Here is a 143579-nt window from a genome sequence, read left to right as displayed (position 1 = left end):
GTGTGTGGGTGAACATAGGGAGGTAGGGTAGGGACACACTTCCTGGAAGGAGATTCTTGAATACGATCCAGCTGCTCAAGGTTCGTATAGCCATAGTCCACTCTACTCTCCAACTGGATCACGACAGCAGTGCACTTATTGCTTTAGAATCACAGCCATAAATAAATTGCCTGCATCAGAAAATAAGGCAAAGAGGCACTGTAATGTGTTCATGTAGGTGCCAAAATTATCCACATGTTTCTATTTATGGAGCTATATAGTCTTTAAAAAACTTTGCAAGACTGATTATTACGTCCTAGCTCCTACTCACCTTTTTTAATATTCATTTCAAACAAATGGTACTTTCACACATTTTATTTCACACTGAGCTGCTGTACTTACTACTTTTATTCTTCTTTTTGATGTTCACAGATCTTTTGAGGTTTGTTTTCTGCTTTTTGGAGGAGCTGTCTCTTCCCTGAGCATTTTGAAGGGTTTTTTGTCCTCTAAACACTATAAAGGAGGAAAAAGACCCCAAAAAGTAGAAAGAAATGGAAATAACAACAACAACAATTAAAAAAAAAGCCTGCATTTCTCTGCATTTTTCTCCAAGTATATACATCTGCAATTAACAAATCGATAGAGATATGTTTTTTGATGGCTGCCTATTGACCTCGTTCAAACTCTTGCCTTTGTTGAACGAAACACATTTTATTGCATTCTTTTAGAGCAACATTTCCAGATGAATTATAGTAACACACCTTCAGGGCATTTTGAGGAAATTCAGCTAATTGTTAACTGAAGTCTGTTGCAATGAAAAAAACAAGGAGTATAGTCAGGCAAGCATTTTCTTCCTCAGTGTTTTTCAGGCACTACAGCACAGTGAACGCATCTGTATTTTTGATGAACAGCAAAAGAGCCAGTCACTTTCACAAAAAAGCTTTTGAATCCAGCCTTGCCAGCAGTTAAAATGCAGGCAGCAATACACTGACATCATGTGCACAAGTGTTGGTTGTGTTTATTGTCCTCTTCTCTCTGGTGGTCTCAGGATGAATCTCAAAATCACATGAATGTGAAACCCAGCTAAGAAGGTCAATGTTTGATATCAGCTTGACTTCCATTTTTCAAAACATTAACTTCACAAGGAGCAATGGTTTCCCAAACATGCAATAACGGCACTTTCTCCCACAAATTAAATAGCTTACAGAGAATCAGGTTTTGTGCAAGAAACAGCATCTTCTACTTATAAGCAGGGCACTCAAAATGCTTTCATCTTGCTACAAGAAATATTCCTTACACTCTGTATTACAGATTGTTCTGGGCCTTTCTTTTCAAGTCCAGTATAAAACATCATTCTTATATACTTTTTTCCTCATTGAAACCATCACAATTCCTAACAAAAGACCAAGAAACTTCCTGGCAGTTGTATTTTTTGTCACTAGATGATTGCACCTTTTCCACACATTTGAAGTAGACAGTAGGCTACTATTTCCTGCAAAAATTCACTTCCCAGCAGCAAAACTATAACAGAATGAAGATACATGCGCAATGGTAAAATGAAAGTAGCTTAGGTTGAAGACAGTTCTTTTTACCCTTTCCTTTACCATTTTCAGCATGCTCTGGCTCTGATTGATTACCACTACTGGAGCTGACCCTGGCATCAAAATCTTTTGAAGAAATATTTTGGTGAGACTGGAGATCTTGCATCTGCCCTGCAGTATTCTGTGCCTCTGCCATGCCATGCATTTCATTTGTGGTGCTTTGTTTCCCTTCTTGATTTGGTGGCAGACTCCCAGAGACAATGACAGTGGATTGATGGTTACTGCGCTCTGCTACAGCTACAATGGAAGGTGACTCAAGAGTTGGAGCACTGTTTTGCACTAAAAACTCCTCTTCTTTTCTCCATCATTTTTATTCTAGGTGAAAGAAGAAATGAAAAACATTTCTCATTTGAGCAATTACAAGACTGCCATCTTAAAATTATGCAGTGCTTGCATTTGTTAAACATTCGATGTGTAGAGGAAAGCTCTCCTCTTTACTTAAAAGTATACAAGTACCTTCCTATGGTCCATGCTGAGACCTTTCTGTTGGAGACACAAACTTTGTCAACACCCAGAGAGATGTGAGAACAAACACAGCCCTAGAGTGCTGTAGGAGCAGTGGGGCCACAGGGTGACAGGCACAGCGCTGCAGCCGTTGGGCAGTTGGGCAGTTTGTGGCCGTTGGGCAGTTGGGCTGTTCCTTGGCACAGTGGTTCCAGAGGTTCCACCATGCTGCAGGGAAAGGAGAGGGGGAAGGTGAGGCAGCAGGAACACTGACTCCTGTGGCAGAAGGAAATTCTTCCTTGTAGCCCACCACCTGAGGAACCTAACCTATGCCTAAATATGAGTTAAAAAAAAAAGAAATAATTTTGAAGAAAAGGCTCTGAAATAAAATTATATGGATACACATGAGTCCTGTTTGCTCTCCAGAATCAGCCAAGGGAACTCCCAGATTTCACCCCATCAAGTTGGCTTCCAACACTGATGAAATGGATTCTTCTCATTGGTTTTCCATTAAGTCCTGCATAACGAAAAGAAAAGAAAAATAAAATAAAATTAAAAAGAAAAAGAGAAGTAAAAGAAAAAGAGAAAGAAAAAGAGAAAGAAAAAGAAAAAGAAAAAGAAATAGAAAAAGAAAAAGAAAAAGAAAAAGAAAAAGAAAAAGAAAAAGAAAAAGAAAAAGAAAAAGAAAAAGAAAAAGAAAAAGAAGTGAACATCCCAAAATCTTTATGGGAAAAGTTTTTATTTCTAAAAGGCTGGGAAACCACTTTTCTTGCCATGTATTTATACACCAATCAAAAAGAAGCAGAATGGGGTATACTTAAGAATGTATGGAGCCAATATTGTTAGCAACCAGGGCATAAAAGGGAGTGAAACTATCTTGATATTCTTTTGTTCTAATATTTGGTACATTCCTTTGGTCTGCCTTTATCATTCATCATACCTAAATGCAAAACTAAATTGTACATATTCATGGTTTATAGCAGCAATTATGACATTTGTAAGAGAACTTACTAGGAAAAAAAAAAAAAGAAAATCAGGAGTCATATAAAATGGAATTTGGATTTGAATAAAGCAATCATTTGTGTACTTTTCACTCTGCTAAGTTTCAGCTAGGATTCAATTCTCCATGTGTTGGGACACAAAGGATGAAGGCTTTATTACACTGACAGGTAAGAGGAAAAGTGTGTTTTTTCCAGTTATCACGAAACAGTAGAGTCACACGTAAAACACACCACCAAATGAAAATTCAGATGGATTGTGGATCTCTAGCAGAGAGATACATAGTATATAGTATACATACTATATACTATATATACTATAGATAGAGTGTATATATATATATATATATATGGTATATATACTTCATATATATACCTTAAAAATTAAACAAAAAGATAAATTCTTACAACTAGATAAAGTGTGGCCAGGTAATAAAAATAAACACTTCTGAGCCTGAATGTCTGCAAAGTGGGTATTTGGGATGGCAAGCAGTGACTCCACTTGAAGTCACTAACTTTCAAGTCACTGACTTTGCACTAAGACTTTTAAATTCTTTTTCAGTTCAAGGCTTCCATTTTAGATCAGAATGATACAAAACAAACACTGCTCCCTGTCACAGACATCTTTTATTAAAAATCCTTTTCTTAGTATTTGTCCTTCTGAGAAGCTGAGAGGCCTCAGGAACAACATGCAAACAATGGTTATCTGCTTCTGTGGAATGCAACAGGTGGATCTTTGATGGGCCCATGTTGGTTGTTTCTAATTAAGGGCCAATCACAGTCAGCTGGCTTGGACTTTCTATCCGAGACACAAGCCGTTGTTATGATTCCTTCTTTTTCTATTCTTAGCTAGCCTTCTGATGAAATCCTTTATTCTACTCTTTTAGTATAGTTTTAATATAATATGTATCATAAAATAATAAATCAAGCCTTCTGAAACATGGAGTCAGATCCTCATCTCTTACCTCTTCCTCGGACCCCTGTGAACACAGTCACAACTCCCTAATACCAAGAAATTAAGATGCCCAGTAGGCATCTTAAGATGCCCAGTAGGCATCTTATGACCCAAGGCTGGGCCTGCTGAATCCAAAACTAAAGAGGATTCTCAGAGATTGGCTTGTAGATCCTCCTACAATTCCTAGAAGGAAAACAAGGAAGAAAGAGAATTTTTCCAGCTGCTATATTTATACTCAAAAAGGTGCCACGTTCTCAGGAAGACAAGGGACCTCAAGGAAATAGCAAGCCTTGGCAAATTCACGGATAAGTTCCAGAAATCCTCTGTGTAGCTCATAACATGAAAGAAACAAATTATTTTTTGGCTGTGATCAAAGAAAGGAGGAGAGTTAGTTTCATATCCAAATACTGGAATATTAGATGAGGGCCTCATTTCATAATTTAGTTTATTTTTAAATTATTTCCCTTCTTCCCTCTCTCCCCATCCCAACATACACTACCCTTCAGATCTTGAAATTACATGATAGGTGTTAATTTTTGATTTCAGTGGCTGACTCTAAAGCAAAACACTTGTATATTGGTAAATGCGGGAAATGGAAGACAGTTCTCAGGGCCTGACAGAAGGCCTACACAGTATGCACCTACAAATGAGTACCTTGAGACAAGAAAGGCTGAATTAGAAATGCCATTGAATAGGATATATATTGTTGGGAGAGAAACGGAGTTAGAAAAAAGTTTCAAAAGATACCCTTGCAAATAAGACTAGATAATTTAGAGAAATACAACTATGAAGTATGCACTGTATACAGAACCATGAGGACGAGTTCTAGATGATTGGTTTGCAGGCACCTATAGCATGGAATAAGAAAAAGCAAAATAGGACAAGAAAAGCTTATAATGTATTATACCTGAGAAAGAGTAAGATTCTAGTTGTGATAGCAGGAATTATAACGTCTGCATGGTCAAACCCTTCTCATAAGACTAAAAAAAATTCAATGTGTCAAATGCCTCACAATTACCTCATCTCTGGGTCAAGAAACAAGTCTTGTCTGACTGGTAACTTTTCAACAAGCTGAGAAAGAAATTAGTACCTGGACATGCAGGTTTCTGAAGGGAGGAAAGAAAAGTGTTGACAAGAATAAAGCTAAGTTTTAAATGCCTGAAACACTCAAAAATGACATGTTTTGGGATAGTGTACCATATGTTAGACAGAGGCAAAACAAACCACAACTCATTAGTATCTGGACTTCATTGCCCACTATGTTTAGAAATGTTGCTTGAAGGCACTTTGTGTCAAGGATCCAGTTCCTGTAGATGACTGTCGACGTAGATCAAAATCCTACCAACAAATCAGTGTCAAAACCAGCAAGAGGGAGACTTTTGTCCTTGGCAGTAGCTTCCAGGTGCTCCTGGAAGTCACCAGGCCTAGACACAAAGATGTGTATTCAACGGAGGCAGAGAAGCATCATGCTTAGCTCTAAATGTGACCTTTGCTAGCAGATCATACTAGCAGCTACTAAATTACATTTCTTCTGCTCTTAGCCAGAGCCAAGATGGGAATCAAAGTCTAGATCACAGGAGAAGATCACACGAGCCTCAGCTTTTCCAGAAGAGGAAAACTACAAAGGATAGTAAATTTGCGTTGCGTTTACAGGCTATTTTTGCAGATCGATAGACAAGGGATGAAGCTTAAAAGATGAGAGCAAAGGAAAATCAACAGATGTGCTGAAAGGGAGTGAAGAGGAAGGAGACCTCAAATTAACTGAAAAGCTGCACAGAAAGCTTCTCTACTTTGTGCACTTGCCTCAAGTTTTAAATGGCAAAATCTAGGAGTATTTCCAACTTAGTTTTATTAATTCTAGAAGAAAGACAATCAAAACGGTGTGCTTCTGCTTACAGTATGAAGTAAAGCACAGGAAGCCATTAGAGTAAGAAAAATTGTGTTCAGAAGGCTGAGGAAGCCTTAGGGGTAGGAGGCATGGGGAGGCGTGGAACTCAGGCCTGTGGGCAACCTTCAAGGAGCACCCAGGCCCTGAGCAGTCCCTAACAGTGCGTATGCCAGCAGATGGAGGCGAAGTGGAGCCCCAGCTCGGTGGGAAAAGGGCCGGGGTGGGGAGCCGTGCTCAGCAGGGGCTCCTGCATCAAATTGCTCAAAGACAGGCGTGCTATGGTGTGCGCATGTTTCCAACACCTGGCAACAGCAGGCTGGCCCAGATGTGGGAAAAGGCCAAGGAGGCAGCAGAGTGGGAATGGGGCTCTGCAGGAGGCCCGGGCGGTTGCACACCCCTGTGGGGGATGAGGCTGGCCCAGAGGGTCCCTGAGGGTCTGGGGTGAAAAGGGGGGAGAAGAGAAGCAGGGAGGAAATGCCAGATGCCGCTGTGAGAATGCCATTCCATCCCACAGGTGACATAGTGAGAGGAGGGTGGCAACAAAATGGTGATTGCTGCTGATCAGCCTGACATCTTCAAGACAAGAGGCCCAGAAAGGACTGCACATCTGCCTCCTAGTGTTGTCCTGAATGGGAGCTCATTACCCGGTGTTCATTACCTGTAGGTCCCTCAGCTTCCCGCAGGCATGCCACACTTGCGGTAAGCAAAGCTGCTTACCTCCCTATGTTCTTTGGGCCTCTGAAAGGGACTGTCCACTTAGCTGCAGCCTGGCAAGGAAGGGAGTCTTACAACACTCGGGATATTTTCGACTTTTATTGACACTCGGGCAGAAACAAAGTATCCCCTCGCTGCTTCTCCATCTTCAGCATTCTGTCCTGCAGGCGGCCTGCTCAGGCTGACAGCTTGGAGCGCCTGCAGGCTCCAGTTCTGCTGCAGCCCAGCTTTTCCTCTCACTGCCTAATTCTTATTATGACAATTCTTTCATTTCTACTTCAAAGCTTCCCTAAATTAACAACACTCTATCCTAAGCTAAACAATCCTCTACTATCCAAGCTCTCTACGTTCTATAGTCCTTAAAAGTCGATCCCTACATCTCCTAATTTTTTTAAACTTTCATCTTTTGCAGAAAGAAAAACAACAGAGCTTTAAATTGAACCTAACAACATATCTAACCCAACCTAACCTAACCTAACCTAACCTAACCTAACCTAACCTAACAGCTAACCTAACAGCTAACCTAACAGCTAACTTAAGAGCTAAACTGAGCAAATATTTACACTATCATGTTTCCTATCTACAGCACAGCTCCTCTTCAAACTCGGGGGATGGCTGAAGCTCGGCCTAAAGATGACGCATCCCCTTTTCCCTCCTCTCGGCTGGCGGGGCATCAGGGCCTCCTCAGGCGCAGGTGTCTCCTCTCCAGTCTTCCTGCACTCGCTTGGCTGAGATGATCAGAGCAGCCAGGCTGGAGGCAGGATCGCCTGAGGTCACAAAGGGATGCTGCCCAGAGGAAAAAGAACAAAGAAAGGAACTCTTACTTTCCAGGATCACATCCTCGCGGGCTCAAGCAGGATTCCCTGGCTACCAGCAAGACACACATCGAGCACCGAGGGCAGCATGTCACCCTGCGCCTTCCTGTCCTGGCAGCTTTCTGTGCCACGTGGCCCACACTCCTCCTCCTCATCCCTTCATGCAGGTGTCCTCAGCTGCCAGGCCTTTTTGCCCCTTTGCTTTTCCTTACCTGTAGGAGCTCCTGGGCAGACCAGCGCCTGTCCTCATCTGCCTGCAGGCAGCAGCGGAGGAAGTCGCGCAGGAGAGCCGAGTGGTGCCTGGGGTTCTGCAGTTTTGGGGGCCCGTTCCTTTCTAGCAGTTCAAAAACCTACAGCACATGGATGCAAGAGGACACTCCACCTGCTCCTTTGCTAGCCACACACAGCTCTCTCCACACAGAGCCCTCTTGCTAAGCTGCACCTTACCCGGAGACGGGCTTCCCGCTGGTAAGGAGCTTCCCCTTCCACCATTTCCAGCCCCATGATCCCCAGGGACCAGATGTCCACTTTGGGGCCGTAGGCTTCTCCTCTCACCACCTCCGGTGCCATCCAGCTGGGAGTGCCGACGCTGGAGCTGCGCTTGCTGTGCTCAGGGCTGAGCTGAGCACAGAGGCCAAAGTCACCTGAGGACAAAAACAAAGCCTGTCAAAGCCAGCTACCACTGGCAAAGCGGCCAAAACCATTGCCCACTCCAAGCCTGACCAGGCCATGCTGAATCTAGCTGAAAAAGCAGCTGAGCTCTCCTTCCACGTGCCTGGAGCCAGGCAAATAAGGCATCGGCCGCTTCAAAAACACCCTGACGATTCACGCACTGGCCAAGCCGCGCTTCTGCCCCAGTGGCCGTCACCAAAATGCAAGCGCACGGCATATGCTGGACATGCTGCAGCCCAGCAGGGACACCCACCCAACTTGACGGATCCGTCCGTGCTCACAAGGACGTTGCAACTTTTGATGTCTCTGTGGATGACTTGGCGGCAATGAAGGAAATGCAGTCCTTGCAGGCACTGAGAGAGAAGAAGGAGGGAGGGAAAGTTAACGTGCAGGATCTGATTTCATCCCACCCGCAAGGAAAGAGCTCAACGGGATTGGCAGCTTTCTCAGGGAATTGTGAGCCAGGGCGAAACATCACGCTGCTGTCATCATGAAGAGCTTGCTGCTTCAACACTCTTGGAAGTTTTTTCTAGATTTCCAAGCAAAGGCACCTGGGCTCCCAAAAGTTCCACCGGCCTTGGGTAGGAAGCGTGTCACCTTTGGCTGGGAGACGGCACGGTAAAGAATTTTGGGGAAGCCTAGTGGCAGCAGAAGAGGAAGCTGCTGGTGACAGCAGCACCTTCGAGCTGTTCCAGAATGCATCGCCATCCAGGCTGCAATGCTATCCTTTGAAGCTGAGGACAGCTCTTTGCCCTTAGCTTGAAATTCCGCCACCCGCATGCTGCCTTCCAGTGGCAAGCAATGTAGGACAGACAGACAGGCTCCAGGCAAACATTCCCAGGCAAAGCTGAGAAGAGGAAGAAAGAGAAATTGAGCCAGTGAGCGAGCACCAAGGCCAGACAACAGACAGGATGGAAGAGTGCAAGAACAGAGCCTGAGGAGTGCGAGGGCACCGGCAGGCAGTACACTTCCCATGCTCTTTCTTCTCCTGTGTGGCATGAGAGCAGCAACAGCAGCAGCAGCAGCAAAAGAAGGGTGAGAGCAAGAAATCTCGGCTCTCCTTAAGCTCCAGCTGGCAAGCAGCATCCGGGCAGGCTTGGGCAAGCACAAGCGGGATCCCTCACCTCCCGACAGACAGCGCCTATCTGTCCTTCCTCCAGGTACACTGCCCTCAGCACATCAAACAAGGTGCCGCCGTCCATGAACTCCATGGCCAGCCAGAGCTCCGCATCCACCAGGTAGCTGAAAGAAGAAAACTACGGCATGGAGAAACAGAATGGGCACAGCCTCAGTCACCCCAGGGCCTGAGCCAGGTTTTTGCAGCTGCTCTCCAAGCTACGTGGGCCACAAGAGACTATTGAACAGCAGCTCCACCTCCTCCCACGCTCTGGAGACCAGCAGAGAAATCATCCCCAGCTCTGTTCTCTGCCAGTGACCAAAGGGCATCGTCTCTTTGCGCTTGCACCAGCTAAAGCTACATTGACACCAGAATATGCCAACCTGTCTAAGTAGGTAACGATATTGGGACTCCTGTTGTCCCTCATGGCCAGGATTTCATTGGCAGCCAGCTCCTCGGACATCTCCTCCTCGAGTGACATGATCTTGATTGCCACCTGCAATGACATTGGCCACCGGTACCTTGAGAAGACGCACCCTGCTCGAGATCACAAGGAGCACGGAGCGAGTGCTGGTGCAATGAGGCAGCACGCTGGGCCAAAGCGCCTTGTCACTAGACAGCAGAGCTTAGCAGAAGCACCAAAGGCCAGCCCAAATGCATTCTGCCCCCTGAGCCTAGACTGCATTTCAGAGGAACAGCCTCTGCTGCAGACATGGAGCTGCCACCCAAAACTCCAAGCAGAGCTCACAGCAGCAGGCAAAGCGCTCCAGAGCTGCAAAATGGCATGGGGCTGTTGGCACTTTACCTGTTGTCCGCTGCTGGTGTCAAGGGCTTTATAAACAGCTCCAAACCCCCTAGAAAGACAAAAGCAGCAGAAAGACACCTTTATCCCTTTGGCAGTGAAAGCAAGCCCAGGCAGCAGATCTCCCCAGGCTGCCTGGACGCCTTCCTCAGAAAAAATGCCTGGCTGCAGCATCTCTTCGGCCAACGGCACCTCAGCCCGTCAGCCCTCTGCCATGCGGCGCAGGCTGTCCGAGGGAACACTAAGGTGCAGCATGAAGACCAAGGGCCGCTGGAAATCTCCAAGGCGCACGCCCTGCCAGGTCATTTCACAACCTAAGGGGAACTCTCTCCTTGTGCGGGTGTGCATGTATGTGTGTGTCAAAAAAGGGAGAACAATTTGAGTCAGAAGACTGTCCTTGACAATCTGACCTTTCTTGGATGGCAAGGTGCTCTTTCAGGCCCGAAAGCTGCAGGGGCAGGGGTTTTCCCAGCTCCTGCTCCTCACTGCTGCAAGCAAGACACTGCCAGCATCAACTTGTCTTTGATGAGGCCTTTGGATTGCTCTGACCAAGCAGTCTGGGCAGGCCACACGAGGTCAAGCCAGAGCCTGACCATGATTGGGGCTTGCCTGACTTCACGCTTGATATTGCACCAGCCAAAGACCTGGCCCACACTTTTGTAAAATGAGCTGACGTCACGCTTACCCTCGCCCGAGTTCCTCAAATGCCGTGTATTTGCCTGTTGGCCGGCCCGGACTCACGATGCTCCCTGAAAGACAAAAGCAGTTCAGGGCGCTCACTGGCACACAGAGACGCCGCTGCCCAGAGCGTCCCAAAGGCAGCCCCACTGCCCGCAGCTCTGGGCCCTTTGCGGTCCCTCGGCTTCCAGCTGCTGAGACCAGCAAGTGGGAGGGCCATCTTCTCCACCTTTCATCAGGTGGCCTTTCCAAGAAGGCCTTGATTTCTTTCAAGAGCAGCATCCCACGCGATAAGTCAAAATGATGAGCCCTTAAGAAGGGGGCCCTAAGAGGTAACCAAGGGCCTTTGCAGCCTCCTCACTCACACCCACCATCACTGGCAGGTCCACTGCCAGGGGCACAAAGTGTCTGGGCCGGAGGAGGAGTAAGAACCAGAGCCAGAAAACAGCTGGCGCCAGACAGCTGCCTGGGCAATAGTCACTTGCTAGGTGCCAGCCTTCTGCTCAAGCAGAAACAATCTCTGCTTTTGTCTTTGGCCCACAAGGCAGCCCAGGCAGGGCCAAGCCAGGCCCAGCCGCCCTCACAGGCAGCAGGGACTCCCTGAGCGCTGCCGCGCTGCCTCAGAGCACAACAACACCTTCTGCAGAGAGGCCTAAGTGCCTCTGAGACCGAGGGGCAGCATCTGGCGCAGCCTACACCCAGACACGCGCACAACACCCTGCTCTGGCAGACAAGAAATGCACCGGACGTACTCAGTGTCTTCAGGCCCTCCCTCATCTCGGGCTGCTGGGCTGCGCTGCTGCAGGAAGTGCCGGCAGCGGGGGTTGAGCTGGCTGCTGCAGGCCACGCTGCTCCGGCGGCACCAGGCTGAATGGCAGAGCCTGTCTTGCGCTGGGACAAGAAAGGATTGCCCGTCAGAAGGGTGGCTGGCACACATGCCCCCCCTAAGCGCACGGCAAAAGCAAGGCCTTGGGAAGGTGCTGCCAGCCACGGCCAGGCCTCTCCAGCTGGGGCAGTTCCCATGTCCCCTTCTCAAAGGCACCTTCGGGAGAAGCCCAAAGGCTACTGGCATCCAGCCCCTCCCGACCACCTCCATGCTCCACGTCTTCAGCTGTTCTGCAAGACACTGGCAACAAGGTATCGATGGGGCTGCCAAGATCCACAACCAAAACACCCAATCCATAGAGACCTATGCTACAAGGTCCCTTTAGCCAAAATGCAAAGCCCCTTCCTTGTACAAATCATCTAACCGTGACCCACCATCTTCTTTAGTTGGAGCTTTCAAATCTTTCAGCTTTTGTATGCTTTTGTGGGTGGATTCAGAGTGATCAGACACGTTCATACAACACAATCCTTCTAATTCCTCACAACCGTGTCCATGTGCCAGTAAAAGAAAATCAATTTCTGCTCTGTTCTGTATGGTTGCATGTCTGACACCGCTAACATCAGTCATCATGTCACTAATTGCAATGGACGTAGCTCTTTCTTCGTTCTTCAGCCAACAGCCCAATCGCTATAATGGTTTCAATGCCTCACCCGAGGTAAGTGGATGCAGAAATAAATTTGATATAACTCATTTTGCAGGGCCCTAGGGTCTCAAATTGGTATTACATTTTTCTTTGTAATGATGGGCAAATCTTTTTTCTCTGTTTTTTCTCTTGATGGCTTTTTTAATGATAAATTCTGTCACAGTGAGTTGTCTGATGCTACATGGGCCACCTTTAATCTTTGAGGAATTCCCTGCTACACTCTATCTCCACAAATGAGCCAATATTCTGTTACTAATTGTCGTGGGGACTCATCTGGGTCATCTACTTGTCAGCAGCTTCATCCTTAGGGCACACTGGGGTAGTACAATTGCACCACAAACTTGAGTATCTGTCCACAGGATGATGGGGAGTAACATTTAACTGTGGATCTCCCTGGTACTGAAACACAGTAGAAAATTCCATTAGAAATGAACCAAGAATTCCAATTCTTGAGGTTCAGAAGATTCTCTAAGAAGATCAGGGGCCCAATGATGCCAGCTGGTTATGGGATTGGTCTCGTTGGAAGCCTCACACCAATATTTGTCACGACTGGGTATTGGCCATTCCTTGGCTGGCACTGGCACACTAACCAAACAGGTCACAAAGGGTTTGTCTGGGCTCGAATTGGTCAAACATGTGGTGTCTTAGCCTGCTGACTACGCTAAAGCAAGGTAAACATTCATTTTTGGTTGATCTACAGGCATATATGCACTACAAAAGCAAGCAAGCAAAACCAACAAGCGCCAGTATATCATTTGATCAAGCTCCAAGTTCCTGTTCAGCTGCTTTTTGGCAAAAGCTTCCCCATCTATTTCAGTTCTCAAGCAAATCTTGTAGCACTTGTTAAGGGACTGGCCAATTATAGAGCACTAAACTGTACCTCTAACCTTCAATTTTTACAAATTTGGATATCTTAAAATTCTTTTGAACACAATGGACACCACGCTTTTGCTGAAAGAGCTCTATGATACAAACCCTTTTCACAGTCCAAAAATCAACAATCAAACTCAAGATTTGTAGCTTTCACAGGTTGAACAGGGAATGTCTGGCATGAACCGTAGTTTCTTTGTGCGGCTCATGTCTGCATGCTCATTTCCCTGCTGGTGGAAATGTCGGTGCGCTCTTGTGTATGAGACGGTTTCACGTCCTTCGCGGGGACCCACTTAGGTCTGGCACCTGTGCAAATAAATACAAGCATACCGTTTGCCCCAAGTGATTAGTGCAAATGGTCCTTCAATTTGTCCTAACTCAAGGTTTCTGATCAAAATTGAAGAAGTCTCTTTCAATTTTGCCTGTGTGCTGTTGGAAAAGTGCCTAAAAATTGGAGGATTAGGTCCTGCAAATGAGCTATTCAAAACATAAAGACATCTAAAGCTTTGCTCAACCTCATCTTGGGGTGTTGCTTGGGCCACTCCCCATTTTGTTGATCTAGAATGTGTTTTAGAGTGTGGTGTGTCCTTTCAACAACTGCCTGACCTGGGTAGGAATGGGGAATTCCAAAAGTGTGGCAAACAACCCAGTCCATCAAAAACGTGGCCAATTTTTGAGCTGTGTATGTGGGGCCATTTGTCGGTTTTTACCTCATGGGGGATCAGTCTGGCGAGCTCTGGACCACAGTGACACTGTCAAGGACAAAAGCAAAAGACGAGAGGTGCTCTTTCTTCTCGGGACCAAAGTCCCACTGCTTTAATGAAGAACAACTCCAGAAGAGAAAGAGAGCATCCAGGAGAGGAAAGAGGATGTCCTGGAGAGGAAACAGAGCATCCACCTCATGGCAGGAGATTTTAAATCCTGGTGGAGGGGGAGCAGTAGAAAGGAACTACCATAGTGCAACATGTTAAATCACCACACTGTAGTTTTCTGCATAAATTGGTGCACTTGATGCAAACAAAATCCTAAAATCTCCCCAAACACAACCGTACAGTCCAAAATGACAACAATGAGGGAGAAAAACTACTCAACCCCCCTGTGTACCCAAGCACCAGGTGTCACAGGGAGTACTAACCCCTGCAATTACAAAGTCCACACACACAAGCTCACCAGGAAAGGAGTATCTCTGTGAGGGGACAGAGTGCTTGCTTTTCTCAACACAACACACACCATAAATCACAACAGCATCCACTCACATCATCTTCCTCAAACATTCACACACTGAAAACACAACCACAATTACACCACACAGGAAAAATTGCAGCAATAAACCAGGATTTGCTCAATTCACCCCTAGAATTGCTAGCAGGTCCTTATTGACACAGCAAATCCTTTCTGCCGGCAGCCAGACCCAAACCCAAACTGTACAGGCGTACGTTGTGCACAGGACATCTCTGTGTGACTTATGAACCACCCTTCCCCTGCGTACACCTTACAGGTTACTTTATACAGAGTTAAACATTCCCTTTCTCCACAGTCCCAGCAGTCTTGTCTGTCCCCCACGAGGAACAGCCGAGAGAGGAGGTGCCTCCAGGAAAGGAATGTCCTGGCAGCGCCCAGAGACATCCACAGCACGGTTATTCTCGCTGGAGCAGAGAAGTGTTCCTGCCACGGTCACCAAATGAAGTGTGGAATAGAACTCACCACATTTAAAGTTAGAAGGTGGTGTGTTTATTACAGCAACAGGCACACGAGGAGTTGTCTCCTAAAGACGTGTGAAGAATCGCTGTCTCTCTGCTTTTCTAAAATGTCTTACATATCCATATAATTCCCAAAAAAACTAACACACATTCATTAGGTAACACTGCCTACCCCCCTTTGTATTAAAATGTATTATAATTGAGTCCAAAGTTCCTTTGCTTTCTGCAGTCTTTCACTTCAAATGGGTTGGTGGGTTTTAAAGTGGGGAATGGTCTCCTTCTGATGAAGACCAAGACGTCTTCCTCAATTTGACCTCTTTACTTATGACCTGTTGGCAGGCTTTCGCACCCCTTGGCTATAGCTGAAGTTTCGGGGCCCAGGTACAGGCTACCTGTCCAGGTGCAGGTCCTCTTCTTTGTCACAAAGAAATCTGCATCCCATCCTGCTTCTTTAAACATAGTAAAGACAGGCAAGTGATATATTACCCTTGCCTTAACTACGTTACCTGCAAAACATTAATTATCCCCTTTTGTTTCTACTCTTCTTGCTATATTCTTTCCCCCTAACTAAATCTTGCTAAAATTTTAACTCTCCCAGTTCTTTTAAATCCTTGATTCATTGGCCTCATCTCAACCGCCAGCCATGTGTGAGCCAATGCAGTAACTGGGAAATTCCACTCCTGAGCAGGAGATACAAGGCCTGGTTCTGAGCTGGAAGGGTGAGAAGGATGAGATGCACAGCGTTTTCATCCAGGGGATGTCCTGAAAGTGCACTGCCTACCTGCCCCTGCTGCAGACAACCACGCTCCACCTCCTTCTACTGCTCAGTGTTTTTTGAGGAATCCAGGGGTTGGTATGTATTATTTGCTACTGCAACTAATAGAATGAATTTGCTTTGCAAGTCCTCTTTTGTCCTGGGTTATTTTGTGCAGGGGTCTTCTTCTGAGCCTTGACAAAAACCAGAATGGACCTACAGGACACTCCTATTCTCATGTCAGTAAATTCAGAGAAGTGATTTCAGTATCAATAATTCAATAAGTATCAGTCAGTAAATCAAACAATTTGGGGGAATATTTAGCCTGTGAGTCTCAGCAAAGTATTGAATACGTCTTAGAACCATGGATACAAACTAGTAAGTGAGATTGCTGGGTGTGCATGTATTAGGGAAGTGATTCCCCATACACCCTGTGCTGAAATCAAGTATTGCCTCCCTTCTAACCCTGAGCTGGCAGCAGGGATTGGGCCCTGCTTGGTAACGTTCATTTGGAAGACTTCTGTTGAGCAGGTAAGAATGGTCCAAATGAAATCTTTTCTAGCTTTTTCCCTCTGGTTTACCTGTTTGAGGGTTAAAATTCAGTGCTGCAGGTGTCCTGGGTGTGTGCAGAGCAGAGCAGCCCCAGAAACCCCTTGGGCTGCCCACAAGTTGTCATGCCTTGTTCCCAGGTGTGCCCAGCTGTGGCAGGAGAAGGAGCCCGCAGCGCAGTGGGCACCGTGCCCTGCCCAGCCGGGGCTCTCTGGCACAGAGCAGCAGCAGCGCCAGCACCGTTCAACCCGCTCCTGCCTTGGCTTCCCCTGGGACACAGAAGCCTCTGGAAATCAGCACTGCCAGCAGCATTCCCAGCTTGGAGCAGCTGCTGCTGGCGGGCAGATGCTGCCAGTTGGACTGCTCCCAAAGGGGAAGAAAGGCAGAGATGTACATGCCCCGGAGCCCTGGGCATGTCTAATAAAGGTGCAAATATGTGGGCAGATTTGTTAGGAAGCATTTCAGCTGTGATGCCAACAGTGCCTTCGCTCCTTTTTCTGTGTGTTCTAGACAAGTAATGCAATGGTTGGCTCTGACAATTAAGTAGTAGATGTTATGTGGATGTTCAAATTTGTACTGATGAATTTGTAATATATCCTCCCACAGTTGTCTTTCTAGTCCCCCTTGTAATCGCCTTGGTAGTCAGGGCATTTGGGGAGGGCTGGCTTGTGACCAGCAGGCAGTGTGTAACAACACCTGTCCTCCAGTCAAGATGCAAGAAAGTAATCTCCACTAATGGACTGCAGAGAAAGAGTTGACTGGCAAAACTTTTGGAGGGGCTAAGGGTATAATAGGCAGAGCATCCTTTTTGTAGATGAGCACATGGCTGATAGTCATGGAGACTCTCAATGCTGCAATTTTTCCTTATTCATTCCTTTGTTATTGTGTAATATACCTTTAAAATGTTAAAAACGAGAGCAATTTCTCACATGTGCAATGCTGTGGGCCATTCTCTTGATCTGGGTTCCTTTGCTTGTGTCCCAACTGAGTACTCAGTGCTTGGAATTCCTGTTGGACCCCCTGAACAACAGGGTTTGGCCCATGAGGGGAATTTGTGCTGCTTTGTGACAGAGGAGAACTTCCCAGGCTATTTTGTGTTTGATGTAGGAAAGGTTGGGTATTGCTTTGCATAAACTCACAGACAACACAGAGCTGTCCCTTTGTGATGTCAAGGCGTGATTGCCACATTGTCGTAGTGACATCAGGAGGCTGCCTTGGTGCAGGGAAGGCCTGAGTGTCAGAGCAGCCCTAACGTTTGCTGAGATCAGGAGATCCCTCCTGGTCGTAGCATTTGTCAGTAGGCAGCTGCCCACTGACAAGAGGCTTGAATTTTTAGTTTTTAAAGAAATTGCAGAAATGCCAATAATTAACCATCTGGCCACTGCAGCTTTTGCTGCATATGGCGTTACATATTCCATCTATTATTTTATGAATTTCGCACGTAAGTAGAGGTTTCTCTTCTGCTTAGGTTAGGGTGTATCCTAACCTGGCTTTTGTATGTCTTCCTGCTCGCTCTTAGTGACTGAGTGTCTGATTTTGAAAGAGAAAGAGCATTAGGATGCCACTGGTTTGGTAAAGCTCCTGTCAAGTCGTTCAGCTAAAAAGGGGGTGTCTGTAGCCACAGGGGCAGCATTTGCAAGGGAACATGCAGGGCTTCAATTGCCTCGAGGTGGGGAGTTTGTGGCAGCAGAGTCTGTCATTTCCTCAGTTTGCTGGGACAAGCAGGACACCTTTGAAAATGTAGACTGACAGACCATCTTGGAAGGCCTTCTTGAAACTCTGCAATTGTTCCCAGAATTCAGGGAAAGCTTCTTTCTTTCAACAGTTTGTCTTGAAAGGATCTGACTGTCTAACTTGACCCTTTACTGAGTGCTAAGATCTTTCCTTTGCAATGAAATGCAAACTCCAAAGCAGAGAAGGTCTGCTCCAGAACCCTGGAGCTGCTGCTCTGCTGTTTCACAACAGAACTGCCAGAGCTCAGGGGGATTTTGGGGGAGCTTTACTGGGCAAGCATTTCCAGCAAGTAAATGAGAATTGGTGCATTCAACTGATTTTTTTAAAAAGTACCTCAAGGAGAGGATTTTAGAAGCTATTTATGTATTTAGTAGAAGAGGAACATTGAGTGTTAAAGAAAAATCTGCATTTTCTTGGTCATGTTTGTAGTCATTTACTGGCAAAACAGGCCAAAGTGCAGGGACAACCAAGAATATTGACCTGACCTCTTGCTGGCTATGTGAATAAAATATGTCTCCTGGAGGGATGCTGCAAAATGGGAAATCATCTCTGTTTGGGTTGACTTGTTCTGTGGAATTCAGCAGCCCAGGATGTTTTCTAAACGTATCTGGTTCATTTTCCCTGCCCACTGCAGGTCACCTGAGGCATGTGTTCAGCGGTGCTGATCATGAGGTGAGTGAGAAAGGCACATTTCATGTTCCTGGTGTTTAAGCACTGTAGAGGAAGCTGTGAGCTGGGACAGAGACAGTAGAATATAGAAGGTGAGCTAGGAAGGCTGAAAGAAAATCCATTTTAATACCGGCAGGAAAAAACTAAAAAGCATAAGTGGTAATTTATTATTTCCATCTCAGAGCTTTAAGGAACTACAAATCCAGTTTTGCAGAGAGAAGGCTGAGTCCTACAGCATATAGGGTGGAGTGTTTAATTAGGAGAAAATTCCTGTACAGTTGAAGTTCACCATTGAAATTCAGTCAGAGTACCTCAGGAATGTATTCCTACAAAATCTTATAATATCTACATATCTATCTACATATAAAAGATGTGGATGCAGAAGAGAAAGGCCATCTTGCAATGGTGCCTGCTGTATCTGAAGGGAAATGGGCACCTTTGTGGCTGGGGAGCTGCGTGGGCCAAAAGGACGCAGGGCTGGCGGCCTTGAGCAGCTGAAGATGAGGCAGCGTGTGGCCACGGGGCCAAGAAGGCCAAGGGCATGGTGGCCTGTGTCAGCAGCAGCGGGGCAGCAGGAGCGGGGCAGTGAGCGTGGCCCTGTGCTGGGCAGCGCCGCGGCCACAGCTGGAGTGCTGTGTGCACTTGTGGGCCCTGGGAAGCAGAGAGTCATGGAGGGGCTGCAGCGTGTGCACAGAAGGACAGGGGAGCTGGGCAAGGGGGTGCAGCACAAGGCCAGGGAGGAGGTGCTGAGGGAGCTTTAGCCTGGACAATGGGGGGCACTTGAGGCACCTTCAGGCAGACTTCCATCAATCCCTGCATGACGGTGCTCAGCACAAGGGCTGTTTCAGTGCCAAACATCTCCTCACTGCATCCAAGGGCTTTAGACACTGGAGCGGGTGACACTTCCATCTTATATTTTGTAGCTTTCTAAGGAGGACAAGTCCTGTTCCTTTTCTTTTTTTCCAGCAAGATAGTAGGCTTCTGCAGAACTGTTTTCTGAGCCTTGAAATACTGAAAATCATTCTGAACCCTTTCTGGGTTTCTATGTTATGTGGAGCAGGAGCAAAGAGTCATGCTGGCTCTTTCCTAGTTTTCCCTTTCAGAGCTTTCAAGAACTGAAAGCTCCCTTTTGCAGAGAGAAGATTGCTTCCAAATAGCAGCCAAGGAGTTATATTGAATTAATAACCTTCTTCTGTTCTGTTGAAAGTTCCCATTTCAATCTGGTTGGAGTGACTTCGAATGAGATTGTTACAAAGTTTATGAGTTGTCTTTAGAAGTTTTGTCAGGGGATTTTAGCCGGTATGAGGTTATAAGCGTTAGGTAACAGCCTGTCCCTATGATTCTCTCTTGCTACAGGTGGCAAGAGGAAGAGCCATTTTTCCCCTGGCTCTCTCTGCTATTGCTGAAGAAGCCAGAGAGGAGGAAAATGAGGAAGACGACCACCAACTCTGTCCAGCCGTAGTCACACCACAGCCTGCTCATATTTTTAAGAGAGTAAGTTCCTGTTGTGGGGGGTGCTGTCTTTAGTGCAAGGCAGAGGTGCAAGTTTCTGAGAAGCCAGCACTTGCTGTGTCTGGCCAAGGATGCTGAGTGCTGGAGTCCTGCAGGACGTGGCCTTTTCCTGCAGGCAGTGACAGCTAGAAATTGGTCTTTGACCTGTCTTGTTGGGGCAGTTCAGAGCTGGGGGCTCCAGCGGAGCTTCTGGCTTCTTGGCTCAGGGAAGCTCCATCTCTGGGCGTGCGCAGAGTTAGGGCCAAGGGCACATGTGGTACTGCTGGAGGACAAAAGTCTTTGTTGGTTTGTTTTCCCTTTTGGAAAGGTGTCTTTGGCTTGTGGAAATCTTCTGCAGTTTTCTTGAGTTGTTCTTCACTTGTTGAGTTACTGTTGGCCCAACGGCCTTTTGGTTTTTGAGAAGGTGCAAACAAAAGAAAGGGCAAGTTTCTCCTGATCTGTTTTGTGCCTAAGTCTGCGACTTGGGCAAGTGCCTTGGATCCTAGAGTGGGGCTGAAGCTGCAAGTCCTTGAGTGCTGTTTTGTGTTGCTTGGAAGAGGGAGACCATCTTGCAAAGGTACTTGCTGTATCAGAGGATAAAATGGCACCTTTGTGGCTGGGGAGCAGCGTGGGCCAAAAGGACGCAGGGCTGGCGGCCTTGAGCAGCTGAAGATGAGGCCGCGTGTGGCCAGGGGGCCAAGAAGGTCAAGGGCATGGTGGCCTGTGTCAGCAGCAGCGGGGCAGCAGGAGCGGGGCAGTGAGCGTGGCCCTGTGCTGGGCAGCGCCGCGGCCACTGCTGGAGTGCTGTGTGCACTTGTGGGCCCTGGGAAGCAGAGAGTCATGGAGGGGCTGCAGCGTGTGCACAGAAGGACAGGGGAGCTGGGCAAGGGGGTGCAGCACAAGGCCAGGGAGGAGGTGCTGAGGGAGCTTTAGCCTGTACATTGGGAGCCTTGTGCATGACCTTCAACGAGACTTCCATCGATCCCTACATTACAGTGCTCAGCACAAGGGCTTTTTCCCTGCAAAATATGCCCTCTTTTATCCCTGTGCTTTGGACACTGGAGTGGCTGACAATTCTGTCTTGTCGTTTACAGTTTTCCAAGGAGGACAAGTCCTGTTCCTTTTCTTGTTTTTCCAGCAAGCCAGGTTACTTCTGCACAATCCTTTCTGCTCTTATCAAGGCATTCCACACCCTTTTTGTATATTGATTGAGATGGATCTTTTGTGTTTCCTGGCCTTCTTTCTTGGCCTTAATTATCACTTTTAGTTTAATAATACCTATGACTTTCTACAGCCCCAGGAATCACCGTGTGTTATGTTTGGGAATTGAGCAGGAGATCAATGCCCTTGCATTCCAGCTGCCCCTTAGAGATCACAGGAGCTGGGAGGGGCTGAGCTGGACTTCTAATTCCAGCTACCTTAGCACCATCTTTGTGGTCATGTCCAAGAGAAGTTGCCCAAGCAGAGATGCACAAAAAGAGAAGCTCCCAATGCAATGATCTGGGGAGGGGGGGGGTCTGATCCCTTTCCATAAGAACCTGCACACTCCAGATTTCCCAAGAGTGTGGGTTTTTGAGCAACAGGAGAGAAATCCCAGAATTGCTGCTGGTCGGGACACTGGCTACCAAGTTTTGATGTGTGTAGCAACAGAGAGAACAGTAAAGGGAGATTATAGTAGCGAGATCTATCTGTCTATCTTCCTACCTATCTATCTATGTAACATTTACATAATTGAATCTTCCTGGCTCTGGTCCAAGGCAGTTGGATGTGCAAAGGTCGCCTAAAGCATTTCTCTCAGGAGAGTATTAGAGACATGTTTCCTTAACTGATTTTGAGCAGGCAGCGATGCTTCCCTCTCCAGATATGGTGGTTTTTTCCCCTCAGAGTTGTTTTCCTCCTCTGGCCTCTAATGCCCTGAAGTCCTCAGTTAATTCTTTAAATTTCTGCCTGTCCTAGAGAGGTGGAACAATTCAATGTTTAGGTAGTGTTTGGTGACTCTGGTCATACATGCCATGCATTACATGACACATGGTTTCCCTCACTGGCATCCCCAGGGCTGTGTAAGTGCATTCATTAAGGGGGCCTTAGGAGAGTCTCTGTTACTGCTGGTCAGAATTCTCAGTTGACAAAAGAGCGAGAAGAAACACCTTGGTCCTCCTCCATATACTGAGATGGCCATAGATGCTCTGTGACCTCCATCAGAGATCTCTGCACACATCCTCATTTCCTGAATGACCAGGTTTTCTAACAAGAGTGTGAATGTCAAAAAGGCAAGAATGCTGCTGCAGGCCTGAAGAGAACTCCAGAAGGGCTGAGCTCACCCAGGAAGCCACCTGCAGAGCCAGGCAGGAGCTGTGGGACAGGAGTCAGTCACTACTGAAAGACAAACAGGACATGGTAGAAGCAGAGGGAGGCCCTCACCAGACCCTTGAGAAATGCCACACCTTCCCTGTCAGCTGCCTGAGAGGCTGGAGCTTAATTTCTAGATGGCCCCTGATTGTAGGGCTAGGTCCACTTTGGAATCTGTGCCTCCATTCAAACAGAGAATGACCCAGCAGAGCAGCAGCACAGTGCCAGGTAAGCCTGACTGGCCAGGTGACAGAAGAAAGGGCAGGAAGAGGGGCATAAACCAGAGCTCTTGGGACTGAGGAGGCCAGGAATCCCACAGGCACTGGAAGCACAGAGCCTTGGAATCTGCAGAGATCAGCCCTGGGACAGGAGGGTTACATTGGAAGCAGATGTGGGGAGGGAAGCAGAAAGAAGTGGCTGCATAAATGTGATTTTGAGGCTGCAAGAGGAAAAAGCTGAGCCTGATGGCAGCTCCCAGTCACTTGCTCTGCATTTGTGTGCACAGAACATCAAGGCAGAGCCACAAGCAGAGCTGCCCCAAGCTCAGAGTGCCATCATGACAGTGAAGAGGAGGAACAAGGAAGACATGGGAAGAATTCAAGAGGAGAATCTCCATCAGCAGAGGGGCGATCAACAAAACCAGGTGAGTGAAAGAGTGGCAGCCACTCCACTCATGAAATGCCCTCTCCCTTCTTGTTTACAGTCTATCAAGGGACACGTGCAGGCAGAGCTGCAGGACTCTGAGGCTACCAACAAGGCAAGAGAGAAGAGGCTGGAGGAAGAAATGAAAAGCGTCAGAGAGAAACTTAATTGCCTCCCTCAGGCTCTAGAAGACCAAGTGATTAAAAGAGGGATGCAGTCACTGCAGTCACCAAACTGGTGGTTTCTGCCCTTCTTGCCTTTGACACTGCAGAGCAGCAGGGAGTGGGGCCATGCCTCTGAGTGCCATCCTGCTGTAGTGGGTATCACAGTCACTCTGAAGGACATTTCCTGTTGTGCGGAGTCTTAACTGCTGCCCTGGACAATGAAACTTGTCCTTTGGCCTTTTGGCCAGCAGTCATCCAAATTGGTTCCTGCTGGCCTGTTCCTGCTCTCCCCTTCTTTCTTGAGGTGTTTTTACAGTAGAACGTGGTGATCCAGATGGAGGATTGAAACAAGCTGTCTGTATCCCTTGTCAATCTGTTCTCTGCCTTTCCTCACAGTCAATGACTCCTGGCTGACAGGGACAAGCTGTAGTGTCTGACTGCTTTGTTCTGTTTCATTTGAGGTGCAAGTGCTGACATCTCACCAGGCAGCCTGTGAAGACTTCCAGCGAATATCTGGCAATGAAGGACCCCAAGTCAGGAGTGAGGCACAGGAACAGTGCCCACCAGAAGTGCTCCAGGTCCAGCACATCATGGGCTCTGAACCTGCTGTCGCAGCAGCATCACCTCGAGGAAGCTCTTCTCTCAAACCAGGGAACTTGAGCTCGGGCAGTTCCTTAAACTCTCCAAAACAGCAGACCGAGGAGAAGTACCTGGAGATGCTGGGTATGTCTGGGGTGTTGCTTGTCTGAGGGACAGTGTGTTGTGTGCAGGTGTCAGCAGAGCTGTACCAAATGCTCCTCCTGAGTTGAGTGTCACAGGGCCATTTTGGACTCCCCAGAGGAAGTGCTGGCATTGCTCCGAGGCAGTGAGAGAGCGCTCTGGGTGTTCCTGCTGCCTCTGAGGGCACCTTGGACTGGCTTGGGTTTGCCTGAGCTTCCCTCTCTTCTAAAGGCTGAAGCAGGGATTGTTCTTGGATCAGCAGAAGCCTGTGACCTTGCAAATGATCTAGGCGAGTCCTGTGTGCTCATGGCCAAACTGCACAGAATTTTCAGCTTCCTAAATTCTCCTTAGACTCCTGACTTCCAACTAGTCATCAGAGCAAAACAACTTCACAGAAATGGATTGGCTTTGGAGTTTTGTCTTTTTGGTTGGGGATTTTTTTTGTGGTGGGGGGGGGGGTGTTTTTGTGTTTAATTTTTGTAGGGGCCTTTTGTTTTTTGTTTCTGTGGGGTTTATTTGTTGTGTTTTAGGTTTTTTTTTTTTGATGGTTTATGGGGCTTTTTTGGTGGAGTTGGTTTTTCTCCAGCCTGAAAGAGCCCTTCTGTCCCCAATCTTACTGATGGCATTTTTATGACTGTTACTGTTACCACTGATTTTGTGTTGCTGCAGTTTATTTTCATGAGAATGCTATCTTTTTGTCAATATGATCTATTTTGAAAGAACGTTAGGTTACATGACAAATTGAGAGCAGGAAGTGTTTTCCATGTGCCCCCAAAGAAAAACTCAACACTTTTCTAACAACTTTTATTTAATCTTCTAGTTTTATGCTTATCAAGATGTGTCCAAGAGACACATCCAAGTGGCATGATCAGATAAAACTTTACTGCAGGCACTTCTCAGGAGAGAGCCTCCAGCCCAGCCATGGTATATTCCTCAGATCCATGGCACTTTTCCATACCTGATTCCCACTCTTTCCCATGACTGTTAGAATCCTAGCCATTGACCCAAGCCCTGCTCAGATCAGTCTCTAGGAAAACACATCAAGCCCTTTGTGATTCCGCAGCACAACCCAATGAATCTGCCTCTTGCCCGTAACAGCTGCCAGTGCTGTGCTCTCAGATAAGACCTGGTGGGGCTGAGACCAGAGCCCAGGGGATTCTGTGTCTACCATCACCTGTTGGGACCAAAAGGGCACTGATCCGCACCTTGGTGTGGCTGATCTCAAGGCCCATCCTCTTGTGTCCTGAATGGGGGCAACAGCTTGTACAGGGCTCAGGCTGGCTGTGGCTTCTTCCCACTGCTTGTCAGTGCTCATGCTTGGGCTTTGCCAGCCTTGTTGTGCTAGCTGCCCTGTCCCTGAGGGCTGGAGGGGACTGCAGAGGCTGGAGCCTTCCCTAGCTGGGAGAGGGGCATCTTGGAGCTCAGCCTGCTCATAAAGAGGTCAGGGTCCTGATGCTGAAAGCCCCATTGGGATTGGTTATAGTTTGAGCTGCCCTGGTTTGGCAAACTGCTGGAAGGTGGGGAAGATGTCTTTCTCTCCTGGAATTGCATCTCCCCGTGCTTTTTTTCCTGTCAAGAGAACTCTTCAAGGGACTGTACAAAATCAGTCTCTGTGCCAGCCATCTGCACTGCACGGCTGCCTGTCCTGTTGCTGTTCTGGTTGTTGTTACCGAGCTGACCACAAAGGGCTGAGAGCCCCAGACAGTGGGGCTGCCTTTTGTATCTCCTGGAAGCTGGGATCTCTGCTTTAAAGTCAGCTAATGCATTTTATTTCCCTCAGGGAGAATGGTGAACCAGATACATCCCATGATAAAATACACCGAACTGGGGCATATTGGCAGCGGGTGAGTCCAACCACAGTCACTTCTACTGAACCACAGGCCAGGTGTTTTGCTGGTGGAATATCTATCCAGTGTGAAGTCCAGCCAGCTGCAAAGATGTTCACACACTGGGGACAGATTGTCCCATCTATCAGTGGTGCTCAGAATTTCTGAGTGGGCTCAGAAGGCATCGTCAGAGATACTTCCATGCTGCCAAGGTCTTGCCTGCATCAAGGAACAGGACCTGGAAGATCTCCTTGTCTCTCAAGTGTGGGATAGCTCTGTGTTAATTTCTTTAGCATTTTTTGTATGTCTCAAAATCATACTGGCACACTAATGAAAAGAGAAGAATCTTGCTTGCCTGAAAGAGCAACCTACCCGATCAAAGCTTTAAGATAACAGTTCCCAGGAACATTTATTTCCCCTGGTTTGCAGAAGGAAATACTCTGTGGTCAGGATAGGAACCACACAGTTTAGAAAGTGAAACCCAAGACAAAAGAAGAATCTCTCTTTAGAAGTTGAACCCCAACTCTTCAGGAACAAGTCCAGTGCCCATGCACTTGAGAGGAAAATGCATCATCTGCTTTCTGGCAGAGCCCTCCTGCATCCTGCAGGCTTTAGGCATTTACAGCACACATCTCCTGTGTGGACTGGCTTTCACTGAAAGATCTAAATGGCTTCTCATTTCTCTTCTTCTTTTTTGTTTCTAGGGGTTTTGGAGATGTGGTCAGAGCACTCAACAATGCCACAGGGAGAGAGGTAAATGTCAACAGCCCCTGCAGACTCTGCTGCTCTTGAGGGGCTTTCCCCTCTGGTGCGGGCTGTGGCTGGAGCTTTGGGTAGAGTTGTGCTGAAAAGGGACAAGAAGCACAAACTGGTTCCTGCCTGCAAAATACATTTGGGACTTTGTCCTCCTCAGCTGCCAGAAGGAAGGCACGGAGGGCAGCGATTCCTTTCAGAGAAGGACGTGCTCACTCGCTCTCCATTGCTAAAACAGAGGTGGTGCCTTAGAGCATCTCACTGCTCTTTGCGGCTACAGCTTCAGAGTCCTGAATTCTCCTTTCTGACTGTCAGCAAATCCATCTGAAAGTTACTGGCAGTTCCTTAGCCACCTGCAGTGCTGCACTTGGGAACTGCACGTAGGGAGAGATCTGCAAGGTGCCCTAAAAGCCCTAAGCCCTGCCCATAGCCCAAGATGTATCCACACAGTAATAAGGCATGCATTACTTCTGAATCCCAAACAAAGCAGCAGAGAGTGTGGTTAGAGGTTTGTCGGTGGTAGCTGAGACATCACTGTTACCAAGTGGACAAGGCAAAATGCCAGCGGCCCCACGTATCCTCTAACTGGCCCCCAAGGGAGCAGAGAAATGGGCTGTTGGAAATGTCAGTTCCTAATTACTGCAGTGCCGAATCACAAGGCAGTTCGGCACAGCTCAGCTGTGTCATTGCAAAATCACTCTCTCCATGTGTGTTGTAGTCTCGTGCCACCAACTGCTCAAGTTACTCATTTTCAATGTCATTTTAGGTGGCCATAAAAAAAATAAATCTTCAAGGACTGAGGAGGAAGGAACTAACCATTAATGAAATAAGGATCATGGAGAGGTGTAGGAGTCCCAATGTTGTGAAATATTTAGACAGGTGAGAAGTCATGGTGTTATCCCATGGATGTGCATTTACATACAGCAAACATGAGAGGTTAAAAACCTACTTGGGTTAGTGGCAGAAAGTAGAGCTGTTAATTTTTATGTATTCATATTTCTTTACTCATCTCCAATGGATGAGAAGAGAGTGCATCTTGTCTGCATGAGTTTTCCCTGCCACTCGTCGTTTGAAAATTATTCCAAACTTATTCAAAACCTGGATCAGCTGTATCTTCCTAAGTCAATACACTCAAAGTCCACTGCCTCTACATTTTTTTTGGGAGGAATTTTAAAGACTCTTAAATGCTGATGAACCACCCTAAAGTAGATTTCTCTTAGATTGTTGCCCCTCTTTGCCATTGCTGTGCATGCCAGGAATACTATGTGCTTATTTCCAGAAATACCATGCCTGACAGGATTTTTATCTGGGCTGTTGCTAAACTGCATTTTTCACTTGCTGCCCATCTAAGACATCTCCTTTTTCACAGCTGTGCCTTTCTCCTCCAGACTGCACAGTCTGCAGATTCTCTGTTCCTTTGATTCTGTCCTAGTCACAGAGCAACCTGGAAACAAGAAAATGGCAAGTAAAAAGTTAAGGTAGCCATGCATTTTTATCTCCATGCCCTTGTTTCCTTCTTTCAGCTACCTTGTGGGCGAGGAACTCTGGCTGGTTATGGAGTACATGGATGGAGGCGCTCTGAGTGATATCATCTACAAGACCTGCCTGTCTGAACATCACATTGCAGCCATCAGTCGGGAGGTCAGCAATCCCATCTGTGTTTCCAAGGGCTTGGGCAGGATTGTCCAGGAAACAGGGGCTCAGATCAGGAGTGATTTCATGTGACTGGTATGCTATGGGCAAGTAAAAGCATCTCAAGTGAAAGGCCTGCCAGTGCCCCTGCACTCCCTGTACTCAGTGCCAGTACTCTTCTCTCCTGCTGTTGTACTCTCGCTCTGTCTCTTGTATTTGCTGTTCTCCATCTTGCTTCCCTAAACTTTTGCCTGTCTTCACTGCATCCCTTTCCGGTGAAAGCAAAGGTGCTGGTGGCAGGATTTGAAACAAACAGCAAAGAAAAAAAAGAGAGACTCGTTTCTCTCAGTCCTCAGCTAAAAAGGACAGGAGTGCAGCCAAAATGCTCTTTGCTTCTGAGCAATGTCCACTGCAGCAGCAGTCATCCTGGCTGGTTTGCAGGGGACAAAGAGCAGGTGCTGTTGCTCTTTCAAAAGCTGACATGCCTTTCCTCAGAAAGGTCCTGCTCTGCAAGTGTTGGAGCAGCAAACTCGTCCTCACAGTGGCACTGTGTTCTGACATTACTGCCCATTCCCCTGCAGAGGGAATCTTTTAGATTCTTTGTTGCCTTTCTTGTGTGCTGAAATCACAACACTTTTTGCCCTCCTCTTTCTGTTTTCTCTCTCAGTGCCTGCAAGGACTGCATTTTCTTCACTCAAACCATGTGATCCATCGAGATGTGAAGAGCGACAACATCCTTCTCAGAACCAACGGTTCTGTCAAGCTGAGTCAGTATATTCTTGGTCAGGTGCAGCATTCCAGGGATGTGGGTGTGGGGCTGCTTGGAGTGACAGCCAGCTCCCGAAAAATGGTGCTGGTGGCAGTGCAGGGACACCCGCTGTGAGCTGAGGGCACAGTTGCAACGTGCACAGAGGCAGGACAAGGAACAAGCAGTCAAGAGTGGCCTTGCTCTCTGTGTGCCCCTTCCAGAGGGAGGGAGCTACAAGTCTAAAGACTGCAAAGAACAAAAGCCACTGCTGGAGGCAGTGTAAAAAATGGGGATTTTTAAAGTCGCCAATGCCAGCAAACTTCTACTGGGGAATTCTTTTGCCTGCTTTCCTAATTGCACAGAATTCAAACAAAACCAATATTTTGCTTTCTCCTCAGCTGATTTTGGCCTCTCTACTCAGCTCACCCCTGAGCAGAGCAGACCGTGCTTGGTAGCTGGGACTCCGTGGTGGATGGCACCTGAAGTGGTCACAGGTCAACCATATGGCCCCAAAGTGGACATATGGTCTTTTGGAATTGTGGGGATTGAAATGGTAGAAAAAGAACCTCCTTACTGGGACCAAAGTCATACCTCGGTAAGGGGCAAATACTCACTGATCCCACTGTCTTTCTTATCTGTCCCTTGTCCTGCATGCCATTGGACAAAATCCCATGGCCATCTGCTGGAACTACTTCTACCAAGGTCCCCTCCTAAAAATGTGCCTGCAGCACATCAGCATCTGCTGTCAATTTGGATACATCAGTGGGGGAACTCAAGCCTTACACATGCAAACAAACTCCATTCTCAGGCAACACTTTCCTTTGGGTTATAAGTGATTCCAGTTCTTTTGTCTGTGGAGATGGCCCCAGTAACAGGAAACAAGCGTCTTGGAACTGCTTGTATCTTTCCAGAAATGAAGGAAGGAAACCCAAACCCAACAAAGTTTCTAAAACTTTCAAAAACTTTCAAAAGCTGTGGTCTTTAGAAAGGAACTTAACCCACTGTGCAGTTTCTTCTCACTTTGGAAACATGCCTGAAACCTTGGCATGAGAGTGTAAAGGCCACAGAGTCTCTTCTGCTTCTTCTGCAGTGCTGCTGAAACACTCAGCGACCGTGTTTCTCTCCTAGCCAAAGGCACATTCTCTGTGTCACCAAGCCAGAGCCTGGTGATGTGGAGAGCCTGCCATTTGTTTCCTGGCACTTTCTGGGATGGGCCTACCATTAATGTATTGACTTGAGTAGCCAAATGAGCAGAGGGTGACCACAGGCATGGCACCTCTCCTTCTTCTGACCATGACAGTTTTTCTTTTGCTGCAAAATGGGAAGCTGCAATTTTCAGACTGCTGAGAGACAGAGCTGCAGGTGGCTCCTTTTTGCCTAAGCAGGCATTTTCATCCCAATACATTTGTGCAGGCATCTTAATGTGTCTGTGTTGAAGATGAGATTGTAAATATTTGTTTCCTTACCTGGGGATTAACTGATGGATTTCCTTACTTTCCTTCCAATTCTCATTGTTTTCAAGAACAGCACAAAAAGCTTGATGAGTTTTGTTCTATGGCACGTGCGCTTAAAGCACCAACAAGCACTGCAGAGGTGCCTTTCATGTACTAACCCTTGGAATGAGTTTCTATAGCACAGTCCCTTTTCCAAAAAGCCTCTCAAGCCGGTTTGAATTCTCAGAGAAGCAAATGTGCTTTTGCTGATGTAGCTCCCACTAACTAGGTCAGTCAATGAAATCAGCCGCCAAGGCAAGATCTGCGGGATGGTGGAAAAGCTGTGGCTGCATCGGGGTTTGGGTTTCTGGTTGGTAAAGGAAAATTATCTCTGGGTCTCTGCCAGGGCAGAAACTACCACTGAAGAACAGAGGGTAAACAAAAGGATGTGGGAGAGCCTTGGAAACGTGAAAGCAGCAGGTGGAGCCTCATGTTTGTTTTTTTCTCCAGGCTCAACGCCTGATAGCCACAGAAGGGACCCCACAGTTGCAGCAGCCCAACCAATTCTCGCCTTGCCTGCATGACTTCCTGAGCTGCTGCCTGCAGAGAGACGAGGAGCAGCGCTGGTCTGCCAAGGAGCTCCTGCAGGTAAAATGTGAAGGGGCTGCAGGTGAAACAGGCTCTGAGGGGTGGGCTCCTCCTCCACTCAAGTCCAAGGATCAGATGAGCGCCCTTCCTCCTCACCTCCACTCCTGGAGCTCTTCAAATGAAAACACTGAGGAATCCTAGACTGGGCTGGGCTGGCAGGGCCCTGTAAAGGTCCTCTGGTGCAAGTGTCCTGCAATGAGAAGGGACATCTTTAAAGAGATCAGGTTGCTCAGAGCCCTTTGCCACCTGAGCCAGAATGGTTGCAGGGATGAGGCACCTACAAGCTCTTGGGGCAACCTGTGCCAGAGTGGCACCAGGCTCCGAGTAAACAAGTTCTTCCTTAGACCTACTCTGACTTGATCCTCATTTTGTTTAAAAATATTCACCCACATCCTATTGTAACTGGCATTGTTAAAAAAGATGTCCCCCACTTTATTTAAAACCACTCTGAGGTCTTGGAAAGTGGCAATGAAGTCTGCTGGGGCCTGTTCTTCACAAAACTGAATAACTCCACCTCTCTCTGCATTTCCTCAGAGGAGAGATGCTCTGTTTTCTGTTCCTGTTGCCCTCTTTTTCAATTTGGTTGGGTGTTCTGTTTTATCTAATGGCAAAATAACTGAAGTAGAGCAATGCAGGGTACAGACACATGAAATGGTGGTGCAGGAACCCAAGGAAGCCAGTCCCAGCTGAGCAGTCAAAGATTTGGTTGTGGGCAAGAGGGGCTGTGGGGGACTCACTGTGAGCCTCTGAGGGGCCCTGGTTTGTGCCCCCCAGCCCACCCTTAGAGGTTTCTGCCATGCAAACAGGGCCAGCTGGGAGGGACTTGTCCCAGCCCCATCTGCTGCCTGGCACGCTCAGGCAGACGGGAACTGTGCCAGGGTTACTGCCAGGTTGTGTGGCAGAGAGGGAACTGCAGGACCCAGTGCCACTGCGCTGGCCCTGCTGGGAAGGAAGGTGCCGTCCAGCACACGAGGGGCAGGGCATGGAAGGGTAGACACTGCTCTGTCTCCCTGTGGAAATAAAAACCTGTCTTGCAAAGGCAAGGACCTATGTGAGTCATTGGAGTTTCCTGAAAGGAAGAAACCCCAGGGACAGAAGGCACCATTTCTAGAGCACTGGCAGGGCAAAAATCCCAGCAAGATATCACAATGAACACATGAGTGGGATTCTGGGCCACATTTGCCTGTGATGGCAAGGTCCTGCACATTGGGCATGACTGGGGAGTGGATGGTCCCCTTGCTCCTCTTTCTGGGTCTTGCTAGGAACTAGATGTATCCTGATTGAGTCTCTGAAGCACTGAGCTTGGAAAGTAATGGTTCACTATTCTTTGTGGTTTTTTTTCTTTTCCCGGTGGACAGCATCCATTTGTAACAACAGCCAAGCCAGCATCCATCCTGGCACAACTCATCAACTCAGTCAAGAAGAAGAAGGACCCTAACCCTAAACCCTAACCCAAAACCCTAACCCTGACCATAACCCTAACCCTAACTCTAGGAGATGAGAATGTAACAATCATGTCAAGATGTTACCTCTGTTACCAATTTAGAGCAGGATTGTAGAGTAAGGTTGTTGAAGAGTTTTGTAGAATAGGATTATAGATTAGGGTTGTATTTAAATAAAGTTGCTGAAACATCAACTCATTTGGAAGATTCTCCTCTTTCTGACCCCTTCAGAAAATTCAACATTTCCTGAATTACCAGTTGTTTTTTATGGGTGCTAAGTCATATTTATGACTTCATAAGTGAGGAAGGCTCTTCTTCATTCATCTTCTCCAGACCACACTGCCTTTGGAACTGCCTTTGGACCACCTACTGGCTGGTTTTGGCACATCTGTGACACTTCTAGTTGAGGCAGATAGGGCAATGGCATTTTCAGGAAAAAGCAAAGGAGGAGTGGGGCAGCTAAGACATCCTGTGCAGATTCAGGCCTTCAGCTGTGACTCGAGAGCATCTGGGCTTCTGCCACTTGGATTTCGATCCTGAAAAGCAATCTCTTTGGCTGGAGGAAAGCCTTGCTCAAGGGAGAAAGCAGAAGGATCAGAGAGGGTGCTCGGGAAGGTCTCCTGTGGTGCAGAGCTGTCAGCGCCTGTGAGGTGAGAGCAGGCCCCGCTTGCCCGGGGTGGAGCCCCAAGAGAGCCCCAGCAGAGGCAGGCTGGAAGGAGGCCCTTGGAGCTGCAAGAGGCAGCAGCCGGGCCCTGGGTGCCTGTTCCTGGGAGCGGGCGAATCCTCCGCTCTCAGAGCCCAGGTGGCAGCTGGCTGCTCCCGAGGGGAAGCGCAGCCGTGCTGGGCACAGCCCAGCCTGGAGGCATTGGCTGTCTGGAGTGTGCCCAGGAGCAGAGAAAGGCCAAGGGCAGCCGAGGGCCGCTGGGCTGCCTGAGGATTCCTCCTCTTCTGCCGGCTGCCCTGCAACTCCTGGCAAAGGTCAGCAGTGTGTGCAGCACTCTGGGCACCAGGGCAGGGAGCTGGGCTGCTCGGCAGGCTGGAGCACAGGGCAGCCTCCTTCAGGCCCGGCCGGCACTTGTGCCAGGGGAAGCAAGGCCAGCGTGAGGCAGGGACAGCTTGGCAGGGCACATCTGCAGGAGCCAGCGCCTCACGCAGCTCTGGGAGGAAGCGCCTGCAATCCTGCAGTTCTGCACTGAGCCAGAGCAAAGGTGTGAGATGCAGAGTGTTGTGCAGAAATATTGAGGCCCACCAGGCCAGCCTGCTTTGTGCTCTCTGGCACACAGCAAGTGCTGTGCAATGCAGCTCTGAGCTGCTGGCAGAGAGGTGTTAGAATAAACAAACTCCTAGATACAATTAAATGGAGACAAAGTCATTTAAGCAAAAGAGAACCTTCTTAGTAAAGATTCAACTGAGCCAGCTGTGTATCTCCTTCTCCTGAGAGCTGAACATACACACAAGCCAAGATAATGCTGCTTTTTATTGCTTTTCCCAGTCCTGGGCCACCCCTGTCCCCTTTCCCTTTAGCTAGGTACTGGGGAACTTCTGTTCCCTTCTGACAGCCTTCTTTTCTGTCCTCTCTCCTCTTCTCCTACATCCCTTTTGGTCTGGGGCTCAACACCTCTCCTTTTCCAGCTCACAGCAACGCCCACCAAAATAACTGGAACAAATGCAAACCATAACTAACACCACCTAGCAGCAACAACTTTCATTCTTTATTCTAATAACTTTTTGGCTGCAGCAAAATATTACCTCCTATCTCCCAGAGGGAATCAGGGATGAGCCTGAGGCTTGTGCTTGGGTAGTGAATTGATTTAGAAGGGAGCAGAAGGGTTTCAGAAGGCAGATTGTGTTTTCTTCAATAATTTCTGAAGGAAAGAGGCAATGCAGCTTCAATCAGCAAAAGCATTTGTTTTTGTGGTGCACTGACGAAATGCTTGTGAGCAATTCCCAGAGAAGGAAGGTGTTGAGAAAAAGTTGAATTGTAACAAATGCTGAATTCCTTTAGCTGTACCAGACAGTGTTGAGCCCTCTATTCCCCCAGTGCAGTGATTAATGCATGCAAATGGCTGTCTTAGCCTTGAGAACAAAGAGAGTGGTCCTGCTAAGAAGGTTTCTGTCCTTTGGTTTGCGCTGCGGCAGGCTCTTGGTGGCCTGGCAGGCAAAGTGTGTCGCGGGCCGTGCCCGGGTGGCGGTGGCTGCGTGGGCTCCTGCGGCCCTGGCCGCTCTCAGTTTCGGCCGTGGGGCCTCTCCCGGCACCGGTCCCGGGGCTGCTCCCGGCACAGGCAGCGGGGCCATTCCTGCTCCTGCCCCCAGGGCCGCTCCCGGCTTTGGCCGCAGCTGCTCGCGGCGCTGGATGAGCCCCGGCAGCAGGGCCCGGCCGCCCTGATGGCAAAGAGCCCCCGACCCCCCGGGAAGGGGCTCAGCTGTCCCCGCAGCCCCCCTCGGAAGGCAGAAAGAAAGAAAAAGCTTCCTGCACCTTTTTTCCTCTCTTAAATATGTTGTCCCAGAGGCGTCACCAGCTTTTCTAATTGGTTCAGCAGTGGGCCTGTTTCCAGAGCCAGTCAGTGATTGGTTTTGCCAGCACGGAGACAGCTTGTAGCAGCTCCTCAGAGAAATACCACTTTGGTGGCTGCCCTCTTTCCTCCTCTCCAAAACTTAAGCCATGCAAAACCAACAAAACCGGCCAGTGGTGGTCCTGGGGCTGGGAAACCCAGACGCTCTGAGAAAACTTGAAAAACTTGTGTGGAGCCATTCAAAAATCTCACATGGCTTCATATCCAGACACACAGGTAAAACCCAGCTATTTCTCTATTCCTTTTCTTTTTAACTGAGAAAGGAAGTCACAGGTGTTGGGGTCTCTATTCCACATCTATTGGAATAGACAGCTATCTCTTTAAAATGCTGCAGTACTTAAGATTGTCAAAGCACTGCTGTGAGCATTCATTTTGCAAAATTCCATTCTGAGTAACAGTTGTAGACTAAAACAATAACATATCTCTGTATAAATTAAATCCTATTTTAAGGAAATGAGTAGCCTAGGGGTTTTGTACAAAAGAAACCAACCAAGCATTGTTGAAATGAAAGATGTTACTGCTACTCCTGCTGTCTGAAATACCTTTGAAATAAATTTAACAAGATCCTTTGAATGTATTTGCAGGTGTACAAGTCATGTTCCAGAAAAATGAAATGGGGTCCAAGAAAATTCTATAAGGCAATGAAAAGCATATCTGCAATTTCCTTATAACCTTGGGATTTTACTCCTTAAAATGGCAGAGTTTCTAGATCAGTCTATTTGCAAAGGAACTGTTTATTCTAACAAGTTTAGATACATTTCCCCTTTGATTACAAATAAAGCATTGCACCTTACACCTTCAAGGCATACAGTCTTAAACCATGGTGTCAGGTATGCACAGGTGACATTGCGCTCATTGCCTCAAACAAGGGGAGTGCAAACATATAAATCCCCCCAGACATGTCAACATGCAGGCTGTTATCCAACTGCACAAACACCTTCTCTCCCAAACCAAATTAGTGCCTCTATGTTTGCTATCAGGAACTCAGAATGCTCTTTTTAGGACTTTTAAAACAAGCAGTGTCTTTGGATTTTTAAAATGTCACCAGTATTAGGAAAGTCTATATTGCAGCCAGCAAAGTTGCCCTGTGTCTGATGTAGGAAGGTAGCAGGAGCTGCAGTCACCCAGGGATTGGCAATACCATGTATAGAAGCCTATGCCTTGGGGTTTCCTCTGCATGGTGTATTTTTTCCTTGAAAGATTTATGATTTGAAATTGAATCAGAGTTAGTCAGCAGAAAGAAAAAGGAAGGTACTCATTGACATGGGCTAATCAACAGTTCCAATTCATTTAAACATGTTTTTGGGATGATGATGCAAGCTCAATGAATAGGTTTTCTTTTAGGAAGGGTATAAGGACATGACCTCAAGGCTGCAGGACAAACCATTTTTTATTAGTTAGAAATTCCTGTTATTACCTTCCCATGCATAGTTTTTAACCTTTCTGTAATCTCAAATGACTTCAGTTCTGTGATTATTGCATCTGCATACCAGCTGCAAAAACCCAACATTAAAAGCCATGGCTGTATTTTGATTCAAAAATAAGAAAACACACAAATTAGTATTTCAGTGATAGCACTGGTAGACCTTTTAGGTTTAATCCTATTCCTGCTATATTCAGAAATCTGCTCTTGACTTCAGCAGGAGTTGGCATGAGTGACTCACCATAAACAAATATGGAAGGTAGTTAGTTATTTTCAGCACGAAAATGATTTTATAGACACTGTAAACAGAGGTGACAGGTGGCAAACACTCAGGCAGAAAATTCTGCAACTGAAACCTTCTAATGAAATACCTCTCTTTCTTCAGACCTAGCCTTCAAATACCTCTCTGAGATCTGTGGAGTTGATGGGAACCTCTAATACCTTTATTGATAGTACCTTTAATACCTTTATTTATAAAGGTAAATTATTATTTAAAGCTGTGAATACAAAGAGAATATTTACCCACATGCAGCGTCTTTAGACACTGCAATCAATGTTTTCTTTTGCCCTACCATACTCCAGCGTATTTGAGAAAATAATAGTTATGCAAACCTGTGTGTCAGTGTAGTTAATCACAGTGGTATTGTATGGATGGATGTACGTACAAAGTTGGAGATAGCAAATGTAAGTTCAGACTTTGTTAATTCTTACTAATAGATTGGGAGTGCTTTGGTTGATCTGATTTCATGAGATTGCAGTATCTCTTCTTTTAAGGCAGCCTGTAAGATATAACTCTCTACCCCATGCAGCCATGATATTTTCTGAAAAGTCCCTTGGCCAGGATTTTTCTCCTGAGAAGGTAAGAGGCCTCAGGAACAAAATGTCAACAATAATTATCTGCTGCTGTGGAATGCAACAGGTGGATCTTAGATTGGTCTCATGTGGTTGTTTCTAATTAATGGCCAATCACAGTCAGCTGGCTTGGACTCTCTGAGTCTTTTGTTATTCATTCCATTCCTTTCCTGTCAAGCCTTCTGATTAAATCCTTTCTTCTATTCTTTTAGTATAGTTCTAATATATCATTTTTATAATATATATATATCATAAAATAATAAAAACGCCTTTTGATTTAGCATCGCGTCAAGCACGGAGTCAAGATTCTCATCTCTTCTCTTGTCATGGGACCTCTGTGAACACCACCACAACCCCATACCTCAGGTATTCTGTCAAACAAAACAAAACTTGAGACAGTTCTAAGTTTTTTGAGAATTATAGCCCTAGCTTTGTTTATGTATAGTGACTATTTATTGAATTAGCACTCCCAAAAGGCAGATTTGCATGCAGCAGTGGGGAACAAAGCGACAGGGATCCCCTCATGCATCCAGAGGAGATAATTTTACTGTAAAAATCACACCCTTTTTATGCCTTTAATCTCAACCTGACATAACTGAACCCAAACTGAGACCTAACAGAACTGAGCAGAAAGAAGGCACCCATTGGTTGGTGTTACCGAATGTCATGGATGAGCTTGCTACCAAGCCCCAGGATTGACTGCCAGGGGCTTCTCCCAGTCAGGTCTCTTAGGAAGCTGCAAGCATTTCACTGGCCAGATCCTGAGGGGGCGTGGAGTTCAGACCAATGAGAATATGCAGACCGGGTCTTTCAAATGCTCTGTATTAGGAGTAGCCAGGGAAATAAACACTCTCTGTGCCCCATGAACATCAGGGCTGAGCAATCTCTGTCTCCTGCACCAGCAACCCCCACACCTGACCTAACACGTGGTGAACCCCAAAGTGATAAGAACTCAGAAGCACAGAGCAAAGGAGACACACAGCCTTAGAGCTGGAAAATGGTGTAGAACTGGATTACAAGCAGCTTGAGAGCTGGGAAACAGTGTGGGAACCAGATTACAAGGGCATCAGACCCTGGATTGGTGTTTGGAACTGGAGAAATACAGCCTGGGAGCTGGAAACGGTAAAAGAGCCAATATGGTGAAAACCCAGGACTTTGCTAAGTAGCGTAAAGTGCAGTGAGGTTGCTAGCCTTGTTTATGTGGACTGGAACCACTTAGGAGACCATGGGAGCTTGGATGTCAGGACCAGAAAACTCCATAATGAAGGTACTGATTTTCTTCTTCCAGAGAAGAGGGATAAACCACAATGAATGAGCTCTACAAGCTTTATTCATGTGGTGCAAAAACCATGAGCTGTACATATCAGAAGGGGACATTTTAGATTTCCCCTTTTAGGAGAGGGTTGGACAGAATATATTTGAGGCAGTCTCATTTGGTGATGATGCAGCCATTGGTATTATAAAACCATGGATGCTTCTTCTGAACTTATTATAAAAATGGATTATGAAGGGCACAGGGGGAAGGACAGCAGCGCAGCCGCCTCTTCGTTCCACCCTGGGTGTGAGCGGCATTGCCACAGGAGTCAGCGGGACCCGGCCACTGTGAAAACGTGTCCCACTACAATAGAACTGTGGCTGACCAATGCAGAGTGGTCGTGGGAAGCAGCACAGCCCTGGGGAGTGGGGGAGTCCTGGAAAACGGACACCATCCAGGGGCTGCCCGAGCTGAGGACACCAATGTTGTCCAGAGACCTGGCAGCGCCGATTGCACGATCCAGACAGGTGGAGAGATGACAGCCACCAAAGCTCCTGCAGCTGACCCAGGTGGGCACACCACACCGCCCTGCTCTGGGGGAGCAGAGCACGTGGTGGGCACTTCTGCCCCTCTGCGCACACCACGCCATGCAGCCGCTCCAAGCCCTCTGGGTTAAAGAGCAATTCCACAGCCATTGCACTGTGCCACATGTCCCCTGAGATCGACCCCACCATTGGCACTGGGTCCCCCGCACTTCCCATCACCATGGAAAGGGAGTGGGCTGGCTGCAAGGTCACACCTCTGTGGAGCCTCACCATGTCTGCACCGGGAGTGGCCCTGCCCCTGAGCCTTCCTCCAAGGATGGATCTGAGAAGAGCTGCAGACACCAAACCCAGAATGAGAGTGTGGGAAAAGCCCCTGCAGGGGACCCAACCAGCAAAAAACAGTGTAAAGAAGCGTGCAAGTGTGTGGGGCCATGCCAGCAATAGCAACCAAGCCATCCTGAGAAGACGGTGCTGGTCACATGCCACAGCCATTTCACAGCAGCTGAGAGAGAGCCACTCTCTCACCAAGTGCAGGAGAAAGCCAACATTTCCCTACAAACCTTTTCAAAACCTCACAACCACCTTAGCTCCTGAAAAATCAAGTTTATCATGTTCCAAAAACTCTAATAAACACACTGAAGGATTATCCTACAAAAGTTAGAAAAATGTACAACTGTTTGTAAAATATGCCTTAGAGTTCATAGTACAATACTCATTATGGGTGTTTGCAATTCTTAGGATCAAAATCAATAAGTCTATGATTAGGAGAAAGGAAAATGTTATATTTCTGTCTCAGGCAATTACTGCTGTGCCTTAGGAAGCCTTAGTGTGTTTATTAAGAAGTGTTTTTCTAATAGTCCTCCTCATCATTATTGACTTGTTTCAAGAAGAATGGTTAAGATCCAAGGGATATCCAGTAAGATACTCATTAAAAAAAATCAGTTTATCATAGCCAAATTTCAGTTGCAAAGTTCTTTAACTGAAGTTCTGCCACTTGTCATCATTTTGTCCTAGGTTGCAAGGTAATATCTATCATCATTTTGTCCTAGGTTGCAAGGTAATGTCTGTATTCTATTTGTCATCTGTTAGAGGTGTGGCTCTGTTATCTTCTGTTAATTGAGCAGTTTTCTTCATCTCTTCCAGAAACCAGTCCTCCCTCCGGGGAGACATCTGCTCTTAATGTGCCATTGAGTGCCCCAGCATGACTGATAAAATTACATCATCCCACATTGTGAGAAGCTCTGCCCAGAGGGAGGAGCCAAACATTCCTAACTGGATAGAAGCTGAGATTTTGGGACACCAGGAAAGCCTTTTCCACTGGATTCCCAGAGAAGCAGCTGCCTTTTCCACTGGATTCCCAGAGGAAGACCAGGCTCATCTACACCACCACTGGACCTTCAGAGGAAGACAACACCCTTCTATAGCATCACTGCTTCAACAGAACCACATCTGCCTCTCCAGGAGGATGGCAGCCACCATTTCAATTGGATTGCTACCAACCCCCTGACCAACAGGGTGTCTGTTGGGATCTTGGAGGACACAAGACAAATGATGGACTTTGGACGTGGTTAACATCAGAGATTTGAGAACAGGATGCCCTGGCAAAAGCAAACGGAACTTTGAAAATTAGACCTAGATTGCAAGAAGATGAAATCAAACGGGTTTATCAGAAAAAGAAAATCCCACTAAACTCTGTAGCAAGAGATCTTGTTATATGCATAACTTTGTGTATGTGATTTTAACCCAATCATTGTAGTACTCATTACTAGTCTCCCTGAAATATTATATAAGTGCTTGTATCCCACAATAAAATTGGATTCTGATCACCAAGGCAGTCTTCCCCATCTCTCTCCATCACCGACAGGTGTCATGTGGTGTTCTGACTCTGTCAGTGTTGTTTTGTACTGAATTGTTTATTTTACTTTTATTTTCTTCTCTAATAAAGAACTATTATTCCTGCTCCATATCTTTGCCTGAGAGGCCCCCTTAATTTCAAAATGATAACAATTCAAAGGGAGAAGGTTTACATTTGCCATTTCAGGGGAGGCTCCTGCCTTCCTTAGCAGACATCTGTCTTTTCAAACCAAGACACGTTTTAAAAGGTAAGTCATCTATTAAATCACTAACAAAGATTCTGTATGCAAAATAATGGGGAGTAACATTGTACTTTGGAGGATCATCTTCTCACCAATCATTAGCTGTAAATGCAAGGCAGAAATCCATTGTTAAAGGACCAAGGATTTCTAAGTCTTGGGGCTCAGATACTGCTTTGGGGTGTTCTTTGGCCCAAATGTTCCCATGCAATACAGGATTGCTCAATTGTCAATTTCACCAGACTAACAACAATGAAACCAACACCTGACACATTTGTAACTAGCATAAAATCAGAGTTTGCAGGTCCCACTGATAAAGAGGGAACATCAGGTGTGACCCATGATCCCTCTGTTTCGTTCACGTCTGTGTACTTGCTTCTTCAGTTTTGGACTCGTCAACACGTTCTGGGGTGCAATATGGTTTGACGTTTTTGGCTGGGACACACTTAATTCCTGCACCTGTAGAGACAGAAGCATACCCTTTACCCCAGGTGATTAATCGGAAACGACCTTCAATCGGTCTAGTCTCAGGAGATCTAATTGAAACAGGAGGATTTTCTTTCAGTTTTGCCTGTGTGTTATTTGAAAAATGCCTTAAAATTGGTGTATTAGGTTCTGACCCAGAGCTGTTTAAGAAATTAGAAACATAAAAAGCTTTGTTCCACCTCATCTGTGGTGTGACCACTTCCCCCCCTTCTGTCAATGAAAAATGCGTTTTAATGTCTGATGTGTCCTCTCAACAATTGCTTGACTTGTGGGAGAAGGAGAAACACCAAGGATGTGACAAACACCCCAAATCTTTAAAACTGTGGCCAATTTTTGAGATACATATGCAGGATCACTGTCGGTTTTTACTTCTTGGGGCACACCCAATGAAGCAAAAGCTTGCAAAGAATGTTGACAGGCATGATTGATAGTGGAGCCCTGGAAAAACGTAAAGATAGCATATAAAATGTTAAGCTTTGTGTTTTCCCAGATCAACTGCACCTGCGTAAGCAGTATGATAAATGATATAATTGTTAGATGTGATGTTTAGTAATTAAATATAATTATTATATCAACGTAAGAAGAATAAAGAGAAACTATGTTGGAAATTCAAAGGGGGGCTATGTTTAGCTGAAATCTATGCATACAATAGAAAAATAGAAGTTTAATAATTAACATGAAAGTTACATAACGATAGAGTATAAAAATATGATCATCTCAGATGTATGGTCGGAATCAGATTTGGGTAATACTCTGATTCCCAGAGCTCCTAAATAAAAAGCATTGCATATAATTGCTTCGTGATTATGTGTTTTTGAACGCTAAAATGATTACCTGCTTCCCTTGCGTGAAGAAAAGCAAAAACTGCACCAGAGAACGTGTCCACTGAAATATGACTATTATTAAATTTACCCAAGGAAGGCTATTTAATGATATCTGTTTTCCATAACTGCAGGCTTTGCAAACCCCGTGCATTGACCGCTCCTGCAGAAACAGGAGGCTGCACAAGCTGACAGTCAGGGCAAGTACTAATGATAGATTTAGCTTGACTTTTGGAAATTTGGAACATGCGCACAAGTGTTTGCAAGTTTTGGTGAAAAAAGGCGTGACTCAGTTTTGCTTGTTCCAAAATGCTTGGTAAAGTGTTTGAAATAACCATTGTCAGTTTGTCCGCTCTTGCGTTTCCTTCCACTAAAAATCCAGGAAGCAAAGAATTAGCCCTGATTTGAGAAACAAAATATGGATGAGTTCTATATTGCAAAGTTGTATAAAGACATGAAAGCCAACAGTATAAAGTGTCATTACTAACATCCTTTAAAATTGACCTTTCTAATCTCTAAACTAAAAACTTCTTAATTTTTGTTGTAGAAATTTTAGGTCCAGCATTCTGGATTTCAGTAACAACACTAGGACAAGCTTGCTCCATCTGTGGCTTCGTTGGAGCTGCGATGAGCAAATCATCCATGCAGTGTGAAATCATGGATCTTGGATACTTCAGTCGAACTGGAGACAAAACTTGTGCTGTAATATATTGGCAAATTAGAGGTGAATTCTTCATTTTTAGAGGCAATAATTTCCAGTGCTACCTCTGCATGGGTTCTCTTTGATTGATGACAGGAACTGAGAAAAGCAAATCTTGGTGCATCATTGGAATGTAGAGGGATGTGGAAAAAACAAAGCTTTAAATCAATGACAATGAGAGGCCAGTGTTTTGGGATCATTGATAAAGAAGGAAGTCCAGGCTGAAGTGGTCCCATGTCTTCAATCATTTCATTGATCTTCAGGTTGTGAGACAACCTCCAGGAGTCCAATATCTTCTTGTGGATGAAGAATACTGGTGAATTCCAGGGAGTATGTATGGGAGTGATGTGACTTTCTTCTAATTGCTCCTTTACCAATCTTTTAAAGCTATTTAATATTTTCTCTGTTAAATGCCATTGACCCATCCACATAGGAAGATCAGTTTTCCAGTTCAGCTTTCAAGTGGCAGGTTTTGATGTGGTTTCCATCAGAGGCCCACCTCCAGCTCTGCTCCCCAATGAGACAGGACTTCTCTCCCCTAGACGGTGAGAAGCTTCTGAACAACAAAAGGACGCACCGTTGCTGCCTTTCCTTCAGGACCTGTAATGTTAATCATGGATGCACTTTGCCAACATACAGCAGCACCTCCAATCCCTGTGAGGGAACCTGCAGGAGCTACTAAATCCCAATCATTGGGCCAAAACATGTCAGAGATTACAGTGACATCAGCACCAGTATCTGCCATGCCTGCAATGTAAACTGTTTTACCACAGTGAGTCAGGCAGCAAGTCAATGTTTCCTGGTTGCGGTCGAAACATTGAACCCAAAAGACCTCAGGACCTGAGGTTCCAAATGGCACGGACAGCATTGAATTCTTTGGAAAGTTGTTTTGCTTGGCTGTACTCATGGGTAGAAGAAATGCAATAGCTAGAGGTGTTTTTGGTGGAGTCACTATAGGAACATTAAATGCAGGAGATAAATATATTAGCTCTTTGTTACAAATTATTGAAACAGCAGCTGGAAGAACTGAAAGTCTGAAAATTTTGTTGCTAGCTCTGCCTAGAATCAGAAGCTCTTGTCTTTGCTGAAAACACCTGATAATTCCAGTAGAAATACTTTCATAACAGAAAGTGTTTAAAATGTGTATCCATTTTTGAGGAGGCCAATTCAAACCTTGTACGTGAGGGTATTGACCTGGGACCATTTGAGGGATGGATGACAGGAATAAATGACTGAGGTACCAATGCCATTTGACTGGGTAATTGACTTTAAGGAGGTCACTACTTGTGTCTAGGTGCGGTGGTAATCCGCGCTCTTTTTTGAGTTTAACGACAAAGCTTTGCCATCGATGTCAAATTGAGAACGACAGTACTTAGCAAGAGGCTTCCTTTCCCACATCGAGGGCAAATAGAATGTGGCTTAGGCTGGATTATTGTACTAGGACAGTCCCTTTTCATGTGTCCTGCTTTACCACAAGCAAAGCCACAAGCTTTGTTATCTGAGTCCAGCTGTACAGTACCAACAGATTTTTCTGGAAATGTTTGTTTGTGCTTCAAGGGCCTTTTCAAGCTTTTCCATTTCTTTGTCCCAATTTTTCTGCCATTGTGTTTTTTTTGTCTTGTCTTGAGCATCTGCGATCTGCTTTCCAAAAGCATTGACTTGCCTTTTTGCAATATTCTATGTAGAGGTGAGCATACTGTAGGCTCTTAGCATCTGTGTTACAGTTGGAGGCTGATCTCGTAAAGTTATAATATTTTTTTTACATTTTTCTTATAAATTCTTTGATCTCATGGTGAGAAAGAGTTTTGTATTGTGGATTTACATCATTACAACCATTTCTAACCAGAATGGCGAGGAGTTGTTTATTTGAATCCAATTTTTTCTATATTTTGAATAATATTAGACCAATTAGGTAGTTGCGATGGAAGGTTTACCACTGATTTAGACTGTGTTTTGTTTTTCCCTTTCATCACTCCTGTATCTGATCCAGAAGAACAGGTAATGTTGTCACAGCAATCAGCTGTCCTAGGAACCCTGCCAAGAAGCTCCAAGTTCTTGGCAGTAGGGTTGTCACCACAGCAACAAATTTTCTCAGGAGCCATGCCAGGAAGGGCTGGGGAGGAGAGCTCCAAGTTCTTGGTGACAGGAAGAAAGCCAGAGCCTGCTAACTCACGTCTGGATTCACTAAATTGGATCTTTTTAGATTCATACAAATCGGGCTGCTCTCCAGCGGCAGATCTGGAATTTGTATTTGTGAGGCTTTCCAATGGACTGTGACAGGTACCACACTGCATCTCTGCCGGCAGGGATACAGCTGGAAAACTCTCAGGTCCAAGCTGCAATCTCAGCATGCTTTTCCCTCCTCAGCAGAGAATGAGACAGGCTTCAAGGCTTCTGAATGAACTGTCTGTGTCTCCACAGCAGCTTTCCTGAGCTCTCCCACCTCCACCCCGTCCACCTCTCTGGGCAGAGCCATCCCTGCCCTGCTCACACCCTGGCTACCACACTCCACCTCTGTCCTCCTCCCTGCCTGCTCCCCTGCAGGCAGAGCCAAATCCAAAGCCCTCCCACCTGCTGTAATCTGAGGCTTGGGAACCAAAAGTGGTGAAAATCTCGGAGGAGGCTTGGCAGATGAATCTCTATGAAAAGATTCCTCAGATCCAGAAAGCAAACTGCCTGCCTGAGCCCGATTCGAGGGGGTGACTTCCCGGGATGGGGAAACAGTGGCAGGGCTGACCCTGCAGCCCCTCGGCCAGGCAGAGCGGATCCAGACCCGACCTTGGCACAACTTCAGAACAAGATTCGGCCGCATCTTGTTTGGAAAAGGAGCAGGGCACAGAAAAAGCAGCCCCTGTTTTATAAAGCTTCCCCAAATTCTCATCTCAGGGACCCGTTCAATTCCCAGCCTCCCCAGAACATGACCTCTGACCCCCCAAATTCTAAGAAGGCAACAAAAATTCCAAATGCTTTCAGGGAATTCTGGGGGTGGATGATTTCATGGAGGAATCGGAGGACAGCCTGCCTAAGCACCAGTGACATAGGGAATCCCGGAAAAAACAAAGCTGGAAGATGATCTCATTCTCCGTTCCTGGGCTTCAGGGTGCTGTCCACATCACCTGGGGAAACCCTGGACATGCCAGGAGAAGGGAAGGAACCCCAAACCAAACCCGAGATTTCCCCAGAGGAGGACAAAAGCCCAGCACCCCTCAGCATTAAAGTCTCAGAATCAGGTGGTCTGTTTTGTTGTTCGAGAAAGTCTCTGTTACAATCATTCTGTTCAAAGCTCTGCATTAAAGCTCTGGAGACAGGCATTAGTTGGACCAAATTCTCTTCCTTTCTGAGAGAGACTAGATTTTAAAATTTCCAGTTTATCTGGTCAAAGGTAAAAGGAGGCTTCAAGTCTGTATTGTGAGTATTTGCTTTTACACAGATTAATAAGTCTTTTAGTTCATATTTTGAGATGTCTGAATGTCCTTTACCCTGTAAAATTGCCTCAAGGTGGTAAAAGACGTCCCATTCTGGTTTAGATAGATGGTTTCCCATCTCATTGCCCAGGAACCTCCAGAGCTGCTACTTATTACTGACAGGGGTATCAGCTACAGACGGCCAAGAGGACGATCCATTCCTCCTTTAAACAGCCTGGGCCCCTGGCAATGGCACTGTCCATGCTTGTGGGATCTCAGTCTCTCAGAACTGGGGTGCAGGGTGAACGAGACCACCCCTGGGGGGCTCGGGAGTCCTGGAATGTTGCCAGAAATGTCTGGTGGCTGGACTTTGATCCCACATGGGAGATGACATCAGTATGAGGATAGGAGGATTTCACCGGGGTGAATGGTGAAGGGATAAGTTAATTGGAGTGTGAGATAAAGAGTTTAAGATTTCTGTACAGGGGGGTCTAGAGAAGTAAGATGGAGGAATTGGGGCGTGCCCTTCTCCTTCTTCTTCTTCCTCTAGGCCTCCATCTTCTGTGGTGGTGTTGGCACTCTGGGATTGGACCTTACTAGGGGAACACTGGTTAATAAGGGTAGAGGGTATTGGAGAAAAATGATAAATATTGTATACGTAACTCCGGGTATAAAGATAGGTGGCCGCCCCAGGGGCTCTCAGTGTGTGCCCATGGCTGACTGCTGAGCAGAACTCTGTCAGGCCAAGAGAAAATCTTTTAGATAAGCAATTAATAAACACCGAGACCGAGAAAAAATCTGAAGTTTCCTCTCGTCCTTTCGAACCCGGGGGCCCAAGGCCATCTTGGGCTTTTCCCAGACCATCTAAACAGCCCCAAAATCCGACACATGCTGTTCTTTTTAATTTTATATTCCTCTAGGCTGGAAATCCTCCTCACTCAGGGGCAGCTTTCCAAAAACCTTCTGATTTTAATGATTCCCACAATATACTAAGTAATATATATTTTAATATATGTTCTCTAAGAAATAGAATGTATAAAATGTAGCCCTGACCTTTTTCTCAGCCAGCAGGCCTTTGCAGCGAGTTCTGAGCCAACGTGCGGCTCTGCTGCCAGCCCAAATCTGTGCTTCCCTTGCCCAGCCTGAGTGCAGGTGGGGCATGTGCTGGGCATGGCTGGAGATTTGCATGGCCAAAATCCTCCAGCATGTACATCTGCCCATGGCTTTGGGTAGCACAAATTACAACACATCCACCTCACTTGACAAATGGCATGTCTTATAAATTGCTACACCAGCACTGACAGCATAGAACTATAGAGATCTCTGTTAAATTTTAAAAAAGTAATTTATTTGATTGTTACACCACATTATTTAAAAACATGCAAAAAACAACTTCTGTAAACAAAAACTAATTTATTGGAAACCTCTACAAACAGTCACTATACACAGAGAGCAAGGGATAATTAACAACCTTATTTATTGCATATTATGGCAAACATACAGCCCATATAGAAATACAAAAATATCAGTATTTCTTGGTAATACCAAGTACTCCACAAATAGAATTCCGCCACTATGCAACTCCATACACATTTAAATAGAACTGAATACATAAATAACCACTACAATATACACATGTGAATACAGATTAAATGTTACCTATTAAATTCAAGAAAGAGATACATAAAACAAACCAATCTAGAAATAGACAAACAGCACTACCAATCTAAATATCTGTACAACTTCATCAATCCAAATATACAACTATACATCAGGATATATATGTAAATATAGTATATATGGAAATACATCAATATACATCTAATAACATATAAAAATACGTATATACCAAAACAAATACCAATATACGTATTTAAAAAGATATATACTGAAAACTACATCAATACAAATAGATACCTACACAACTGTATACACACGGAAATCTAAACACAGATATTACAATACATATAACGAACTAGATACATATACAAACAAATATGTGACTGAAAACCTGTATGTATGCAGGTATCTATACATACATATATACATACTACATTCATAAATCTGATACCATATGTACAGAAATATGCCTGTACAAATTGCAGGCTACATATGTACAAGTCCATATAAAATCCCTGTTCACATGCAAGTCCGTGTATCTTTCAACAGAGCTCCAAGCAGAGGGATCCCAGCTGCTCCATCTTCAAAGCCTCTCCCTCGGTCTCCTCCTCCCGTGCAGAGCAGCTCTCCTGGACAGCGACAGCAGATGGGACATCTGGCAAGCAAAGGGAACACTGGGTGAGTATGGGGACGCTTCCCTTGGCAGCAGCTGCACTTCCATCAGGGAAGAGGAAATGTCAGAGCCTCCCCAGGAGGGTCAGAAGGAAAAGCAGCCGAGCGGGCCAGGCTGAGGTGAGCTGTTCACTTCTTTCAGGCATCCCAGTTGCTCTGAGGGAACTCCCTCATGTCACGTTATTGAACCACCTCTGCACTTACCAAGATTGTGGCCCCCAAATCAATCAGTATTTATGTCTCCAGCTGCTTGCACCAATGACAGGGAATGTCCTCTAACAGTGCTGGGGCACAAAGTTACCTTCCACAGGTCATCTGACAGGGCCTTGTGCTTCCTGTGCTGCCTGTCTTTCTCCTTATCTTCCTCTTGGAATTTTTACAGCATTTCTTTTTCTTTCCCCTTAATCAGTGCTAAAATGCATGTTTCTCTCCCAGGGTTGAGTTTGTTCAGTGATTCTGTCAAGCCTTTTCTCAGAAGCTTTTATCATGGAATTGAGTGTTAATTTCAGCAATTTTGGTGATTTTATGTGAGATTTATGCAAGTGTCCTGTTCATTGGGCACCATTTAGGAAGGTACAAAAGAGAAAAAGGATGTTTCTACATGTCAGTTTAGTAGTGGAATATTCATGGACACAGAGAGTGATTAGCTGAATTTTACATCTACTCCTTACCTGAATGTGCAACAGGTAACTTGGGGAGAAATTAAAGCCAGATCTCTCCTTCTACCAGCCTGTATTCAAATGTAAAGTAAATAGAGCAGGGTGAGAATGTCACTGTTCAGTTCCTGAAGTGCCTTACTAAGATGTTCTTCAAGTAATGGAGATAAAATCTGGGTGGGCATTCCTAATTTCCAGACACTCATTGTCAATTCCATTGACTGAAAAAAGCAGAGAGATGTGCACATCATACCTCATCAATCCATTTGGGGCTGTTTTAGGTTCAGATTCTCGGAGGCTTTAGATTTTAGATCTCTAGACAATGCTTCCAGGAATCTAAACAACCTTCAGAAACTAAACTTTTCTCCTTTTTTCCTCTTTTTACTCATGTGCACCAGAAACATTCAGTGCACTCATGTGCACCAGAAACATTCAGTGAATGGATTCCACTCTAATCCATTTCCAAGCTGAATCTCCCAGCTGCGTTCACACTGGTGGTTCGTGTGTCTCTTCTGCACAGTGCAATTTTAAAATCTTCATTCCTTTCTATCTCTACCCTTCTTTTTCTGTTTTAGCTTGCAAATGCATGCAGATGTATCAGAAATTATACACTTCATTTCTAATGCATCACTTCCTGTCTAGTAATTTCATTTTATCCTGTTCTGATGTTATGCTAGCCTTATATGTTTTATTCTTAGTGCACTCCTGTTTTCTTGAATGTGGAAGTTTACGATGCAATGTTCTCATTCACCTGCTCTCATGAAACCCTTCATTAACATTAGCACAAGTAACTGTGTGGTTCCCTTCTGCTTTGTAGAACACTTGGGAAACTCAAGTCCTGCTTAGCTACAAAATACATACATGGTGCTTGTTAATTCCCCTAAGAGCTTAAGTTAATGGTTAAACAACTGCAGCTTATTCATTTCACAGAAACTGGGAGAAAAGACATTGCAAACATTGAGGAATGCAGTGCAAGGTTGATGGGCATCCGTCAGTTATCCAGACAGACTGATCTCACTGGCAAAATTCCCTCTTTTCTAAAGGTTCTAGTTTGCTTTGGCTTGACTTTGTATGACTGCAAGTCACATTTCCCTTGATTTAGGGAAGTATCTTGGCAGGTATTCTTGGTAATACATCTTGCTAATTCTGCCCTTGGAGGAATTACTCAGTTCTGCAGTCCTTATTACACGCCCTGCTCTAAAAGACTTTTATGCTATTTTCCCTCTCTCTGTGTTTTCACACTTGTTCAACAAGGTTTGCTTTCTAAGGATATTAATCACAATATCCCAAAGGATTAAAAAATGCTTAGCTATTTTTTCCCTATGTATTTACAAAAGAAAAAAAAAATCTGTAAACCTGTAAACATGCTGGATGTAAAATGCAAATAGAAATAAACTTGAGAGTTCTCCCAAAAAACTTTAGAAAAAACCCCATGTATTCTATAAAACCCAGGTTATTCATCAACAGTATACAAAAATGGGCATGTTCTAGAAGAGAAAAACGGTTCTGCACAGAATTCTATGCTTTCAAGCTTTTTGCCCTTCGGGGGCAGTGCCATTCTCTGAACTGTAATGCTCTGAGCACGTTCTGCTCACCACGGCAGCTTTCTGCTCTCCCCCATGTTATGTTTGCCCAATTATCCCATCATAAAAAAAAAAATTTAAGGTAGCAACAATTTGAATTGAATAGTTTAGAAAATACATAAATAAGGGATAATTTGGTTGGAAGAATAGCGCATAAGCAAGAGATACCGCGGGGTACGGAGTGCAGAGTTCAATGACCCTTGCCACTTCACGTACAAGCTTGCCAAGTAAAAGTCACCCCTTATATGCCATGTGTCAATGCCATCTCCTCCTATTTTCGGTTCGTCACTTTTCTGTCTCCGCCCTCATTACCACCCTCATCACGCATGCGCCACCACTCGGTTTGGTGGTCGCACAAGTCTTTGGGGGTTGTCACTGATGAAGGCCCTGCAGTCTTCTTCGTTGTCCTTTAATTCACCTTTGGGTTACACATGCGCACCAAGCCAGTACAGTGTAAGCCAAGACTAACATATCACTGCATCTACATATCAAAGCACTTATAATTAGCATAATTAGCATTTTCTTGGACCCAACCAGGTTCTTGGTCATTTTTAGCAACTGTATCTTTGGCTTCTTTCCTGTGGTCCTTGAGAACATATGCTGAGAAGGAGGGGGGGGGGGGTGGGGGGATGGCTGGAGCCCCTCCTTTCCCTCTCTTCTTTGGCATTACAACTTTTAACTATTAACTATTTTATTATTCTCAAATATTATTACGGTGTCAATATTGATTACTGTTTCAATTTTTATCAGCATGAATCATACCTATTTATCACAAATCCCCCATTTCTCTTTTTGATCATTATGATTAGTGCTGGATTTAAAAGGCTGTGCCCTGACATCTTTTGTATTTTTCAGAATTTTGGTTTCCTCGTTGTCTCTTTTCAGCTTCAAACTTTTCTAGCATTTCTATTACTGCTTCTAGTCTTTCACACTGTCTTTCAAGTTTAGTTAGCTTTTTTTTTTGGTCTATTTCAATCTTTTTAGGTCCTTGTTCTTTAACAGCCGTTGATTTAGCTTTTAATACCATTATAGATCTTGGTTTTCCTTTGTTTGCTGATTCTGAATCTAGAGACATTGTTGTAATCTGCATCTTTTGAAGCACTGAGTGAATTAGCCTAATAAAACACAAAATCATACAAGGCAGAAATAGAAGTCCCAGAATTGAGCATAACAACATGAACTCTAACTTTTTCCACCAAACATTTCCAAAGAGGTTACTCCACCAATCTGCTTTCAAGATTGAATTCCACTTCTGTACTGGCACATGAGCCACCCTTTTAATTTTCTCTGCAAGTTCTGTGATAGCTTCCCCATAATCATCAATTTCTACACAGCACTTAAATTCATTAAATTTCCCACAAACTCCTCCTTCTTCTGCCAACAGATAGTCTAGGCCGATCCTGTTTTGGTACACAAACGCCCGCATTTGTGTATATTGCCTGGCCAACATTTTTAAGGCACCAGAGGTGTGATTTGACACCACCTCCACTACTGCTTGGAGCCTTATGAATCTATTCAACAGGTAAATTGGGGTCCTATATCCCCATGACCCATCCTGAGCCCATGTTGCTGGGTCATAATTTGCTATAATTTGTTCTGCAGGCCATTCGTCCTCCTCCCATTTTTGATTCCCTCCTGCTGTTGGAAAATTTAAATTCAAATTTCCTTTATTCCACTGTAGGGTTTCATACAGTGGCCTAGCACATTGCTCCTGGACCCCAGTAAAACAAAGAAGAAGGATTGTATTACTCCCAAAGTACAGGTTCCTCCCCATTTTTGAGGCAGCTCATTGTATGCTCGTTGCCCACAAATCCAATATATCCCATCTGAGGCTTTCCATTTCTCATCAGTTTTCTCTGGTCGTTCCCAGTAAGACCTCAAGTTGTCGATGGATTGGTAGGAGTTAGCTCCAGGACTTTTGTACCAGCATAAATTAATCTGTTAATCCCATTCACAATTTATTTCTTTTATTGGTCCCCAATATCCAATGGGGTTTTCTGATCGCCAAATTTTTGAACAATTATCTATATTAACCACCAGTGTGGATTTACAAGGAGTTTGCCCTACTATTTTATTAAATTTCTTTCCTTCTCGAGTTATACAAATAATTCCAATTATTTGATGACTTAAAATCCATCCTTCAGGTCTCTTCAATGTTCCAGAAATTTGGGGGTGGTTCCACTTTAAAAATTGCTCTGGAGCTAAGCTCTCACCTTTCCACGGCCATCTTTCAGCCATTTTTAGACCTCCACAAATCCCACATTTGGATAATTCCAATTCCGTAGCAATCTCTTGCATCAATCCCACAAACAGATTCTTATTCGAGGCTGGCAAATCCCAATCTTTGTAATACTGTTTTATCTGTTTATACAATTCAGCCAATTCTGTTGACTCTTTTCTCCTGTTCTTTCCTCTATTTTCCTTTGTTTCTTTTTCTTCTTTTATTTTTTTTCTTTCCATTTTTCTCTTAGTGCCTGATTTCCCATGCCTATACTTGGATCTTTTCCATTATCATTTCTTTTGAAATAAACAGATCTTTCATATTGAGGACAAATTTGATCACCATGGGGATAAGGAACTTGGCCATTACATCCCAAATTTTCCTCTACCCAATACATCTTTCCCTCCTTAATACAAACATGTATAACACTGCTGCGATTGTAGCAGGCAGAACTAACATATGGGTGTGTAACAAACACAGATTCCATCTTGTCCTTAATACATACAGGGTGATTGTAATAATCACAAATGTTGAAATTACTGGGACTTGGTTTTTGCCTTGTTTGCTTTTTCATTGCCGAAACTCTGTCCAGCGTGGCTCTCTGGCTTTGGCCAACTGCCCAGGGTACCAGAATGATCACAGTGAAAATAATCCTCAGGAAATCTACCTTTCTACCTTTCTCAAGGCCCCTTGGGTTGCAACCAAGGGCCAAGATGCCAGTCTTCTCGGTAGCAAAGCTAATATCCCGGGATCTAGTCACTGGTGCTTTTAGTTTCCTTGGTACCCATAGCTCCACAGAGTTGGCTTGTCTCCTTTTAAATGCCATTTCCCAGTTCTAGCTGGTTAAGAAGAAATAATTAAAATGAAAAATAATTTAAATGAAAAGAACAGGGAAAAAGATTAAGCCAGAATACCATAAACCTGTATTTTCCAAAATTTCAGGGATGTGCCAACCACAATAAGATTTTTCTAATTTATTTTCTGCTTCAAGGGCAGGGAGTTCATTAAGTCGCCACCTCCAATAGGCAAACTTGCAGCACCAATATGCCCCTGCAATGTGCCTATTATGTGGTATATAAACTTCTTCTCCACAACAACTATCAATTTTGAGACACTGGTCTATAATATTATGAGTTGCTCCTTCTCCTATTTGTGTTACAGCCAATACAGCAAGAACCAATTGATCTAAGTTCCCTATTAATCCAGTAGCTGCTGGAAGGGTCCCGTCTCCCAGTCTCAAAGGTATCCAAAAAAATCACTAGCAATGCATTCTATAATTAGCTGGCTAAATACATAACCATAGCAAAGCAAGCAAATCAATTGTCTCTCCTTCTCTTCTCTTTTACTCTCCACTATGAGTTAAAACAAAGTGTGCAAACAATACATATCCGTGGATGACACCCTAAACCATGTTTACCGCACTCCCAACATTTTACTTGTCTCTGAGCTCTTTTAACAACAGGTGTTATCAATCTCAGTTTCTAAAATTGCAGTTCTGTAATCAATTCTAATAATGTTGCTGGTGGGTGATCCTGGAGGAGATCTTCGATCTTTTTAGGCTATTCCCACCGATTCAGAAAGTCTTTTATTCTTTTTCCACCGGCGTTCTTCTGCCTCTGAGCTCAAGGGAATTGCAGTCTGCAGCCACTCCAGGATGCCTAGTTCCTTCTTAATAAATCAGGGATAATATAAATCAACTTAAATCCCACCATATTATCCCATTCTTGGAATTACATGTTCCAACAATATTTTAGTTACTGTATGAACTGTAGCCCGAGCTGCTGGAAATGCTTCAACTCACTGGGTTAACTGATCTATTATAACTAACAAATATTTCACCAACCCACTTTAAGCAAGTCTACAAAATCAACCTGGATCTTTTGAAATAGCCTGTAGGCTGTTTTGCATCCTCCAGAGGGAGGGCTCTTTAACACCTTTTTTTTATTTACCTTTTAACAGGTGAGACACCCCTGGGTAATTTGCTTTCCAATTTCAAATATCCTCATACACCCATAAAATTTTAAAAAGTAATCACAAAAGGGTCTTGTTTCCCAGTATGTCCGTCTATACAAGTTATCTAAAATCTAATGTGCCACTGCTTTTGGCATCATAATCCTGCCATCAGGAAAAACTCACTTTCCCTCCTTAAATGTTGCTCTTAATTTAGCTGCCAGTTCTGCTAGTGGAAGGGAAAGTGCCTCCTGCTGAATTTCTATTTTTTTTGCAAGGTTATAATTTCAGTATCTTCCTTTCTTAAAGTCGCTCTTTTTGCTTCTTCATCAGCCAAATTATTTCTCTGACTTTAATATCCCTCCCTCTCTGGTGTTCCTTTACATGAACTACTGTTATTTTCTTTGAGCCTTTTTAAAGCTTCAAATATCTAAATTATCAATCCCCCGTGTATTAACCCTTTCCTTTGAGTGTTTATAAGTCCCCTTTCTTTCCAAATTTTTCTAAAAGTATGTACCACACTAAAAGCATATTTGGAGTCTGTATAAATAGTCCCTTCTTGCCCTTTTAGTATTAATAATGCACGGAGTAATGCATAAAATTCACAGGCTTGTGCTGACCAGGAGGGACTAAGGGGACCAGACTCCTTCACCCTAAACTTTTTCCCACTTCACCTGAATGCCAACCCGTGTCATTAATTTCTAGATTATCTTCTTCAGTTGAAGAATAAATTTTAAGTTTTCTTTCACAGGGTTTTATCTGTAAATTTAAGGCTATTATTAGATCTCCTCCTAACATATTATTTTCGGCTTCTGGTATCAACAATAAATCATTTACTCCAAATTTGTCATCTGTTTCAATTTGCGCTCCTTTTATTACAGGAACAGGGAAAGCCTCTCCTGTAATTCCGATTACTGAAACTCGCTCACTACTTATCTCACATCCCTGGGGTAATTTTGTCACTGTCGACCGAGAAACTCCTGTATTGACTAAAAATACAACTTCTTCACTCTGAGGACCTACTCTTAGCTTTATTATCAAGGCCTCTTCTGGGTGTAATTTGGTCCTCTTTGTTAAACAAAGCTCTTACCCTCTCTTGATTCCCCTGAGAAGTTTTCTCATCTTGCTGTTTCTTTCTGCAATTTTTTTGCAGGTGCCCCTTTTTATGACAATAAAAACAGGTGGGTCCCCCACCCTTCAAAGTGGGGCAAGAATTTTTTAAGGGTCTTTTCTTGTGGCGGGAAAAATGCACAGGTCTTGTGTTCCTAAAAACAGATCCTGACATCCGCTGCTTGTTTTTCCCTGCAGATTTTTCTGTATTCAAAGCTGCCTGCATTTCTAGAACTGCTGCCACCAAAATTCTGGCATCTGCTTTCTGCTTTTTCTTATTTCTCTTTACAAACACCCTTTGTGCTTCTCTCAGTAACTCTTGAAGTCCCCTATCCTGCCAATCTTTTAATTTTTCCAGCCTTTTCCTGATGTCACTGCAAGATCCGGTCACAAACTGAATTTTTAACAGAACCTGCCCTACTGCAGTATTAATATCTATACCTGAATATAATTGCAAGTCTCTTTTTAATCTTTTTAACCATTCTGCCGGTGACTCATATTTTTTCTGATGCTCACTCAAAACTTTTCCTATATTATGTCCTTTAGGCACTGCCCTCTGAATTTCTTGATTTTCTTCCCTTCGGGATTTCCAGGATTTCCATTCATCCCAAAACCGTATTATCATCCCCAGTAGGCTGTCCTGAGGAATGCTCCCCCCCTGAGAACCCCCCTCACGGTTCCCAGATACCTCAAACCACTGCGAATTTTTCACACAATCCGCAGCCCCTGGGTCAAGGAACTTACTTTTTCCCTGACCTATTTCTAGCGGCAACAAACTAAGAAATCCCCGGTACCAGGAGAGTCTTAGTTTCCCACACTCACCTCATGGCTCAACTTCCTCACTTACTACTCTGCCACACTGCCTTTTCAATCTACCTGTTCCACTCCTATGTCTCCCTCTGCAATCTACTTGTTCCACTCCTCTCTCCCTCTTTCTCAATCTATTAGTCCTGTCCTCTCACCATCTAATCACATACTAAATTGCCTGCTACCAACCCCTCCAAGGAAATTTAACCTATTCTTTCACTCTCTCAGTTTCCCTACTGAGTAAATCCCTCCTGCCCAAGGACCTTCCCACAGGTGCCTGGACCAGGGATCTCCTCCTTCCCCCTGGGTCAAATCCTCCCGGGGTCCCCACTCATTCACTTTTCTTTCACTTCCCTCCTTTTCCAGCCGGTCTCCTCACGGAGATGGAGCCCCCATCTCAGACACTCCACACACACTCACACATGCATACGGCCGCCCCCCGACCCAAAACCCCGTGATACTCACAGCCTCCTTTTCTCACGAGGGTCTTCACGCACAAAGCAGTTTTCTATGTATACTCTCTCTCCTATAAGCCAGCACTTTGATGGGAGCCTCTCCTGCGCGCTTCCAATAACTAATTCGCTTATGTGTTATTGTAAAAAAAACTCTCTTTTCCCAAGGGAGAGTGGTCTAGCCTTGGGACCAATTAAAAGTCTGGTGGGGAGCTCCTTCCCAGAAGCTATCCACCTCCCCGGAGTTAAAAGAGTTCCCGAGTTTTGGCACCAAAATTGTTATGTTTGCCCAATTATCCCATCATAAAAAAAAAACCCCAAACAATATTTAAGGTAGCAACAATTTGAATTGAGTAGTTTAGAAAATATATAAATAAGGGATAATTTGGTTGGAATAATAGTGCATAAGCAAGAGATACCACGGGGTACGGAGTGCAGAGTTCAATGACCCTTGCCACTTCACGTACAAGCTTGCCAAGTAAAAGTCACCCCTTATATGCCATGTGTCAATGCCATCTCCTCCTATTTTCGGTTCGTCACTTTTCTGTCTCCGCCCTCATTACCACACTCATCACGCATGCGCCACCACTCGGTTTGGTGGTCGCACAAGTCTTTGGGGGTTGTCACTGATGAAGGCCCTGCAGTCTTCTTCGTTGTCCTTTAATTCACCTTTGGGTTACACATGCGCACCAAGCCAGTACAGTGTAAGTCAAGACTAACATATCACTGCATCTACACATCAAAGCAATAAGTCCCTTATAATTAGCATTTTCTCGGACCCAACCAGGTTCTTGGTCATTTTTAGCAACTGTATCTTTGGCTTCTTTCCTGTGGTCCTTGAGAACATATGTTGAGAAGGGGTGGGGGGGTGGGGGGATGGGTGGGGCCCCTCCTTTCCCTCTCTTCTTTGGCATTACAACTTTTAACTATTAACTATTTTATTATTCTCAAATATTAATTACTGTATCAATATTGATTACTGTTTCCATTTTTATCAGCACAAATCATACCTATTCATCACACCCGGTACAGATCATCCTCCCAGCAAAGGGGCAGTGCAGCCACCACAACTCGCAGCACCTTCCCACACAGCAAGAGCCTGAAGGGGACAGATGGCTTTCACCAGCTGCTGCGGGTTCTAATAGTGCCACCTCTCGGCTGCTGAAAGCCTGAATTTCTGTGCTGCAGTGTGTTAGTTTCTGAGTCAAATGTTCAGTTAGCTTGCGGTATGTTCTAGTGTCCTCCGAGTTATTACACTTAGTCTCTCCCCTGTGTTATGCCCTCCTACCCAAGTGTCCCTCAAGGAATCCCCTCCCTCCTCACCAGATTTTTCCCTGGCTGTCAAGACAACCCGGCCCCTTTGGCCCATCCATCAGCCCAAACTTTACCCTTTGTTCCAGAAAGTTCCTTGTCCCTCACCCCAAAATCTAATCCCTATCCCAACCCTCTCTCCTCCCCTTGCTCTGATTTGTTGTAGCCCTCGAAACCACACCCCAAGAGTCGCTTATTGGTTTACTATGTGGTGTCCACCCCCCGTTTTTGAAAGATTTTAAAAGCCCGTGCAGAAGGGTGCTGGGGTTTGTTTTAACTTTTGTTATCCTTTGGGGAATTTGTCCTGCAGATCTTCCCTTGCTTTTTCTGATAAATTAGCTGCACTTTACCCTGCAGAAGAGCTTCTTCTACCTCTTTCCCTCGGTGCTCCAGGGGTCTCTACTTCTAGATAGCTGGCCTAGAGGTTCTGGCTCAGGCAAAATACTAACCTAACCAGTTCCTCATTCTTGCCATTGTCCCTGGAGCATCACAGAGCTAGCCAGGGCTCCAGAGAGCAGTGACAGTGACCCATGCCCTGGCATGTCACAGTCCCCAGAGCCACACCTGCCAGGCCACAAGCCCCAGCCCTGGTCCCCACTGCCGGCCTCAGCGGCTCCTGGGCATCCTCGCCCTCAGTGCAAAGGCAGCCCCAGGAGCCCCCCAGGGCGATCTGGATCCAGGCTGCAGACAACTGAATGCCAGCACTGACGGGGACATGGATGGGGCCTGCAGCTGGATCTTCCAATGCTCACCAGCCTTGACTGCCCTCTGAGTGAACCCAAACCTCACCTGCAGTGTCTTGGGCACATTTACCTTTCTCACCTATCCTGAGCCGTGGTGTTCCCACATCAGACACCAGCCCTTTGCAGGGAGCTCCCACCTGCTCTGCTACCCTGGCCTTACTTTCTGTTTTGCTGCAATGAAGTTAAGGGATACACTCATGAGAATCTGAGCACAACATTTGCTTTTCAGGAGCCCTTAGGCAAAAAACCTCCGCTGCTCACTAGTTTTTGCACAGAAAAGGAGATCCTAACAAAGCATAAGGCACAGGAAGGGCTCTGGCATAAGAATTCCTGAGCCAGAATGGGTGGGCAGGACTCCACCCATTGTTGTTGCCAGTGGCTTTGCTGATATTTTAGAGCCAGTTCTGAACAGGGCCTGCTGTTGACAGGGTAGGAAAATTTGAAGAAATAAAGGTGCAAGAGACAACCGAGAAAAAACCCCCAAAAAAGGGGTAAAACACTTAGAAATACAGAGCACAGCAGAAGTCCTTGGAGATGGTTCAATAGAAAATGCCACCAGCAGTGAGCAGAACCCGAGGCTGTTCACTGCCAGCACAGGGGCTCCTCAGTCCCCGGCTGGTTTGTGTCTGATCCCTGCTGGGCTCCCTCTGCCCCTTCAGTAGATGCAGCCCTGCCTGGAAAGGGCTCCATGCTCTGGTGTTCCCAGCTTGCTCCAGGCTACATTCTTAGCAGCACTGAAAGAAGAGGTGAAACAAAGAGCCTTTTTCTGTGCTGCCTGCAAACTCTTCTCCTTCAGTGCCACTGCCAGAGATCATCCCTCTGTCAGCTTGGCACTGTGCCTGCTGTATCCTCGTTCCTTGTCCCTTCTATCAGCTCCTGCACATCAGCACTCACTGTCCCACATCAAGAACAGAGAGCTGTGTCAGAAGAGCAAAGATTTAATTTTCGTGGCCTTTTGAACAGACAAAAGAAGTATGAGTCCAAATAACTTTGTTCCTGATCTCCTTTTAGATAACTCTTTTCTGCTTTAATGCAAAGGGTTTCTTTCCCACATGGATGGAATGATCTGTAATTGGCAGTTGCTTCAGGCTGTCAGGCACCATGGGAGTTTTCTCTTGTCTCTGATGAGGATTTGGTGAATTTTCCATTGGTCACTTGGTGGTGTCACCATGGGCTGAGCTCAGCAGCCGACTCTGCTGTCCCCAGGGGGACGCCAAGCCTCTCAGGGCTGGAATTCGGGGTTGGGCGGGTTCGGAGCACCCGGAGCCTGGGCCCATGAGTAGCTGCTGCTGGCACTGGCTGTGCTCAGCCCGCTGTGCCGAGCAGCCGCAGCCATGGAGACACGGGCGGGAGCTGTGGCCGAGGCCGGCAGGCGGCCCGGGCCGGCTCGCAGCTGCGAGGACGCCGGCAGCCTGTGCCCTGAGGCCGAGGCTGTGGCGGGCGCTCTGCGGGCAGGGCTTTTCCGAACCGGCTGCAATGTGCTGCCCCCCGTGTGGGCCCGGCTGCGGCAGAGGCAGGCGGGAGCGCGGTGGGGCCGGCAGCAGCGGGCAGAGGCCGCAGAGGGCAGCAGCCCAGCCGGGCCCGCTGCGGAGCGGCACGGAGCTGCCGGGCAGCCCTCGGCCGTGTCTGTGCGCACAGGACAGGAGCAGAGGCCGGAGCAGAGGCAGGAGCCGCGGCAGGAGCCGGCCGCAGCGGCAGCTCGCTGTGCCTGGAGCCGCGGCCGCAGCTCTCCCCTGCCGGCCACAGCAGCAGCCGCTCGCCTCCGAGGCTCCGGCGCTTCCCGAAGATGAGGGGCCCGGCCCCCAGCACGCCCTGGAGCCCCGCAGCGAGAGGAGCCGGCGGCGCCGCAAAGAGCAGCGCAGAGGGCGCAGCTTGAGGAGGGGGACATGAGGCTGGCTCAGGGCCGCGCTGTGGCAACTCTGCCCTCTCGGCCTTCGCCTTGAGCCCTTTGCTCCTTTTCTTTGAGCCCTGATCCCCGTCCTTGGCCAAGGGCCCCCACAGCCCTTTCCAGGGCTGCAGGGAAAGCTCCCTCAGTGACAGAATCACAGAATCATTTGCTTGGAAGACAGATGCTTTTAAGATGATGGAGTCCAACCCATGCCCTAACACCTCAACTAAAGCACGGCACCGAGTGCCACATCGAGTCTTCTTTCAAAGGCTTGCAGGGATGGTGAGTCCACCAGCTCCATGGAGGGGTCACACCACAATACTCTGTACCTATTAGTGCCGGTTGTGGGAGGTGCTGTCTTTTAGTACAAGGCAGAGGATCAAGTTTCTAAATTGCCAGCACTTGGTGTGTCTGCCTGAGGATGCTGAGTGCTGGAGTCCTGCAGGACGTAGCCTTTTCCTGCAGGCAGTGACAGAAATTGGGCTATGACATGTCATGTTGGGTTTCTGTCTCGCCTCCAGCCAAAGAGATTGCATTTAGGGATCTAAATCCAAGTGGCAGGAACCCAAATGCTCTTGAGTCACAGCTGCAGGCCTGAATGCACACAGGATGTTTGGGCTGCCCATTCCTCCTTTGATTTTTCCTGCAAATGCCACTGCCTTTTCTGCCTCAACTAGAAATACCACAGCTGTGCCAAAACCAGCCAGTGGGTGGTATTCCAAAGGCAGTGTGCTCTTGGGAGGATGAATGAAGAAGAGCCTTCTTCACTTTTGAACCATTCAGAAGAAGCCATAAATGTGTCTTGGCACCAGTAAAAAAAAATAATTGGTAATTCAGGAAGAAATGTTGAGTTTTCTGAAAGGGTTAGAATGGGGTCTTCCAAATAATCTTCCAAATCAGTTGATATTTCAGAAACTTTCTTTAATTATTTAATTAATCCTAATCTATAATCCTATAAAACTCTTCAACAATCCTACTCTAGAATCCTACTCTACAATTCTACTCAAAATTGGCTATGGAGATAATATCTTGACATGATATGTTCTTGTCTCCTACTTCTTCTGAACTGAGTTGGTGAGTGGTGCCAGGATGGATGCTGGCTTGGCTGTTGTTACAAATGGATGCTGTCCACCGGGAAAAAAACCCAAAAAAAACAAAGAACAGTGAACCATGACTTTGCAAGCTCAGTGCTTCACAGGCTCAACGAGGATTCCTCTAGTTCCTAGGAAGACCCAGAAAGTAGAACGATGGGACCATCTGTTCCCCAGTTGTCATGTGCAGGACCTTGCCATCACAGGCAAATGTGGCCCAGAATCCCACTCATGTGTTCATTGTGATATCTTGCTGGGATTTTTGCCCTGCCAGTGCTCTAGAAATGGTGCTTTCTGTCCCTGGGGTTTCTTCCTTTCAGGAAACTCCAATGACTCACATAGGTCCTTGCCTTTGCAAGACAGGCTTTTATTTCCACAGGGAGACAGAGCAGTGTCTACCCTTCCATGCCCTGCCCCTCGTGTGCTGGACGGCACCTTCCTTCCCAGCAGGGCCAGCGCAGTGGCACTGGGTCCTGCAGTTCCCTCTCTGCCACACAACCTGGCAGTAACCCTGGCACAGTTCCCGTCTGCCTGAGCGTGCCAGGCAGCAGATGGGGTTGGGACAAGTCCCTCCCAGCTGTCCCTGTTTGCATGGCAGAAACCTCTAAGGGTGGGCTGGGGGGCACAAACCAGGGCCCCTCAGAAGCTCACAATGAGTCCCCCACAGCCCCTCCTGCCCACAGCCAAATCTTTGACTGCTCAGCTGGGACTGGCTTCCTTGGGTTCCTGCACCACCATTTCATGTGTCTGTACCCTGCATTGCTCTACTTCAGTTATTTTGCCATTAGATAAAACAGAACACCCAACCAAATTGAAAAAGAGGGCAACAGAAACAGTCAGAGGACAGAGCACCTGTCCTCTCAGGAAATGTGGAGAGAGGTGGAGTTATTCAGTTTTGTGAAGAACAGGCCCCAGCAGACTTCATTGCCACTTTCCAAGACCTCAGAGTGGCGTTGAACAAAGTGGGAGACATCTTTTTTAACAGGGCCAGTTACAACAGGATGTGGGTGAATATTTTTAAATACCATTAGGATCTAACCAGAACTTGTTTACTCGGAGCATGGTGCCGCCCTGGCACAGGTTGCCCCAAGAGCTTGTAGGTGCCCCGTCCCTGGAGCCATTCTGGGTCAGGTGGCAAAGGGCTCTGAGCAACCTGATCTCTTTAAAGATGTCCCTTCTCATTGCAGGACACTTGCACCAGAGGACCTTTACAGGGCCCTGCCAGCCCAGCCCAGTCTAGGATTCCTCAGTGTTTTCATTTGAAGAGCTCCAAGAGTGGAGGTGAGGAGGAAGGGCGCTCATCTGATCCTTGGACTTGAGTGGAGGAGGAGCCCACCCCTCAGAGCCTGTTTCACCTGCAGCCCCTTCACATTTTACCTGCAGGAGCTCCTTGGCAGACCAGCGCTGCTCCTCGTCTCTCTGCAGGCAGCAGCTCAGGAAGTCATGCAGGCAAGTCGAGAATTGGTTGGGCTGCTGCAACTGTGGGGTCCCTTCTGTGGCTATCAGGCGTTGAGCCTGGAGAAAAAAACAAACATGAGGCTCCACCTGCTGCTTTCACGTTTCCAAGGCTCTCCCACATCCTTTTGTTTACCCTCTGTTCTTCAGTGGTAGTTTCTGCCCTGGCAGAGACCCAGAGATAATTTTCCTTTACCAACCAGAAACCCAAACCCCGATGCAGCCACAGCTTTTCCACCATCCCGCAGATCTTGCCTTGGCGGCTGATTTCATTGACTGACCTAGTTAGTGGGAGCTACATCAGCAAAAGCACATTTGCTTCTCTGAGAATTCAAACCGGCTTGAGAGGCTTTTTGGAAAAGGGACTGTGCTATAGAAACTCATTCCAAGGGTTAGTACATGAAAGGCACCTCTGCAGTGCTTGTTGGTGCTTTAAGCGCACGTGCCATAGAACAAAACTCATCAAGCTTTTTGTGCTGTTCTTGAAAACAATGAGAATTGGAAGGAAAGTAAGGAAATCCATCAGTTAATCCCCAGGTAAGGAAACAAATATTTACAATCTCATCTTCAACACAGACACATTAAGATGCCTGCACAAATGTATTGGGATGAAAATGCCTGCTTAGGCAAAAAGGAGCCACCTGCAGCTCTGTCTCTCAGCAGTCTGAAAATTGCAGCTTCCCATTTTGCAGCAAAAGAAAAACTGTCATGGTCAGAAGAAGGAGAGGTGCCATGCCTGTGGTCACCCTCTGCTCATTTGGCTACTCAAGTCAATACATTAATGGTAGGCCCATCCCAGAAAGTGCCAGGAAACAAATGGCAGGCTCTCCACATCACCAGGCTCTGGCTTGGTGACACAGAGAATGTGCCTTTGGCTAGGAGAGAAACACGGTCGCTGAGTGTTTCAGCAGCACTGCAGAAGAAGCAGAAGAGACTCTGTGGCCTTTACACTCTCATGCCAAGGTTTCAGGCATGTTTCCAAAGTGAGAAGAAACTGCACAGTGGGTTAAGTTCCTTTCTAAAGACCACAGCTTTTGAAAGTTTTTGAAAGTTTTAGAAACTTTGTTGGGTTTGGGTTTCCTTCCTTCATTTCTGGAAAGATACAAGCAGTTCCAAGACGCTTGTTTCCTGTTACTGGGGCCATCTCCACAGACAAAAGAACTGGAATCACTTATAACCCAAAGGAAAGTGTTGCCTGAGAATGGAGTTTGTTTGCATGTGTAAGGCTTGAGTTCCCCCACTGATGTATCCAAATTGACAGCAGATGCTGATGTGCTGCAGGCACATTTTTAGGAGGGGACCTTGGTAGAAGTAGTTCCAGCAGATGGCCATGGGATTTTGTCCAATGGCATGCAGGACAAGGGACAGATAAGAAAGACAGTGGGATCAGTGAGTATTTGCCCCTTACCGAGGTATGACTTTGGTCCCAGTAAGGAGGTTCTTTTTCTACCATTTCAATCCCCACAATTCCAAAAGACCATATGTCCACTTTGGGGCCATATGGTTGACCTGTGACCACTTCAGGTGCCATCCACCACGGAGTCCCAGCTACCAAGCACGGTCTGCTCTGCTCAGGGGTGAGCTGAGTAGAGAGGCCAAAATCAGCTGAGGAGAAAGCAAAATATTGGTTTTGTTTGAATTCTGTGCAATTAGGAAAGCAGGCAAAAGAATTCCCCAGTAGAAGTTTGCTGGCATTGGCGACTTTAAAAATCCCCATTTTTTACACTGCCTCCAGCAGTGGCTTTTGTTCTTTGCAGTCTTTAGACTTGTAGCTCCCTCCCTCTGGAAGGGGCACACAGAGAGCAAGGCCACTCTTGACTGCTTGTTCCTTGTCCTGCCTCTGTGCACGTTGCAACTGTGCCCTCAGCTCACAGCGGGTGTCCCTGCACTGCCACCAGCACCATTTTTCGGGAGCTGGCTGTCACTCCAAGCAGCCCCACACCCACATCCCTGGAATGCTGCACCTGACCAAGAATATACTGACTCAGCTTGACAGAACCGTTGGTTCTGAGAAGGATGTTGTCGCTCTTCACATCTCGATGGATCACATGGTTTGAGTGAAGAAAATGCAGTCCTTGCAGGCACTGAGAGAGAAAACAGAAAGAGGAGGGCAAAAAGTGTTGTGATTTCAGCACACAAGAAAGGCAACAAAGAATCTAAAAGATTCCCTCTGCAGGGGAATGGGCAGTAATGTCAGAACACAGTGCCACTGTGAGGACGAGTTTGCTGCTCCAACACTTGCAGAGCAGGACCTTTCTGAGGAAAGGCATGTCAGCTTTTGAAAGAGCAACAGCACCTGCTCTTTGTCCCCTGCAAACCAGCCAGGATGACTGCTGCTGCAGTGGACATTGCTCAGAAGCAAAGAGCATTTTGGCTGCACTCCTGTCCTTTTTAGCTGAGGACTGAGAGAAACGAGTCTCTCTTTTTTTTCTTTGCTGTTTGTTTCAAATCCTGCCACCAGCACCTTTGCTTTCACCGGAAAGGGATGCAGTGAAGACAGGCAAAAGTTTAGGGAAGCAAGATGGAGAACAGCAAATACAAGAGACAGAGCGAGAGTACAACAGCAGGAGAGAAGAGTACTGGCACTGAGTACAGGGAGTGCAGGGGCACTGGCAGGCCTTTCACTTGAGATGCTTTTACTTGCCCATAGCATACCAGCAACATAGAAACCAAGCTTGGCACATGAAATCACTCCTGATCTGAGCCCCTGTTTCCTGGACAATCCTGCCCAAGCCCTTGGAAACACAGATGGGATTGCTGACCTCCCGACTGATGGCTGCAATGTGATGTTCAGACAGGCAGGTCTTGTAGATGACATGACTCAGAGCGCCTCCATCCATGTACTCCATAACCAGCCAGAGTTCCTCACTCACAAGGTAGCTGAAGAAAGGAAACAAAGGTGTGGAGATGAACATGCATGGATACATTGCAGTGCCCAGATGGCTGGCACAGAGACTGATTTTGTACGGTCCTTTGAAGAGTTCTCTTGACAGGAAAAAAAGCACGGGGAGATGCAATCCCAGGAGAGAAGGACATCTTCCCCACCTTTCAGCAGTTTGCCAAAAGAATGCCTTTCCATTTGTAAACCAGAGCACCTCATGCTGCAACCAAGCCCAAAAGTGGCTTTCAGCATCAGGACCCTGACCTCTTTATGAGCAGGCTGAGCTCCAAGATGCCCCTCTCCCAGCTAGGGAAGGCTCCAGCCTCTGCAGTCCCCTCCAGCCCTCAGGGACAGGGCAGCTAGCACAAAAAGGCTGGCAAAGCCCAAGCATGAGCACTGACAAGCAGTGGGAAGAAGCCACAGCCAGCCTGAGCCCTGTACAAGCTGTTGCCCTCATTCAGGACACAAGAGGATGGGCCTTGAGATCAGCCACACCAAGGTGCGGATCAGTGCCCTTTTTGTCCCAACAGGTGATGGTAGACACAGAATCCCCTGGGCTCTGGTCTCAGCCCCACCAGGTCTTATCTGAGAGCACAGCACTGGCAGCTGTTACGGGCAAGAGGCAGATTCATTGGGTTGTGCTGCAGAATCACAAAGGGCTTGATGTGTTTTCCTAGAGACTGATCTGAGCAGGGCTTGGGCCAATGGCTAGGATTCTAACAGTCATGGGAAAGAGTGGGAATCAGGTATGGAAAAGTGCCATGGATCTGAGGAATTTACCATGGCTGGGCTGGAGGCTCTCTCCTGAGAAGTTCCTGCAGTACAGTTTTATCTGATCATGCCACTTGGATGTGTCTCTTGGACACATCTTGATAAGCATAAAACTAGATTAAAAAATAGCTTTTTTCTTTCTTTGGGGGCACATGGAAAACACCACGTGCTCTCTATTTGTCCTGTAACCTGATGTTCTTTCAAAGTAGTTATTACCGACAAAAAGATAGCATTCTCTTATTGACAAAAAGATAGCATTCTCATAAAAATAAACTGCAGATGTAGTAGTGGTAACTGTAACAGTCACATAAATTACATCAGCAAGACATGTGGGGCAGAAGAGCTCCTTCAGGATGGAGAAAAACAAACTCCACCAAGAAAACTGCACAAAGGAAAAAAAAAAGGCAAAAAGAAAACCAAAACCAAATACCCACAAGAAAAACAACTAAAACAAAAACAAATAAAAAAAAAGAACAATAAAAAATCCCCAACCAAAAAGACAAAACCCCAAAGCCAGTCCATTTCTGTGAAGTTGTTTTGCTCTGATGACTGGTTGGAAGTCAGGAGTCTGAGGAGAATTTAGGAAGCTGAAAATTCTGTGCAGTTTGGCCATGAGCACACAGGACTCGCCTAGATCATTTGCAAAGTCACAGGCTTCTGCTGATCCAAGAACAATCCCTGCTTCAGCCTTTAGCAGAGAGGGAAGCTCAGGCAAACCCAAGCCAGTCCAAGGTGCCCTCAGAGGCAGCAGGAACACCCAGAGCGCTCTCTCGCTGCCTCGGAGCAATGCCAGCACTTCCTCTGGGGAGTCCGAAATGGCCCTGTGACACTCAACTCAGGAGGAGCATTTGGTACAGCTCTGCTGACACCTGCACACAACACACTGTCCCTCAGACAAGCAACACCCCAGACGTACCCAGCATCTCCAGGTACTTCTCCTCGGTCTGCTGTTTTGGAGAGTTTAAGGAACTGCCCGAGCTCGAGTTCCCTGGTTTGAGAGAAGAGCTTCCTCGAGGTGATGCTGCTGCAACAGCAGGTTCAGAGCCCATGATGTGCTGGACCTGGAGCACTTCTGGTGGACACTGTTCCTGTGCCTCACTCCTGACTTGGGGTCCTTCATTGCCAGATATTCGCTGGAAGTCTTCACAGGCTGCCTGGTGAGATGTCAGCACTTGCACCTCAAATGAAACAGAACAAAGCAGTCAGACACTACAGCTTGTCCCTGTCAGCCAGGAGTCATTGACTGTGAGGAAAGGCAGAGAACAGATTGACAGGGGATGCAGCTGACAGCTTGTTTCAGTCTTCCATCTGGATCACCACGTTCTACTGTAAAAACACCTCAAGAAAGAAGGGGAGAGCAGGAACAGGCCAGCAGGAATCAATTTGGATGACTGCTGGCCAAAAGGCCAAAGGAAAGTTTCATTGTCCAGGGCAGCAGTTAAGACTCCGCACAACAGGAAATGTCCTTCAGAGTGACTGTGGTACCCACTACAGCAGGATGGCACTCAGAGGCATGGCCCCACTCCCTGCTGCTCTGCAGTGTCAAAGGCAAGAAGGGCAGAAACCACCAGTTTGGTGACTGCAGTGACACTGCATCCCTCTTTTACTCACTTGGTCTTCTATAGCCTGAGGGAGGCAATTATGTTTCTCTCTGACGCTTTTCATTTCTTCCTCCAGCCTCTTCTCTCTTGCCTTGTTGGTAGCCTCAGAGTCCTGCAGCTCTGCCTGCACGTGTCCCTTGATAGACTGTAAACAAGAAGGGAGAGGGCATTTCATGAGTGGAGTGGCTGCCACTCTTTCACTCACCTGGTTTTGTTGATCGCTCCTCTGCTGATGGAGATTCTCCTCTTGAATTCTTCCCATGTCTTCCTTGTTCCTCCTCTTCACTGTCATGATGGCACTCTGAGCTTGGGGCAGCTCTGCTTGTGGCTCTGCCTTGATGTTCTGTGCACACAAATGCAGAGCAAGTGACTGGGAGCTGCCATCAGGCTCAGCTTTTTCCTCTTGCAGCCTCAAAATCACATTTATGCAGCCACTTCTTTCTGCTTCCCTCCCCACATCTGCTTCCAATGTAACCCTCCTGTCCCAGGGCTGATCTCTGCAGATTCCAAGGCTCTGTGCTTCCAGTGCCTGTGGGATTCCTGGCCTCCTCAGTCCCAAGAGCTCTGGTTTATGCCCCTCTTCCTGCCCTTTCTTCTGTCACCTGGCCAGTCAGGCTTACCTGGCCATTCTCCTGTGCCTCTTCCACCTGCTGCCTGAGCTGCCCTTCCTACTCTCGGGCTGTGAACGGCTCTCCCTGAGTCTGGCATGGCATCTCTGATGAAGCAGTCTGCTCCTGCTCTCCCTCTGGAAGCACCTGCACAGAAAGCAGGAGAAGATGGGTTTCAACTTTCCATATGACATTTGTGGGCCAAGACTCAAAGACTGCTGGGCTCACACGTTCCCAAAGCACTGTGCTGCTGCTCTGCTGGGTCATTCTCTGTTTGAGTGGAGGCACAGATTCCAAAGTGACCCTGGCCCTACAATCAGGGGCCATCTAGAAACGAAGCTCCAACAGCCTCTCAGGCAGCTGACAGGGAAGGTGTGGCATTTCTCAAGGGTCTGGTGAGGGCCTCCCTCTGCTTCTGCGATGTCCTGTTTCTCTTTCAGTAGTGACTGACACGCCGCCCTGTCCCACAGCTCCTGCCTGGCTCTGCAGGTGGCTTCCTGGGTGAGCTCACTCCTTGTGAGAGACACTTCTGGGGTTCTCTTCAGGCCGGCACCAGCATTCCTGCCTTCCTGACATGCACGCCCTTGTAAGAAATCCTGGTCGTTAAGGAGATGAGGATGTATGCAAAGATCCCTAATGGATATCAAAGAAACTCTCCGGCCACCTCAGTATATGGAGGACGACCAAGGTGTTTCTTTCCCCTCTTTTGTCACCTGAGAATTCTGACCAGCATTTTGGCCCACGCAGCTCCCCAGCCACAAAGGTGCCCATTTCCCTTCAGATACAGCAGGCACCATTGCAAGATGGCCTTCCTCTTCCGAGCAACAAAAGACAGCAGTCAAGGACTTGCAGCTTCACCCCCACTCCAGGCTGCAAGGCACTTGCCAAAGCTGCAGACTGCACCAAAATATGCACCAACAGAAACTGGCCGCTTCTCCTTTTGGCCTCACTAGAAGGCTTCGCAACTCCGCACTTTGTTTCTTTGGCTGCGCGGGACAGGGATGGCCTGCCACAGCTGCATGGACCACACAATTCTCCTGCTGCAGCTTATCAAAAGCTAAAAGACAGCTGGCTCACATTAGACTGTACAAGTGAAGAACCACTCCAAGAAAGTGCAGACCGCTTGCACAAGCCAAACACACCATTCCTAAAAGGGGAAACAAACAAACCAAAGTCTGGCACCTCCAGCACTCCCTCCTTTGCCCTTGGCCATAGCAGCGCAGAAGCCAAGAGATAGAGCTTCCCTGAGCCAAGAAGCCAGATGCTCTCCCAGAGGCACCAGCCCTTTGCTGCCTCAATGGGACAGGTCAGAGGCCAAGTTCTGTGGTCGCTGCCTGGAGGAAATCCCGAGTTCCTGGCAGGACTCCAGCACCCAGCATCCTCAGCCTGCAACAGCAAAGTGCTAGCTGCTCCAAAACTTGCAGCTCTGCCTTGCACTAAAGACAGCACCACACAACTGGCACTTACAGTATCAGAATATCCAGGATCCGGTGTGAGCACTGATGGAGGCTGGCGGTCATCCACCTCAGTTTTCTCCTCTTTGGCTTCTTCTCCAGGAGCAGCGGGAGCCAGGGGAGAGACAGCTCTTGGTTCTGTCATCTGTGGCAGGAGACAAGCACGAGGGAGAGGCCATTTCCTATCATGTAGAACCTCATTTCTTTTTACATCTACCATCACATCCTCTAAGGAAAAATCATAACATTTCACAGCGACAGAGGGCTTCTAAGTCACAGCCATCAAATTAATACGGGCCAATTCAACAGAGCTCTTAGATGGATATGAAGTGGTTTCTCCTGCCTGGCTGCTATCAGCAAGCAAGGTTGTCTCGGCAAAACGGAGCTTTTAGCACTTGAAAGCGCTGACGTGGAAACGTAGGAATGCCACAGCAACGCCTTTGCTACTGCTGCTGCAGATGTGGAAAACCAAAACAGGATCAGAATCCCATCCAGGGCTGGGAAACGTTGTGCAGAAGAATCTTTGCTTGCTGGAAAAACAGGAAAAGGAACAGGCCTTCTCCTCCTAGCAAAACAAGTAGCCAACAAACGACAAGATGGAAGTGTCACCCGCTCCAGTGTCTAAAGCCCTTGGATGCAGTGAGGAGATGTTTGGCACTGAAACAGCCCTTGTGCTGAGCACCGTCATGCAGGGATTGATGGAAGTCTGCCTGAAGGTGCCTCAAGTGCCTCCCATTGTCCAGGCTAAAGCTCCCTGAGCACCTCCTCCCTGGCCTTGTGCTGCACCCCCTTGCCCAGCTCCCCTGTCCTTCTGTGCACACGCTGCAGCCCCTCCATGACTCTCTGCTTCCCAGGGCCCACAAGTGCACACAGCACTCCAGCTGTGGCCGCGGCGCTGCCCAGCACAGGGCCACGCTCACTGCCCCGCTCCTGCTGCCCCGCTGCTGCTGACACAGGCCACCATGCCCTTGGCCTTCTTGGCCCCGTGGCCACACGCTGCCTCATCTTCAGCTGCTCAAGGCCGCCAGCCCTGCGTCCTTTTGGCCCACGCTGCTCCCCAGCCACAAAGGTGCCCATTTCCCTTCAGATACAGCAGGCACCTTTGCAAGATGGCCTTCCTGTTCTTCAATCGCATCTTTTATATATAGATATATTTGTACATCATAGATGATTTAGTAGGAATAGAATTCTAAGGTCCCCTTACTTAATTTCAATGGTGTAATTCCACTGTACAGGAATTTGCTCTTTGTGAAATACTCCACCCTATATGCTGTGGGAGACAACCTTCTCTGTGCAAAACTGGATTTGTAGTTCTTCAAAGCTCTGAGATGGAAATTAATAAATTACCACTTATGCCTCTGATTTTTTTCTTGCAGGCATGAAAATGGATTTTCTTTCAGCCTTCCTAGCTGGCCCTCTATATTCTACTGCCACTGGCCAAGCTCGCAGCTTCCTCTACAATGCTTTAACACCAGGAACATTAAATGTTCCTTTCTCACTCACCTCATGATCAGCTCCACTGAACACAGGCCTCAGGTGACCTGCAGTGGGCAGGGAAAATGAACCAGATGCTGTGAGAAAATATCCTGGGCTGCTGAATCTCACAGAACAAGTCAACCCAAACAGAGATGATTTCCCATTTCGCAGCATCCCTCCAGGACACACATTTCATTCACATAGCCAGCAAGAGGTCAGGTCAATATTCTTGGTTGTGCCTACACTTTGGCCTGTTTTGCCAGTAAATGACTACAAACATCACTAAGAAAATGCAGATTTTTCTTTAACACTCAATGTTCCTGTTCTACTTAACACATAAACAGCTGCTAAAATCCTCTCCTTGATGTAGTTTTTTCTTAAAAATCAGTTGCATGCACCAATTCTCATGAACTTGCTGCATGCCCAGAAAAGCTCCCCCAAAATCCCCCTGAGCTCTGGCAGTTCTGTTGTGAAACAGCAGAGCAGCAGCTCCAGGGTTCTGGAGCAGACCTTCACTGCTTTGGAGTTTGCATTTCATTGCCAAGGGTAGATCACGATTTTAGCCCTCAGTAAAAGGTCAAGTTAGACAGTCAGATCCTTTCAAGACAAACTGTTGAAAGAAAGAAGCTTTCCCTGAATTCTGGGAACAATTGTAGAGTTTCAAGAAGGCCTTCCAAGATGGTCTGTCAGTCTACATTTTCAAAAGTTCCTGCTTGTCCCAGCAAACTGAGGAAATGACAGACTCTGCTGCCACAAACTCTCCTGTGGAGGGAATTGAAGCCCTGCATGTTCCCTTGCAAATGCTGCCCCTGTGGCTACAGACACCCCCTTTTTAGCTGAACGACTTGACAGGAGCTTTACCAAACCAGTGGCATCCTAATGCTCTTTCTCTTTCAAAATCAGACACTCAGTCACTAAGAGCAAGCAGGAAGACATACAAAAGCCAGGTTAGGATACACCCTAACCTAAGCAGAAGAGAAACCTCTACTTAGGTGCAAAATTCGTAAAGTAACAGATGGAATATGTAACGCCATATGCAGCAAAAGCTGCAGTGGCCAGATGGTTAATTATTGGCATTTCTGCAATTTCTTTAAAAACTAAAAATTCAAGCCTCTTGTCAGTGGGCAGCTGCCTACTGACAAATGCTACGACCAGGAGGGTTCTCCTGATCTGACAAAGGCCTATGGCTGCTCTGACACGCAGGCCTTCCCTGCACCAAGGCAGCCTCCTGATGTCACTACGACAATGTGGCAATCATGCCTTGACATCACAAAGGGACAGCTCTGTGTTGTCTGTGAGTTTATGCAAAGCAATAACTAACCTTCCCTAGAGCAAACACAAAATAGCCTGGGAAGTTCTCCTCTGTCACAAAGCAGCACAAATTCCCCTCATGGGCCAAACCCTGTTGTTCAGGGGATCCAAGAGGAACTCCACGAGTGCCCCAAGCACCTACAGCCTGTACGCCCCAAGAGAGCCCTCAGATGGGACACAAGTAAAGGAACCCAGACCAAGAGAATGGCCCACAGCATTGCACATCTGAGAAATTACTCTCATTTTTAACATTTAAAGGTATATTACACATTAATAAAGGAATGAAATAAGGAAAAATTGCAGCATTGAGAGTCTCCATGACTAGCAGGCATGTGCTCATCTACAAAAAGGATGCTCTGCCTATTATACCCTTAGCCCCTCCAAAAGTTTTGTCAGTCAACTCTTTCTCTGCAGTCCACTAGTGGAGATTACTTTCTTGCATCTTGACTGGAGATCAGGTGTTGTTACACACTGCCTGCTGGTCACAAGCCAGCCCTCCCCAAATGCCCTGACTACCAAGGCGATTACAAGGGGGACTAGAAAGACGACTGTGGGAGGATATATTACAAATTCATCAGTACACATTTGAACATCCACATAACATCTACTTCTTAATTGTCAGAGCCAACTATTGCATTACTCGTCTAGAACACACAGAACAAGGAGAGATGGCGCTGTTGGCATCACAGCTGAAATGCTTCCTAACAAATCTGCCCACATATTTGCATATTTATTGGACATGCCCAGGGCTCTGGGGCATGTACATCTCTGCCTTTCTTCCCCTTTGGGAGCAGTCCAACTGGCAGCATCTGCCCGCCAGCAGCAGCTGCTCCAAGCTGGGAATGCCGCTGGCAGTGCTGATTTCCAGAGGCTTCTGTGTCCCAGGGGAAGCCAAGGCAGGAGCGGGTTGAACGGTGCTGGCGCTGCTGCTGCTCTGTGCCAGAGAGCCCCGGCTGGGCAGGGCACGGTGCCCACTGCGCTGTGGGCTCCTTCTCCTGCCACAGCTGGGCACACCTGGGAACAAGGCATGGCAACTTGTGGGCAGCCCAAGGGGTTTCTGGGGCTGCTCTGCTCTGCACACACCCAGGACACCTGCAGCACTGAATTTTAACCCTCAAACAGGTAAACCAGAGGGAAAAAGCTAGAAAAGATTTCATTTGGACCATTCTTACCTGCTCAACAGAAGTCTTCCAAATGAACGTTACCAAGCAGGGCCCAATCCCTGCTGCCAGCTCAGGGTTAGAAGGGAGGCAATACTTGATTTCAGCACAGGGTGTGTGGGGAATCACTTCCCTAATACATGCACACCCAGCAATCTCACTTACTAGTTTGTATCCATGGTTCTAAGATGTATTCAATACTTTGCTGAGACTCACAGGCTAAATATACCCCCAAATTGTTTGATTTACTGACTGATACTTATTGAATTATTGATACTGAAATCACTTCTCTGAATTTACTGACATGAGAATAGGAGTGTCCTGTAGGTCCATTCCAGTTTTAGTCACAGGTTCAGGAGGAGACCTCTGCACAAAATAACCCAGGACAAAACGGGACTTGCAAAGCAAATTCATTCTATTAGTTGCAGTAGCAAATAATATATACCAACCCCTGTATTCCTAAAAAAACGCTGAGCAGTAGAAGGAGGTGGAGCGTGGCTGTCTGCAGCAGGGGCAGGTGGGCAGTGCACTTTCAGGACATCCCCTGGATGAAAACGCTGTGCATCTCATCCTTCTCACCCTTCCAGCTCAGAACCAGGCCTTATGTCTCCTGCTCAGGAGTGGAATTTCCCAGTTACTGCATTGGCTCACACATGGCTGGCGGTTGAGATGAGGCCAATGAATCAAGGATTTAAAAGAACTGGAAGAGTTAAAATTTTAGCAAGATTTAGTTAGGGGGAAAGAGTATAGCAAGAAGAGTAGAAATAATAAGGGATAGTTAATTTTTTGCAGGTAAGGTAGTTAAGGCTAGGGTAATGTATCACTTGCTTGTCTTTACTATGTTTAAAGAAGCAGGATGGAATGCGGATTTCGTTGTGACAAAGAAGAGGACTGTAGCCTGCACCTGGACCCCGAAACTTCAGCTATAGTCAAGGGGTGCGAAAGCCTGCCAACAGGTCATAAGTAGAGAGGTCAAATTGAGGAAGACGTCTTGGTCTTCATCAGAAGGAGACCATTCCCCACTTTAAAACCCACCAACCCATTTGAAGTGAAAGACTGCAGAAAGCAAAGGAACTTTGGACTCAATTATAATACATTTTAATACAAAGGGGGGTAGGCAGTGTTACCTAATGAATGTGTGTTAGTTTTTTGGGAATTATATGGGTATGTAAGACATTTTAGAAAAGCAGAGAGACAGCGATTCTTCACACGTCTTTAGGAGACAACTCCTCGTGTGCCTGTTGCTGTAATAAACACACCACCTTCTAACTTTAAATGTGGTGAGTTCTATTCCACACTTCATTTGGTGACCGTGGCAGGAACACTTCTCTGCTCCGGCGAGAACAACCGTGCTGTGGATGTCTCTGGGCGCTGCCAGGACATTCCTTTCCTGGAGGCACCTCCTCTCTCGGCTGTTCCTCGTGGGGGACAGACAAGACTGCTGGGACTGTGGAGAAAGGGAATGTTTAACTCTGTATAAAGTAACCCGTAAGGTGTACGCAGGGGAAGGGTGGTTCATAAGTCACACAGAGATGTCCTGTGCACAACGTACGCCTGTACAGTTTGGGTTTGGGTCTGGCTGCCGGCAGAAAGGATTTGCTGTGTCAATAAGGACCTGCTAGCAATTCTAGGGGTGAATTGAGCAAATCCTGGTTTATTGCTGCAATTTTTCCTGTGTGGTGTAATTGTGGTTGTGTTTTCAGTGTGTGAATGTTTGAGGAAGATGATGTGAGTGGATGCTGTTGTGATTTATGGTGTGTGTTGTGTTGAGAAAAGCAAGCACTCTGTCCCCTCACAGAGATACTCCTTTCCTGGTGAGCTTGTGTGTGTGGACTTTGTAATTGCAGGGGTTAGTACTCCCTGTGACACCTGGTGCTTGGGTATACAGGGGGGTTGAGTAGTTTTTCTCCCTCATTGGGGTCATTTGGAACTGTACAGTTGGGTTTGGGGAGATTTTAGGATTTTGTTTACATCAAGTGCAGCAATTTATGCAGAAAACTACAGCGTGGTGATTTAACATGTTGAGCTATGGTAGTTCCTTTCTACTGCTCCCCCTCCACCAGGATTTAAAATCTCCTGCCATGAGGTGGATGCTCTGTTTCCTCTCCAGGACATCCTCTTTCCTCTCCTGGATGCTCTCTTTCTCTTCTGGAGTTGTTCTTCATTAAAGCAGTGGGACTTTGGTCCCGAGAAGAAAGAGCACCTCTCGTCTCTTGCTTTTGTCCTTGACAGTGTCACTGTGGTCCAGAGCTCGCCAGACTGATCCCCCACAAGGCAAAAACCGACAAATGGTCCCACATGCAGAGATCAAAAATTGGCCACATTTTTGATGGAATGGGGTGTTTGCCATAGTTTTGGAATTCCCTGTTCCCACACAGGTGAGGCAATTGTTGAAAGGACGCACCACATTCTAAAACCCAACAAAAGGGGAGTGGCCCAAGCAACACCCCAAGATTAGGTTGAGCAAAGCTTTAGATGTCTTTATGTTTTGAATAGCTCATTTGCAGGACCTAATCCTCCAATTTTTAGGCACTTTTCAAACAGCACACAAGCAAAATTGAAAGAAAATCCTTCAATTTTGATCAGAAATCTTGAGTCAGGACAAATTGAAGGACAATTTGCACTAATCACTTGGGGCAAACGGTATGCTTGTATTTATTTGCACAGGTGCCAGGCCTAAGTGGGTCCCTGCGAAGGATGTCTCATACACAAGAGCGCACCAACATTTCCACCAGCAGGGAAATGAGCACGCAGACATGAGCCGCACAAAGAAACTACGGTTCATGCCAGACATTCCCTGTTCAACCTGTGAAAGCTACAAATCTTGAGTTTGATTGTTGATTTTTGGACTGTGAAAATTGTTTGTATCATAGAGCTTTTTCAGCAAAAGCGTGGTGTCCATTGTGTTCAAAAGAATTCTAAGATATCCAATTTTGTAAAACTTGAAGTTTAGAGGGACTTTGTAGTGCCCTATATTTGGCCAGTCCCTTAACAAGTGCTACAAGATTTGCTTGAGAACTGAAATAGATGGGGAAGCTTTTGCCAAAAAGCAGCTGAACAGGAACATGGAGTTTGCTCAAATGATATCCTGGCGCTTGTTGGTTTTGCTTGCTTGCTTTTGTAGTGCATATATGCCTGTAGATCAACCAAAAATGAATGTTTGCCTTGTTTTAGCCAAGTCAGCAGGCCCAGACACCACATGTTTGACCAGTTCGAGCCCAGACAAATCCTTTGTGACATATTTTGTCGGTGTGCCAGTGCCAGCTGAGGAATGCCCAATACCCAACTTTGTAGAATACATCTTTGTTGAATAGGTCTCTGTGGATTGGGTGTTTTGGCAGTGATACTAGTAGTAATACCTTGCTTACGTCGGTGTGTGTGACAAATGATGGGCAAAACTATCAAAGAAATTTTTATCAGACAAGAAAGAGGAAGGAAATGGATTCACAGAGAGTTCTTGAAATCTCACACAGATGGTGAATGAAGGTATAGAAATGGAGGAAGGTTTTGAATTAAGACCTTGAAACAGACAAGACTTTTTTGGAACAAGGACTTGTAATTGCTGTCAGACATGACTTAGGCCTTTGAACTGACTGGACTTTCACAGCATTAAAATTGCTGTGTTGGAATATAGCAAGGCTTAATGCAAGGGAAAAAGGTGCTTTAAGCAAGTAATAATTAGGTATACTATAGTAAAGCTATGAAATGCAAGGTAGTTAATAAACAGCACGGATCCAAGGTTTCTTTTCACTTGTACCGAGAGGAGGAATTGTGGGAATCCTTCAAATCAAAGGGTTTTGGGGAAGCTGCAAAAGGCAGACCTCAGAGACAGCAGAACTGCAATTAGAGCTAAGCAGCAGCCAGAAGATTGGTCAGCAGAAAAGTTTTAAAAGAAGTAGAAAAGTAAGGACAAAGAGAACAGTGGCCTGTGTATTAATGCTTGGCTAGAATTACTCGTTAACCTTCAAAAAGTATATCTATCTAAGATATTAGGAACTTCTCAGCTTAATAATGGAGCTCTGTGCATTGTGTTTTAAGGCTTACAAGCGGGTATTGCATTCAGAAGAAGCAAGCATTGTTTTAACCAAAGGTACGTGTGCTTGTAGTGGTTGGATAGAACTACTGTCAATATGCTTCTGCTTTGTGTGATTGGTCAAAAACTTTTCAAGTAAGTTGTACCACTAAGTTCTTTGCCTGCTGCCACAGATGTGAGCTGCTGGCATCTTCCCATATTCATAACCATGTAATGAGACTGATGCTGGAAAACAAAAAGCTCGAGGCGCGTTCCTCAGCATCCCGTCCCGTTCGTGATTTGTACAGAGACCCCCAGCTGGCAATAGTATATAGATGTTCAATTACATCTATGATAAATTAATAGGTATTATTTCATACATTTTGATATCTTTTCATTTCATATAGATTTTTATATTTTAATTTAATATAGATTTGATTTCTTCCTCCAGCTTGGGAGAGTGAAGATTTTTAACAGTGCAAAACCTTCTGCCCAAACATCAGTCAGCCCCCGGGCGTGTGCATGCACACCCACCCACTGTGCTTGCTCTTCTCAGCATCTTGGGGCTGCTGTTTGCACAGAATTGGGATGAATTTAACTCGACAGAGCCAGGAGTGGGGTGTCCAGCTTGTCAAGAACACTCACATGGTAATGAACAACACAGCGCTCTCAAATCACATTATCACAGGTCATTTCATTTTTTCTGGGCTCTGAGGAACTCTTAAAAGCCCCAAAGACACAGAAAAGAGGTGGAAAACATTGGCATCATGCTACTGCTGGTGTCCTCCTGGAGGAAAATCTCTTGGGTTTCTTAAGGTTGTAGCTTTCCAAAAACAAGGAAGACTGCTCAGCACTGGCAGCCCAATTGTGAATGGTTTTCTTGACTTGGCAAAGCTGGGGTGTTAACAATGGATTCCATCCTTGGTTCAAATCACCTGCCCTCACCTGCAGACAAAAGCAGCAGCACCACCACCACCAGCAGCTACATCAGTCAATGTTCTCAAAAAGCTGTGTTAAATTTGGGCGATGAAAACACCTCAGACACTGTGGATTAATGACAAGACTCTGAGGAACAGTTCCAAAGCAAAGGGCAGCAGCTTCTCTCTGGGCCACTTCTTGTGCTCCAAGGCAGCCGGGCTGCCCTGGCTGCCCAGGACTCTGCGCTCCACGGGCTCTGCAGAGCTGCACAGCGAGGAGGCAGCTTCGGGCACCTCAGCCCCTGGGCAGGAGTGGCTTCTTGCTCTGCAGGGCTGCCTGTGCGCAAAAGCAGGGTGCTGGCCTTCTGCTCTTGGCCCCAGCCTGGCCTTGCAGGGCTAATCCTGTTCCCTGTCTCAGATGCGCTAAAGACAAACTTGTTTGTTTGCAGCTCTGCACAGGTGTGATTTGCACCACAAAAGACCAAAGGACTAAGGCCTGAACAACAGACCCTGACTGAAGCCTCAACAACAGGACCTGAGCCAAAGTTGCCCTCTAGATGACCTTTCCAACCCAATGTTCTATGTATCTGCTCCTTAACCAAGTGTTACTATCAAAAGGATTGTTGCATCCATTCACTGGTGAAATGCATCTTCACCTTTCTGCATGAGGAAAACGGACACACCTGGCCTTGGTTCCTCCTTGAGCCCTGGGCAGGCTCGGGGAGAAAACCAAGAGGAGAATGAAACCAGCTGTCCCCCCAGCAGAAGCTCGGGCACATTGCTCGTCCAGCACTATCAGAGCTGGGCTACTCTCACAGCGCACTCGGAAGCCTCGTGGCCGGCAAGGCGGAGGCACCGCAGGATTTCCCGGCTCTCAGCCGTGGCTCTGCAGGGCTTGGCTGGGACAGCTTCCCCCAGCTGATGTGCAGCTCTGGATGAAGGGGAAAGCATTGGGGTACCTGGTGATGCATCTTCCTGAATCACCCGAGGCACCCTTTTGTAATAATGCTGAGGTGCATTGCTTAGCTTATCCTTTCCTGACTCTTTTTTGTACTTTTGCATTACAGTAAATTACACTGTTCCTTCAGCTGGTGTCGGTGTCTGCATCGCTGACCCTCCCCACCATCAAGACAAACACACAGCCAATTTAGCATGAGACCTGCCTCTTTGCCAGCCCATCTCTTGGCAAACAACCCTGGTGGCCATCTCCACAAATGAAATTCCCACTTTGCTACTTCCTTTTCTGCAGGCAGGCGAGAAAAAGAGCCACTCCCAGTTCTGGACACCTCCAGAAACCAGCTGCTTTCAGCAGTCACAACCCTGAAACATCAACTCCTTCCTTAACCTGCCACAGAGAGCTCCCACCAAGAGGCCTTTTGTCCAAGGATAGCCACAGAGGAGCTTGAGAAGGGAGCAGTTTGAAACACAACTGCTTCAGAGTTTAAACCTGCCTTTATCAAATGAGCACACACCAACCTGTCCCAAAGGGAAAGCAGGCAGGAAAGAGAAGCTCCTCTCCCACAACAGCAAACTTTGTGCTTCCTTCTGTTCCAGCTGGAGAGTGGAGGCCATGGGCTACACCTCACTTTGGGAAGGAGCCCTGGGAATTGTCCTGATCTGGGAGGGCAGCAAAAGGAATTCTCCAAAAAGTAGGAAAAGATTCTCTGGAAGGAATAGATGATGACAATATTTCTTCAGAAGAGTGAAAAAAAGAGTAATTGATGCATTTCAAAAAGTGCCCACACTGAAATTTTTTTGCCAATACAATAATTCCAAAGTCTCTGTGGTGTGTCATGAAGGTCAGGAATGAACCTGCAAGGCTTGGATAAACATCACTGGTGTCCGTCCGCCAGAGCACAAGCAGCTCCCAACAAGACTTCAAGACTAAGGGACAAAGCTTCCCCCTTCAGCTCCCCACAGCAGCTCTAGGGAGTCTGTCTCCATTGCAAGATCTCCTTTGTCAGTCTACAGTGACAAGAGTTGGCTGCAGGAAGCATTTGCATTGGAGCTCTCCCCAGACTGGGGGAAGAAAAAGGAAAGGTGATTGCTGAGGAAAGAAAAAGGCAACCCTGTCTGGGGAGACACCAGTGTGATTTCGCTACAACTCTAGGCCAGAAATCCCTTGAAGAAAGCAACATCCATCCATGGGGCAGCAGTTTAGCTTTGATATCCATGCTGACAAAATTGCTTAAAATTGCTGCCCCTTCCTGCTGCTGTAGCTGACTCCAAATCATGAGAAATGTGCCAACTTTGCCAGAGACAGGTAGACATGGTGAGATAAAACCAGCTAGTCTGCCGAAAAGGAGTCCAAGTGAATGTTTTCTAACTCCCCGTTTTTATCCTTTCCCCAGCCAAGCCAGAGCAATGTCCTTCCTCTCTGCCACTGATGGTGACCCAGGCAGGGGATGCAGCGTGAGGACAGAGCCTATCACTGCTGCCAGTGCCCTGCCCTGCCCTTCCCTGCCTGCCTTGCCCTTCCCTGTCCTGCTGCAACCTGCTGTGCTGTGCCGTGCCGAGCCGAGCCCGGCCAGCGGTCACGCATTTCGGGAAGGACCCTCCCCTGTGCCGGCCGCCAGCATAATGAACATACCACTGTCTAACTTTGACTGGTTAGAGAGGCTTTGTCCTCTTTCAGTTTTTCAGGTTTTCAGGTTTTCAGTTTTTCAGCTGTTTCAGTTTTAACAATTCTGGGAGCTTTTGTTTTCCCTGACATAAGTACAGTTGCTGCCAAGGGAAACACACCCAAAGACCAGTAGTGACCCAGCCTTCCCTTTGCTTCCCTTTTCCTTCCCTCAATGCTACACAGCACTCTCATACCAGGACCTCAGTGCTGCCTTACCTGAGGATTATGAGCTGCCTCCAGGCCTTTCAGGCTAAGTGCAGGTGCTCAGGACTCAGGTTTTCCTAGCTTCTTGGGAGAAGGTGTTTGCTTCATCTGGACTTCTTGGGGTTTCATCAGAGGAACCGGGAACAGGCAAATTTCCTCTCCACTGTGAGCTCTTCATTCTGCTTGTTCCCATGGAGCCTAAATGCCAACCTGAGCTCATCGTTCCTCTGGTACCCATAGACCATCACAACCTTTCCATGGCCTCTCCAGAGAGGAGCAGCTGCACATCTGCAGAGCAGCAGCTGCCAGCCCACAGCCCATCAGGGAGGGAAACAGCTTCTACCCTTGCTTTCCAAGCAGGTCCTGGTGAATGACTCTTTAAAGTGTTTTCCTGCAGTGCTCTATCATGGGTAGATCTCAAGTGAGAATCAGGTAGAAAGTGTCAAGTCACCTAGGAAGGGGGACCTTGAAACCAGAAAGATTCTCTGCCTGCTTTTGCTGTCCTCGCTGCAGATTTGGAGGGTGTTCTGGACATTTTGCAGACAGCCTCTCTGTAGGGGTACAAGGGCAAGGTGAAAGATATTGCCTAACAAGTGGTCAGTGTTAGGTGCACTCTCCTCTTTCTTTGAATGAAGCCAAACTAGGACTCTGATAGGACATTGCAGATGTTCAAGACTGTCTGGCCTGCAAATCAAGCCATGCCATTGAAATGAGCTCTGTGTGCCCCACAACAGCTGCAGCTGCAGAATATGGCCTCACCCTCAAGGCTGTTTATAGAATAAACTCACAGTACAAGTTTAGCATGCATGTCTGCAGATCTTGGCACTTTCTGGGTGAATCCATTTTCTGTGGTCTTTTGTGATGAGAAACCAAATGTAGCCAAATCCCAAAGCTGCTGGGAAGATGCACAAAGCTGTGATTATAAGGGGTTTGTGTGTGTATGTGAGTGTGTGTGTTTGTCTATATCAGATTTCCAGTCCATGCTTTAATCTATGTACATGTCAATTAGGATAAATATTTTCAAGAGGAAGAACTCACTCCTCCAATCCCCTGGGAAGTCTGAATACATTTCTGGAACTGAGGTTGCTGTGTGCTTCCTGTGATGTTTGATCCAAGGCAACACTAGAGCTCTGCATCCCAAAGACACATTGTGGAGCCTGACCAATGTGTTTGGATTCTTGCAGCCACCCCAGACACTTCAGCCCCCAGCGCTCCAGCTGGCAGTGCAGGTTCTGCACAGCCCCCCGCTGGCTGTGGAATACTCCTGGGGAAGAGGAATTGCCAGCCCTGGATCTGGACATGATGCTTGAGACACTGGAGGAGATGTTTTCTCCCCCTGCTTGGGCAACTGCATTGGACAGGGAAAAAAGGGGCTGGAGTGAGAGCTTGTGAATGTTGCTACATGGTTGAGAAGGAAAAGCTTCTTGAGTTCAGCTGTGAATGGACAAGGAAGGCTTTGCCTGGTAAAGCAAGACTTCCTAAAGAAGAGGAAATGAAAATGTCATCCCTGAGTAAGGATGAAAAGCTGTGAGCCTGTGTTGGCCAAGTTTGGGTGCTCCTTTTCCTGGGAAGAGTCCTTGATGCAAGAGCATTTGTGGCGAGGAAGTGGAAGCTTTGTAGGTTCTAAGAGGCTTTGTTTGATGGGAAAGAAGAGAAGAGTGTTTGGAGAAGTGGCACTGTAGGCCATGTGTCCCGTGCAGGGAGGGGCATGCCAGAGGTGCCGCAGCAGATGTGGGCTGTGCCTCTTTTGGGTGGGAAGGCCAAGGCAAAGCAAGGGCTGGGCTGCAGCTGCTGCTGCTGTGTGAGCCCTGCCGTGCGTGTAGGCGCTCCCAGAGCCGTGGCTGGGGCTGGGCTGCAGCTGCAGCTTTCTTGTCCCCTCAGAAAGCTGCTGCCTGCAGTCCAGTTTCCACCTGGGAAATCCTCAGCTGGGCAAACTGGCCAGTCTATGCTGTTCCCGTTGCAGATCTCCGTCCCCTTGCTCTTGGGCATCTCTGTGGGAAGAGATGTGTGTTCCTATGCTTTCCGGGCCAAGCTGCAGCCTGGATGAGACTGCTGTGCTCAGGGCTGTGGAGGGAAGAGCACATCCCTGTGCCAGGAGCTGGCAGGACTCCTCCTTAGCAGCCATTCCATGTGTTCAGTGTCACCCCCATGTTCAACACTGTCACTGTCAGCTTTGACAGCTCTTGGACTGTGTTTCAGAAGTCAAATTTTTCTGACTGTTGAAGGGCTTTGGGGCCCAGAGTTCTTGTTAGGAACAAGGGATTAAGTGTGTGAGCCATGGAGGTGTTGGACCAGGTGTTTTGTGTAAGTGATGAGAAGGGTTTCTGCCTTTCTGTTTCTCTTTCAAGGGGAATATTAATGTTGCCCCTGAATCGTCAGGAGGGGAGCCTGTGGACAGAGCTGCAGCAGAGGGAGCTTTGCCTGGCACTGAAAGCTGCAGGAACAATTCCCAGGAGCCCGAGGAGCTCGGTAAGGACAGAGCCACCACTGGTTTAGAGAGGGGTGAGATGGCTACTCTGAGCCTGCCTCTGGCAGGAAGGGAGATGAGAAGGGTTGAGTTCTTGTCTGCAGGCTTGGTGCTTCCTGGTGCCTTGAGTTCAACTCCTGAACGGGCACAACCTGCCTGAGCCCTGCCCTCCACGCTTCTCCAGAGGCTCTGACACTGAGTCCTCTGCTGGGGCAAGAGAGCAGGGAATAAACCTGACCTTGTGGGAGTTGTGTCACCAAGCCAGCGTGTCTCAGTTTTGTGCTGATGTCCATGGATAAGTTTGCTGCAGGATGTCAGTGCTCTGGAGGCAACCCTGAGTGAGTCTTGAAGCAAGAGAGGAAAAGCCCAGCAAAAGGTCAGTGTAGAAGTCTGAGATTTTTGTCTCCAAGCATTAAATCCATGTAGTGCCAGTCTGCTGATAGCTGTAGTGAGATACATTAAAAATACTAGCAGCAGAAGCTCTGAGGCCAAGGACATCATTAGTCGCAAATCCAATAGCTCAAGGAAAAACTGAAATTGCCCCTTTAAATTAGCGAGAACTAAAGGAGAGAGAGAGCACTTTGGGTCTACATTCTTGAGCAAAGCTGGTGCTGCCTGCAGTCCTGTTAGGGAGCTCTTTCCTTCACAGCTGTGAAAAACAGAATTCACTGCTTAGAATTTTTGAACGTTTAATACTAATACGATAAAAAAAGACAATATTTGCAGCACTGTGGTGCTCCTGGCACAGTCAAACAACACCTGGTGTTTAGAGACAGTGTTATCTTTATGGTGTTACATAGCTGAGATGTAAGCATATTCATGTGATTCGTGAGTTATTCAAGCATTCTTGGCAATTTTCTGATGTTTTGAGAACTCCTTTGTTTGACTTCTTCACACTCAGGCTTACTGCATGGCATCCTGTGTGTCACGTCAATGTATTTTATTTCTTCTTGTGTCTCTTTCCTGCTGTTTCACATCTTCTGATAAGGCTTTAGTATGTTTTCCCTCAATTTAACACTGTATTCTCTAATAATCCTCTGGTGCTCTGGTTTGTGTCAGGTTTATTTTATCATTTGGACAGGTTGGTCAGTGGATGGCCTTACACTGCTTTTAGTTACACACAAGCCTTTTTTCTCCTTAGGTTTTGCTAGGGTCTATAACACAATACACTCATCACACGATTGTTTCCATAAGTGATGCATAGATATTATATTCATTACACTGCTCTTTCTATGAGCAACACAGTGCAAACTTAAGCTGATGGATTCTGTTCTATTACAAGCAGCTAAAAGAGTTCTAACTGATGCCATTTCTAAATACTTATAATCACTAACAACTCGCATAAGCTAATACATAAATGCCAAAGCCAATATGACCTTGTCATTTGTCACAGAGCTGTTCATCCCAGAGCTAGTGGTTGTTTTGGAGGAGCGGTTGCTCACTGCAGAGAGCAGGTTGTAGTTGGCAGGGAACGGTGCTAGTTCATAACTCAGCTGCCAGCACCTTCAGCTTCAGCCATTTCAGTGAGGACTGAGGTCTCTCTGTCAGCACAGAGAAAGAACCAGGCTGGGCTTCTTTGTGGCAAAGGGCTCTCATGGGGGCCCTTTGCACTGCAAGGGCTTTGACTTTATTGGGATACTTCAAAACTTCAGAAGTTTTAAACACTTGGAAGGAGTCCGGCTCTTTCAAAAGCAGGCTTCAAATTGCCAAGTGAGATTTTGCTTTTCCGGCCATCTTTTACAGTCTTTGATAGAAGGACAGTTACTTCCAAAGGGACAAATGATGCACAGAGGCCAGTATTGACCCAGCGTTCCCTTTGCTTCCCAGATTTCCAGCTGATCTGCCTTGCCAGGAGGGCTGCCCTGCATGGGAAGAAGGATCAGAGGGAGAGCCTGTGAGCATCAGGCAGGTGGAATCCCTTAGTGTACACATAGATTTATAGATTTCTACAATTCTATTTCTATATCCCTATAGTTGCATTTATAGATTTACAGAGGTGCGTTTATATGTGCATATATATAGATCTATATAGTTAAATTGACCTACATTGTTATAGATGGGATAGAATTAGTTACATTTCTAGATTTTGAGATTTACATTTATACATTAATACTGTTACATTTACATGCCTACATTTAGATGCTTACATTTAAATGCTTAGATATAGATCTAGAAATATGCATAGTTATTTAGTTAGAGGTATGTGGAAGTTTAGATGCATAGATTGAGCTGTGTATGCCTAGGCTGCATTTTTACCTCTTTCCCCCCTCGGCTGCCTTTTTCACCTCTTGCTTTTCCCCCGGTGCCCCCTGCGTCCCCTGTCCCTTGTGCTGGGTCAGAGCTGGCGGCCGGGCCGGGCGGAGCAGCACTTCCAGCCCCGGCTGTCCCTGGAGCGGTGGGAGCTGCCGCTGGCCCCAGGCACTGTCCCCCGAGGAGCTGCTGAAGGACGGTGAGACAGAGGGGGCTGAGGGGGCTGTGGCGCCGAAGGGACGGTGACCCTGAGCTGCTGCTGGGGCTGAGGGCTGTGGGGCAGCCGAGGGCCATGGTGGCGCTGAGGTGACAGGGGAGTGGCACAGGCTGACGGGCTGGCTGGCTCAGAAGGGACTGAGGGCGATGAGAGGACTGTGAGGGGCTGAAGAAAATGAAGGGGGCTGGGGCTTCACCGAGAGCATGGCGGGGCTGAGGGGATGGAGGGGGCCAGCAGGGAGCGCACAGGGCTCCGGGACTGCAGCTCTGCCAGGCCTTGGAAGCAATTCCAGAGCCTCCACTTTTGCCACAGCTCCAAGGAAGACCTTGAGGGACAGCCGGAGACTGGCGGGAGGCAGCAGGGAGGAGCTGAAGGCCAGCAGCAAGAGCAGGGGACCTGCTGCTGCCAGCCTGGAGAGAGCCCGGCAGGCCCGGGAGGCAGGCTGGGGCTGAGGCTGCCGTGGGCTGTGGCCGTGGGCACTGCCCGGCGGGGCAGGAGCGGGCCCTGCCCGTGCTGGGGCTGCTCAGCGCAGCTGCCCCGGCTGGCACAGGGGCTGTCCTTGGGCAAGGCAGCTGTGGCGGCAGGGCCCGGGAACTGTGCCGTCTCTGCCGGGCTGCTGGGGCTGCGGGACAGTCCCGCCGCGGCTGCGCTCACCACAGCCGGGCCCGCTCGGCTGCTGTCTCTTTCCGACCCTCCTGGGGAGGCTCTGGCATTTCCTCTTCCCTGATGGAAGTGTAGCTGCTGCCAAGGGAAACGTTCCCACACTCACTCAGTGTTCCCTTTGCTTGCCAGATGTCCCATCTGCTGTCGCTGTCCAGGAGAGCTGCTCTGCACGGGAGGAGGAGACCGAGGGAGAGGCTTTGAAGATGGAGCAGCTGGGATCCCTCTGCTTGGAGCTCTGTTGAAAGATACACAGACTTGCATGTGAACAGGGATTTTATATGGACTTGTACATATGTAGCCTGCTATTTGTACAGGCCTATTTCTATACATATAATATTATATTCATTAATATATTTTATATTTTTGAATGTAGTATGTATATATGTACATATATACATACATAGAGGTTTCCGGTTACATATTTGTGTGTATATGTATCTAGTTCTTTATGTGTATTGTAATATCTGTGTTTAGATTTCCATAAGTACACAGTTGTGTAGGTATCTATTTGTATTGATGTCGTTTTGGGTATATGTCTTTTTAAATAGCTATATTGGTATTTGTATCGGCATATATGTCTGGTTGTGTAGTTTTAGCTGTATATTGATCTATTTCTATATCTGCTATATTTACATATATATCCAGATGTATAGCTGTGTATTTGTATCGATGCAGTTCTACAGTTATTCAGATTGGTAGAGCTGTTTTTTCTCTTTATAAATAGGTTTTTTATGTATCTGATTTTTGAAAGTAATATGTAACATTTAATCTATATTCACATCTGTATGTTGTGGTGGTTATATATGTATATAGTTCTGTTTAAATATGTGTATGGACTTGTATAGTGGAGGAATTCTGTTTATCGAGTTCTTGGTATTACCTAGAGATACTGATATTTTTGTATTTCTATATGGGCTGTACACTTGTTGTAATATTTCATTATTTCCATTGATCTTTGTGTGTGTAGTAGAGTGTTTGTAGAGGTTTGCAGATTAGTTTTTATCAAAGGAAGTTGATATTTGTATGTTTCTAAATAGCATGGTGAAACAATCAAATAAATTACTTTTTTAAAATTTAACAGAGATCTCTATAGTTCTATGCTGTCAGTGCTGGTGTAGCAATTTATAAGACATGCCATTTGTCAAGTGAGGTGGATGTGTTGTAATTTGTGCTACCCAAAGCCATGGGCAGATGTACATGCTGGAGGATTTTGGCCATGCAAATCTCCAGCCATGCCCAGCACATGCCCCACCTGCACTCAGGCTGGGCAAGGGAAGCACAGATTTGGGCTGGCAGCAGAGCCGCACGTTGGCTCAGAACTCGCTGCAAAGGCCTGCTGGCTGAGAAAAAGGTCAGGGCTACATTTTATACATTCTATTTCTTAGAGAACATATATTAAAATATATATTACTTAGTATATTGTGGGAATCATTAAAATCAGAAGGTTTTTGGAAAGCTGCCCCTGAGTGAGGAGGATTTCCAGCCTAGAGGAATATAAACATAAAAAAGAAGAGCATGGACAGTGCCATTGCCAGAGGCCCAGGCTGTTTAAAGGAGGAATGGATCGTCCCCTTTGCTGCCTGTAGCTGATACCCCTGTCAGTAATAAGTAGCAACTCTGGGGGCTCCTGGGCAACGAAATGGGAAACCATCTCTCTAAAACAGTATGGGACGTCTTTTACCACCTTGAGGCAATTTTAGAGCGTAAAGGCTGTTCAGACATCTCAAAACGTGAACTAAAAGACTTATTTTTCTGGGTAAAAGCAAATACTCAAAATATAGACTTGAAGTCTGATTTTACCTTTGATTTCGGAGACGAAATAAACTGGATAATTGACAATCTAGTCTCTCTCAGAAAGGAAGAGAATTTGGTCCAACTAATGCCTGAATCCAGAGCTTTAATGGAGAGCTTTGAACAGAATGATTGTAACAGAGGCGTTCTCGAACATCAGAACAGAACACCTGGCTCTGAGACTTTAATTCCGAGTGGTGCTGGGCCTTCATCCTCCTCTGGGGGGATCTCAGGTTTTGTTCAGGGTTCCTTCCCTTCTCCTGGTGTGTCCAGAGTTTCTCCAGGCGGTGTGGACAGCACCTCGATCCCTGGGAAAGGGGAATGAGATCAGCTTCCAGCTTTGGTCATGTCCTCTGTTTTTTCTGGGATTCCCAGCATCACAGGTGTTGAGACAGGCTGTCCTCCCGTTCCTCCATGAAATCATCCACCCCCGGAATTCCCAGGAAAGCATTTGGGATTTTTGTTGCATTCCGAGAATTTGGGGGGTAAGAGGTCATGTTCTGGGGAGGTTGGGAGTCAAACAAGTCCAGGAGATGAGAGTTTGGGGAAGCTTTGCAAAACAGGGGCTGCTGTTTCTGTGCCCTGCTCCTCTTCCAAAGAAGATGCGGCCGAATCTTGTCCTGAAATTGTGCAGGCAGGGTCAGCCAAGGGGGACTCTGGATCTGCTCTGCCTGGCCGAGGGGCTGCAGGGTCACCCCTGCCACTGTTTCCCCTTTCAAGACTCTTCTGGGATTTTTGCCGCTATTGGCTCCCAAGCCTCAGGTTACAGCAGGTGGGAGGGCTTTGGATTTGGCTCTGCCTGCAGGGGAGCAGGCAGGGAGGAGGACAGAGGTGGAGTGTGGTAGCCAGGGTGTGAGCAGGGCAGGGATGGCTCTGCCCAGAGAGGTGGACGGGGTGGAGGTGGGAGAGCTCAGGAAAGCTGCTGTGGAGACACAGGCAGTTCATTCAGGAGCCTTGAAGCCTGTCTCATTCTCTGCTGAGGAGGGAAAAGCATGCTGAGATTGCAGCTTGGACCTGAGAGTTTTCCAGCTGTATCCCTGCCGGCAGGGATGCAGTGTGGTACCTGTCACAGTCCATTGGAAAGCCTCACAAATACAAATTCCGGATCTGCGGCTGGAGAGCAGCCCGATTTGTATGAATCTAAAAAGATCCAATTTAGTGAATCCAGACGTGAGTTAGCAGGCTCTGGCTTTCTTCCTGTCACCAAGAACTTGGAGCTCTCCTCCCCAGCCCTTCCTGGCATGGCTTCTGGGAAAATTTGTTGCTGCGGCAACCCTACTGCCAAGAACTTGGAGCTTCTTGGCAGGGTTCCTGGGACAGCTGATGACAACATTACCTGTTCTTCTGGATCAAATAGATCCAGAAGTGATCAGGAGTGATGAAAGGGAAAAACAAAACACAGTCTAGACCAACGGTAAACCTTCCATTGCAACTACCTAATTGGTCCAATAGTATTCAAAATATAGAAAAAAATTTGGGTTCCAATAAACAACTCCTTGCCTTACCTGTAAGATATGCTTGTAATGATGTAAATCCACAATACGAAATTCTTTCTCACCATGAAATCAAAGAACTTATAGGAAGAATGTAAAAAATTTTTTATAACTTTCCCGATCAGCCTCCAACTGTAACACAGATGCTAACAGCTTGCACTAAGCTCACCTCTCCAAAACATCTTGCTAATGTGCAAGTCAATGCTTTTGGAAAGCAGATTGCAGATTCTTAAGAAAAGTTAGGAAAAACATTTGGACATAATTTGGGAAAGGCTTTGGGAGAAAATTTGGAACAAAAAATGGAAAAAGCTTGAAAAGGCCCTTGAAGCACAAACAAACATTTGGAAAAAATCTGTTGGTACTGTACAGCTGGACTCAGATAACAAGGCTTGTGGCTTTGCTTGTGGTAAAGCAGGACACATGAAAAGAGATTGTCCTACAATAGCAATCAAACCTAAACCACTTTCTATTTGCCCTCAATGTAGGAAAGGGAAGCCTCTTGCTAAGTACTGTCCTTCTCAATTTGACATCGATGGCAAAGCTTTGTCGTTAAACTCAAAAAAGAGCGCGGATTACCACCGCACCTCGACACAAGTAGTGACCTCCTTACAGTCAATTACCCAGTCAAATCAGTCAAATGGCATTGGTACCTCAGTCATTTATTCCTCAGTCATCCATCCCTCAAATGGTCCCAGGTCAATACCCTCGTGTACAAGGTTTGAATTGGCCTCCTCAAAAATTGATACACCTTTTAAATACTTTCTGTTATGAAAGTATTTCTACTGGAATTATCAGGTGGATAATTCTGACAAGAGCTTCTGATTCTAGGCAGAGCTAGCAACAAAATTTTCAGACTTTCAGTTCTTCCAGCTGCTGTTTCAATAATTTGTAACAAAGAGCTAATATATTTATCTCCTGCATTTAATGTTCCTATAGTGACTCCACCAAAAACACCTCTAGCTATTGCATTTCTTCTACCCATGAGTACAGCCAAGCAAAACAACTTTCCAGAGAATTCAATGCTGTGCGTGCCATTTGGAAGCTCAGGTCCTGAGGTCTTTTGGGTCCAATGTTTCAACCGCAACCAGGAAAAATTGACTTGCTGCCTGACTCACTGTGGTAAAACAGTTTACATTGCAGGCATGGCAGATACTGGTGCTGATGTCACTGTAATCTCTGACATGTTTTGGCCCAATGATTGGGATTTAGTAGCTCCTGCAGGTTCCCTCACAGGGATTGGAGGTGCTGCTGTATGTTGGCAAAGTGCATCCATGATTAACATTACAGGTCCTGAAGGAAAGGCAGCAACGGTGCGTCCTTTTGTTGTTCAGAAGCTTCTCACCGTCTGGGGGAGAGACGTCGTGTCCCAATGGGGAGCAGAGCTGGAGGTGGGCCTCTGATGGAAACCACATCAAAACCTGCCACTTGAAAGCTGAACTGGAAAATTGATCTTCCTATATGGATTGATCAATGGCATTTAACAGAGAAAATATTAAATAGCTTTAAAAGATTGGTAAAGGAGCAATTAGAAGAAGGTCACATCACTCCCATACATACTCCCTGGAATTCACCAGTATTCTTCATCCACAAGAAGATATTAGATTTCTGGAGGTTGCCTTATGACCTGAGGAAGATTAATGAAGTGATGGAAGACATGAGACCTCTTCAACCTTGACTTCCTTCTTTATCAATGATCCCAAAACACTGGCCTCTCATTGTCATTGATTTAAAGCATTACTTTTTCCACATCCCACCTCATCCCGATGATACTCCAAGATTTGCCTTTTCAGTTCCTGTCATCAATCAAAGAGAACCCATGCAGAGGTAGCACTGGAAATTATTGCCTCTAAAAATGAAGAATTCGCCTCTAATTTGCCAATATATTACAGCACAAGTTTTGTCTCCAGTTCGACTGAAGTATCCAAGATCCATGATTTCACACTGCATGGATGATTTGCTCATCGCAGCTCCAACGAAGCCACAGATGGAGCAAGCTTGTCCTAGCGTTGTTACTGAAATCCAAAATGCTGGACCTAAAATTTCTACAACAAAATCCAAGAAGTTTTTAGTTAAGAGATTAGAAAGGTCAGTTTTGAAGGATGTTAGTAATGACACTTTATACTGTTGGCTTTCATGTCTTTATACAACTTTGCAATATAGAACTAATCCATATTTTGTTTCTCAAATCAGGGCTAATTCTTTGCTTCCTGGATTTTTAGTGGAAAGAAACCGCGAGAGTGGAAAAAGTGACAGTGGTTATTTCAAGCACTTTGCCAAACATTTTGGAACAAGCAAAACTGAGTCACGCCTTTCTTCACCAAAATGTCCAAGCACTTGTGTGAATGTTTCCAATTTCCAAAACTCAAGCTAAGGGTATCATCAGTGCTTGCCCTGACTGTCAGCTTGTGCAGCCTCCTGTTTCGACAGGAGCGATCAACGCACAAGGTTTGCAAAGCCTGCAGTTATGGCAAACAGATATCATCAAATAGCCTTCCTTTGGTAAATTTAAAAGTATTCATGTTTCAGTGGACATATTCTCTGGTGCAATTTTTGCTTCTCTTCACACAGGTGAAACAGGTAATCATGTCTGTCAACATTCTTTGCAAGCTTTTCCTTCATTGGTCTGCCCCAAGAAGTAAAAACCAACAATGATCCCACATACATATCCCAAAGAAAAGGCAACATTTCTAAAAGAATGGGCTGTTTGTCACATCTTTGGTACTCCTCACTCACCCTCAAGCCAAGCAATCGTTGAGAGGGCACATCAGACATTAAAACATCATTTAGGTCAACAGACAGGGGGAGTTGAGGTCACACCACAGCTGAGGTTGAACAATGCTTTGTATGTTTTTAGTTGTTTAAGCAGTTCAATTTCAGAACCTGATTTACCAATTTTTAGGAATTTTTACAATAACACACAAGCAAAACTGAAAGAAAATCCTCCTGTTTTCATTAGAAACCCTGAGACTGGACCAATTGAAGGTCCTTTCCGATTAATCACCTGGGGTAAAAGGGTATGCTTCTGTCTCTACAGGTGCAGGAATTGTGTCCCAGCCAAAAACATCAAACCATATCGCACCCCAGAACGTGTTGACGAGTCCAAAACCGAGGAAGCAAGTACATGGACGTGAGCCGAACAGAGGGATCCCAGGGCACGCCTGACGTTCCTTGTGCATCGGTGGAACCTGCAAACTCTGATTTTGTGTTAATGCTATTTATAAGTGTGTCAATTGTATGTCAAATATTTGTTTCTTAGAGCTGATTTTTGGCAAAAGTGTGGGTTTTGTTTTTATTAGGTTATAGATCCCCTCTCTTGGATCTTCAAGGTGAAATCTTATCTTAAGGTCAAAAGCAAGTTTTTAAATTGATATATATGTGAGGATTTTGCCAAAACTTAGCTCATTAACAGGATGGAGCAAAATCAAATTATATGCTGGTGTTGCTGGGTTTTAATTGCTTCTTGTCGTGCGGATTTGCCTGTGTTTAACAACCGAAAACAAATGTTTGGGTGACCTTAGCCAATCCAGCAGGCTCGGATACCATATGTTTGTCTAATTGGGAACCAGAAAAGCCTTTTTCAACCTGTCTGGTTGGTGTGGCAGTAAAGGATTTGCCTTTGGTCAAAAAGCGATCCAAGGGTGAGCCAGGTGCAATTGACAATGGGAACAATCCTGCATTGAATTGGAACGTCTGGGCCAAAGAACTTCCCAAAGCCGTATCTGAACCCCAAGAACAGGAAATCCTTGGTTCTTTAACAATGGATTTTTGCCTTACCTTTACAGCTAATGATTGATGAGAAGGTGATCCTCCAAAGTACAATGTTACTCCCCATTATTTTGCGTACAGAAACTTAAGTTTTGTGTAACTATTCTAACAGTTGGGATGTGCTTTCTGAGGCTGACCAATATCCATGACAATTGCCCAAGGGATACTGGTTCATTTGTGGAGATAGGGCTTGGCAGGGCATTCCATTCCACCTTGAAGGTGGCCCATGTAGCATTGGGATGCTCACTGTAATTGCGCCTACTGCCAAAGCGGTCATTAAAAAGAAACAAAGGGGAAGAAGATCTGCTCGTCATTATGATGAGAACTGTAGAAGTGATTTCATGCCTTGGAAGGCTGCAAACAGGGTTTGTTTTTACCCCAACTGACTTCAGCAATGCATTGAAACTATTAGATCAGGTTGGATGTTGGCTGAGTAAGCAAACTAATGCCACATCCACTGCAATCAGTGACATGTTGACCGATGTTAATAGTGTTAGACATGCTACCCTTCAAAATAGAGCAGCAATTGATTTTAGTTTACTGGCACAAGGCCACGGTTGTGAGGAATTTGAAGGACTGTGTTGTATGAACCTGTCAGATCATTCTGAATCCACCCACAAAAGCATACAAAACCTGAAAGATTTGACAGCCCAAATTAAAGACGACGGTGGGTCCTGCTTAGATGATTTGTTCCAAGGATGGAGCTTTGCACCTTGACTAAGGGAACTTTGCAAGATAGGTCTCTATGTATTGGGTGTTTTGGTAGTGATATTAATAGTAATACCTTGCGTATTTCAGTGTGTGTGACGAATGATGAACAAAACTGTCCAAAAAATTTTTATCATACAAGAGAGAGAGGTAGGAAATGGATTCACAGAGAGTTCTTGAAATCTCACGGAGATGGTGGATGAAGGTATAGAAATGGAGGAAGGTTTTGAGTTAAGACCCTGGAACAGACGAGACTTTTTTGGAACAATGACTTGTAACTATTGTCAGGCGTAATTTATGCCCTTTCCACTGACTGGACCTTCACAGCATTAGATTGCTGTCTTGTAATATAGCAATGCTTAGTTCCAGCAAGAACATGCTTTAAGCAGAGAATAAACAAAAAATATTATAGTAAGAGTACGAAATAAATGACAAGTCATGAATGACACGATTGGGAAGGTTTCATTTTGGGTGCACAGAGAGGGGGAATTGTGGGAATCCTTAAAATTAGAGGGTTTTGAGAAAGCTGCAAAAGGCAGGCCTTAGATACAGCAGAATTGTGAGTAGAGCTAAAGCAACAGTCATGAGATAGGTCAGCAGAAAAATTTTTTAAACTGTAGAAAAAGCAAGGGCAAATCGAACAATAGGCCTGTGAAATAATGCTTGTCTGAATAGCTCTCTAAGCTGCAGAAAGTTTATCTAGCAAGATATTAGGAAGCTTAAAGCTTAAAAATGGAGCTCTTTGCCTTGTGTCTTACAATGCAGTATTGTATCCAAAATAAGCAAGCATTGTTTTAACCAAACATACGTGTGGTTATGGTGATTGGATAGAACTACTGTCAGTATGCTTTTGCTTTGTGTGATTGGTCAAGAAACTTACAAAGAAAGTTGTAACATTATGGTTTTTGGCCTGCTGCCTGGATTTTGAGCTGCTAGCATCTTTCCATTAGCATAATCATGTAATGAACGAGACTGATGCTGAAAAATAAACAGCTCAAGGCACTTTCCATAGCAGCCCCGTCTCGTTCGCGTCTGTAAATAGCCCCCGGCCGGTGTCACCCTTCAGCATGCTCGGCATGACCTTGAACTCCATGGTGCTGTGCAACTGAAGCAGCAGGACAGGGACCTTTGCAGCCTGAGCTGCCCTTGTTCCTCTCTGCCCGTGCACAGAACACAGCGTGGAAGAGAAAGGCAGCAGGGCCCTGCGTGTCCCCATGCTCAGGATTTGTGCCGCTTCAGCTCCATGGACACATGGGTAAAGTGACAAATGTAAACTGTTTATTAGGGAAGGCAAAGTGAAGGGTGAACTGGGAGGCAAACAAGGGGATAGGCAGGGCCTGGGGGCTGGAGGGAGGGAGGGGAGGGAGGGGAGGGGGGAGGGGGGGGGAGGGGGGGGGAGGGAGGGACATGACAACGCGCTCCTGGAGCTTCCCACAGGCTCAGCTGTGACCAGCAAGAGCTGTGCCTGGAGTTCCAGCTGGTCCCCTGTGTTCTGCAGGTGGTCTCATCTTCACTGGGAAATGGGGGTTGATGAAGGACACAGGTTCTTCTGGTCCTGCAGACCAAGTTCGGCAGCTCTTGCCTCGAAGTTCAGCTGGATAAATTTGTTGATGAAGGAGGGGCACTCATATTCCCTCAGGGCTTGAAGGGCTGGAAAAGAGAAGCACAGGGCCACGGTTAGAGGCCGGATTGCGGGAATCCAGGGAAACGCTCCTGCCAGGGCCATCCCAGCCAGCTCCGGCTATGGCCAGAAGGGAGGCGGAGACAAGGGCTCGGGCCGGAAGGTGCTGGCCTCGGTTCCCCCACGTGTGCCTGAAAGCTCTCCAGGCTCTGCCCCCGCCGCCCCTCGTCCGTCCGCACAGGGAGCAGAGCCCTCGGCAGCCCGGGCAGGGATTGTAACTGCGGAGCCGGGATTTGTAGCTGCCCCTGACGGCTCCCACTGGCACCCGTGCGGCTGCAACCACTCACCCTGACTGAGGACCTGGAGCTCCTCCTTCTGCCCCATCATGAGCACTCCAGCGACCCCTGGTAAGACAGAGCCCGTGGCGGCGCCAGGAGGCACAGCTGCCCGACACAGGGGCTGCCAGCCCTGCAGCCGCACATACCCTCCAGGGGCATGGAGGGGCGCGGGGCTGCTGGCTCACCGATCAACCTGACGGCCGCCTGTCGCAGGCGCTTCTGTGGGCTCTGCAGGAAGGGCAGGGCCCAGCGCAGGTGCTCGGCCGCTCGGCTCTCGTCGTCAAGCAGCTGCGGGGAGGACCGACGGGGAAGGCTTGATGCGGGCTCTGCCCTACGGCCGGGCGCTCCCTGCACCCAGCAGCGGCCGAGCCGGCCCGCACGGGCCAGGGCAGGGAGCGGCGTGTGGGGCACAGACTGGTGGGCTCGGCTGCGGTGCTGGGCAGGGGCACAGCTGCCAGCCCCAGCACGAGGGGCAGGAGGCTTCCCCAGCCCGCAGCTGGGGCTCCCTGGCTGTCCTTACCAGGCGCTCGGCGAACTTCATGCGCTGCTGCTTTGTCAGCAGCTCCTCCAGGTCCCTCCTCCTCTGGAAGCGGGCTGCACAAAGCAGGGCTTGGAAAGAGGCCTGGAGAGCAGCAGAGAGCCGCAGGTGGCACCAGAGCCCAGGGCACAGGACCTGCATGCCTGTGCCAAGGCCAGGGAAGGCCGGAGCCTGCAAGCTGCCAGGACAGGAGGCAGCCCAGCTCCTTGCCAGGGATGCAGCAGCGTCACACAAAACCTGACCTTTGCCACACGCCAGTTGTCATCATGCCAGTGCAAGAAGAGAGGGAGCAGGCTCTGGCTCACAATTCTCATGAGAGGCTTTTCCCTCTCTTCATCTACCAGCTCCATCACTTTGCTGAAGAGCCGAATGGAGAGCAGCTGCGCCTGGCTGTCATCCTGGAGGAAAGGAAGAGACCTCAGCACCAACTACTCCAGGCCCATCAGGGCAGAGGCCCAAAAGTGCACAAGGCACAACATTTCTGGGCAGCATCCAGTGCCCGTGGCTGGGGGCACAGAGCCTTACATTCTCCAAGTATGGCAGGAGCTGCTCGGCCAGCTTCAGGGCGGTGGCACTGGGTATCTTGATGTTTTCCATCTGGAGCATGTGTACAAGCACAGGCAGGATGATGGCGACCGTCGCTACATCTGCATGCGCCATCTGCTCCAGCAGGTCTTGGCAGAGGCCGTGTATTCCTCCACCCTGTGTGCAAGAGCAGGCCATGCTGTGAAGCCGAGGACAGCCGCAGCACCAACAGCTGCTTGGGGCACTCGGGCAGCTGAAGTGAGAGGCAGGAGAGCTGGGAGCAGATGCCTCGGCTGCCAAAGGCCAGCCAAGGCCAAAGGTCTGCGTTGCCCAGCCCCACGCTGTCAACGTGGCTTCAGCCACTGCCCCTTCTCACCAGCGAGGGCTCCTTGCTGAGCTCCACGTGGCCTCTGAGCTCTGGGTGCAGCCTGTCCCTGCTCTCGCTTGGGAGGTGCCTGGCCACAGCCGACAGGGCACTGGCACTGTGCTTGTTCAAGTGCAGACCCTGCAGGGCAGTGACAGCCTCCGGCCTGCCCTCAGCCACTGCCCTGACTGAGTCTGCTGCACGCTCCGGGGAGGCCGAGGTGACATCAGGCTCTGCCCGCAGCTCGGCCGTGCCCTCGGTTGTTGCGGCGCTGGTGTTTCTGCGCCGAAGGCCCAGGAACCTCCACAGTATCTGCAACAGAAGGAAGGAAGGGCGGGAAGAGAGGGACGTTCCATGGCCTGCTCCAAGCGCAGCGCTGGGCCGAGCAGTACCAGCAGGCCCAGGCCAGGTGGGGATGGCCGCACGTACCTGCGCTGCTGTGTGGAAGCGGCCGCGAGTGGGGCCCTGCTCTTGTGTCCCATCCTTGCCTACATCTGGCAAAGAGCAAATGCAGCCAGAGCTGAGGGGCTGCGGGAGAGGCCGGAGAACACGGCCCAGCCCTGCACGGCCCAGGCAGGGACAGGCCCCGGGTGCCCAGGGGATGGAGCACGGCCTGGGGGGCAGCCCCAGCCCCTCTTACGTCCTGTCTGCCGGGACGTCCACATAGGCCGGGATGGGATGGGGCCAGGCCGGCCGCAGGCACCAGCCCTGCAGCCCGGCTCTGCCACTCACCGTCCTGCACTGGCTGCAACTTCTCTGGCTCTGCAGGCTGCTGCGCTGGGGAGGCTGCAGGGCCTTTCTTTTTCTTCCCCTTAAGCACCCGGAAGAGGCTGAGCACTCTGCCTGCCATCCTGCTTTCTGACCTGGGAAAAGCTCTGAGTCAGGGAGTCCTGCAGTCTGGCCGCAAGGCCAGCCGCAGGAGTAACGCCTTGGAAGAGCTGTGGTTCAGCGACGAAAGAGCCGGCTGTGTGGGGCTCCTCACAGCACAGCTCTGGCACGTCCTGTCCCCTGATGTGCACCGAGCACTGTGGCGTTGCTTCGTCACCACCAGCACCCACTTCACCACGTGTCACAAAGGGTCCTGTTCCATTCCGTTCCATGGTAACCATGCGCCGTGTCAGCAAGGGCCCTTGGACACGCTGCCAAGTGCTCTGGAGCCACCCCAACGCCGCCCCAAATGCCTCTGTTTGGAAGAAATCCATTGCCCCAAGTGTCTAAGACAGTCCGGGACACACTAAGCCCAGCCAAGTGCTCAGGGGAGGACTCTCCACAGTGCCAGGCCAGCACAGCCCAGCTCGCTGCTGGCTCTGGAGCAGAGCAGCTTCCAGCAAGCACGGGGCAAACGCATCTTGCCAAGTGTTAAAACACACCAGATAGGGGAAGCAGCATGAATGTGTGCATCAAGGCCTTTGAATTCACAGCTCCCCAAGAGAGCTTTGGGGCACTCAGCTGGACAAACAGGATCCGGCTCAGACCTGTGCTCAAAGGTGGGCAACAAACCCTGCTGCAGGTGCTTGGCTTGGTCTCTGCAGGCCCAGGCAGATGCCAAAGCTGCTCTTCACATCCTTCCCCTGCGCCTCAGCCAAGTGCAAGGACTGAAGGAAACACAGGAAGTCAAATGGAGACACTTGCACCTGTCTCACTGGGGGCTCCTGGGGAAGCAGTTTCCTTGGGAATCAAGCCCCTCTCTTCCAAGGGCACTTCCCCAAATGTGTACAGTTCCTGGGCAGCACCAACCCACCCTTAAGTGTGGGGTGCGGAGGTTCATGGACATCACACCATAACCAGTATGATCCAGTGAAGCTAAATTTATTATTCCTAAAAAGACTCTATTTATAATAAATCTCTACTGTCCACACGTCTCTAGCTAATACATGATTAGTTAATCCTAGCTGTTCACACATCTAAAATAGAATGCTGATTGGATCATCTAATTTTTCACACGTCTTGCTGGGGTTGTATGGCCCATCCATGGCTCACTTTCCCAACCTTGCTGACAAACATGCTGAGTCCTGATGACTCTTCTTCTTGCATCTTTTTCAAGGATATACCGACCCCATTTCTGAATATGTCCATAATTCATTCTTTGTGAACGTGTTCATTGTCCATTATTACAAGCAGGCTGGATTGTGCATTGGCTGAATATGGCCATTGTCTTGCAAAAACTCCTCCACTTGCAAAATATCTTCAACAGTTCCCCACTTTTGTTTTTGCACAAGCCAGACTGATTTAAAAGCACGGTCAATTACTTTTTGCACACAGCGTAGTAAGCAAGGCACTATTAGCAGAATTGAAAAAAGAATGAAATACAAAGCCAATAATATTTAAAATTATTTATTAATTACACAGCCAAGAATACCTAATGCCAAAGCATACTAAGTCCTTGAGCCAGCCTGTTATTCCCCAGGATTTTAGCCACTCATCAAAAGAATTCTAAACAACTGTCAACTTTATCATGTTCTCCTTCAGCAATGACACTTTCTTGTCAATAGATTCAGAGTGCTCAGAGAGATTCATCCCTTCAAAATCTTCACACCCATCTCCCTGTGCTAGCAACAAAAACTCCATAGCAGCCCTATCCTGTAACACAGTGTGGCGTATGCTGCCTATATCAGTGGTAAGCTCATTCAGTACTTCAGATGTAAGTTAATTTGTTTGTCTGTCCAACAAGCCAATCGTTTGAATTGTGTAAGGGCCTGTGATGAAGCTACTCCTGGTGTAAAAAATGATGCCAGTATAACCAAAGGCATATTCTACAATTCTACATTATCCTTACAGTCTGAACCTAATAGATGCACACTACGTTTTGGATGTTGGAATTTGTGCCTGATGTCAAGCATCTGTTGAATGCTAGGGGCAAACAGTGTCAATTTCCCAAAATAGCACAGTCCTCCTCATGCTTTCTGAGGAATCGCACGCTAAGCTTTATCTCCACAAATGAGAAAAACTCCAGAAGGTGACATCCTTGCAGATTTTGGTCTTAGGGATACAGACCATGTCCAATTGGCACAGTATGCCGTGGTATTGTAATACCAGGAAGAAAGAGGAGATATCCAAGTGCTATCATCGCCGGGTTTTCCTGATTTCTCCCTAATCAGCTCTTTACCCCTGTGGTACTCATAGAACAAACAAAAATTTCCTGGGCGCTGATCCCAAAATATCCAATTCCTGTGGTCACTGACTTGTAGTATTTAAACCTTGAGCAATTTAAATGCCTGGACTCCTAAAGGATTTTTAGAGATGCTTTGTTTTTTACACCAAATTTCTGTGATCATCCCATTTTGATTAGTACACCAATTTGAACAGGCCTTATTTAAGTTGCCATAAATTTGAGCTCTGGTCCAATTTCCAAATTCTTCCATTGAGTCTAAAGGAATTCCAATTAAACAGGTGCCAAATGGATCCAAAGGCGGAGCTAGTGATAGGCAGAAAGATTCTTGCCTTGTTCTGTTAGCCTATGTAACCGTCACGTTAGCTCGCTGCTCCATATTGTATACCCCCTGTGTTTCCTTAATCACTCCACTAAGCAACATTGTTAATATTTGCCAGACTGGTGCCATTGTTGCCCTTGTTGTCCATCACGCCTGCGCTTTGCTCAAACTGCTTTAGCTTGTTCTCACTCTAAATCTCTCAAGTGATGTGTTTGTGGTATTGCTATTCTTACTCTACATTTTGTAGCTATTATCTTGCTCTCTAGCACAATTTGGTTTACTACAGCAATTAAAGCAAGTTTAAACTGCAATCACAGTAACAATCTTTGCTTATCTATTTCTATCAAAGATACATCTTGGAGAAAACTCTGATGTCTTCTTGAGTTATGCCTTAAAAGTTTAGCTAATGCCCTTCTTGGGGTAAATACTGTTAAGTGTGCAAGAGCAGTTACTTTCCCAGATGGAGTAATGTATCTACAAGGCCTTATGTCATGCAAACTCCTGGTACTTTACTTGGTTTTCTTGGTAGGGATCTATTAGGCCAGTTTAAAACCACCATTGTTCCACAGCCTTTTTAGCAGTGTCCACTGGTAGGCAGCCGATCCTCAAAATCAGCTAGACCACTGATACACCTGTGTGGATTGATCAGTGGCCACTGTCAAAGGAAAAGCTGCCCATAATCCAACAATTAGTGCAAGAAGAGCTTGAGGAAGGGCACATAAAGGCATCCCCTAGCCCTTGGAACACTCCAATTTGTTCCATCCCGAAAAAGAGTGTGAAATGGAGAGTGGTCCATGACTTGCGTGCTGTTAATGCAGTCATGACAAGTATGGCTGCCTTGCAACCTGGTTTTCCATCTCCTACTATGATACCTGAGCAATAGAATCTATTGATCTCAAAGATTGTTTTTTCATCATTCCCTTGTATCCAGTAGACACTAGTCATTTTGCATTTTCTGTTCCACCTATCAAGAAGGCAGAACCCTACAAAAGGTATGAATAGATTTCTTTGCCCCAAGGCAGGCAAAATTCCCCTACAATCTGCCAAATGTATCTGGCTTGGGAATTAGAACCTGTTTGGCAGCAATTCCCTGAGTATATCATCTATCACTACATGGATGATATATTAGTGGCTGGAAAACAATTAGACTCTGTAACTGTTGTAAAAACCATGACAATTTTGCTAGAGGAAAGGGGTTTAAAAATTGCCTCTGATAAGCTGTAATCTTCTGCTCATTGGACATATCTCGGGTGGCAGATTGATCAGTCTGTAGTGGAGCCACAGAAACTCACCATTACAACTGAGATGAAAACTGTGCATGATGTCCGGAAGTGAGTGGGGCAATGGACTAGACCTATTTGTGGGATAACTAACGAAGAACTTGGACCATTAATACAGTTATTAGGCACTTCATCTTGGACAGATGAACGCCGGAGCCTGGATAAGAGACAACATCCGGCCTTGGATCACATTGCCGCAAAGGTTGCTACATCGCATGCACATCCTCTGATTGAGCATGTTCCATCTCAATTGATGATCATCAATCAGAGCAAGGAGGGTGACAATTATGCCAAGCATCCTTTTGCCTTGATTTTTCAATGGGTTAAAAGTTGGGCTAGTCCTTTCATTCTTTTGGAATGGGTATTTTTACCTGTAAAACAATTAGAACTATTGCCACGCGAATGGAGCTTTTTGCTCATTTGATGATGAAGGGCAGAGGAGAGTATCGGAAATCTGGGGACATGAACCATATTTGATGGCTCACTGGTATCTTGAATGGGGAATTAGACATTCTGTTTCATTATGGATAGCTTGGGCTGGATATGATGGTAAAGTTCACAATACTTATCCACGGCACTGGGTGTTATCTTTAGTGGAGCATCAGCATCTGGAGGACAGACCCTGGAGATCTGACTGTTCAGTATCAAAGCAGACAGTATTTACAGATGCAGGTAAAAGGTCCAAAAGGGCTGCCTGCACTTGGCAGCAAGACAAAGTTGTGGAAAAAGCATGTTGTTTTCAGAGAGGTAAAGGATATGTTGCAGACAATAGAATTGAGAGCTGTGATTTGGGCTTTTGAAAATTGGAATAATGAGGCCATTAACATTGTTTCTCATTCACTTTATGCAGTTGGCTGTGTCCAACACCTTGAAAGAGCAGTACTTAAGGAGTATTCCCTTTTAAGCTATTGCTTAAAACCCTAAATCAATGACAGCGGGAATACTTTATGTTCGTAGTCATCAAGCTCTCCCTGGTCTGTCTGAAGGTAACGCTCGAGCTGATCAGTTAGTAGCCGCTGTCTGGCCAATGCCAAACTCTGATAAATTTCAGCAAGCCAAAACTTCCCATGCATTTCTTCATCAATTTGCAAAAATGTTAGGTAAACAATTTGCTGTTCCCCTTACTGATGCTTCTAGTATTGTGTGATCCTGTCCTGATCTGTCAACGAGATGGCATCGGTTTAGGCATGGTGTTAACCCTAGGGGTACCCAACCCTTGCAATTGTGGCAAATGGATGTAACTTATGTAGAAGAATTTGGTCAGAAAGAATTTGTACATATTTGCATTGATACCTATGCTTGTGTTTTATGGACTACTCCCTTAACAGGTGAGACGTCATGTTGAGAAACATTTGTACAATTGCTTTGCCACATTAGGTATCCCGTTAGCAATTAAGACTGACAATAGTCCTACTTCCTGTTCCTTAAGATTCAAAGGTTCCTGTAATTTATGGGGTATTTGACGTGACACTGGTATTCCCCACAATCCTACTGGAGAGGAAATTATTGAGCGTGCCCATCACAAGTTCAAGGGCATGCTGCAAAAACAAAAAGGGGGAACTCCAGGGTTATCCCTGAGGAAAAAACAGCTAAAGCCATTTTTGTGCCTAATTACCTCAGAACAACAGGAGATAGGGAAGATCCACCTGTCCTTGTGCATCATGCCCTCACACATAACCCAAGGGAAGAATTGCCTGACAGCATTCAGGTCACGTTCAAAAGTCCAGGAACAGGGGTGTGGCAAGGACCAGCTACAGCCAAACTAAGAGGAAGAAGTTCTATATGCTTACTTACGATAAAGGCATTTGTTGGATTCCAGCCACGTGGACCTTCACTTCCATCACAAGTTGTAAATCAGATAGAAAATGCTTGATATCTGCATAGTTGTGCATGTAAGCCATGGCTTGAGGTTCATTGTCTCAAGTGTAACTAAAAAACTTGGCACCAAGTTTGTCAAGAACATAATTTTGTAGTGGTCCGAAGGAAAAAGCAAAAATTTAGGCCTATTAAACTAATATGCAATAACTGCTCTTGCACACTTAACAGTATTTACCCCAAGAAAGGCATTAGCTAAACTTTTAGGCATAACTCAAGAAGACATCAGAGTTTTCTCCAAGATGTATCTTTGATAGAAATAGATAAGCAAAGATTGTTACTGTGATTGCAGTTTAAACTTGCTTTAATTGCTGTAGTAAACCAAATTGTGCTAGAGAGCAAGATAATAGCTACAAAATGTAGAGTAAGAATAGCAATACCACAAACACATCACTTGAGAGATTTGGAGTGAGAACAAGCTAAAGCAGTTTGAGCAAAGCGCAGGCGTGATGGACAACAAGGGCAACAATGGCACCAGTCTGGCAAATATTAACAATGTTGCTTAGTGGAGTGATTAAGGAAACACAGGGGGTATACAATATGGAGCAGCGAGCTAACGTGACGGTTACATAGGCTAACAGAACAAGGCAAGAATCTTTCTGCCTATCACTAGCTCCGCCTTTGGATCCATTTGGCACCTGTTTAATTGGAATTCCTTTAGACTCAATGGAAGAATTTGGAAATTGGACCAGAGCTCAAATTTATGGCAACTTAAATAAGGCCTGTTCAAATTGGTGTACTAATCAAAATGGGATGATCACAGAAATTTGGTGTAAAAAACAAAGCATCTCTAAAAATCCTTTAGGAGTCCAGGCATTTAAATTGCTCAAGGTTTAAATACTACAAGTCAGTGACCACAGGAATTGGATATTTTGGGATCAGCGCCCAGGAAATTTTTGTTTGTTCTATGAGTACCACAGGGGTAAAGAGCTGATTAGGGAGAAATCAGGAAAACCCGGCGATGATAGCACTTGGATATCTCCTCTTTCTTCCTGGTATTACAATACCACGGCATACTGTGCCAATTGGACATGGTCTGTATCCCTAAGACCAAAATCTGCAAGGATGTCACCTCCTGGAGGTTTTCTCATTTGTGGAGATAAAGCTTAGCGTGCGATTCCTCAGAAAGCATGAGGAGGACTGTGCTATTTTGGGAAACTGACACTGTTTGCCCGTAGCATTCAACAGATGCTTGACATCAGGCACAAATTCCAACATCCAAAACGTAGTGTGCATCTATTAGGCTCAGACTGTAAGGATAATGTAGAATTGTAGAATATGCCTTTGGTTATACTGGCATCATTTTTTACACCAGGAGTAGCTTCATCACAGGCCCTTACACAATTCAAACGATTGGCTTGTTGGACAGACAAACAAATTAACTTACATCTGAAGTACTGAATGAGCTTACCACTGATATAGGCAGCATACGCCACACTGTGTTACAGGATAGGGCTGCTATGGAGTTTTTGTTGCTAGCACAGGGAGATGGGTGTGAAGATTTTGAAGGGATGAATCTCTCTGAGCACTCTGAATCTATTGACAAGAAAGTGTCATTGCTGAAGGAGAACATGATAAAGTTGACAGTTGTTTAGAATTCTTTTGATGAGTGGCTAAAATCCTGGGGAATAACAGGCTGGCTCAAGGACTTAGTATGCTTTGGCATTAGGTATTCTTGGCTGTGTAATTAATAAATAATTTTAAATATTATTGGCTTTGTATTTCATTCTTTTTTCAATTCTGCTAATAGTGCCTTGCTTACTACGCTGTGTGCAAAAAGTAATTGACCGTGCTTTTAAATCAGTCTGGCTTGTGCAAAAACAAAAGTGGGGAACTGTTGAAGATATTTTGCAAGTGGAGGAGTTTTTGCAAGACAATGGCCATATTCAGCCAATGCACAATCCAGCCTGCTTGTAATAATGGACAATGAACACGTTCACAAAGAATGAATTATGGACATATTCAGAAATGGGGTCGGTATATCCTTGAAAAAGATGCAAGAAGAAGAGTCATCAGGACTCAGCATGTTTGTCAGCAAGGTTGGGAAAGTGAGCCATGGATGGGCCATACAACCCCAGCAAGACGTGTGAAAAATTAGATGATCCAATCAGCATTCTATTTTAGATGTGTGAACAGCTAGGATTAACTAATCATGTATTAGCTAGAGACGTGTGGACAGTAGAGATTTATTATAAATAGAGTCTTTTTAGGAATAATAAATTTAGCTTCACTGGATCATACTGGTTATGGTGTGATGTCCATGAACCTCCGCACCCCACACTTAAGGGTGGGTTGGTGCTGCCCAGGAACTGTACACATTTGGGGAAGTGCCCTTGGAAGAGAGGGGCTTGATTCCCAAGGAAACTGCTTCCCCAGGAGCCCCCAGTGAGACAGGTGCAAGTGTCTCCATTTGACTTCCTGTGTTTCCTTCAGTCCTTGCACTTGGCTGAGGTGCAGGGGAAGGATGTGAAGAGCAGCTTTGGCATCTGCCTGGGCCTGCAGAGACCAAGCCAAGCACCTGCAGCAGGGTTTGTTGCCCACCTTTGAGCACAGGTCTGAGCCGGATCCTGTTTGTCCAGCTGAGTGCCCCAAAGCTCTCTTGGGGAGCTGTGAATTCAAAGGCCTTGATGCACACATTCATGCTGCTTCCCCTATCTGGTGTGTTTTAACACTTGGCAAGATGCGTTTGCCCCGTGCTTGCTGGAAGCTGCTCTGCTCCAGAGCCAGCAGCGAGCTGGGCTGTGCTGGCCTGGCACTGTGGAGAGTCCTCCCCTGAGCACTTGGCTGGGCTTAGTGTGTCCCGGACTGTCTTAGACACTTGGGGCAATGGATTTCTTCCAAACAGAGGCATTTGGGGCGGCGTTGGGGTGGCTCCAGAGCACTTGGCAGCGTGTCCAAGGGCCCTTGCTGACACGGCGCATGGTTACCATGGAACGGAATGGAACAGGACCCTTTGTGACACGTGGTGAAGTGGGTGCTGGTGGTGACGAAGCAACGCCACAGTGCTCGGTGCACATCAGGGGACAGGACGTGCCAGAGCTGTGCTGTGAGGAGCCCCACACAGCCGGCTCTTTCGTCGCTGAACCACAGCTCTTCCAAGGCGTTACTCCTGCGGCTGGCCTTGCGGCCAGACTGCAGGACTCCCTGACTCAGAGCTTTTCCCAGGTCAGAAAGCAGGATGGCAGGCAGAGTGCTCAGCCTCTTCCGGGTGCTTAAGGGGAAGAAAAAGAAAGGCCCTGCAGCCTCCCCAGCGCAGCAGCCTGCAGAGCCAGAGAAGTTGCAGCCAGTGCAGGACGGTGAGTGGCAGAGCCGGGCTGCAGGGCTGGTGCCTGCGGCCGGCCTGGCCCCATCCCATCCCGGCCTATGTGGACGTCCCGGCAGACAGGACGTAAGAGGGGCTGGGGCTGCCCCCCAGGCCGTGCTCCATCCCCTGGGCACCCGGGGCCTGTCCCTGCCTGGGCCGTGCAGGGCTGGGCCGTGTTCTCCGGCCTCTCCCGCAGCCCCTCAGCTCTGGCTGCATTTGCTCTTTGCCAGATGTAGGCAAGGATGGGACACAAGAGCAGGGCCCCACTCGCGGCCGCTTCCACACAGCAGCGCAGGTACGTGCGGCCATCCCCACCTGGCCTGGGCCTGCTGGTACTGCTCGGCCCAGCGCTGCGCTTGGAGCAGGCCATGGAACGTCCCTCTCTTCCCGCCCTTCCTTCCTTCTGTTGCAGATACTGTGGAGGTTCCTGGGCCTTCGGCGCAGAAACACCAGCGCCGCAACAACCGAGGGCACGGCCGAGCTGCGGGCAGAGCCTGATGTCACCTCGGCCTCCCCGGAGCGTGCAGCAGACTCAGTCAGGGCAGTGGCTGAGGGCAGGCCGGAGGCTGTCACTGCCCTGCAGGGTCTGCACTTGAACAAGCACAGTGCCAGTGCCCTGTCGGCTGTGGCCAGGCACCTCCCAAGCGAGAGCAGGGACAGGCTGCACCCAGAGCTCAGAGGCCACGTGGAGCTCAGCAAGGAGCCCTCGCTGGTGAGAAGGGGCAGTGGCTGAAGCCACGTTGACAGCGTGGGGCTGGGCAACGCAGACCTTTGGCCTTGGCTGGCCTTTGGCAGCCGAGGCATCTGCTCCCAGCTCTCCTGCCTCTCACTTCAGCTGCCCGAGTGCCCCAAGCAGCTGTTGGTGCTGCGGCTGTCCTCGGCTTCACAGCATGGCCTGCTCTTGCACACAGGGTGGAGGAATACACGGCCTCTGCCAAGACCTGCTGGAGCAGATGGCGCATGCAGATGTAGCGACGGTCGCCATCATCCTGCCTGTGCTTGTACACATGCTCCAGATGGAAAACATCAAGATACCCAGTGCCACCGCCCTGAAGCTGGCCGAGCAGCTCCTGCCATACTTGGAGAATGTAAGGCTCTGTGCCCCCAGCCACGGGCACTGGATGCTGCCCAGAAATGTTGTGCCTTGTGCACTTTTGGGCCTCTGCCCTGATGGGCCTGGAGTAGTTGGTGCTGAGGTCTCTTCCTTTCCTCCAGGATGACAGCCAGGCGCAGCTGCTCTCCATTCGGCTCTTCAGCAAAGTGATGGAGCTGGTAGATGAAGAGAGGGAAAAGCCTCTCATGAGAATTGTGAGCCAGAGCCTGCTCCCTCTCTTCTTGCACTGGCATGATGACAACTGGCGTGTGGCAAAGGTCAGGTTTTGTGTGACGCTGCTGCATCCCTGGCAAGGAGCTGGGCTGCCTCCTGTCCTGGCAGCTTGCAGGCTCCGGCCTTCCCTGGCCTTGGCACAGGCATGCAGGTCCTGTGCCCTGGGCTCTGGTGCCACCTGCGGCTCTCTGCTGCTCTCCAGGCCTCTTTCCAAGCCCTGCTTTGTGCAGCCCGCTTCCAGAGGAGGAGGGACCTGGAGGAGCTGCTGACAAAGCAGCAGCGCATGAAGTTCGCCGAGCGCCTGGTAAGGACAGCCAGGGAGCCCCAGCTGCGGGCTGGGGAAGCCTCCTGCCCCTCGTGCTGGGGCTGGCAGCTGTGCCCCTGCCCAGCACCGCAGCCGAGCCCACCAGTCTGTGCCCCACACGCCGCTCCCTGCCCTGGCCCGTGCGGGCCGGCTCGGCCGCTGCTGGGTGCAGGGAGCGCCCGGCTGAGGGGCAGAGCCCGCATCAAGCCTTCCCCGTCGGTCCTCCCCGCAGCTGCTTGACGACGAGAGCCGAGCGGCCGAGCACCTGCGCTGGGCCCTGCCCTTCCTGCAGAGCCCACAGAAGCGCCTGCGACAGGCTGCCGTCAGGTTGATCGGTGAGCCAGCAGCCCCGCGCCCCTCCATGCCCCTGGAGGGTATGTGCGGCTGCAGGGCTGGCAGCCCCTGTGTCGGGCAGCTGTGCCTCCTGGCGCCGCCACGGGCTCTGTCTTACCAGGGGTCGCTGGAGTGCTCATGATGGGGCAGAAGGAGGAGCTCCAGGTCCTCAGTCAGGGTGAGTGGGGGCAGCCGCACGGGTGCCAGTGGGAGCCGTCAGGGGCAGCTACAAATCCCGGCTCCGCAGTTACAGTCCCTGCCCGGGCTGCCGAGGGCTCTGCTCCCTGTGCGGACGGACGAGGGGCGGCGGGGGCAGAGCCTGGAGAGCTTTCAGGCACACGTGGGGGAACCGAGGCCAGCACCTTCCGGCCCGAGCCCTTGTCTCCGCCTCCCTTCTGGCCATAGCCGGAGCTGGCTGGGATGGCCCTGGCAGGAGCGTTTCCCTGGATTCCCGCAATCCGGCCTCTAACTGTGGCCCTGTGCTTCTCTTTTCCAGCCCTTCAAGCCCTGAGGGAATATGAGTGCCCCTCCTTCATCAACAAATTTATCCAGCTGAACTTCGAGGCAAGAGCTGCTGAACTTGGTCTGCAGGACCAGAAGAACCTGTGTCCTTCATCAACCCCCATTTCCCAGTGAAGATGAGACCACCTGCAGAACACAGGGGACCAGCTGGAACTCCAGGCACAGCTCTTGCTGGTCACAGCTGAGCCTGTGGGAAGCTCCAGGAGCGCGTTGTCATGTCCCTCCCTCCCCCCCCTCCCCCCCCTCCCCCCTCCCCTCCCTCCCCTCCCTCCCTCCAGCCCCCAGGCCCTGCCTATCCCCTTGTTTGCCTCCCAGTTCACCCTTCACTTTGCCTTCCCTAATAAACAGTTTACATTTGTCACTTTACCCATGTGTCCATGGAGCTGAAGCGGCACAAATCCTGAGCATGGGGACACGCAGGGCCCTGCTGCCTTTCTCTTCCACGCTGTGTTCTGTGCACGGGCAGAGAGGAACAAGGGCAGCTCAGGCTGCAAAGGTCCCTGTCCTGCTGCTTCAGTTGCACAGCACCATGGAGTTCAAGGTCATGCCGAGCATGCTGAAGGGTGACACCGGCCGGGGGCTATTTACAGACGCGAACGAGACGGGGCTGCTATGGAAAGTGCCTTGAGCTGTTTATTTTTCAGCATCAGTCTCGTTCATTACATGATTATGCTAATGGAAAGATGCTAGCAGCTCAAAATCCAGGCAGCAGGCCAAAAACCATAATGTTACAACTTTCTTTGTAAGTTTCTTGACCAATCACACAAAGCAAAAGCATACTGACAGTAGTTCTATCCAATCACCATAACCACACGTATGTTTGGTTAAAACAATGCTTGCTTATTTTGGATACAATACTGCATTGTAAGACACAAGGCAAAGAGCTCCATTTTTAAGCTTTAAGCTTCCTAATATCTTGCTAGATAAACTTTCTGCAGCTTAGAGAGCTATTCAGACAAGCATTATTTCACAGGCCTATTGTTCGATTTGCCCTTGCTTTTTCTACAGTTTAAAAAATTTTTCTGCTGACCTATCTCATGACTGTTGCTTTAGCTCTACTCACAATTCTGCTGTATCTAAGGCCTGCCTTTTGCAGCTTTCTCAAAACCCTCTAATTTTAAGGATTCCCACAATTCCCCCTCTCTGTGCACCCAAAATGAAACCTTCCCAATCGTGTCATTCATGACTTGTCATTTATTTCGTACTCTTACTATAATATTTTTTGTTTATTCTCTGCTTAAAGCATGTTCTTGCTGGAACTAAGCATTGCTATATTACAAGACAGCAATCTAATGCTGTGAAGGTCCAGTCAGTGGAAAGGGCATAAATTACGCCTGACAATAGTTACAAGTCATTGTTCCAAAAAAGTCTCGTCTGTTCCAGGGTCTTAACTCAAAACCTTCCTCCATTTCTATACCTTCATCCACCATCTCCGTGAGATTTCAAGAACTCTCTGTGAATCCATTTCCTACCTCTCTCTCTTGTATGATAAAAATTTTTTGGACAGTTTTGTTCATCATTCGTCACACACACTGAAATACGCAAGGTATTACTATTAATATCACTACCAAAACACCCAATACATAGAGACCTATCTTGCAAAGTTCCCTTAGTCAAGGTGCAAAGCTCCATCCTTGGAACAAATCATCTAAGCAGGACCCACCGTCGTCTTTAATTTGGGCTGTCAAATCTTTCAGGTTTTGTATGCTTTTGTGGGTGGATTCAGAATGATCTGACAGGTTCATACAACACAGTCCTTCAAATTCCTCACAACCGTGGCCTTGTGCCAGTAAACTAAAATCAATTGCTGCTCTATTTTGAAGGGTAGCATGTCTAACACTATTAACATCGGTCAACATGTCACTGATTGCAGTGGATGTGGCATTAGTTTGCTTACTCAGCCAACATCCAACCTGATCTAATAGTTTCAATGCATTGCTGAAGTCAGTTGGGGTAAAAACAAACCCTGTTTGCAGCCTTCCAAGGCATGAAATCACTTCTACAGTTCTCATCATAATGACGAGCAGATCTTCTTCCCCTTTGTTTCTTTTTAATGACCGCTTTGGCAGTAGGCGCAATTACAGTGAGCATCCCAATGCTACATGGGCCACCTTCAAGGTGGAATGGAATGCCCTGCCAAGCCCTATCTCCACAAATGAACCAGTATCCCTTGGGCAATTGTCATGGATATTGGTCAGCCTCAGAAAGCACATCCCAACTGTTAGAATAGTTACACAAAACTTAAGTTTCTGTACGCAAAATAATGGGGAGTAACATTGTACTTTGGAGGATCACCTTCTCATCAATCATTAGCTGTAAAGGTAAGGCAAAAATCCATTGTTAAAGAACCAAGGATTTCCTGTTCTTGGGGTTCAGATACGGCTTTGGGAAGTTCTTTGGCCCAGACGTTCCAATTCAATGCAGGATTGTTCCCATTGTCAATTGCACCTGGCTCACCCTTGGATCGCTTTTTGACCAAAGGCAAATCCTTTACTGCCACACCAACCAGACAGGTTGAAAAAGGCTTTTCTGGTTCCCAATTAGACAAACATATGGTATCCGAGCCTGCTGGATTGGCTAAGGTCACCCAAACATTTGTTTTCGGTTGTTAAACACAGGCAAATCCGCACGACAAGAAGCAATTAAAACCCAGCAACACCAGCATATAATTTGATTTTGCTCCATCCTGTTAATGAGCTAAGTTTTGGCAAAATCCTCACATATATATCAATTTAAAAACTTGCTTTTGACCTTAAGATAAGATTTCACCTTGAAGATCCAAGAGAGGGGATCTATAACCTAATAAAAACAAAACCCACACTTTTGCCAAAAATCAGCTCTAAGAAACAAATATTTGACATACAATTGACACACTTATAAATAGCATTAACACAAAATCAGAGTTTGCAGGTTCCACCGATGCACAAGGAACGTCAGGCGTGCCCTGGGATCCCTCTGTTCGGCTCACGTCCATGTACTTGCTTCCTCGGTTTTGGACTCGTCAACACGTTCTGGGGTGCGATATGGTTTGATGTTTTTGGCTGGGACACAATTCCTGCACCTGTAGAGACAGAAGCATACCCTTTTACCCCAGGTGATTAATCGGAAAGGACCTTCAATTGGTCCAGTCTCAGGGTTTCTAATGAAAACAGGAGGATTTTCTTTCAGTTTTGCTTGTGTGTTATTGTAAAAATTCCTAAAAATTGGTAAATCAGGTTCTGAAATTGAACTGCTTAAACAACTAAAAACATACAAAGCATTGTTCAACCTCAGCTGTGGTGTGACCTCAACTCCCCCTGTCTGTTGACCTAAATGATGTTTTAATGTCTGATGTGCCCTCTCAACGATTGCTTGGCTTGAGGGTGAGTGAGGAGTACCAAAGATGTGACAAACAGCCCATTCTTTTAGAAATGTTGCCTTTTCTTTGGGATATGTATGTGGGATCATTGTTGGTTTTTACTTCTTGGGGCAGACCAATGAAGGAAAAGCTTGCAAAGAATGTTGACAGACATGATTACCTGTTTCACCTGCGTGAAGAGAAGCAAAAATTGCACCAGAGAATATGTCCACTGAAACATGAATACTTTTAAATTTACCAAAGGAAGGCTATTTAATGATATCTGTTTGCCATAACTGCAGGCTTTGCAAACCTTGTGCGTTGACCGCTCCTGTCGAAACAGGAGGCTGCACAAGCTGACAGTCAGGGCAAGCACTGATGATACCCTTAGCTTGAGTTTTGGAAATTGGAAACATTCACACAAGTGCTTGGACATTTTGGTGAAGAAAGGCGTGACTCAGTTTTGCTTGTTCCAAAATGTTTGGCAAAGTGTTTGAAATAACCACTGTCACTTTTTCCACTCTCGCGGTTTCTTTCCACTAAAAATCCAGGAAGCAAAGAATTAGCCCTGATTTGAGAAACAAAATATGGATTAGTTCTATATTGCAAAGTTGTATAAAGACATGAAAGCCAACAGTATAAAGTGTCATTACTAACATCCTTCAAAACTGACCTTTCTAATCTCTTAACTAAAAACTTCTTGGATTTTGTTGTAGAAATTTTAGGTCCAGCATTTTGGATTTCAGTAACAACGCTAGGACAAGCTTGCTCCATCTGTGGCTTCGTTGGAGCTGCGATGAGCAAATCATCCATGCAGTGTGAAATCATGGATCTTGGATACTTCAGTCGAACTGGAGACAAAACTTGTGCTGTAATATATTGGCAAATTAGAGGCGAATTCTTCATTTTTAGAGGCAATAATTTCCAGTGCTACCTCTGCATGGGTTCTCTTTGATTGATGACAGGAACTGAAAAGGCAAATCTTGGAGTATCATCGGGATGAGGTGGGATGTGGAAAAAGTAATGCTTTAAATCAATGACAATGAGAGGCCAGTGTTTTGGGATCATTGATAAAGAAGGAAGTCAAGGTTGAAGAGGTCTCATGTCTTCCATCACTTCATTAATCTTCCTCAGGTCATAAGGCAACCTCCAGAAATCTAATATCTTCTTGTGGATGAAGAATACTGGTGAATTCCAGGGAGTATGTATGGGAGTGATGTGACCTTCTTCTAATTGCTCCTTTACCAATCTTTTAAAGCTATTTAATATTTTCTCTGTTAAATGCCATTGATCAATCCATATAGGAAGATCAATTTTCCAGTTCAGCTTTCAAGTGGCAGGTTTTGATGTGGTTTCCATCAGAGGCCCACCTCCAGCTCTGCTCCCCATTGGGACACGACGTCTCTCCCCCAGACGGTGAGAAGCTTCTGAACAACAAAAGGACGCACCGTTGCTGCCTTTCCTTCAGGACCTGTAATGTTAATCATGGATGCACTTTGCCAACATACAGCAGCACCTCCAATCCCTGTGAGGGAACCTGCAGGAGCTACTAAATCCCAATCATTGGGCCAAAACATGTCAGAGATTACAGTGACATCAGCACCAGTATCTGCCATGCCTGCAATGTAAACTGTTTTACCACAGTGAGTCAGGCAGCAAGTCAATTTTTCCTGGTTGCGGTCGAAACATTGGACCCAAAAGACCTCAGGACCTGAGCTTCCAAATGGCACGCACAGCACTGAATTCTCTGGAAAGTTGTTTTGCTTGGCTGTACTCATGGGTAGAAGAAATGCAATAGCTAGAGGTGTTTTTGGTGGAGTCACTATAGGAACATTAAATGCAGGAGATAAATATATTAGCTCTTTGTTACAAATTATTGAAACAGCAGCTGGAAGAACTGAAAGTCTGAAAATTTTGTTGCTAGCTCTGCCTAGAATCAGAAGCTCTTGTCAGAATTATCCACCTGATAATTCCAGTAGAAATACTTTCATAACAGAAAGTATTTAAAAGGTGTATCAATTTTTGAGGAGGCCAATTCAAACCTTGTACACGAGGGTATTGACCTGGGACCATTTGAGGGATGGATGACTGAGGAATAAATGACTGAGGTACCAATGCCATTTGACTGATTTGACTGGGTAATTGACTGTAAGGAGGTCACTACTTGTGTCGAGGTGCGGTGGTAATCCGCGCTCTTTTTTGAGTTTAACGACAAAGCTTTGCCATCGATGTCAAATTGAGAAGGACAGTACTTAGCAAGAGGCTTCCCTTTCCTACATTGAGGGCAAATAGAAAGTGGTTTAGGTTTGATTGCTATTGTAGGACAATCTCTTTTCATGTGTCCTGCTTTACCACAAGCAAAGCCACAAGCCTTGTTATCTGAGTCCAGCTGTACAGTACCAACAGATTTTTTCCAAATGTTTGTTTGTGCTTCAAGGGCCTTTTCAAGCTTTTTCCATTTTTTGTTCCAAATTTTCTCCCAAAGCCTTTCCCAAATTATGTCCAAATGTTTTTCCTAACTTTTCTTAAGAATCTGCAATCTGCTTTCCAAAAGCATTGACTTGCACATTAGCAAGATGTTTTGGAGAGGTGAGCTTAGTGCAAGCTGTTAGCATCTGTGTTACAGTTGGAGGCTGATCGGGAAAGTTATAAAAAATTTTTTACATTCTTCCTATAAGTTCTTTGATCTCATGGTAAGAAAGAATTTCGTATTGTGGATTTACATCATTACAAGCATATCTTACAGGTAAGGCAAGGAGTTGTTTATTGGAACCCAAATTTTTTTCTATATTTTGAATACTATTGGACCAATTAGGTAGTTGCAATGGAAGGTTTACCGTTGGTCTAGACTGTGTTTTGTTTTTCCCTTTCATCACTCCTGATCACTTCTGGATCTATTTGATCCAGAAGAACAGGTAATGTTGTCATCAGCTGTCCCAGGAACCCTGCCAAGAAGCTCCAAGTTCTTGGCAGTAGGGTTGCCGCAGCAACAAATTTTCCCAGAAGCCATGCCAGGAAGGGCTGGGGAGGAGAGCTCCAAGTTCTTGGTGACAGGAAGAAAGCCAGAGCCTGCTAACTCACGTCTGGATTCACTAAATTGGATCTTTTTAGATTCATACAAATCGGGCTGCTCTCCAGCCGCAGATCCGGAATTTGTATTTGTGAGGCTTTCCAATGGACTGTGACAGGTACCACACTGCATCCCTGCCGGCAGGGATACAGCTGGAAAACTCTCAGGTCCAAGCTGCAATCTCAGCATGCTTTTCCCTCCTCAGCAGAGAATGAGACAGGCTTCAAGGCTCCTGAATGAACTGCCTGTGTCTCCACAGCAGCTTTCCTGAGCTCTCCCACCTCCACCCCGTCCACCTCTCTGGGCAGAGCCATCCCTGCCCTGCTCACACCCTGGCTACCACACTCCACCTCTGTCCTCCTCCCTGCCTGCTCCCCTGCAGGCAGAGCCAAATCCAAAGCCCTCCCACCTGCTGTAACCTGAGGCTTGGGAGCCAATAGCGGCAAAAATCCCAGAAGAGTCTTGAAAGGGGAAACAGTGGCAGGGGTGACCCTGCAGCCCCTCGGCCAGGCAGAGCAGATCCAGAGTCCCCCTTGGCTGACCCTGCCTGCACAATTTCAGGACAAGATTCGGCCGCATCTTCTTTGGAAGAGGAGCAGGGCACAGAAACAGCAGCCCCTGTTTTGCAAAGCTTCCCCAAACTCTCATCTCCTGGACTTGTTTGACTCCCAACCTCCCCAGAACATGACCTCTTACCCCCCAAATTCTCGGAATGCAACAAAAATCCCAAATGCTTTCCTGGGAATTCCGGGGGTGGATGATTTCATGGAGGAACGGGAGGACAGCCTGTCTCAACACCTGTGATGCTGGGAATCCCAGAAAAAACAGAGGACATGACCAAAGCTGGAAGCTGATCTCATTCCCCTTTCCCAGGGATCGAGGTGCTGTCCACACCGCCTGGAGAAACTCTGGACACACCAGGAGAAGGGAAGGAACCCTGAACAAAACCTGAGATCCCCCCAGAGGAGGATGAAGGCCCAGCACCACTCGGAATTAAAGTCTCAGAGCCAGGTGTTCTGTTCTGATGTTTGAGAAAGCCTCTGTTACAATCATTCTGTTCAAAGCTCTCCATTAAAGCTCTGGATTCAGGCATTAGTTGGACCAAATTCTCTTCCTTTCTGAGAGAGACTAGATTGTCAATTATCCAGTTTATTTCGTCTCCGAAATCAAAGGTAAAATCAGACTTCAAGTCTATATTTTGAGTATTTGCTTTTACCCAGAAAAATAAGTCTTTTAGTTCACGTTTTGAGATGTCTGAACAGCCTTTACGCTCTAAAATTGCCTCAAGGTGGTAAAAGACGTCCCATACTGTTTTAGAGAGATGGTTTCCCATTTCGTTGCCCAGGAGCCCCCAGAGTTGCTACTTATTACTGACAGGGGTATCAGCTACAGGCAGCAAAGGGGACGATCCATTCCTCCTTTAAACAGCCTGGGCCTCTGGCAATGGCACTGTCCATGCTCTTCTTTTTTATGTTTATATTCCTCTAGGCTGGAAATCCTCCTCACTCAGGGGCAGCTTTCCAAAAACCTTCTGATTTTAATGATTCCCACAATATACTAAGTAATATATATTTTAATATATGTTCTCTAAGAAATAGAATGTATAAAATGTAGCCCTGACCTTTTTCTCAGCCAGCAGGCCTTTGCAGCGAGTTCTGAGCCAACGTGCGGCTCTGCTGCCAGCCCAAATCTGTGCTTCCCTTGCCCAGCCTGAGTGCAGGTGGGGCATGTGCTGGGCATGGCTGGAGATTTGCATGGCCAAAATCCTCCAGCATGTACATCTGCCCATGGCTTTGGGTAGCACAAATTACAACACATCCACCTCACTTGACAAATGGCATGTCTTATAAATTGCTACACCAGCACTGACAGCATAGAACTATAGAGATCTCTGTTAAATTTTAAAAAAGTAATTTATTTGATTGTTTCACCATGCTATTTAGAAACATACAAATATCAACTTCCTTTGATAAAAACTAATCTGCAAACCTCTACAAACACTCTACTACACACACAAAGATCAATGGAAATAATGAAATATTACAACAAGTGTACAGCCCATATAGAAATACAAAAATATCAGTATCTCTAGGTAATACCAAGAACTCGATAAATAGAATTCCTCCACTATACAAGTCCATACACATATTTAAACAGAACTATATACATATATAACCACCACAACATACAGATGTGAATATAGATTAAATGTTACATATTACTTTCAAAAATCAGATACATAAAAAACCTATTTATAAAGAGAAAAAACAGCTCTACCAATCTGAATAACTGTAGAACTGCATCGATACAAATACACAGCTATACATCTGGATATATATGTAAATATAGCAGATATAGAAATAGATCAATATACAGCTAAAACTACACAACCAGACATATATGCCGATACAAATACCAATATAGCTATTTAAAAAGACATATACCCAAAACGACATCAATACAAATAGATACCTACACAACTGTGTACTTATGGAAATCTAAACACAGATATTACAATACACATAAAGAACTAGATACATATACACACAAATATGTAACCGGAAACCTCTATGTATGTATATATGTACATATATACATACTACATTCAAAAATATAAAATATATTAATGAATATAATATTATATGTATAGAAATAGGCCTGTACAAATAGCAGGCTACATATGTACAAGTCCATATAAAATCCCTGTTCACATGCAAGTCTGTGTATCTTTCAACAGAGCTCCAAGCAGAGGGATCCCAGCTGCTCCATCTTCAAAGCCTCTCCCTCGGTCTCCTCCTCCCGTGCAGAGCAGCTCTCCTGGACAGCGACAGCAGATGGGACATCTGGCAAGCAAAGGGAACACTGAGTGAGTGTGGGAACGTTTCCCTTGGCAGCAGCTACACTTCCATCAGGGAAGAGGAAATGCCAGAGCCTCCCCAGGAGGGTCGGAAAGAGACAGCAGCCGAGCGGGCCCGGCTGTGGTGAGCGCAGCCGCGGCGGGACTGTCCCGCAGCCCCGGCAGCCCGGCAGAGACGGCACAGTTCCCGGGCCCTGCCGCCACAGCTGCCTTGCCCAAGGACAGCCCCTGTGCCAGCCGGGGCAGCTGCGCTGAGCAGCCCCAGCACGGGCAGGGCCCGCTCCTGCCCCGCCGGGCAGTGCCCACGGCCACAGCCCACGGCAGCCTCAGCCCCAGCCTGCCTCCCGGGCCTGCCGGGCTCTCTCCAGGCTGGCAGCAGCAGGTCCCCTGCTCTTGCTGCTGGCCTTCAGCTCCTCCCTGCTGCCTCCCGCCAGTCTCCGGCTGTCCCTCAAGGTCTTCCTTGGAGCTGTGGCAAAAGTGGAGGCTCTGGAATTGCTTCCAAGGCCTGGCAGAGCTGCAGTCCCGGAGCCCTGTGCGCTCCCTGCTGGCCCCCTCCATCCCCTCAGCCCCGCCATGCTCTCGGTGAAGCCCCAGCCCCCTTCATTTTCTTCAGCCCCTCACAGTCCTCTCATCGCCCTCAGTCCCTTCTGAGCCAGCCAGCCCGTCAGCCTGTGCCACTCCCCTGTCACCTCAGCGCCACCATGGCCCTCGGCTGCCCCACAGCCCTCAGCCCCAGCAGCAGCTCAGGGTCACCGTCCCTTCGGCGCCACAGCCCCCTCAGCCCCCTCTGTCTCACCGTCCTTCAGCAGCTCCTCGGGGGACAGTGCCTGGGGCCAGCGGCAGCTCCCACCGCTCCAGGGACAGCCGGGGCTGGAAGTGCTGCTCCGCCCGGCCCGGCCGCCAGCTCTGACCCAGCACAAGGGACAGGGGACGCAGGGGGCACCGGGGGAAAAGCAAGAGGTGAAAAAGGCAGCCGAGGGGGGAAAGAGGTAAAAATGCAGCCTAGGCATACACAGCTCAATCTATGCATCTAAACTTCCACATACCTCTAACTAAATAACTATGCATATTTCTAGATCTATATCTAAGCATTTAAATGTAAGCATCTAAATGTAGGCATGTAAATGTAACAGTATTAATGTATAAATGTAAATCTCAAAATCTAGAAATGTAACTAATTCTATCCCATCTATAACAATGTAGGTCAATTTAACTATATAGATCTATATATATGCACATATAAACGCACCTCTGTAAATCTATAAATGCAACTATAGGGATATAGAAATAGAATTGTAAAAATCTATAAATCTATGTGTACACTAAGGGATTCCACCTGCCTGATGCTCACAGGCTCTCCCTCTGATCCTTCTTCCCATGCAGGGCAGCCCTCCTGGCAAGGCAGATCAGCTGGAAATCTGGGAAGCAAAGGGAACGCTGGGTCAATACTGGCCTCTGTGCATCATTTGTCCCTTTGGAAGTAACTGTCCTTCTATCAAAGACTGTAAAAGATGGCCGGAAAAGCAAAATCTCACTTGGCAATTTGAAGCCTGCTTTTGAAAGAGCCGGACTCCTTCCAAGTGTTTAAAACTTCTGAAGTTTTGAAGTATCCCAATAAAGTCAAAGCCCTTGCAGTGCAAAGGGCCCCCATGAGAGCCCTTTGCCACAAAGAAGCCCAGCCTGGTTCTTTCTCTGTGCTGACAGAGAGACCTCAGTCCTCACTGAAATGGCTGAAGCTGAAGGTGCTGGCAGCTGAGTTATGAACTAGCACCGTTCCCTGCCAACTACAACCTGCTCTCTGCAGTGAGCAACCGCTCCTCCAAAACAACCACTAGCTCTGGGATGAACAGCTCTGTGACAAATGACAAGGTCATATTGGCTTTGGCATTTATGTATTAGCTTATGCGAGTTGTTAGTGATTATAAGTATTTAGAAATGGCATCAGTTAGAACTCTTTTAGCTGCTTGTAATAGAACAGAATCCATCAGCTTAAGTTTGCACTGTGTTGCTCATAGAAAGAGCAGTGTAATGAATATAATATCTATGCATCACTTATGGAAACAATCGTGTGATGAGTGTATTGTGTTATAGACCCTAGCAAAACCTAAGGAGAAAAAAGGCTTGTGTGTAACTAAAAGCAGTGTAAGGCCATCCACTGACCAACCTGTCCAAATGATAAAATAAACCTGACACAAACCAGAGCACCAGAGGATTATTAGAGAATACAGTGTTAAATTGAGGGAAAACATACTAAAGCCTTATCAGAAGATGTGAAACAGCAGGAAAGAGACACAAGAAGAAATAAAATACATTGACGTGACACACAGGATGCCATGCAGTAAGCCTGAGTGTGAAGAAGTCAAACAAAGGAGTTCTCAAAACATCAGAAAATTGCCAAGAATGCTTGAATAACTCACGAATCACATGAATATGCTTACATCTCAGCTATGTAACACCATAAAGATAACACTGTCTCTAAACACCAGGTGTTGTTTGGCTGTGCCAGGAGCACCACAGTGCTGCAAATATTGTCTTTTTTTATCGTATTAGTATTAAACGTTCAAAAATTCTAAGCAGTGAATTCTGTTTTTCACAGCTGTGAAGGAAAGAGCTCCCTAACAGGACTGCAGGCAGCACCAGCTTTGCTCAAGAATGTAGACCCAAAGTGCTCTCTCTCTCCTTTAGTTCTCGCTAATTTAAAGGGGCAATTTCAGTTTTTCCTTGAGCTATTGGATTTGCGACTAATGATGTCCTTGGCCTCAGAGCTTCTGCTGCTAGTATTTTTAATGTATCTCACTACAGCTATCAGCAGACTGGCACTACATGGATTTAATGCTTGGAGACAAAAATCTCAGACTTCTACACTGACCTTTTGCTGGGCTTTTCCTCTCTTGCTTCAAGACTCACTCAGGGTTGCCTCCAGAGCACTGACATCCTGCAGCAAACTTATCCATGGACATCAGCACAAAACTGAGACACGCTGGCTTGGTGACACAACTCCCACAAGGTCAGGTTTATTCCCTGCTCTCTTGCCCCAGCAGAGGACTCAGTGTCAGAGCCTCTGGAGAAGCGTGGAGGGCAGGGCTCAGGCAGGTTGTGCCCGTTCAGGAGTTGAACTCAAGGCACCAGGAAGCACCAAGCCTGCAGACAAGAACTCAACCCTTCTCATCTCCCTTCCTGCCAGAGGCAGGCTCAGAGCAGCCATCTCACCCCTCTCTAAACCAGTGGTGGCTCTGTCCTTACCGAGCTCCTCGGGCTCCTGGGAATTGTTCCTGCAGCTTTCAGTGCCAGGCAAAGCTCCCTCTGCTGCAGCTCTGTCCACAGGCTCCCCTCCTGACGATTCAGGGGCAACATTAATATTCCCCTTGAAAGAGAAACAGAAAGGCAGAAACCCTTCTCATCACTTACACAAAACACCTGGTCCAACACCTCCATGGCTCACACACTTAATCCCTTGTTCCTAACAAGAACTCTGGGCCCCAAAGCCCTTCAACAGTCAGAAAAATTTGACTTCTGAAACACAGTCCAAGAGCTGTCAAAGCTGACAGTGACAGTGCTGAACATGGGGGTGACACTGAACACATGGAATGGCTGCTAAGGAGGAGTCCTGCCAGCTCCTGGCACAGGGATGTGCTCTTCCCTCCACAGCCCTGAGCACAGCAGTCTCATCCAGGCTGCAGCTTGGCCCGGAAAGCATAGGAACACACATCTCTTCCCACAGAGATGCCCAAGAGCAAGGGGACGGAGATCTGCAACAGGAACAGCATAGACTGGCCAGTTTGCCCAGCTGAGGATTTCCCAGGTGGAAACTGGACTGCAGGCAGCAGCTTTCTGAGGGGACAAGAAAGCTGCAGCTGCAGCCCAGCCCCAGCCACGGCTCTGGGAGCGCCTACACGCACGGCAGGGCTCACACAGCAGCAGCAGCTGCAGCCCAGCCCTTGCTTTGCCTTGGCCTTCCCACCCAAAAGAGGCACAGCCCACATCTGCTGCGGCACCTCTGGCATGCCCCTCCCTGCACGGGACACATGGCCTACAGTGCCACTTCTCCAAACACTCTTCTCTTCTTTCCCATCAAACAAAGCCTCTTAGAACCTACAAAGCTTCCACTTCCTCGCCACAAATGCTCTTGCATCAAGGACTCTTCCCAGGAAAAGGAGCACCCAAACTTGGCCAACACAGGCTCACAGCTTTTCATCCTTACTCAGGGATGACATTTTCATTTCCTCTTCTTTAGGAAGTCTTGCTTTACCAGGCAAAGCCTTCCTTGTCCATTCACAGCTGAACTCAAGAAGCTTTTCCTTCTCAACCATGTAGCAACATTCACAAGCTCTCACTCCAGCCCCTTTTTTCCCTGTCCAATGCAGTTGCCCAAGCAGGGGGAGAAAACATCTCCTCCAGTGTCTCAAGCACCATGTCCAGATCCAGGGCTGGCAATTCCTCTTCCCCAGGAGTATTCCACAGCCAGCGGGGGGCTGTGCAGAACCTGCACTGCCAGCTGGAGCGCTGGGGGCTGAAGTGTCTGGGGTGGCTGCAAGAATCCAAACACATTGGTCAGGCTCCACAATGTGTCTTTGGGATGCAGAGCTCTAGTGTTGCCTTGGATCAAACATCACAGGAAGCACACAGCAACCTCAGTTCCAGAAATGTATTCAGACTTCCCAGGGGATTGGAGGAGTGAGTTCTTCCTCTTGAAAATATTTATCCTAATTGACATGTACATAGATTAAAGCATGGACTGGAAATCTGATATAGACAAACACACACACTCACATACACACACAAACCCCTTATAATCACAGCTTTGTGCATCTTCCCAGCAGCTTTGGGATTTGGCTACATTTGGTTTCTCATCACAAAAGACCACAGAAAATGGATTCACCCAGAAAGTGCCAAGATCTGCAGACATGCATGCTAAACTTGTACTGTGAGTTTATTCTATAAACAGCCTTGAGGGTGAGGCCATATTCTGCAGCTGCAGCTGTTGTGGGGCACACAGAGCTCATTTCAATGGCATGGCTTGATTTGCAGGCCAGACAGTCTTGAACATCTGCAATGTCCTATCAGAGTCCTAGTTTGGCTTCATTCAAAGAAAGGGGAGAGTGCACCTAACACTGACCACTTGTTAGGCAATATCTTTCACCTTGCCCTTGTACCCCTACAGAGAGACTGTCTGCAAAATGTCCAGAACACCCTCCAAATCTGCAGCGAGGACAGGAAAAGCAGGCAGAGAATCTTTCTGGTTTCAAGGTCCCCCTTCCTAGGTGACTTGACACTTTCTACCTGATTCTCACTTGAGATCTACCCATGATAGAGCACTGCAGGAAAACACTTTAAAGAGTCATTCACCAGGACCTGCTTGGAAAGCAAGGGTAGAAGCTGTTTCCCTCCCTGATGGGCTGTGGGCTGGCAGCTGCTGCTCTGCAGATGTGCAGCTGCTCCTCTCTGGAGAGGCCATGGAAAGGTTGTGATGGTCTATGGGTACCAGAGGAACGATGAGCTCAGGTTGGCATTTAGGCTCCATGGGAACAAGCAGAATGAAGAGCTCACAGTGGAGAGGAAATTTGCCTGTTCCCGGTTCCTCTGATGAAACCCCAAGAAGTCCAGATGAAGCAAACACCTTCTCCCAAGAAGCTAGGAAAACCTGAGTCCTGAGCACCTGCACTTAGCCTGAAAGGCCTGGAGGCAGCTCATAATCCTCAGGAAAGGCAGCACTGAGGTCCTGGTATGAGAGTGCTGTGTAGCATTGAGGGAAGGAAAAGGGAAGCAAAGGGAAGGCTGGGTCACTACTGGTCTTTGGGTGTGTTTCCCTTGGCAGCAACTGTACTTATGTCAGGGAAAACAAAAGCTCCCAGAATTGTTAAAACTGAAACAGCTGAAAACCTGAAAACCTGAAAAACTGAAAGAGGACAAAGCCTCTCTAACCAGTCAAAGTTAGAAAGTGGTATGTTCATTATGCTGGCGGCCGGCACAGGGGAGGGTCCTTCCCGAAATGCGTGACCGCTGGCCGGGCTCGGCTCGGCACGGCACAGCACAGCAGGTTGCAGCAGGACAGGGAAGGGCAAGGCAGGCAGGGAAGGGCAGGGCAGGGCACTGGCAGCAGCGACAGGCTCTGTCCCCATGCTGTATCCCCTGCCTGGGTCACCATCAGTGGCAGAGAGGAAGGACATTGCTCTGGCTTGGCTGGGGAAAGGATAAAATGGGGGAGTTAGAAAACATTCACTTGGACTCCTTTTCAGCAGACTAGCTGGTTTTATCTCACCATGTCTGCCAATCTTTTGCAGACTTGGCACATTTCTCATGATTTGGAGTCAGCTACAGCAGCAGGAAGGGGCAGCAATTTTAAGCAATTTTGTCAGCATGGATATCAAAGCTAAACTGCTGCCCCATGGATGGATGTTGCTTTCTTCAAGGGATTTTTTGCCTAGAATTGTAGCAAACTCATGCTTGTGTCTCCCCAAACAGGGTTGCCTTTTTCTTTCTTCAGGAATCACCTCTTCTTTTTCTTCTCCCCATCTGGGGAGAGTTCGCATGCAAATGTCTCCTGCAGCCAACTCTTGTCACTGTAGACTGACAAAGGAGATCTTGCAGTGGAGAGAGACTTCCTAGAGCTGCTGTGGGGAGCTGAAGAGAGAAGCTTTTTCCTTTAGTCTTTTGATCTTGTTGGGGATGTGAAAAACCACTGCCCACTTTGATAATTTTAAAAGGTTTATTAAAGCTTAACAAAAAGAGAACAAAGGACTACATAAGGAAAAAGCTACAGTGCTGGCAACTGGCCCTCTTGCAGACCATGTCGTTGGTTCTTCTTCAAGATGGATGCTGAGTCTTTTATACCCCTGGGGGTTCTATCAGCCAGCCCTGGCCCCTCTCAGAGTATGTCAGTCACCTCTTCTTTGCCATTTATTGATGGAAAATGCTTTCTTGTACCTGGATCAGTGGTCAGGTGTTGCCATGCTGCACCCCCTCAGCAACAAGTTTTTCCTTTCCCACCTACCCCATACAAGGGACTTGTCCTAGACAACCCAGGCTGTCTGATGGCAACAATACAGGGGGAAAAGAGAGGACATCTAAACTGCAATAACATAACTATACATCACTGAAGCTTTTCTAATTATTCACAGAATAGTTATCTTTTAATTGCAAGAGCCAATCATCTCATTATCCATCTATAACAGGATCTTCATGTGTTCTCCCTGGCAGTAAATTCTTGGGTGTCATGATTATGAGCCTGGATTTACCCAGGCTTTTAAATGGAGAAAACTTGGAGACATTTTTCTATGCAGTTCCTAGAAAACAAAGCTACATTTTCAGTGGAGGTTCTATTGTATTTTGATTTGTCTCTGATGGATTTATGGGTTTATTTGCTGCTGGAGTTGAAAGGAGTTGATCAATAGTTGCCTCATGTAAGCATGAGTTAGTTAACTATTAAGAGTCAGCAAGTATAAGGACAAGCCTAAGAGGGAGGATGTGCCTCAGCCTTGTCAAGATAAGAGAAACAGAATGCACCCTGTAAAGATGAGAGGAACAGAGCCTGTTGAAACTGATGCAGAAACCGCTGATGAAGGACTGCCTGTGCTTCAGAAAGAATGGTGAAAAGTGCCAAGTGAGGAAGACTCCTGGCCTTCATCGCAGTGACCCCTGAGAAAGACTTGCAGCCTTCCTCAGTGTGACCACCAGAGTTCATCATGCTTGCTCATCAGCTATGCTAATGATATTAAAGACTTCGGAGAAATAATTTGTGTCACCACGCCTATCCCAAGGACTGTAATGAATATGCATTATATCTAACCATAAATTGTGCTGTGTAAAGTGCTGAATGTATGTATTAGGAGGAGCAATCCCCCACATACTTGGCGCTGAATAAAGCAAATACCCTCCTCACTGATTCAGTCACTGAGGTGACTCTGGGCTCACTGTTGGAGAGAATCAGAGTAGTTGCTGGATATGAATCAACTGGAGTAACATGCTAGAAGAAAATACTCAACTAAGAGGTTGAGCATCTTTTGTCATGAATAGTAGTGGCTTTCCAAAATGCTGTTAGGGCTAGTAATTCTATGCTTTGGGATTTAATTTTGTTTTGTTTTGGGGTTTTTCTTTCCAATGGTTTACGAATAGCTAGCATAGAGTTTTGAATAGGAGACTGCCCACTGTGGTACATTAAAATAGGAAGGATTCCATTAAATTAGGGCAGTTGGAGTTTTTCTTGTAGTAGTGAAAAAATTTGTTTAGTGATGTAGTCAGTCACTTCTGCATATAAACATTCAATTAATATAGCATTAAGAAATATTCTAGGTGTATAGGCAATCTATTCATAATAAGATTTTCAGTATCTGGAAGTTTGTGCATCAAGGTTCTCTATTTATTCCTTGCTTCCAATTTGTACTGTTTCCAGTTTGGAGTTGCTTTTTTATTGGGTTGTGGTTTTATTTTAATCTCAACATTTGAGTAAAATGTCTCTGCAATGATCTTGTCTTTATGTTTTAGGCAGATCTGAGTCACTGCCATCAGGATTGAATTGTTCTTGTGAATGGTGGTGTGAAAATGCTTAAGGGCAGTCTCTGACACAGGGCTGCATTGTTTGCTGTTCTAAGTCCCATACTTAAATAGTTGATGTGATTCTATGCAAATGCCATCTCCTAACAACCCTGGTATTATATAGTGCTGGCTTACAGATGAATCCTGTGAAAAACAAATTTGAGATGTCTTTCAAGAGATGCTCCTAAACAAGAGATTTGTAGTCTGTACTTTGACAAGATCTGTAGAGTTTTTTGAGAACTGGGTGAATGGTGATCTGCTGGTGAATCACAGGCATCCTTTACAGACCATTAGTATGGCGTGACCTTGCTGGATCAACATCTGCCTCAGATGCAATGCTCATTTATTTATTGGCATTTTGTAGCACTTTTTCCTGTGTCACATTAAAATATCCCCATGGACAAGGTTCTATATTGAGGCTAAGGTATGGGAGATGGGGGTTTTGCCCAAAATCTTTGCATTGTTTCACATTCTGTTGTAAGTTAGAACTTTGTTCTGTGGCACTTGAAACAAACTTTTTAAGAAACAGTCTCTAACTGGTCTGGCTGCAAACAATTCATTTTCCATGTCACTGCCCCGTATGCAGTAGGATCTGCACTGTCACTGTAAACCCTGATTATTCTGCCCTAATGTCAGTAAAGTCAGTCAGCAACAAGAAGAAAACCACTACACTTCTTAGTTCATGTGGAGGTGGCTGGTGGGGGATCTGATGGCTTGACCGGGACACTGCCAGAACCTTCCCAGAGAGAGGTCCCGCAAGAGACAACTTTGTAGGAGCCATAGGCAGTCCTTCAGCCACAGGGTAATCTCAGCAAGGGGTAGGCAGCTCAGCTCTTAGCAGTGATTTCAGCTCTGCCTTGTGAGGTGTACCCTGGCCAAGAGAGGGTCAGAGACAGGAGCACCGTGTGGCTGTTCTGCAGAGGTGCCTTTATTCCAGCGCCCTGCGAAGGATGCCAGCGATGGCAGCTCCCTCTGGAACAGGGCAAAAGCTGGGGGTTTTGTGGGGAAAAGCGGGCGTGGTACAAAAGGGAAAAACCAATCGGTCCCAACAAATCTACATGGGGTTCCAAAGCATGGTGGGAACTCACCATGATCAAGGAGGATTTCTCAATCCATGAGAGTTTCAGAAGATCTTATCATAGCCCATTCAAGGGATACCTCTCCAAGGGAAAGGGCTGGCACACCCGTCTGTCTCCACAAGTTCATATATACCTGAATATCCTATTTCTGGCCCTGTAAAGTACATAATAATTAATGGGATTACAGGTTAAACTCAACAAACCAACACCTTAATACTGAGTGTTAAATACACAGAAGTGTTAATGTATGATGTTGTTTGCCTTTACAGTATGTGCTTCTAAACCAGTTACATTTTCCTTTCTGAATACAGGTTTTTTTTGTTGGTGGTGGCTATGTTGATTAAATTCATGTCTGATAACTGAATTCATCTTAAGAAATTAACGTTTACATCTGTTGTATATCCTAATCTAGATGAAGAAAAGTGGACAGACCCTTGATTTTTGAGATGTTGTTTCTGGGGAAATGTAACTGCCCATTTGAGTTGTGGATCTTGGCTGGAGCTGATTTGAAGGGATATACTCATCTTCCCAGCAAGGCTGGCATTTAATGTTGAAATCTGTCCTTAGCAACATGGTAACCAAATGAGGACTGAATGCTGGAATTCCAAAGCAAAGGAAGGTGTTTTGAGAGAATTGAGAGGAAGAACAACCAATGCCCCAGTAAATTTGCTGAAAGGGCTTTTTAAAGGTGTTAACATGTTTCTTGTACTCTGGGTTAAATGCATAGGAGAAAAACCAAAAAGATATTCTCAAGAGTACAAACAACTTTACTGAGAAACTTGAGAAAATCAGCGAGCTTTGGGAAAAGGTCTGGGACAAGACTCAATCAACATAAAACACTTCTGAGAGCATTAACCTGACCCATTCCACTCAGCAAAATTTAAACCCATTTGATGTTAAGGTACTCAAAATATTCCAAGAAGAGGCAATTAGAAGAAGAAGAAGCGAAAGAGAGAAGATATACAGAAAAGCACATACATAGATACAAACTCTTGAGTTCCAGCAGTGTTCAAATAAGCTTCAAGATGAAGGTAGCATCAGGACATGTGGCCTTGAGCCTTACATACCCCTTGGGCTCAACCCCCTGGGTGCCACTTCTGGTCATTTGGCCATTCAGAAGCTGGGCCAGGGGCTCCATGGCTGGAGCGTGGGGTGTTTCCTCCAGTGTGCCAATGGCTGGCTGCTCAGTCAGGTGGGGACACAGGCCCTTTGGAGGGTGTGAGGCAGTTCACTGCCTTGCCTGGGGAAGGCCTGACCTTTCCTCCTCCACACAAAAGTGTCCCAAAAGCTCTCAAAACGTCAATCTTTCCACTGTCTGACACCACCACAGGAAATTCTGTAAGGATAAACCTGCTCTAGTTTCAGGTGGGCAAGTTCTCAAACAAAATAGAAGGGCTGATGTTACTTTGATCCTCTTGTAGGGACCTCAAGTTCATATTTATTAGAAGTGAGCAATGAGTACTATGACCAGGACTAGAGGGGTTCTGTCCCCAGCTGAGGGGAGGAAAGAGACAGTCAACTCTCCAGGACTGTGTGGACTGATGGCCTGGCCCATCAGACCCACAAGAGGAGGTGGCTTTCATTGACACCAGTGCAAAATGTACCCTGATGCCATTGAGCTGTGTAGGGGCAGGATCCATCTTTGTTCCTGGGGTGACAGGGGGACTCCCAACAGCTGACTGTACTGGAAGCTGGAGTGAGCCTTCAGCTGAGCTGGCCACAAATGGCAAAACAGCCGTGGCCCAGAGGCCCTGTGTGTCCTTGGCATAGATTACCTCAGCAGAGGATGTTTCAAGGACCCAAAAGGGCATCATTGGGCTTTTGGGATAGCTGCTGTGGAGACAGAGGAAATTAGAGAGCTGGTCCCTGGTGCCTCAGGGGATGCTTCTGCTGTGGGACTGCTGAGGGTCATAGAACAAAGGCTACCACACCAGTGCATTGTCAGAAATACAGCCTGAGGGCACTGCGTGACCCCCATCCATGAGGTGGTTCATGAACTGGAGAGCCCAGGAGTGCTCAGCAAGACTCACTCAGCCCTGTATGGCCTGTGCATAAGTCTAAGGGAGAGTGGACACTTACAGTGGAGTATCATGGCCTGAATGAAGTCACATCACCAAGTGCTGCCATTCTGGGCGAGCTCAATCTTCAGTGTGAACTGGAGTCCATGGCAACAAAGTGATACTACCATAGAAAGAACTCATGCATTTTTCTCCATTCCTTGATCAGGATAGTGCAGGAACAGTTTGCTTTCACCTGCAGAGGAATCCAGTGTAGCCCAGGGCTGGAAATACAGCCCCCCACTATTTACCATGGCATTAGAAAAGGGTGAGGCTCCAGAACATCTGCATTACATTCATCATACCATTGTATAAGATAGCACAGCAGAGGAAATGTTTGGGAACAAGAAAAGATAATCCAGATCCTCCCGAAAGCTGCTTTTGTCATAAAACAAAGTAAGGTCAAGGGAATTTGACAGGAAATTCATCTTTTGGGAATAAAATGTCAAGATGGATATCCTCCGATTCCAATTAATTCAGTCAACAAAATAGCACATCTGTCCCCACCAACCAGCAGGAAAGAACACTGTCGGAGGAAGGAGACCCAGACACCAGTTGGTTCATCCAAGTCCAATTTATTGATCGAATACGGCGGGTTAAATATAGTTCTTAATAAGCTTCATACATATTGCAAAAGTTGAGCTCAGGATTGGTTAGTTACATATCAGCAACTACACCTACTTCTACATTCTTGTGCTTATTCTTCTGTTACATTCTGCAGATATTCAGGACTAATCTCACCTCCCTTTCCTCATGTTGCAGCAAGGCCATCCGGCATTCTTGCCCGTCAGCAGTCACTGAATCAGAGACTGCTGATCTCCCTCTTTCAGCTTAACCAGTGGCATTATGTCAGTATGGCCTTTCTCAGCTAACCAACTCTTAATAAAATCCTCCACATTTCCCCCGTTTTCTTCTTGAGCAAGAAGACTAGTCTGCATTTTTGCTATCATACGACTGACCATGTTTTGAATACAATTAAAGACACAAGGCAAAATAAGCAAAAACAGTAAAACTACACCCAGCAGTCCTATAGCATAGATCACAATGTTCCTTAGCCATGGTCCAAGCCCTAAGCCTTTAAGCCATTCGTCAATTCCTAAACCTTCTTCTTCTTTGAGATTTTGAAGTCCCTGTTGTAGTTCTTTTATCTTAGTATGAATGGACACCGAATGATCAGACAAATTCATACAACACATTCCCTCAAATTCTTCACATCCATGCCCTTGTGCTAAGAGCAAAAAGTCTACAGCAGCTCTATTTTGTAAAACAGCATGGTTAACACTTTGCACATCTGCAGTCATCATGTCCAGAGTTTGGGATGTCTGGTTCAGCCTCATTTCTTGTCCAGCACCCTAATTGTTTTGCTAAATTCATAGCCTTATTGGCAGATCCTCCTGGTAAGATAGTTGAAACTACTACTGGTCTGAATGTACCCCAAAACTTTGGATCTCCAATCTGGCTGCAGTCCAAGTCATGTATACTACGCCTTTTCCTGTTTGATGTTTGACTGAGCTGCATTAGCAAGGATACATTAGGGTGAAACAAGGACAATTTTCCCAAATAACAGGGTCCACCCTGTGGCTTAGCTGGTACACCATTCCACGCCCTGTCTCCACAAATTAGAAATATTCCTGTAGGTAATTTCATTGGTGCCGTGATGTTTGTGCCGTTACATTGACTGTAATGCTGTGGAGAGAATTCACTCAAATTCAGGGATGAATCTAAGGTGGCCCATGTTTCTTTAGGTTGATTTAAATTCTGAGCATCCAAGGGTTGGAAACTAAACCATCCGCCAGCTGTAGTGTTAGGCATACTGGCATTTGGACTTCCAAAAAGATCTAATTCTTCAGGAGGAGAATGCAAGGAAGTGTTAAGTGATTGGATTAGTAAGCATTGACGATAGCCATCACTCTGACCTGCAGTATATCCTTGCTGTGGTGGCAATGTGATGTTTGACATGTTACGCATGCATAAGGTTAGATTACTTATTAAACTGCAAAATTCTCCAGGAGACCACACTGGAAGTCCTACCAAGCATGTTCGAAATGGATTAGTAACCCCTCCAAGACTAAGACAAAGTGATGATTGATTAATTTGATTAGCAAGTGTTACCCATAGATTTTCTCTTGGCTGACTGAAATGTGTTATTCCTACTGCTTTAACTGCTACAGCGTTAAGCAGTATAATAAAAACAAACTTCATTTTTCTTTCCTTTTTGCCTGTTTTTTCTTCCTCCGCTGTCTTTTACCTGACTTGTTAGGCTGATTAAAATGGACCTGAGTCAGTCTTTGAATACACTGATCTAACTCCAAATCAGCATCCTTGCTCACAGGTATAGCATATGGCAAGTTTAAAGGCAAATCAGCTTTACAGCGAGCTGCTATGATGCGTGAGGCACTAGTAACTTCAAGCTCTCTAAGTACTTGCTGTAACTTCCATCTAATATATGCTATGGCCACTTGTTCTGCACTCTCAAAAAGCTTTATTCCTGCCCTTCCTGGCAGGCCAGTACTTTGTTCAAGAGCTCTAACCCAGACAAAATCTTGAATCCACTTCCCGAAACAAGGTCCACACCATAAATTTGCTATTGTCTTTTGTGAGTACCAATAAATCTTATTACAACCTGCACAAAGCAAAGCTATCCATGCATAGCACTTATCAGCATCCCTTTTGCAAACATAACAAGGAAGTGTATATAGGAAAGGATCAGTATTAAAATTTGTCTGTGTGATCCAATCCAACCAGTTCAATGGTGGTGATTGCAAAGCCTCTTCAGCTTTCTTACTATATACAGCTACCAATTCAAGCTCCTTCTTTAATACAAAATGTATCTTATCTCGTAATCGCTGTTCTTGTTCTTCAACACCTATAGCATGCCACGAAGCAGGGTCCCATGGAGCTACAGCATCCCACAAGGCAGGGTCTCATAGAAGTGAAATTGCCCTAATCATAGAAAACTAATTAGCAATCACTAATAGCCTTATTTAGATGAGGTTGTTCCCCATCTTACCTTCTTTTTCTTATCTGTTTTCAGTTTTGCTGCTCCTAACTTTACTGGTACTGTTACTTGCAAACTTAATTTTTGTAATTTTTCAATGCAATGATGCAATGCTCTTTCAGGATTCCCCCTGAAGGACCCTACAATCGAACGTTGTGTTAAAGGTACTAATTTTCTACACCTTACAGAGACTATACGTGATTTACTTTGAACCTCAATTCTATTTACAACACATTGTACTTCCCATTGATAATAAGCAAGAATTTTCTGTTCAGGAGACTCATAAAGATTTAAAGCTATATATGCATTTTGCCCTGTTTGTCTCCTTAATTCATCTTGCCAGCTTTTACCCCACGTGTGCTCGTGCTCACAAGTGTGACACCATAAATCCCATAATAATGATTGTTCTATCCAAAAAGTTCTATCACAACCCCCACAACGTAGGGCTATCCAGGCAGCACAATGTGGATCGTGACAGTCAAGGCAATGTTCCTTTGCTGGATTTGTTAAACGAAAAGTTGATAATGAGTCAATAAAACCAATCAGCTCCTGGGCCGTCCGATAGTGACGTGTCAGTGCTCTGTCCAACACTTTCGAGTGTCCCTTCAACTATAACAGTAGTGATCGTAGGATTAGAAACAGTTTCTTCCCCAGTAGCTCCTTGTCCTCCTCTGTGAGACAGTCCACCAGAGGCTGCATCAAAAACAGGTTTAGTCCACTTAGCAGGCACCCACAAAGGTCCTGTAGGTGAGGAAACACAAAGATATCCCCGACCCCAGTATAATACTTTTGCAGGTTTTTCCCATAATCCTGTAGTCGAGTTTTAATTTCCTGACCTGACCTCGGATGATGTTTAATTGCAGGAGGGATATCGTCTTCCCCAGAAATACATAAATGATTGATCACATACAGAACCTTAGCTAAGCATGATTGTGGGTCTGTTAAATCTTGATGCTTCTCAACATACTGCTTAAGGGTACCATTTGCTCTTTCCACTATTGCCTATCCAGTAGGAGAGTGTGGAATACCTGTCACATGCCTAACAGACCACTGATTCAACAATTTCTGGACCCTAGCACTCACATAAGCTCGACCATTATCCGTTTTGATACTCTTTGAGACTCCCATGACAGCAAAGCAACTTAACAGGTGCCTGATAACATGTGTAGCTTTTTCCCCGGCCTAAGCCGTAGCCCATATGTAGTGACTATATGTATCTACAGTGACATGCACGTACTTAACTTTACCAAATCTAGCTATATGTGTAACATCCATTTGCCATTTCTCATTTATTTCTACACCTCGAGGATTAACTCCCATGCCTAAACCTATTCCACCATTATGATAACTACATGTTGGACATGCTCTAACAATGGCTTTAGCTTCTGACAAACAGCTCAAAGTGCTTTGCTAATCCCTTTGCATTTTGATGATATTTACTATGTGCTTCTCTGGCCAATGTATGCTTATCAATAGGACAAGAGTTATCAATGGGTAAAGTAACCAATTTGTCTGCACGTTCATTCCCTTCTCCTAAACCTTCAGACCATTTATGACTCCCAATATGAATCACAGAATACACTGCATTTCTCTCTCGTAAAGCTTTCCTTAATTGTATCAATAACTCATACAATCGTTTATTATTCACTCCCTTAATTGCTGCTTCCTCTATTCGTCTGGCTACTCCGGCAACATACATAGAGTCTGTGACCACATTTAAAGGCTCCTGTAAGTTGGACACTGCCCATACTACTGCCAACAATTCCAAAGTTTGTAAACTATCTGCAGGATCTGCTGTAAGAAGTTGATGCTTCCATTGTCCTTTTTCTTGCCAGGTGACAGCAGCATGCCTTGATTTCTTTCCTGCATCTGTAAAAGCAGTAATAGCTCCTGTATCCAATAATCCATAAAGGGTTATGCTTTGATGCCCATGGGTAATTTCCACTTTTTGTTTTGGTCTATTTTGTAAATCCACAGTTAAAAGTGTGACACCAGTAGAGCCAAAACCCTTTTCATCCCGCGTTTGTCCAGTAAATGATGGTATACCAGATGTCATTTGTGATAGTGGTATTAATTGTGCAATGCGTTGTCCTTTTGTTATTTTAATAGGAGGATAAAGGGTGTAAACCATAATTTGTATTTCCCCTGTATAATCCGCATCGATAACACCAGGCAATACAAATAATCCCAGCATAGTTATTGAAGAACGTCCTAATAACAATGCTCCACATTTTTATGCATTTAATATAAGAGGACCCTTTACTCCAGTTTGTATCCTCTCAGGCCGGTTTGTCATTAGTGTGACGTCTACTGCTGCTGATAAATCCAAACCGAGGCTCTCTGCTGTTGCGGTTGCAGACAGGAGGTGACAGTGATGTCACGGCAGCAGCTGATGTCTCTGATGTCACGGCGGTTCTTGTGTCTGGGCGCGTATGTCCCTCATTGCCGCATCAGTAACACTTGATGAATGATCTCGAGCTCTGCGTGTCCGCCAGTGAGCCGCTTCGGAGAGGAGCAAGAGCAGCTAACACCTGATTCTGAGCAGCTAACACCTGATTTTGAGTAGACTCTGCTTGCTTTTGTAACCCTAATCCTAATTCCTTTAAAGTTTCTGCTATAAATGCCTGTGAAGCTGTTGGCATTAATGCCATTCGCTCTAAAGCTTCCTCAATAGTCCAATTTGCCCCTAAAGTAGCTAACACTCTTGCATTTGCCTAACAGGTTCACTTTTTACTCCAAACTGACTAACCGTAGAACGTAACTGGGCTAACAACTTCCAATCTAAGGGAGTATATTCCGCTATATTATGTGTAAGGTTCCCCTGTGCATCATACTGTGGTGTGTATGTAACCGGACATGCAAGATTAGAAGCTACTTCCACCGCCTCGCCATCCCCCATCTGCATTACTTCTTTTGCCAAAGCAGCCCAAGCTTCCCTCCTCTGTTTAGCCATCTCCCCCCATAGGTCACTGTGTGCCCCCGGGATGGGATCTGACTCTTTAAGGGTGCTATGCTGCTGGCACTTCGGTACCGAGACCGAGTTCTCGCACGGGGAAGGCGGTGGAGCAGGAGCTGACTCCAGCGCGGGGGAAGCGGCCCCCCCCGCTGCTGGAGCTGACAGTGAAACCAGAGACGACTCGCGCGGGGGAAGTGGCCCCCCGGGAGCCGGCCCGCTCGGGGGAAGCGGCGGAGGCAAAGGTGGCGGCGGCGGCAAAGCTGGCTTGCTCCCACCCCCACCGTCCGACCCGCCTGAAGCTGGCGGCGGAGGCAAAGCTGGCTTGCTCTTACCTCCACCATCCAACTCGCCTGAAGCTGGCGGCGGAGGCAAAGCTGGCTTGCTCTTACCTCCACCATCCAACTCGCCTGAAGCTGGCGGCGGAGGCAAAGCTGGCTTGCTCTTACCTCCACCATCCAACTCGCCTGAAGCTGGCGGCGGAGGCAAAGCTGGCTTGCTCTTACCTCCACCATCCAACTCGCCCTCCCCCCCTAACAGGAAGGGTGCAGATGGTTCCACTGTATCTAAGGGAAAATTTTCCACATCATTTTGCTGGGGACCCTTAGGCATAAGTATCTGAGTTACAGAAGGTGCTAAGGGATCATCCTCACGACCATACCCTATATTCCTCTTATGAGCTTCTGTTGCCCTTTCTGCTGCCTTTCTCTCAGAGACCTGCTGAAGTAACGTATTATATACCACCCGCCATAACTTGCCAAATGTCTTTGCTGACTTATCATCATCTAACACTGTATCCCACAGGATATCCCCAAACCTTTTCCACTCTACTATCTCATGAACTGTATGTGGGTTAGCAAAAATTCTTTTAGAATAACTATAAGCTAATAACCCTGGTAATTCCTTTTTTAAATCTATCCCTTTTACTCCTCGCCTTTCTAAATATGAGGAGAAGGGACCGTATGTCGCTTGCCTATCCATACCTATATATCAGCGCGCGCTGTTGCAGCCTTCCAGGCTCTCGGCGACACATAGAGACTTGAGATACCTTTTGTAATCCTCAAGGGTGCTTTTAAAATCCGGCACCGTCCCGGCTGCAAGGACTCTCACCCAACTTCCTCGACCATGGCGAATTTATAATCCAAGAGAGCGAACGTTCAGAATGCTGCCTTTGCCCGCATTCTCCACCATTTGTTGGAGGAAGGAGACCCAGACACCAGTTGGTTCATCCAAGTCCAATTTATTGATCGAATACGGCGGGTTAAATATAGTTCTTAATAAGCTTCATACATATTGCAAAAGTTGAGCTCAGGATTGGTTAGTTACATATCAGCAACTACACCTACTTCTACATTCTTGTGCTTATTCTTCTGTTACATTCTGCAGATATTCAGGACTAATCTCACCTCCCTTTCCTCATGTTGCAGCAAGGCCATCCGGCATTCTTGCCCGTCAGCAGTCACTGAATCAGAGACTACTGATCTCCCTCTTTCAGCTTAACCAGTGGCATTATGTCAGTATGGCCTTTCTCAGCTAACCAACTCTTAATAAAATCCTCCACAGAACACAAACTTTCCTAGGCCCTGCGAGTTTTTGAAGAATGTGTATTCCAGAGTACAGATCAGATGTGACATGGAGGAATAATTTTAAGTGGGGTCCTGAACAAATTAAACTGTTTATGCAGTAGCCCTTGGGGCAGTCAGGAGAGGACAAGATGTTGAAAATCTAGTGGATTGACCCTGGATGGACCCTGACCAAAGAGAGTGCAACATTCCCCTCTCCCAAGGGGGCAGGTAAGAAAAAATATGGAGGTAGGCTGAGGGCATGGTCTGTGACAGGACCAGCTGCCCCCTCTGCCTGCTCTGCCTATGGCATCTGCTGCTCTGTGGGTGTGCAGCTGCAGCAGGAAGCTGTGGGAAGAGGTGCTGCTGCCATGGCCCAATGGCTCTGGGACCCCATGGCTGTGCCCCCAGCACCCGAGTGCCACCCACGGTGGGGATTACGGGGAAGGGCATTAGAAGGGAGAGAAGCAGCACACAGAGATGTTGTGAGGGAAATAATTTATTTCCTTTTCCTTGAATAAAGGGTTGAAAGAGCCCTGCTAGAGCTGCCTGTGGGGCAGCCTCTGGCAGGCCTGGGGAGAGCTCTAGGGCTGGGCCCCCTCTTTTGTCAGATATGCCGGGGCCCAGGGGACAATCAGTCCCTGCCCTGGGAGCAGAGGGGCTGCGACTGCTGCCCTGGGCAGGGGAAAGCCTCTGATGTACCAGCCTCCTCCTCCTCATCAGAGCCTGTGGGGCTGCTGTCGGGAGTCCCTTGCTGGGAACTGCTGGAGCTGCAGCTGCTGTGGGAGCTGCTGCAGCTGTTGGAGCTACAGCTGCAGCTGCAACTACAACTGCAGTTGCAGCTGCAGCTGTTGCTGCTGAAGCTGGAGCTCCTGAAGTTGCTGGAGCTCCTGAAGTTGCTGGAGCTGGATGTGCCAAAGTTGGAGCTTGATCTGGAGCTGGTGGAAGTAGAGCTAGAGCTGGAGCTGGTGGAAGTGGAGCTGGAGCTGGAACTGGAGCTGGAGCTGGCCACAGGGCTGTTGTTGTCATCCCTGACAGCACCAGAGGGCAGAAGCCTCTGGACCTCCTCACGGCACTGGTCCATGATGATGCTGATGACATCATGGACCAGTGGTGCCGTGTGCTCCTCGAGGAAAGGCTGCAGCACCTGGACCAGCATCTCAGCATTTGGCCCGTAGATGCAAAGGCCATGCAAGATGCTGCTCTCTATGGCATCTACCACCCACCACCAGCCCTGGTATATTCCCTCCAGCCTCTCATGCAGCCAGGGCCGCACGGAGTCCAGGAGATGCTGTTGTTGATGGAAAATTTCTGCCCAGACCTCAGGCGGGACACTGCCCACAGACTCCAGCCTTGATCCTTCCTGCGCTGCTGGAGACACTATCTCCTGTGGAGGAGGGGAAGGGGACACCACAGGAGGATGGGAGCTGTTCTCATCCAGGCTGCCGCGAGCTCTCCCTCCCTGGCTGCTGCCATCCAGCAGCTCCTCAGGGACTGTGATGGATGTCTCCAGATAGTCGTCGTCTCCATAATCAGAAAATCGGACAGTCACTATTGTTCTTCTGCAGAGCGGGCACACTGGATTTCTCTGTGTCCATCGCAGGATACAGCCCAGGCAAAATTGGTGGTGACAGGGCAGAGTAGAAGCCACGTCCTCACAAGTGTCCTGGCAGATGGCGCAGTTGCCGTTGCTCTCTGTGGACATTTTTGTGCTCTGCAGCACGGTCATGGAGAGATAAGGATCAGGGGCTGTTTGCCCTCACTGTGTGAACCTCTTGCAGGAGGGAGAGGCCATGGGCACTGGCTGTCCTGGGGCAGGGAGGAAGAAGTGGCCAGGCCCCTGGAGAAGGCCACCCTCCCAGCTCCCTGAGTTCAATCACCTACCCCACAGCCACCCCAGAGGGACATTTTCCTTCACAGCTCACCCTCAGTGCTGCATCTGCAGTGCTTGGCTGCCTGAAGCAGTCAGGGCAGTGAAACAGGAGTGATGGCTCTGAGACTGGCACCAAGATCTGGCAGTAACAGCCACCACCCAGTGCTAGAGCAGCCTGCCTTGATCCTCCACTCCACAATGTTGCTTGGATGGACCTCAGGCTGGAGCCAGACTGGCCCAGGCTCTGCCAACTGAATATAAGCAGTGAGGGACACAATGTCATCATCCCTTCCTTCTGTGATGTCACAGTCCACTGCTCAGTGACATTAGCCTTCACTCACCAGTGACAGCAAATCAGGCATTTCACCTTCTGGTCAACCCAAGATAAGTAGGGAGGGAAGTAAGGTCACAACTCATTGCTAAGGGATGTCACAGTCCACAGGCTGGCAACATCAGCCTCCTCCACCCAGTGTTGCCACTGCAGGCCTTCCATCCCTGTACATACATGGTGTTGTAGAAAAAAAAGAAATATAATTTCTTGTTTCCAACTTCTGCATTCCCATGTTGCTCTTCCTTGGTCACCTGCATCGTGTCTGTGGCCATGTGTCTCATCATGCTTTTAAAGCTCTCTCTGGCATACAGTGAGAGGGCACAAGGGGATAATTCAAAGCTCTGCCAGGAGAGGTTGTTATTGAAATTGGCCAAATAGAAACTTCCTAACACAGTTTTGAGTATTAAAAAGCAGGCAGTCTTCATTACACCATGCTGGTCACTCAGAGGATCACTCTTCTAACTCAGTGCCCTGAGTGTCAGGTGAACAGAGCTTTTATCATAGACCCTGATTACCCATTCATTAGCTATCCCTGCCTACTTGATATATATCTATTACTTTGTTTTCAAATCTGCACCCCTTATTGGAAGTCCTCATATGATTCTTTGGGGGTCTATATTCAATGTCCAGTGTCCTTTTTAGGTGGCTGTTTCTTACCCCCTGCTTTGGAGTAAGCACAATATCCTTTTTTGCACAATAACTTCTGCTGCTTTGTCAGCCTTGCAGAACTGAGCTGGCATCCTGCTTGTGTTTTGCATGACTTCTGTCT

The 143579-nt window shown here is 46.8% G+C and overlaps 2 protein-coding genes across 2 annotated transcripts in view; one reads left to right on the top strand and one right to left on the bottom strand.

Annotated features, from left to right (window-relative positions):
- LOC128941471 (serine/threonine-protein kinase PAK 3-like) overlaps window positions 1–10726 on the bottom strand; it is a 13606-nt gene extending 2880 nt beyond the window's left edge. The window contains exons 1-8 of the mRNA XM_054283246.1: window positions 10671–10726; window positions 9989–10037; window positions 9567–9679; window positions 9191–9308; window positions 8320–8419; window positions 7842–8038; window positions 7607–7744; window positions 7357–7365 (exon numbers count right to left, since the gene is read on the bottom strand). Of these exons, the coding sequence (XP_054139221.1) occupies window positions 7357–7365; window positions 7607–7744; window positions 7842–8038; window positions 8320–8419; window positions 9191–9308; window positions 9567–9664 (660 nt within the window). The 5' untranslated portion in view covers window positions 9665–9679; window positions 9989–10037; window positions 10671–10726. The remainder of the gene's footprint in view (window positions 1–7356; window positions 7366–7606; window positions 7745–7841; window positions 8039–8319; window positions 8420–9190; window positions 9309–9566; window positions 9680–9988; window positions 10038–10670) is intronic.
- A 14893-nt stretch (window positions 10727–25619) lies between these two features.
- LOC128941470 (serine/threonine-protein kinase PAK 1-like) lies at window positions 25620–95057 on the top strand. Its single transcript, XM_054283245.1, has 9 exons — window positions 25620–25678; window positions 26365–26413; window positions 27180–27292; window positions 27937–28054; window positions 28713–28812; window positions 29192–29388; window positions 30737–30874; window positions 65552–65604; window positions 94961–95057. The coding sequence occupies exons 1-9, from the start codon at window positions 25620–25622 to the stop codon at window positions 95055–95057; spliced, it is 924 nt and encodes a 307-aa protein (XP_054139220.1).
- Window positions 95058–143579: the final 48522 nt, after the last annotated feature.

This window comes from Melozone crissalis, unplaced genomic scaffold (genome assembly GCF_028551555.1).
Source record: "Melozone crissalis strain CALT ecotype California unplaced genomic scaffold, PUWL_Pcris_2 ptg000036l_1, whole genome shotgun sequence".
Taxonomy (NCBI): domain Eukaryota; kingdom Metazoa; phylum Chordata; class Aves; order Passeriformes; family Passerellidae; genus Melozone; species Melozone crissalis.
The sequence above is the reverse complement of the archived record's forward strand: the minus strand, read 5'-3'. Positions and strand labels throughout refer to the sequence as shown.

Bases quoted from the DNA above. Each gene is read 5' to 3' on its own strand.
- LOC128941470 (XM_054283245.1), top strand. From the start codon at position 25,620: ATGGTGAACCAGATACATCCCATGATAAAATACACCGAACTGGGGCAT. The intron at 27,293-27,936 runs GTGAGAAGTCAT...TCCTTCTTTCAG, and splicing joins GTTGTGAAATATTTAGACAG to CTACCTTGTGGGCGAGGAAC. The intron at 29,389-30,736 runs GTAAGGGGCAAA...TTTTTTCTCCAG, and splicing joins GGGACCAAAGTCATACCTCG to GCTCAACGCCTGATAGCCAC.